This window comes from Melampsora larici-populina (assembly GCF_000204055.1).
Source record: "Melampsora larici-populina 98AG31 unplaced genomic scaffold MELLAscaffold_42, whole genome shotgun sequence".
Classification (NCBI taxonomy): Eukaryota; Fungi; Basidiomycota; class Pucciniomycetes; order Pucciniales; family Melampsoraceae; genus Melampsora; species Melampsora laricis-populina.
In genome coordinates this window covers 51,813-173,708 of record NW_006768806.1, presented here as the reverse complement: position 1 = coordinate 173,708, position 121,896 = coordinate 51,813, and the positions used below count along the sequence as shown (strand labels likewise).

Here is a 121,896-nt window from a genome sequence, read left to right as displayed (position 1 = left end):
TTGAATGTAATCAAGAATGTTACCTGATGGTGTTGGTGTATTGGTTGCTTCTGGCTGGAATCGAGATGGTAACGGTGTGGTTTCCGATACAACTGATTGCCCGTCAATTGATGCGATGGTACCGTTGATAGCCGGGGTACTGCAAGGTGAATAGGTCCCGACTTCGCTTGCAACGTCTTGGATTCGATTCGCTAGATCTTGAAACGAAGATTGATTGTTGCACTCTAATGGATCCACTTGAAGAAAAAAAATGAGAGGACGGTTCGAAAATAGGTAACAGAGAAGAGAAAGAATCAAATGCAAGATCAGACTCTGATCTAACAAGTTTGAGCGAATTAAATTACAATAAAAAACTATAATAACCACCGACTTTGTAAACGCTAATGCTTTTCGCTTGGTGGCTTGTAGGAACTGTGATCTAAAGAATAAAGTGATCGAAAAATGAAGAGATAATAAACTGAATATGACAATCTACAAAATGGTAATAGGGCAAGTGGGGAAATACTAACAAGAGTTTGATAGTTGCAATACGATTAAACAGCTGAAATCGTCTGAGGAAGGAATCGTTTAGAGGAGAACTTCGGTAGGTTTTTATAACTTCTGATTGTATTGTTTGGTGTGGTTGAGTGGAAGCTTCCAGAACGAATGAAGTCACTAATAATAACGTGATTCAAACCAAATGTTAAGGCTTTTCAATAATGAGAAAAGAAAAAAAATAGAACAAGATAGAACAAAATAGTAAGTTGGTTTAACTTACTTCACTTTTTCTTTATCAGAGCTTTCCAGTATTGAGAAAAGAAGATGCGATAATTTGTTTTTAGTATTGAATTCGTGTGTTCGATAATGGCAAAGGTATTTATGAAGGTGGTCGACGTCACAATTTTGATGAGTCGATTGGAATTGAATTATCTTAATGCAGGACAAATGGTCCTGGCGTTCGTAGCGGGAAGCCAACAACGCGTGGACCAAGCAACACTGACAATAGTCTTCGAAAGTTGATGTCGTTCGAGAGATATCAGTCCGAATGTCGTGATCGTTCGGATTATGATGATGTGGGGTGATTTCCGAGGGTAGAGGGTTGTAGAGGTCCCTGTATCAATATGATCGAGGAGCAGGACTAAAGAAAATTACCCGGCTCCGAGGAAAATGTGACAGGTGATCGAATCTGTCAACTCTTGACAGTTCTATAAGGCTAATATGCTTATAGAATTTGACGTTGAAATTTATGAGAATGGAAATGTTGAGTATATGTAAATTACACTACACTTCCTTGACACGCTGTGTAATAAACTACACACGTGCTCTGTCCACTATTTTTGTCAAATAATTCAACAAAATGTGGAATTACTGTTGCACACAGACAATAATATATATGTAGCACAAATACTAAAAGACAAGTAGTATAAATGATGCTATATATGTATGTAATAGCTTGTTAATTCTCTTTTCTCAGTGTGTACATGAAATATCACACTTAATTGAAAAAAAATGGGGTGTCTTTTAATGTAATTGAGTAGACTCTTCTGAAGAAGAATTGTGAATATTTCAATTACAGTTGAACAACACTTTAGTATATTGAATCTACAAACTGAGGAAATACTTGTGATCACAATTAAATGTGATCTTAAAAAAAACAAGAGGAAAGAAAAAATGGAAATTCTAGAATTTGAAGGAAAAGAAATAGATATTTTTTGTATTATTTTTCAATTTTATTATATAAAAGAGAAGTAAAGTAAAACAAAATGAGACTGGACAGAAAGAGGTCTGTAGGAACAAAAACCGGATGAGGCCCCCAAGTTGTGAGGGGTCAGCTACTTTTTGGCTGACTCTTCACTAAAAAAGGTGAAGTAAGGGTGGAATAAAGATTAACAAAGTCTTTACTTGGTATAAACAAGTAAAGACTTCAGTTAGTTGACCTCTAAGAAGAGGGTTTAAAGCCAGTGGGATGGCTGAGTAATCCTTCAAAGGAGCTTACTCAAGAGCTCTGTTGGGGATAGAGCCTGCAGAACTTTACACTCTGATTGCTCAAAGGTTCCGCCGGATACTTTACACTCAACTCAGGAGGTATCCTATGCAATTCTAAAGCTTGGTTCTATAACTATATAGTCCCACTAGTTTAGAACCACCGCTTTAAAGCTTACAAGGGCTTGAGGAAGGTTGTAGAACTATAAGATCAAGTACAATAAAATCACTATACTCAATATTCTTGGTAAGAATCAAGTAAGTTGTGATGTGGAATTGTGGAATGATAATAAGTTGGTCCTTCTTCTAGAGTGGGAAGAAGAGGAGTTTATATATTCCAGATCTAGGCGTCAACTTGTGGTTGGCGCTTAGGTTTGCTTTTCTTTGAGTTAGGTTTGGGTTAGGTTTACTATTACTAGTTAAGTCCTAGTAAGTCTTGTTACTTAAGTGACTCTTGAAACTGAGCCATGAGTTGTAATTCTTAGGGTTTTAGACAAGTTTCATATAATTACATATGTATTACATATATTTACATGTGTGTTTGTTAGTCCGTGGTCCTGTACACAGGGCTCAGGGCTGACAGTAACCACTGTCACATACCTTTTGCAGACCTTTAAATCCTGTGAAATCATCCTTTCACACCCTCTTTTCTTACATGTCATACCCCCGTCACATGTTTTCTGATATCCCCATACCTCACCAGCTCGTTCATAACATCATAACATCAAGCCCAGTTGCTTGGTTGTGACCAACCAGAGAGAGATAGTTATCTTTTCTTGTGGCTTTTTAGAAGTCTGATAGGTTTGTCTGCACTTTTACTTCAGACACTCAAGCCCACAGAGTGATGATACTAGGTATATACATAGATAAGCAAACCCAGATCTGGTGGCAGAGTTGAGAAGTCAAGGTTTGACATTCCTTGAAAGAACATGTGATTCTCCCCGTTGAAAGCTTTAGCTTTGCGCTCATCCTCATCCTCTCGGACTCAACCCTTCAACTTAATAGCAGGAGCAGTGGAGCAACCATTAGATAGCTCTTGCTGTAATGTGACAACAATTGAATTGGGAGCACTCTTGAAAGTGAAATAAGATAACCATTGATCACTTTTATCGTCTTGATTCTTTGAAGATTTTGTTGAAAATAGTTGAGCAAAGTGCTTATAGGTCAAGAAGTGTCCAAAAGTGTTGATCTAACTGGCAAAGTCAATTGAGTGGAGGTTAACCTTGACACATAAAGAAAGATCAATGAGTCAAAATGATTGCTTCTCAGCTTACCTGTAAAGTTCATTTTATATTGTCAACATTAATCTTCTGGATCCATTTCTTGGGAAGTGCCTCAAGCTAAAACCACCGTCATCTCAGTGGCGAGTGTGGTGAACCGTATGACATTGGCGGGGGTATGGTGAATTGGTTGAGTTAATTTCACCACCCTGTCCTAAGTCTGTCTTGTAGATGGCAAAAGGTGGCGACAGGTGAATGAGGGAGTTGTGTAGGTTGTATAAAACCGTTTATTTTATGGGTTTATACTGCGCTGACAGTCAGGGCCCTCCCAAGGGCCGCGATCTCTGAAACAACCTGTAAGGCAGACATTGTCAATCTGTTCATACTCAGGTTGTGGGCGCGCTTGTATTTTTGTCGGCGCGCTGAGGCGCGTTTTTTTCGGGTTTTTTGCGCCTAGGCGCCACTTGGCACGCCGGGTTTGTTTTCTTACAAAAAAATCCCTGAAACCCAAAAAGTCGCTTTTGTATTGTTATTTGTTCTATGTGTGTTTTACTAGAGCTGTCTACTACCACAAAATTGCCCTTTTAAGGTGAGAAAAGCTGTTGTAAAAGCTTGCAGCAAGTGTCTGAATCTCCAATATTGGTGACAGGACATAGAAATCCTACGATTTGGCGTAATTCTTGAAAAGGCGTGCCAACCCTCATTTTGTTGATTTTTCAAATGCCTGGGCGCGCCCACAAATTGGCACACCAAAGGTGCGTTATTTGCGCCGCGCCCACAACCTGAGTTCATACACAAGTAGACTCTTGCAAAGTGTACACCTGCAAGGCTGACAGCAATCAAACAGGCCTTCAGCTACCTTGTGCCTGGCTCAACCATTGGCACACTACATACTGCCAGCTTTGGATAGGTTCCCAGGTGGGAAAGTGACTTAGGCTGGGAACATGATTGAGGGTAGAATGTGTCATGAAATCATCTTGGACTCTACTGATCCATAAAGCATATGCTACATATGTGCAAACATCTGAGTAAATTGTTAGCTATCAGCTACATACAGATTTGCTTAGATATCTGTTCATCTGGATAAGAAAATCACATGTAATACATGCTGTATTTTTGTTCAGAATGGGACAAGCATTTTCAAAAATTGACTACATACATCACAATGGCTACTTGAGAAATATTCCTGAAGCTGTGTAATAGTGAAAGAAGCTGTTTAAAAGTAACAGAAGGGGAATCTGGTCCCTAGGACCCAAATCCCCATTTGGGAACCTCCTTGATGCTGGCAGTGAAAAGTTTATATAAAAGGTCACTCTTGAAACTTGGAATCCTCAGATAACTTGTGCTTTCCTCAACTATTGGCACACTAATGTATCAATAGTTAGCAAATACATACATTTAGGGGATACAAAGTTAAAACTGGGAGTTTTTTCCCAGACTCCCAGTTTCCCAAATACAGACAAAAACACAAACTGGGAAACTGGGAGAATGTGGGAAAGTTCCAAACACAGCCAAAAACAAAAACTGGGAAACTGGGAAAAAAATCCCAGTTTCAACTTTGTATCCCAAAATTATATCACAGTCCAGATTTTGTCCACATTCCCATGATTTGATAACAAGTTACCAACTGCTAGAAGTCTTTGATTGTGGCTACACCTTTAATGGCATCAACACATCTTTGATAGAAAGCACAAAAATGCTGCCCAAAGGTAATTCTTTGGATCTTGCTGGATCCAGGTTTTTGGACGCACATTGAGCCTCATATGCAAAAAGGCATCTCCATATTACCGGCCATCAATGAACTGTCCCACAAGGAATTCAAGTGATGTAGCATGTGAGTGCAAGTATGTACATAACATCGAGCCCTTCTAAAGCTGTACTTGTATAAAGCCTTAATGCGGCTGTAGCCATGGTTGTTTGGTTCTCCCAAGTTGAGCCGGGCCAAAAAGTGGTAAAATCCCATAGTTTAACCTATTGCAGTAACCAATCCCCAGAGTTCAAAAAAACCTCTTTTCAAATAAAGCCATAGAAAACTAGTCAGCAGTGAGTTAGGAATGCTGAGAATCTTTTGCTCCTGGGTATCCTCCCACAAATTTGATACAGACCTTGAACACTCAAGAAGATGCTTCACCACCACCAGAGCACTATGGCATAGCGCCCATAGTGTTTGATCCAGCAAATCCACCTTACATCACACAAATTGGGAATTGTATCTATGTTGCAGTGTCTTCCTGCTTGGCCTTGAAGTTTCCAAACAGCATCACCACAGACAAGTACCTTCTGGACCGGCTTGAAGCTGCTTAACAATCCTCAAGGACAAAATTCTAAAACAATATGCCTAATAAACCAGAATCTTGAAGCTGGAAAGGAAGTATCACTGTCTGACATTGAATGGACAGATGATATCGGTTTAACCAGTGAACAAGTCCTGATAGATATGATCTTGGAGATGAGGAGGGCAAGCTCTCAAAGCTCAACAATTTGAGTTTCAAGCATTCAACACCATAACCAAGAAAGCAAAAAGAATACAAGGCACTAAAGATTTGAAGAAGACAAAGAAAAGGTGCCTTGTTCAGCCTACTTTGTCAAGCAAAAAGTGCTTCAAAGATTCAAGGATCATGTGGAAAACCAAGCTTCACACCATCAATATCTTGACTGCCATGCACATTGCTAAGCTTGCATTGTCATTGGTCAGTTCTGCAAGCATCAACAATTGTTGGTATCATACATTGATCATGGAGTTTGGCAATGGAATCACACAGATGTATGTGATATTTTTCTTCTTTCATTGTGAATTAAATCTAACTTGTATTTTGAATATACATAGCTTTGATGAAGGTGTGACTCTTTGAGCGCTTTTTCCAAATGTTGATGTTGAGGCCGGCCCACAAGCACTCCGGAATGCAGGAATTGTTGGTTCAGCTAACAAAATGTTGATTTCTGAGCTTTTGAATCCGCCAGACAAGAATCAAGAGCCTATTTCAGCAACAGCCACGGAATGGTTTCAGGCACAGAATAAGATAGAATTCAAGGCTGCTCAGATGGAGGTGGATGACCCAGTGATACCTCCAACAACTCCTGAAGCTTTAAAGGCAATCTCTTTACTTATTGACTTCCTCAAAAGTATGGATATTCCCAAAGCAACAGCTGTTGACCCCTTTCTTCCTGCTCTTGAAAGCGCATTGACCAGCCAGACCCTTTTTGCTAACATAATTCAGCCCTCAATCACTTCTTTCTTTAGTAGAAACTAAACAACTTTTGTGATGTAGTTACAAATTCAAATATATTCTTTTTCATAAAATACTTAACAGAGCAAATATTGGAAACTTTGATAGCAAGTGAGACTTTTTCAACAAGGTCAGCTGAGAGCCCAACCCAATACATGAAGACATTTCCTCTGGCTATAGAGGGGTTCCCCAACCAAGACATAACCCCTCTATAGCCATATAATTTCCTGTCTACGGAGGGGTATGGCTTTAGAGGGGTTTGACTGTACATCATCATTCTTATCCGCTGTCTTGATCTGCATTCTGCGTGTGACTTGCCTCATGTACGTCATAACCTCTTCTTAGCTCTGCTTTTGTCTTCATTCAAGAATTTTGGCTCTTAAGCCTACATTTATCTCTACTACCTTATCATATTCCTGGTACAACTAGAGTTGAAGAATAGGCTGGCATAAATTCTCTAAGTTGAGCTGCGCTATCAAATGCACACCTCCTATTTGTGTACTGAAACAATCAGAGAAGAAAAAGTATTTATGTAATGCTCAGCTGCTGATGGCAAGCAAATTGAATTTTTGCAAAGTTGAGTGACGTTGGGCAATTAAATTTTATGACTTTTCCTCTAAACATCATGTACTCCCAAATAAGTCAAGAACCTCACCCCAATCTCTTGTGCATCTTTATTAATTGTGATCATTTACGCCTGGTATGAGATGGCGAAAAATCGAATGTGATGATTTCGACACAGCACAATATTTACGCTTGGCAACTCAACTTCTGAAGTACATAACGCCTTGCCAAATACAGACCACCTGCGACCAAGCAGACATGTGTTTGGCCATCGAGAACCTTGCTTGTTTTTTGACTAGGATGACACGATATGAGAGACAGGTAAAGGATGGTGTGGCGCGAGTGATTGGAACTGCTCTCGGACGCAATCAGGTGCCTGCTCTCTCTCTCTTGAATCTGAACCCTTCTGGTTCTTGCCTTAAATGGCATTAAAATAGATGAAGTTAAATTTCATGCTAGGCTGAGATATACATAATCTGATACGCAGCTACAGGGTAGTTGAATTTGGATTGCATGTTGATGGAGATCCAATGAATGAAAATGCTGTGTATGAGTGATCAACGATCGGGAGAGGTAAATCAGCGTAAATCCGAGGCTGAGTGGGGTTGAATGGATCAGAATGACGATTAGGTTGAGTGAAGCATATAAAGTTGTACAACTACATACATTTGACGATTTTAAAAGACTTTATGGTTTGAGACTGATAGAAACACATCATAGTTCACCCCACTCTTCTATCCTGAGTTCTTCTCATATTTTTACTACTAATCTTTGACATTTGAGATCTCAATAATCTGATTTAAAAGCAGAGAAGAACAGATAGTAAGCATGCCTAAGGAACCTAGTCAAAAACCAAAACAAACCAGAAAGCGAATTCCGAGGACATGTGCTCAGGTGATCGAATTCGAAACAAACCAACTTGATCTTTGTCTTGATACATACTCATCGTGCTTTCTCTTTACCATCATGATCTGATCAAACCTTGATTACCGAAACAGTGCAGGTCAGAAGTCGATCTGTTTAATCCTTATCCTGGGATTCATCTCTGAACTAATCTACGGTTTGTTCTGGTTTTTTAGAAAGCGTAAACAAAAGTGTGATTCACTCAAACCGTGTGCGGTCTGCAAGCTGAGAGGTGAAGCCGACTTGTGCGATTATGAGGGTGCTCAGCCGACGTAGGTCAAGGAAGACACGACTGCAGTGTGGTATCCAATTTTGATGAGTGACTTGTTTGTTCAATTCCTACATACATAGTCGAGTACTCGACGATGATGACGTCACCAGCATGCCCATCTCTCCGGCAGAGATCAAAAGGCTCCGCGAACAGCTAGACGGTCTTGAAGCCCTCGTCAGTTCGGTCGTTCAAAAGAGGCCTGGGCTTGATCCTCTAGGTCCTGAAGCCGATAGTCCACGTGTCGATCTTGAAGGTTTGTCGTTTTTAGTAATCAAAAGAAACGATTTCCAGGCTTATGTTTGCCTCTCTTTTCCTTGATACAGAATACAATGTTGCAGCTACGCTCACCAGTATTATGGTCTCGCGTACCGTCCCTTCTGAAATTGGTCAAGACCCTCCTATAGTTGAAAAGGTATGTGTTCATGACAAGTCCACCGAATCTTTTGTCTACCTGAACAACCCATCAACTAATATCTGATCATAACTTGTCTTGTCATAGGTTCGACGGCACTGCCGAACAAGTACTAGCTCTCCGTCCACCTGGGCTCAGATTTCATACAATCCTGGCACACTATTGAGCTACTTCACTTCTCCTGCTTCTTCGGAACAGATCGCCGATCTTCAACGACAACTTCCCACATACGAACAAGCTCAGCATTTTCTAAAGATCTACGTCCATGAGTTTGCTTGGTATCATTCTTGTTTCAATCATCGTGCTTACGAAGCTGAGGCGCATAAATTGTATCATCATCGAGATCCGGAGGGTCATGACATTGATGACGGTCAAACTGCTTATCGACTCATAACTATGGCCACAACCTATGCTATTGCTAGAATGTCGATCATGAAACTCCCTTTCGAAAACTCCACTCAGTTGCAACTCCCAATAAGTTTGGTAGATCGGACAAATCTCTCCAAACGATGGCTTGATGCTAGCGTGGCATGTTTAAAATGCGCCGGTAAGTTTGGGAGAGTCATACTACTGATGTGATCTCAGATAGATAGTGACAATCGAGTTGTTCTTTTCCTTGGCTTTGCTTCTCAGACTTTGAAAGCAATCCCAAAATCGAGGCAGTAGTTTGTCTCATTATTATTCTTGAGGCCCTTTGGTTTGATGAGCGATTTGGCGGACTAGAAGACCTTGGTGCACTCTTCGAATTGAAGTGCAAGGCCATGACTCTCGCCTTCGATCTCGCTCTTCACCGAGACCCAGCACATCGCGACCCAGGTAGAGGGTCGCAGTTGGAATCCGATAAAGCCCACGAACGCCGAGTGCTTTGGTGGGCGCTCATGTCAATTGACGGTCTTTACAGTGGTCCGGGTAGGATGTCGTCCATCAATGGCTTAGAAGCCGTTGACGTTTTCTTACCAGCATTGAGTAGCAATTCAAGTACCGAGGATAACCACGAAGGATGTCCATCTGGCTGCACGGCGTCAAACCCTTTGACTGGTGTTAAGCCAAGGCTGTTGATGGGATATGTTGGTCATGAAGTGAGTTTGACTAGTATCCAGTCTCTTTCTCATCGCTATTGAACATAGCACGTTCCTTTTACAGATTGATCGTTTGCCACTCCGACGAAACCCAATGCCTACCATCAACGACGTCTTACAAGCACATCGTGACCTGACATCTTTGGAAGCGCATCTGCATGAATCTCATAAGATCTTTTTCAATGGTCACACCGCTGATAGAAGTCGGCTTCCCAGGTGCAGTCGTGCGAGACGTGATGCCATATATTTCTGTAAGTCCCGTAGCTTGACTTATTTGTTCAAACAAGAAATACAGGGAAAAAGATTCAATGACTGATATATGCGTTGTAGATGCCAGATATCATTTCTTGGTTGTCAAATTGCATCGCCCGATGCATACCGTCAAGAGAGATGAAACGCAACCGTCAAGCCCGCCATTTGACATTGCTTATCATCGTAAATTTGTGGTGGATCATGCACGTATGTGAGAAGTTGATTAACTCAAGCACAGTAACATATTTAACCTGCTGCGATGGCCTCGTAGTCTTATTGCTGGACCTTCGAAGGATCAGCAAACCGAGTCCTGACTATCTTCACGGCAATATGATGGCGCTCTCGTGAGTATGTCTTGCAAATTACATTCTTGAAGAAGCACATGAAGGTCACGATGTAATAAGTGTGTTTTTGACCCTGATATCTCCAACAACCAACTCAGCGCTTCATTTTCTTTAGCATTAGATTATCTTTTTGATCCCCAAACCGAGGAGGCACCTTACATTAAAGACGAACTCGAACAATTTGTCGCCTTCCTTAGGCATTCGAGGAGTCCGCTCATTTTGAAGGGTTTGGATATTCTTCAATGTGTGATGGAAACTTGGGGAACTCCACCGCCACCGGGGACTACCTGGTTTGTGGCTTTTGAAGGACCAGTATCACCCACAAGCTGGATTCAGGGCCCTTTTCATCAAGTGAGTACACTGACAAATATGCGTCACATCTACCGGCTCTCGCAACAAAGACGAAGATGAATCGGATCGGGATCTGACATCCTCGCCTTCCCGTTCAATTCAGCCTCTCGATTTGAATTACTCCGGTCCGGCTGCGACAAATAATCTTGCTGGGTTTGGTAACGGTAATAACCCAGCCTTTGCTTCGTTGCGAGTGTTCCAAAACATAGAATTTCCAGAATCGCCACTACTTCCTCCACACAGTGCTCATCAGCTCTCTCAGTCATGGGCACAAGCTCAAGACTCAGCGGTCCAATCGCTCAATCTATCTAATCGAAAAGCCCCATCTTTAATTGATCAGGTCTCAAATGCACCTTCGACTTCTTCGATTGTCTCACATCATACATTGCCTGCCTCCTTATCACAATATCACTCACATTCTGTTGATCAATGTAGTCCATCAGGATCTACTATCAGTCTTCCTCACTCACACCAACGTCAACAGCTTCACCGTTATTCACTACCCTCCCATTCTCTTGATCATGAACCTCAAAGTCCACATAGTCGATTTTTTCCTACTCAAGGATCTAATAATGATCATCCTGCCTTCAATCAACAATTCAATCAAGCTCAAGTCATGTCTCATAACAAAATCCATCCACAACAACGTACTCAACATCAAAGCTTTTCTCATCCTACTCAAACTTTTTCTTCATTACAAAACCCAGATCCAGCTTACAATCAACTTTCCTCTTGGCCTGGTACGTGTTTTGAACATTTGAAGTCTGTTACATTGCCGTGAATTAATTCTGATTGTAATTTCTGGTCAGAACGATGAACAAATCGTGTAAGCATTTTCAGTTGTAAACATCAACAAAAATGTTATACGGCTATATATATAATGATTCTTGTTCATGATAAAGACTTTCAACTTGAATGAATTTCTAAAATAATCTTATATTGTAGAGAAAGGACAAAGACTATTAACGATCGTTCAAAATAAAACCATCCAAATCACTCAAAAAGATTTTCTGTTGTTGTACTGCTACGAATCCTGAGCTAATTCTCTTTCATTTTAGCTTTCTGTTATACAATCTTATATTTCTGTGGACAATGAATGTTAAAGAAACATCGTCATCATTGTTGCTTAGGGTCTGAGGGATTTACTTGGCTATTATGTAATTCTTTTTGATTGAATTTGAACATTCTATTTGTTTTGTGTCGATAGTAGCTCTGATTAATTTTGAGCACGTAATGAGAGTTGCTTATTTGGGAAATGAAAAAAGAACGATTTTGATTTGAGATTGAAAGATTTGATTTGAATTGTTTACCTTTGTTTTCTCCCAAATGAAAGATGACGTGAAAAAAACATAAACAAGATAGGATTGTTTTTTCTTTGTCAACTTGAGATCAAATCCCAAATCTCATGTTTGGGAATCTGGCAGTGCCACTACATATAAAGTCATGGGTTCTTTAGATTTGAAAAAAAATATCTTGGAATAAGTATTATGAGATTGAGCTCTTTGGTCTCTAGTTTCCAGAAAGACATACACAAGGATTCAAGTAAGTTGTGAAAAGTTTGTCAATCTGAGGATGCAGAAGGTCATCATGATAGCTTGATGATGAAGTTTGATCTCATTGACTGCTCTCCAAGATGACTTGCATGAATTTGTATCAACTCACAAGTCACAAGTTGTTAATTTTGACTTGAAGAAATCATGAAGTTGATGAATTGCTTTTACATAATAGATTGAGTATGAGGATATCCATGCTTATTCATGTCATCAAATGAATTACAAAGATCATAATCTAGATCAAGGAGTGGTTGATCATGAAGGGGTTTCATTGATGAGTGAGATATGATAAATATGACTATACCGTTGCTAATGTTATGAGTGACACTTTGGGATCTGCACGATATGAGACTGTCACAAGTTGGAATGTGATTCAAGTTTAGCTTAAGATCTACTGGTAGATATCCTAGACTACGTACGTAGGCAGCTCGCCTTTTTGTTTAATTTGAAATGTTGCAAGTACAAAGACTTTTCTCGTCCAAGCTTCAGCCCCTTTTTGTAAGCCCTTTTGGATTAAATTGAATTTGAAATTCGAATTTAAACTTAGAAATAAAAATAAAAATATACTATAAAGTTCAACTTGTAACTGGTTCAAGTTCATCATCCTTGTCCTCAAACTTCATTGATACTCTATATCCATCTTACTCTCAACCATTTCAATCTCAACTCTTAACAAATTCAAACCATTCCAACAAACCAATCAAACAATCAACCAGAAACATCCAAACAGAATGACTAATCACACTTCATACTCAAGATTAAATTCGACGACTCAAACCTTTCCACCTTCACATCAATCAGAACAAGAAGAAGAATTAGATGCAACCTTTGATGATTCAGATCATATCTCAAACTATGATTCATCAGAACGAGATCATTTATTCATTTCAATTGAAGATTCCTTAACGCCTTCTTCCAGAGGTGAAGGCACTTCTCATCATCCTATCAATCCTGGCTCTTTACCTGGTTCATATGATTTCGAACGTGATCCGTTTCAACCTAATCATCCTCCAACCTCTAGTACTGATGATACATTACCTAAACCTAGATTGATGGGTCAAGGTAATGATGGAGTGTTTGCAAACTTGAGTGCTAAACCTACTACGACTCATACTGATCCTACGTCGCTTAATGGATCCGGTGGTAGTGATAAAGATGAAGCTTTACCAACTTATGATGCTGCTGCTCTGGATTCTTCTCCTCCTTATTGGGAAACCACTGTGACTTTACCGGGTGGGATGGGATCTTATGGTATCTTGGGACCTGATGATGTTTTGGTAGATGGTCTTGCTGTGGGAAACCTTTTTGGATTCGCTTGGAATTTATTGGTGTCTATGAGTTTTCAATTTATCGGTTCGTTCTCGATTCATCTCATCTTCATTTCCACTACTATCCTTTGCTAACTAACCGATCTTTGAACCTTAATAGGCTTCTTACTCACTTATCTACTTCATACAACACATGCGGCCAAGAACGGATCAAGAGCAGGTTTAGGAATCACTTTAATCCAATATGGACTCTATAGTCGTACAAGATCAAATGAAAACCCATCGAATTCATTCACAGCCGAAGAATTGTCTAAAACGAATGGAACTCTGAATGGATTAGATGCTAATTGGGGATTTGGTGGACCTGATTGGGATGGATCGACTTCTTCTTTACATCAACAAGCTACTGTTGAAGGTCAAGTTCATATTTCTTCAATGGCTAATGAATGGTTAAGTTATGTTTTGATTGCGATTGGTTGGTTCTTATTGTTAGGAGGTTTGGTGAATTATTGGAGAGCTGTAAGTGTTTGTTTTTGAATGTTGAACTGTATCTTTAACATGTTCTTTGTTCTCTTTTGCTTATTACGTTGCTGATGTTTATTTGTTTGATACCATAGGTTCGATGGGCTAGAGCTGTTAGAACTGATGATGTGATTGCTGGTGCAATGGCTTAATGAGGGATCCTAGATACATGTATATTTGTAAAATGATGATTGGGTTGAAAGAAAGTAAGAGAACAGAGAACTTCAATTCAAAACCTAAAGGATGAGTGAGTCTTCTGAAAGATGATTCAAATTAATCATATCCATGTTTTGTTTGTGGTTTTTTCTTTGATTTAATCTTTGTCGATGTTGGATATATTGATCTTGTTTGAAAGATTTCGAATTCAAATTTTGAATGAGATGAAATCGATTGAAAAAGATATGGAAAAAAAGAGAAAATCAGAAAATGAGGAAGAAAATGAAATTTTAATAAGAGATTTTTTTTTTGTTGGTTTTTTGTTGTATGGTTTATTAATTTTCTTAATACTACACTTGTTTTTAAATCTTTACTCTTTTTTTTTTATTATGACCAAAGAAGAAAAAAAAAATTCAAATCGGTTTTATATGTTGTTATATTTTATATTTTATAAGAAGAAGAAATCTTTTTATCCTTGTTTAATTTTTTTTTTCCAGAAATCAATCGTCATGTCTCTTCTGTTTGAATACCTTTTTTTTCATTTGTGTTTTTTTCCCTATTTACTATTTTTTTCTTTCTCTTTACTTTCTTTTACTTTTTACTTTTACTTTTTCATGTTCCTTGTTTTAGTTTTTGATTTTTTTTTTCTATTCATTTTTGGTTTTGAAAGATTTTAAGGGGAAATATGAAAGTGATTTTATAAAAGAAGGAGATTATTTAGTGAGATGTTTCGAGTTGAGTGGTTTTCTTTTTTCGATTCTAGACTTCTCATACTTCATTCCTAGGAAAGACATCACCACAAAATGAGATCATCTTTAGGAATTTTGGTTGAATGTTGAAATCAAAATCAGGATAGACTCTCTTTCATTTGGTAAACTCATTTGGATGGAATACTTTGAGATGTCAGACTTCAGGCTTTCTTTGCATACACTTCTGGATCATTTTGAGTAAGATCAAGAAGACTCAAGTTGGAGAGATTTCAACTATTCGAGCAGGCTTCTGGATTGTTTGACCAAGATGTAAGGGTACGGGGATTTGCCAAGACCGGGGCTGACAAGTCTCCAACCCACGCACGAAACTATGTATATGCGCGTCAGTGACTTTTGATCGTTCGATTAAGATCTCAATTCATTGACATCTCTTCTTAAGGACCATCTTCGCCTCTTTGAAATCAAATCAAATCTATCTGTACCAAAAACCTCTTGACAAAACCCATGTCAGAGGTAAATCCCGTTGTCTTTCATAGGAGGTTGGGAAAACTATTGGATTTATGGAAAGTAAGTCGAATGAATGTCTATCCTCATAACACAAGATAACAACGATTGATGATGCATGTTAAATCCCAGAATGCAACTGAAGCTGACGCCGAAACCCTACCGCTTCTAACGACGGGAGGGATCTTACTGGTTTCTGGAAATACAGATGAGATTCCATATCCAAAGAGTTATGAATTACAAAAGTATCTATTCGGATCGATCTTCTCTTCGACTTTAATTTTCATCACGCTTGAAAATATTACTTTTCTCTGCTCGGAACAAAAGGCAGAAAGACTTCGAACTTTAGTATCAGACTCAAACATCGTCGGAGCAGCTGTTACGGTAAGCGTACTCGTCAGATCAAAGGAGCCTGGACAGTCTACAAAGCTATTGAAAGAAGTGGGTTTAGCTATGTCAAAGGTAGCTGAAGATGGTATGAAGCTGGGTTGTTTCACAAATGACAAACATGGAGGACATTTCGTGGTCAGTAATTCAACGTTATGGTGTCATCAGCTCACAAGTAGTGTGCAATCAGCTGATATTCATCTTGGCCTACCATACACAGGACGAGTGGAACACACACTTGAAGCAGAAGAAAAAACGACTTAAACAAATCAAAAAAGCCAATGACATTTCATTAGTCATTAGTGCGCTGATGGCAAGAAAGGATTCGGACGAGATGGTTTGTCTTTACTCTTCTAAATTTTGTTTGTAATCCAATTCTCATTAAACTTTTCTGTTTGTTACACAAAGCAAATTATGGAAATCGCAAGTAAGATGGCTGAAAAACTTATGAGATTACTTTTTCAACAACTTACAAATTCATTGGAAGATCAGAAGGAAATGTAAGTCTCACCTAGATCTTATGTATCTCATCCTTTTTTTTGGCTACGTTATCTAATATTCCATACTTGCATGTCCTAGAACTCCTGAACGGCTAACCGACATCATTGAGGCTAAACTCGAAGATTCCGATATATGGAAGGGTATGGATTTTGGCTTTAACGTGAGCCATGTTAGGTGCTCTGTGATGTCTTCATCAAAAACGTATGGCTGATATATGGATTATGTCTTCTCAGTTCGATACTGCGTACGCTAGCTGGATTTATACACCGATCATTCAATCCCAAGGCGTGTATGACCTTCGCACTTTGGTGCAGTCGACTGATGAACGACTCAATGATGCTCGGGTCATCTTGGCCAGCTTGGGTATTCGATACAAGAGATATTGCTCGAATATTTCTCGAGTGATATTGATTGATCCTCATCCGGTAACCGCAAACATTCACTTCTTTTATATCTATGAACCTATTATTCTGTTGTTGACTCTTGAATCATTGAGTATTAATAGACACAAGAATCGAATTATAATTATCTCATGGACCTTCAAAGATTTGCTCTACAAGAGTTGAAGGAGGGTGTCATCGTTAAAGAGTTCTACCAGACCATCTTCTCTAAGGTCTCTAGAGAGCGCCCAGATTTGGAATCGACTTTGCCAGAGTCATTTGGGTTTGGAGTAAGTGGAATCAGTTTTACCTTCAATGTAATGGACAAATGGGTTTTATTCATTGAAAATGTATCGAAATTGGTATATCGTGTAGATTGGAATCATATTCAAAGATCCATTTTTGAACCTGGACACAAGATGTGACAGGCGTTTAAAATCCGACATGATATTTTCTTTGGAAATGTCTTTTTCAAACATTCAAGATCCATTTGACTCCTCCAAGACTTACTCACTACAGCTAATTGACATGGTGGCTGTCAAAAACGAGACAGCCATCATTCTAAGCAATGGAATCATAGATTCAAAAGATTTCACTTTCCTTTTCAAAAACAAACAACAAGATGACATTGAAGGATTAAAAAACATCTCTCAATCTTCTGCTCAACCTGATAAACCTTCTGGCATTCCGCCCACAACATCAGCTGACACACATCCAGTCGAACATCCGATTAAAAAATCTGATCTCTCCCCACCCAAAGTGCTACCAGATGAAAATCTTGATCCAGACACTTCAATCAAGGACCAACCCCAACCATCGGATTCAAAGATCTCAAAGCATGAAAGAGACTCTGATGATGCCTTGGAACATCTTATTGAAGCAAAAAAACTCAAGGCGATTGCAATGTTAGAAGCAAATGATCAGATCATCATGTCCAGAAAACTTGAAGGTTTGGATGAAGATAGTCAAAAATGGTACATCTTAAAGAAAAGACAGATCTTGAAGAAATTAGAAGAAGAGATTGTGGAATGAGCAAGTCACCAGATAGGTTTGAAATGTCTTGGTGTTTTTATCTTTTGATTAATTTGTCTGTTATGTGTTTGAAAACCTTGTCTCTAACAATTGTGTTGTACCCTAGGAGATCCCAGGTTAGGCAAGTCCTTGCAATTCAAAATGTAGTTTTGTTGTATATTGTCTAATGATGACATAGATACAAGTACTTTTTGTTGATCAACAAAGTTCTCTTTGCTTCATCATATTCCTAACACCCTTGTCATCTCTCTCCTCAGGTTGGCTATTTGTGTCATTGATCAGATTTTTTATTTGTTTTTTGTCTTACAATTCAATACAAAAAGTGTCAGTTTTTGATTTGTATCCAGTGTGTATACAGGTGTATCAATGGATTGATGCAAATATGTGAGAACTTGACTGTCAGACTCAGTTTTGAGATTCTTGACAGTACAGTCAGAATCAGTTTTGAAATTGTTGAAAATACAGTCAGGTTTAGATGACATTTGCATGTCAAAATGAAACTAAGTGAAAAATGTGGCATGTTTGTTTGGATAAGCACACTACATGCAAGGTCTTCAGGTGTGGTGTCAAGGCAATGTGGGTCACTTTACACCGGTCCAAGGCATCATATCATATGGAATCCAATGCACCATTGTTTCAAAATACACACATATTTTGTTCAAAGTGCTCACTTTATGACATTGAGTATGGGCTACTATAATGTGGCTATCAAGAGCAAACAACTATGGATCTCTGCAGAAACAACCTTTTTCATGCAACAGAACTCAAGCAGAGACCAGTCCTCAATCAAGTATCAAAGCAGAAAAGTTGTGAAGGATCAAAACCTTGCTTCAAGAGACCCCACTCAGTGTTTGTTGCACAGCCAATGAAGGATTGACTCAAGTGGTTCTTTTCATTGATTGGAATCCAAGAAGCTATTGATTACTAGGCCAAGACGGTTGGCTCTTTTCCTATCAACAAAGTCTCAGACTATCAACCATCACCAGCTTAAAAATACTTCTTTTCAAAAGAGTCAAAGTCAAAAGATCTTGATGGCTCCCCACCCCCTCTTCACCTAGCTTTATCCTTATTCATCAATTTTATCAATCTTCTAGAAAATAAGATCTCAGGACAACAGGTTTCAATTGGAATAATTGAATGAACTGTATCAATCTTCCCTCTGAAATCTGCCAAACAACTCAGAATGATCCGTAGTGATCATCTCTGATGGGTACTTGTGTAGTTATTTCTTTCTTCAGTTATTATTCATCTCACATCAAGCATTAGTGTATCAAGGACTTCTGCTTGCTCTCAAAGTGGTCTTCATCTCACATCAAGCATTAGTGTATCAAGGACTTCTGCTTGCTCTCAAAGTGGTCTTACTTCATTTGGGACACTCAACAAATTAGTTCCTCAAGACTGAACCACACTTCAGTTGAACATTTTTATTAACCACCAGATTCTAAAAGCGGGTGGTCTCAGGTTTTATTTGCGGACACTTTTTAGTAGTTCCCATATCCCATTATTTATCACCCTGCTTTTGACTCCAAAATCCACATCAAAACACAATTTGTTTCTGTGACAAATACGTTACACCAAATATCTTCACCCTTTCTTTGACATCATACTGTTTGGTGTTCAAGTTAGGGTCTCCCTATTGTGCGGGGTCTTGCACCTTTAGGGGGTCAAAACAAATTTTTGGCTTTGCTGGGGAACAAAAGACACATAAATAGTGCTTGTGTTTCAACCAAGTTCTCACCCTAGACACATCCCTTGACCATTTTCCAGCGCTTCTAATTCCAAAACAACAGAAAAATGTGAGCACGTTTTGTCTTACCTCTTGACCTTTCTACCTTCCAAATCCTACCAAATAGCAAATTTTATGAAGTGTCTTGATTTCTTTTCCTTTTGCCCAATACTCAATTTGATCTCTTCTGCCTTTGCTTATCTCTTGGTTACCTTGTGTCATGAAAATGTTCACTACAATCATTCTGGCTGCCATGTTGGTGTATGCTGTTCAAGCTGCGCCCATTGCTTCTCCACAGATTGGCAAACCACACAATTTCCAAGCTCCCTATACACATGACTGCCAGTGAGCCCCACCATCACAGCATCAAGCATTGCATTTGCAATCAGATTGTAAGTTGTAACTCATTGCCAAAACTTGATTATCAGTTGTTACCAAGCCCTAATGCAAACCCAATGTGTTCAATTTCCCATCCGACTGCTCTCCCTTATGCACCCCTGACTCTTGCCCTACTACCCATTACAACTGCTAATCACTTTTGTTCCCCTGTTTTCTCCATGTCTCACTATCTACAATTTATTGATCTTCCCATATGGGTATTGTTCAATTCAATCTTGAGAATTGTGTTCCAATCACATCAAATCTTTTATTAATCTCCAGTCTGTTTTTTCACATTGTCTTGCAATCCTCTCCTCTTGTGATGTCTTGTATGTGAGATCTTGTTCTATGAAGTCAGATTTTGTCACTCCCAAAGATCCTGTTGGGGATATTTGAACAGATTTCCTTTACGTACTTTCCCAAATCCAATCATCTTGAATGTGCCATAGATTAGACAAGGTGCAAGTTTTTGTTTTGCTACAAAGATCGAACAAGCCCAAAAGAATTTGGTCACTAAACCTTGGCAGATTAATTCCCACTGATAATGTGAGGACGTGAAATAAACAAGCAATTTCAGTGACAAACTGTGAGAGGGATTTGAGTTAAGAGGAAGAAACATTTCTTGGCAAAACATTACAGTATATTATGCGCAAGAAAAGCGTAAACAAGTTTTGTCTTTGTTCCAGACAAGAATCTTTGGTAGGGAAAGGTGTACAGTGGGTACCATCAAAGCCCAACTACCCCGTTCCTGCAAAATTTAACTTGAACTTTGAGATGCTTGATACACACCTCACAATTACAGATACCTCATTTTTGAGTGCAATGGGGTCAGGTGACCTATCTCAATTTATTTCTATGAGGGCAGAGCCTCACAAGGCAATTTTGTTTCACTTCTGGGCCCATATTTCAAACTAAGCATATTACATACAACTGTATAGGAATTTATGATTATACATGGGCATGTTATGGGTTTCTACCCTACCTTGGTTGGCCTGGTCTGCTCAGTGCACAGCCATACAACATATCAAGGCTCAAGCCAGCTTGCCAAGGGATTGTACAATGTGATCCGTATCTTTTTACAAGCTTTTCAGCTTGTATACCAGTATAACCTTGCCTAAAGAGAAAGGAAATTAAATGACATGAGCCTTTAGAAACAATTCTGAAATATGATTGTAGCCCTTACCAATAAGTGGAATGTTGGCAATTGATCTTGTGGAAATGTCTTTGGATTGTCAATAGCGGACAAGAGTTTTGGGCAGACTCAAAGAGAGACTTTGACTCTTTAAAGTTCTTGCAGTTTATGCTTTCCTCACAAAAACCTGTCAAATAGAACATTGGATTGAGCATTGATGAATGGATGAAGTCAATATACATAGACTCAGAATATTTGATGAAAGACCAAAACAGCTTGATCGGATTCACTGTAAACATTATACACTATGGGTCAATAGATTTTTACACTCAACGAATTACACTCAATATTGAGTGTAAATTGGCTTGTATGTAAGAATCTATCTGCAGGGGTGTCAATTGCAATTTTACACTTTTTCAGTCCTTTTTTTTGCAGTGCAAACAAACATGTGTAAATAATTGAGTGTGAAAGTGTAAAGTACCAAGGGCAACTTACATTTTTGCACCCCAGATATTACACACAATATTGAGGGCAAAAAAACTCAAGTGCCAAAACCTGCAAGGGGGCCTAATCTCCAATTTTGCCCCCAATCTTCTGTTCACTCAAAGTTGGATGTAAATCCTTGCAGTGTAATTTTACAAAAGACCTCCTTCAAAGTTCAAATTTACATGCATGAACTTTTTCAGGGATAGACAGCCATCGACATATCCGACCGGCATCTGCACCCATATGTGTTAGTTTTAGTAAGGATTAGCACTGAGAAATGAAATATCTTATTTGTCATGTTGCTTCTGGTAGATCTGTTGATCTTAGTATTTGTATTTCCTCTTTGGATATTTGATTTTTCTCTTGCAGTTACATGTATGTCTCTTTTAACTCTTAGCAGTTCTTGTTTTGTCATTAAAAGAACCTATGAGTCTTCACAAGGGTTTGATCATCATGATTTCAAACCCTTTACTCCATCACTAAAGCAATCTTCTACTTACAATGTATTGCTTTAACCATGATTGACTCATAGGTAAGCTTTTCTCTTTTTGTGCAGTTTTTCTCTCATCATTATTTCTATTCCATTGTACATGCTATGTCTGTTGCTTTTGTGTTTGTGTTCTCAAAATAAAGATGCTTTCAAACCCTTTCCTCCATCACTAAAGCAATCCTTTACTTACGATGTATTGCTTTAACCGTGATTGACTCATAATATGCAGAAGGTTTCCAACCAGCATACCCCTGCCCTAACCTTCTTGCCGCCAAACGTTCAACATCAACACCATCTACCACAACATCCATCCCCTCAATGCCAACAAAAGAAGCTCCATCAACTGTCTTGTTTTCCTCCCAGATCCAACCTCATTGGCCACCCTCTCCCACATCTTTGATGCCATCTTGCGCTTATGTTACCTCATTCCTCTCAAAACACGTTTAGACTTGACACCTCTCTCAACCTAAGCAACACTGATGGAACTTACCATCCTGTGTTGAGTCCCAAGGACTTGCCTTGCTTTCCCCCAACCAACTTTTTGCTTATGCAACTACCACTCATCCTTTCACAAAATAGTCATTATATTTTGGTAGTATCAATATCATCAAACATATCACATTTATCAAATTTATTGGATTTGTCGACTCATTCAATCCCTCCAAATCAATAGTTTCCATCAACTCTATTGAATGTATAAATTCTACCAGTTCTATCTATCTGCTCAGTCTTGTTCTTTGTATCCAAGCTTCAATACCCCAAACCTCCCTATGTCTGAGATTTTCATTCTGATGTTCAAATCCGAATACACCAGCTCTTTCAATGGTCGCTTGTCCCCTGACCCTGTGGTTATCTTGGATCCCGCTCCTACCCAAGTGCTGACTTTGACTACACATGTCTCTCCCACGCCAACACCCCCAGCCAACAAGAAATCAAAACAACATAAGCCCAAAAAGAAGGGTAAAAAGTTCAAGACACCTGTTCCGGCTACCGGTGAACTTCAAAGATTCCTCGATTACCGCTGCACCATCAATTCTCAAGGATATCCCACTTATACAAACGGAGAAACAGTATTTGTTTGAGAACCAGGTGCCAATGTCGTTAACTTTGGACATATTCCTTTTACTCATACTCAGAAGTCTCATGGTTCAAAGAAGGGGGATTGGACAACAATATGGTACACATGTCTTGGTGTGTTACAAGGCAATGACAATTTCTGTGTCTGCACTGGGCCACCACCTACTGCCAATGGAAAAGCTGCCGAACATGTTGTACAGAAGTTTTTTTTGTTTTTCTTTCTGGCTTTTACCATGTCAATAGACTATTTATTTCCATAGGCACCCTGTCTGCCCTGCGGTTGAGTGTAGTGTTAACCACACATGGACACAATGTAAGGACACCTCCTGTCGAGTTGATATCAAGAAAATTGCGAGTTGGCTGAAAAGATGAGAGAATGCTGATATCAGCTAAGAAGAGATTACTATCTCTTATGACCGATGAGAGCAGTAGTTACCTGAGAGAATGCTGATATCAGCTAAGAAGAGATTACTATCTCTTATGACCAATGAGAGCAGTAGTTACCTGCTCGAATTGAAGGTAAAAATCGGTAAGAATATTATTAAAAGCCAACAAGCAACAACTAATGTAGAAAAGACAATAACCTGAGAGAATGCTGATATCAGCTAAGAAGAGATTACTATCTCTTATGACCGATGAGAGCAGTAGTTACCTGCTCGAATTGAAGGTAAAAATTGGTGAAGAGAGCAAGACAAAGTATAGACAACAGCACCAATTTATACCAAAGAAACGGTCAACAAGCATTACATCATATCTTAAACACACAGCAATGATATCATAGAATTAGTAAGATGATGATGTGATAGATATCAAATGAGAAATGAGTAAGAGAAGGATTAAATATAAGATGAGATAACCCCAAATAGTCATTACTTCAATTAAGAAGTCCACCGGTTGGGCAGTACTTTGGCACAACACAACCCACAACCATCCTTGGCCAGCTTCAAAAAAGGCCAATCCAATGGCTATGATGGAGCTCACCAAAGAGCTAGGGGAGAATCCAAAGGTGAGACCTTTGGTCTTCAAGGTTGGTTTATTTCATTTCATTGATGTACTACTACATTGGGACTAACACAATATGCTCGTTTCCCACATCAGGTTGGTCAGGCTGGAGCCAGACAAACTATTACGCCCCTGGTAGTCAACATCCACCCGGCCCTTTCCAATGGAGCTTGCCTAGGTTACCTACGACAAAAGTTCTTAGTTGAGAAGGGTCTGATGCTAGAACAGGAGAGCAAGGGAGGTGGTGATCAGTTGATAATGGACCTAATGCATTGGGGCAGGTATGTTGCTCACCTGAAATTCCCATACTTTTTAGAAACACTCATTGTTGATTTTGACATCCTCCTTGGCAAAGACATCCACATTACGTTTCAGACCAAGTGGATGGCTGACCAGCTTGTGTGGCATGACCAAAATGGTAAGGTCTATTTGGGTGGTATTCTCTCAGATGTCACCTATTGGTTCTTCTACAACAGATATCTCCTCACGACTTCAATGTACAGCAATGTGATGCACTGTTGAATCCCCATCCAACTGATCTGGATGTGGGGACTCAACATCAAACATTATCAATCTCATTTCACAATGCTTTTCAAACAAATCAATGATACTGAACTTACCTTTCACAAAAGAGACCTCTTATCACAACAAGTAGTGGATTTTTCAACGGCTCAGAAGAAAGGCGTCGTTGCACCCTACATGGATGTCTTCAACAAACACGACCCAGCTAAAGCCTTGGACAAGCTGAAGGGATGTCACAAACATTCAATATTCAGTTACTCAGGTGAAAAAGAATCGTAACATTGTTGATGCAAGTCAGGTGGTGAGTGACTGGCCATTGCTACAATGTCTTGTTCAATGCTCAAGACCGATGAGCATTATGTGGTGGGCCGGCCCTTCATAGAGCAACTTCAAAAAATTGGCATACAGTCTCCTCAAATCAAACAAACCGGGCGGTAGGACGTTACTGGATAAATTTGAAGAGATCTTTTTATTGAAGTCGCTGTTTTCTTATTTCTCTCTTTTCAATTATTTTCTCTCCTTCTATAACAATCGTCAACATCCTATTCATTCTCCTTTGGGTCTATAACTATTTGTTCTATGCTGTTCTTTTTCTCTCTTCTTGTTTCAGCTCCGTGACCACTCATCCCAATGCGGTGAATGATACTCACAACCACACTCGGATACTAAACCTATGTCTAGAAAGAATATTCACTATAAAGAGCCGTAGTTTGTGTGTCCTAGTTGTTTTCTTCACTCAAACTTCTCATCTCTTTACTTGTGCCACCTTTACGACAGGTGCCTTTTCTTTCTTTCTCACTTATTAGTGACTTCAGCCGCAGCGCTATACTTCATCACTAATATGTGACTGTTTACCAGGTTTGCCTAGTGTTCTGTGTCATCATTTATTGTAGTTTTCGTGCTCATGGAAATCTTATACTCAAACTTCTCATCTCTTCACTTGTAACACCTTTACAACAGGTGCCTTTTCTTTCTTGCTCACTTATTAGTGACTTCAGCCGCAGTGCTATACTTCATCACTAATACGTGACTCTTTACCAGGTGCCTTTTCTTTCTTGCTCACTTATTAGTGACTTCATCCGCAGTGCTATACTTCATCACTAATATGTGACTCTTTACCAGTCACCTGGCCTTCCTTACTTTATTACTTTTGCCTTTTTCCTAGAAGCAAAGCGTGGCTCAACTGGTGGAACACCACCGACATCCACTTGATCATATTTTGTGCTTGCAAACGCCTACCACTTGGCAACCCCCCCTACCCGACGAATCCCTCATTGATGTGCCGGACATGACAAATGGGCAAGAGTCGATGAATCAACAAGACTACATATTAACGTAAGTGTTGCCAAAATTGATACCAAAAACCTTGAATTGAAATGGTGACTGACTGACACAACACATGTCCCTGTAGGTCCGGCCATTGTATGATCATCCAAGGGTTTGTACAACTGTCATTGTTTGTCAGATCACTCAATTGGGACTATGACCAGCTCCAACAAGGGATCCCGGTGAAATATGGGACCAACTGGGAATCTGTTGTTGAAACCCTGGGTTGGTCCAAAGAACGCACACTTTGTTGAACTGAAGTGAACAATGGACGGCCTCCTGATACAACCAATGGCCTTCTATGTCCCAAGTAGGTTGGACGTCCTGTGGGATCTTTGAATGTCAATTGAGACAGACACTTGTCTTATCAAGCGTACTCATTGAGCAGCCAACTGGGAAAGCAGAACCAATTTAATTTGCCCAGGTAGTACCATCCTTTGTAATAAGGTGGTTGTCTATGAAGTCCATTCTTGACTACTTGTTGAGGTGAGGGAAAAGTTTAATGATTGTCTCTAAAGTAATTGCAGTCCTCTTTGGTCAAATCCCGCATCCTATCTGGCTTTGAGAAATCATATTCAAAGGTAGAACCACTCAATTGAGTTTCAACAAGTTCATGATCCAGAATATAAGCAATAGTAATCTTTATAAATCCAGTTGTCTTTGGTGTCTTTGATTCTGATCCTTTCTTTATCTTGGATCTTTCGATTGCTCTATCTTCAGAGCTGGGGGGATAAGGAACCACGGGCTTTTGATGATTGTTGATCTGCAGTTGATGTTGACAAGATTGAAGTTCATGAGCCTGAGCAATTGCTCTTTGAACACTATTCTCAACTTGCATTACATAATGAGCTGATGAAGGTGTAGCTGCATTAAGAGGTACTGATAAGTGAGAGCTTGAGGGAAGTGAAGAGCGAGAACTTGAGAGTATTGGAAATTGAGTGTTTGAAGTAACAGCTCTTTGCAATGGTGAGGCAAAGAGAGGTCAAGAACCGAAAGGAATCAAATTTAACAACAACATTTTGCCTGGCAATTTGATCAGTGGCCCCGGGGTTTGAGGGGGATTAATAAGTCCAACTGCCTTTGGAAACGTTTTGCATTGACCACACAACTGAGTCTTGAGGGCCTCAAATTGGGCTGAGCAGATAAGACAGGGTACCATCATGTTGACTTTGTTTGGGTTATCCTTGCTCCATTGACATGGGTCCCAGATCACTTGAGTTCTCTCTTGACCTGGGTAATCTTCACCACAAAAACAACATAGAGGTGAATCAAGATTGGGATTGGGTACCATAATGAAGAGTAAAACAACAATGATCAATCAAGCTAGTGAGAAAATCTAGTGGAACAGGAAATAAGATCCCAGTGGATAACACTTTGGAGATTTAGACTTGTAGTTGAACCAGATGGTCTGTGCAAGAATCTCCACATAGATGGCTTGTCCACAAATGGAAAGGAACTCAAGTGTGTATAGCACTTGTGGGGGTCAATAGCAACAAGTATTATCATGTATCATTATTCATACTTCTAGTTTACTTCATTAAATATATAGAGTAAAAGAAAGATGATGAGTAAAAGAATAAGCAAGTACTCAATAATTACAACTGGTCTCTTAGCTTTTAAGTTAATCTGTTAAGCTTTCATTTGTGAAAAGCTGTGAAGACATTATCACCAACATTATGAGGTTGGGGTGATGATGACAATCAGGAGTGTCTGAAGCTGTCTGAAGCTTTGAACAACTTCATTGGAAAGAATGATGAGGGTGGAGGGAGTTGTTCATTGAGCTGTACAGGCTGTACAGTCTGTATCCGGGTTTGAGGTTTGTCCTCCACCCTCCTCTCTTGTTCATTGTACTATGTAGCAATACAGGTGCTAAATTGCAGCGCAAGATGGTGCTATATTGCCTTGCTGTCCCTAGGGCAAAAAACACCAGTATATAGTGGAGCGGAGCGCTTGAAATTATAGTGGTGGTGCACTACACTACCAAATTTAGGGAATAAATTGGTGGACAAGCTTGGTGTACCCCCCATCCCCCACAACTAGTTCTCCTTCAATCATACAAGTCCTACTGGATGCCAATGAATCTAGAATATCTTACAGCGGAGGATGACATGGATCCCTTGGATTCCCCTCTATACACTCAAGTCAACCTTGCTGACTCTTTGGATGGTGAAGCATGTGACACCAAACTTGTCAACAAGGCTTTATTATCTGTGTTCAATTTCTCTTTCTCGAATCAACCAACTCTTTGCAAACACAAAACCAAGACCAGTCAGATTCTCAAAGGCTACAAACAGACTTATGTTCAACCTAAATTGAATAAGCTGGCACCACCCAAAATACCAAAGGGAACCAAAAGACAATACAGATTGTACCAAGGGAACGCCACTGGCAAGTCTAGCATATGTTTGGACAACCAGGTCCAGCTCCCAATCTTAATCCTGATCCCCCTCCCTTTTCACCTAAAATCAAAACTTATGAAAACTATGAAGACTTGGGAGATCATGAATACTCTGATGAATACTCTGACTTATCTGATATATACAATGAACTCTCTGATAACAAGGCCAACAACTCTTCTGCTGTGATTGTATCCAATGCTTGGATTGATGAATGTGTCAATTGATACCAATCCAGCAACATCAAGAGCTCAATCCCTCAAGAGATCAACAAGATGGAAATCAGGCGGAGGGCTTCAGGCTCAAGGATGGCTTGGGTTTAGCACAGCTCAGCTTGTGGGCACATCAATACAAAGAATCAGTCATACAATTCATTTCACAGTCTATTTATTTTATTCAATCATCTAATTACAAATTTAAATATGATCAAGTGAATACTTATTATTTGCTAGTCAATTCTGGTCATTCCTGCTCTAGGCCTTGGAGGTTTTTGTGAGTTGTTGTGGTCACTAGATCACAACTGTATCACAATGTTTAAATGTATTGTTTTGAGCATGGCCTGCAATTATACCTGAAATGTGCCGTCTAAAAATTATCAAAAAAGGAAAAAACTCAGAATCAGTACATCTTTAAACAAAGGTTGATTGTGAATTTAAAGCTTGCAGCCATCATTAAATAATCACATTGATCAGCAGCATTTTTTTTGATCTAGCATAATCCCAATCACGTGGATAAGCCAAAGTACCAGAATCCAAAAGTTTAGGTTTATATACTTTCACAGTTTTTTCTAAATGATGATAATCCATGAATTTACTTGAGGATCAATATCATAAGTAAATGATTGAAAAGAAATTGATGAAGCTCTTTTTTGTTTCGCATTATAAAATCCATGAGTTAAATGACCACCGTCTGGTAAATTTAAACCCATGATTCGATCCTGTGGTTCAATTAAAGTTATCAAAACTGCAAGACTATTCAGACAAATAAGAAAACAAATTTGACCAATGGATTCTTTCGAAGATGAATTATGATCGATCGAATGAGATGGAAAGATTTACTTAAGAGTACTACCAGAATCAGGTTGAACGATTCGACCCCAAACTTTATGATCAAGTCTAAAAGCTTATAAAGCTCCGTTTTGAGATAAGATTTCTAATTGATCTATAAATCCATTTCCACCACAGTATCTTCCATTTGGAAACCTTCTGAATATCGATTTTAAACTCCATCCATTGGCTTCCATAACTGCTAAAGAAGTTAAACTAGCAACAAAAAAAAATCCAAGTCGATTACATTGATTGATTACGGATTGGATTTTTTTGGAAAGACTGGTTGCCAACACGAGAGGCATTTGGACCACTGCCTTGACATAGATCCTGCTGATGTCTTAAAAGATAATGTTGAAAAGAAAGGACTGACACTTCCTATCGTCGCCAGAGCACCCTAGGGCCTAACCCTATCACCCCAAATAAGAAGTAATTGTAAGTAATTGTAAAGTCTTCAAAAGATATGAAGAAGGAATACGAACATATTGTCGTAAAATGTTGATGATTGAGCCTTCATGTTTTTTGCAATTTGTTCTTCTATTTTACTCATCTCAAGTCAAGAAGTAGAGGAGAAAACCTTTGTTGATAGCTTTAAAGATCCCTAAATCTGTACTAATTCCATAATCGATCATTTTTTGAGTATTGTCTGCACAATTTCTTTGACCGATATCTTGCAAGCATGCAAAATCGAATGATGAATGAGACCACTGATTGAGTTAAAGCAATGAGTTAGTATAATTGATAGACTATTTTGAGTCTCACAAAGCTCATCTATATACCTCAACGAACATAGTACCAGTAGTCTAGCACCTCCGATCACAGTTAACCAAGTTATACAAATCTTGAATCCCTCTCTTGTGAAAATCTATTAAATAGCATAAGTCGTCAATCTTTTGACCGTGGAATCAGATCAATCTTTATGGAAAAAAACTCACAGATAACTATAGCGGCCGAAGTGGCTATAAAATAGGTCATAGATTGGCACTTCCCTGTAAAATGAAAGTCCAAAAGAAACTTTCATCGACAAAGATTGTGACCGGAAACAAGAAGACCGGGGCGGGGCGGTCACAAGTCTCAAAGCTACGGACGAAGCTATATGAGGCTATATGTATGCGCGACTTTTGATCGTTCGATCAAGATCTCAAGTCATTGACATCTCTTCTTAGGCACCATCTTCGCCTCTTTGAAATCAGATCAAATCTATCTGTACCAAAAACCTCTTGGTAAAACCCATGTCAGAGGTAAATCCCGTTCTCTTTCATAGGCGGTTGCGAAAGCTATTAGACTTTTGGCAAGTAAGTCGAATGAATGCCTCTCCTCATGACACAAGAAAACAACTGATGGTGCATGTTAAATACCAGAATGCAACTGCAGGTGACGTCGAGACTCGTCGGTTTCTGAATACCGGCGGGCTTCTGTTTGTCACTGGAGATCAGCATCACCTTTATAGCGACACTCTTACTATACATCGGTATCTCCTAGGAATTGATTTATATTTGACGTTGACCTTCATCACCCCGGAGAAGGTCACCTTTCTCTGCTCGCCACACCAGGCAAAAAAATTGAAGCCTCTAGAAAAGATAAACAAATCATTTGGAGCCGATGTAACAGTGAGCATACTGGTCAAATCAAGTCACCCCGGCCCGACTACAAAGGCAGTAAATAAATTAATTCTAGCGATGGAAAACACGGTTCAAGATGGCAAGAGGTTGGGATCTTGTACAAATGCCATATTCGACCGAGATTACGGGGTCGGTGAAGAGATGTCATTTTATAATCAGCTTTTGGCCTCATTTTGATCTAACTTCACCATGTGTAGGACGATTGGAATGAGTTCTTGAAGAGAACAAAGCAAGTCAGGTCAATCAAACAAACCAATGACGTATCATTTGGGATTTCTGTACTGATGGCAACAAAGGATATGGAGGAGATGGTTTGTCCTCGTTTCTGGATCTCTCCTTGTAAACTTTCTTTGTAACTGAATCAAGGATCAACTCCCTGTGCCACATACAACAGCAACACACAGAAGTTGCAAGTAAAATGACCAGGAAACTTATGGCAATACTTTTTGAACAAGTGCAAAATTTAATCAAAACTGGAAACAAAACGTATGTATTGCCTATTTTTTTAGCATCTGCATTTCTTGGCCATGTGTTATCTGACATACTTAATGCTTGCATTCACCAGGACTCACAAGCAGCTGAGTGCAGTCATCCAGGCTGAACTTCGAAATTCTGACATATGGAAGGGTGGAATTTTTTTACCTAGCGTGGGTCACGTCGTCAATGGCTGTGGAGTCTTCATCAGAAATGCGCATCTGATATTTCATGGTATTGTAGTTTGATAGTGTGCACTCGAGGTGGCGTTATAGACCAACCATACAATCCGGAGGTGCATACAACCTTCGCACTTGGGCACAGTCCACAGCTGAAAGGCTGGATGATACTGGGATCATTTTGGCCAGGTTGGGTATCCGATACAAGTTTTACTGCTCCGATATATCTCGATCAATTATGATTGATCCTCACCCTGTAAGCCATAGCGTTCACCGTTCTTCGACCTTTCTTCACTCTTGGTTTCTCATTGGCTGCCAAATTTTTGCGCTGCTTTAGACACAAGAATCGAATTATAATTATCTCATCCAGCTTCAAAAATTTGCCTTACAAGAGCTGAAGGAAGGTGTCATCGCCAAAAATTTCTACCAGACCATTGTCTCTAAGGTCTCTAGAGAGCGTCCAGATTTGGGATCGTCTTTGCCAGAGTCATTTGGGTTTGGAGTAAGTGGAATCACGTTGACCTTCAATACAATGGACAATTGGATCTTATTCATTGAAAATGTATCAAAATTGGCATATCGTGTAGATTGGAATCGAATCCACAGATCCATTTTTGCGCCTGGACACAAGTTGTCATAGGGTTTTAAAATGCGACATGATATTTTCTTTGGAAATGTCGTTTTCAAGCATCCAAGATCCGTTTGACTCCTCCAAGACGTACTCACTACAGCTGATTGACACAGTAGCTGTCAAACAAGATTCGTCCATCACTCTAAGCGGTGGATTGAAAGCTTTGACCGACATCACTATCTTTTCCAAGAACAAACAGCGAGATGGCGGCACATCGGAGGCTTCAGGTTCCGGGGATATAGACCAGAACGAACTACGTGGTCCAGCTGAAAGACATGCATCACGTCAGGAGAGCAGCATTGCCGCGATCCCTACCTCCAAAACGGGTCAGCTGCAAAACGATGAACAAGTAATTTACAAAAATGATACCGTGCCACAGAATCTTTTTCCAAAGGAAGTCCCAGTATCTAAACAACAAGAGGAGATAGGATCAAGCAACTGCGCTCAAGTCGCCGACGGTATCGAAACAGAAATCTCTGCCAAGGTTAAAAGTTTCGCCATTCCACCTAGAACGTTAGTGAGCTCATATACACCCCAATCCAAACTTATCGGGTCCGATGCATCCGCCTCGCTTCAAACACCACCCACCAAAACTCCCGATTTAAAGTCGTCGACCAGCCTGACGGTTGTGTCAAGTATTGTGAAAGACATCTCTGTCAAACAGGTTGAAAAGCTTGCAGTTCCACCTAAAGCACCAGCAATCCAATCCCAAAATATCGGGTCCAATGTATCCACCTCGCTTCAAACATCATCTGCCAAAACTCTCGATTTGGAGTCTTCGACCAGCCTGGCAGTTCAACCACAAACTCTTGGTTTGACGGCCTCGAAGCATGCCTCTGATCACGGCTTCTCTCAAGCTTTTGGAAAAGACATCTGTGTCAAAGAGGTTGAAAATTCTGCAGTTCTACCGACAACATTAGCGATCCAATCCCAAAATATCGGGTCCGATGTATCCACGTTACTTCAAACATCATCTGCCAAAACTCTTGATTTGGAATCTGCGATCAGCCTGGCAGTCCAACCACAGCCTCTTGGTTTGACGGCCTCGAAGCATGCCTCTGATCATGGCTTCTCTCAAGCTATTCAAAAAGATATCTGTGTCAAACGGGTTGAAAATTCTGCAGTTCTACCGACAACATCAACAATCCAATCCCAAAATCTCAGGCTCGATGCATTCGCATCGCTTCAAATACTACCCACCGAAACTCCCGGTTTGGAGTCGTCAACCATCCTGGCGGTTGAACCCCGACCTCTCGGTTTGACGGCCTCGAGCTTGAAGCGTGCACGATACTCTGATCATGCCTTAAGACCTCTGGGTGAAGTGAAAAAACTCAAGGCCATCGCGATTTCAGACGCAAAGGACCAGACCATAATGGCCAAGAAGCTTGACGGTTTGGACGAAGATACTAAAAAGTGGTATGTTCTTAAGAAAAAGCAGATCTTAAAGAAGTTGCAACAAGATATCATGGAAGAAATGAGTAACCAGACAGGTTTGAACACATCTTGATGCTTTGTCTCTTGATTGTTTGTCTACGATGTCTCTGAACGATTTGTCTCCTAGAAACATGTTCTATCCCGTGATCTCATGTTAGACAAGTCCTTACAGACAAAAAGCTGTCTTGTTTCGATGGTTGTGAAAAAATACTATTTGTTTTTGTATGCTGTATCATTATATAGTCCGGTGTGATTGATTAACTGTGTCGTCATACAGGGTTTGATAGTCTTCTATATCACATCCACTTGTTATATCTATTACACTGGGAGCAAACAAATACCGGAATCCAAATACTCTTCCTTCTACGTTCCCATATCACTGTGAGCTCTCGGTCTAGCCCATGACATACGGATGACCTCTAATGTGTCCAGTCACTTGGGAATATACTGCTATAAACGATCGTCATTTGTGATAATCACAATCGTTAACATGAATTAGTCAACACATTCATTGCAGGCTCTTTATCCCACAATGATGCGATGTGAGCTGATGACCTGCTGAGTTCAAGGCAAGTCAATACTGGTTGTACTACCTTTGCTATCCGTGCATATATAGACTCGCATATCTTGGGAAGCTGATACTATGCAAATGGGACTCAGACAAGCTGTGGATTTCGTAGGCATAGCAAATCAGGGTATCTGATAATTCCTCCGTCCATGCTGACAACTGATGTAGAGAAACATCGGGTGAAAGAATTCCTCAGACATTCATCATGACTATGGCTCGACTGTAACTGACACTCAATTTACTGAACATATCTTCATCCACATCAAAAAATAGTTTACAAGATAAATTTTCTCCGAGAGACACCCATGTTAGGCTAAAAATTCAAAAATTCAAGTCAGTTCAACTTTTCCTTTGACTCAGAACAAGACAAGATAACATACCTTCCATTCGAATTCCACTTCACGATTAGAGTTCCTAACTAGAGTAGTACGATTTTGCACTTGTTTCATATAACTTGAAAGGCCGCCATGTTTACGTGGAAGGTCTGATGTGTCGGGGTCCTCTGAATCTGATCGATCTCCTCTTAAAAACTTTTCCTCCACTCCTGATGAATTCTTGGGTTTACGTTTACGTTTAGCTTTTGTGGTTGTGGTAGAACTAGGTTCGGTTGTGGGGGTCTGAGAGTTCGGGTCTGAAGGGTTTTGAGATGATGAGGTGGCGATTGGCTCTTTCGAGGCTGAGTCGGAGGCTTTTTCGGGAGAAGGGCCAGGTTCAGCAGCCAGTGATTTTGAAGCATTAGATTTTGCTCTACGGCGTCCTGCTCGACTAGCTTCACGTTGTCGCTCAAGTTCTCCTAATTTCTTTTCTTGTCCTTCTTCGCCAGGAAGAACATTCTGGTTCAAAGTACCCGCGAGTGTACCACGTTTAAGCCATCTGATCTTTAATGTGAATCTTGGTCCTATCTCTTGCAATCGAGCACGAATCTTTTCTTCGCCTTCCTTCAAAAACCTGTTTATGCAGAACATCAACTTTAGTACTGGACTACGAACAAGGAGAAGTTCAAGATCGGAACTTACATCTTCTCTCGTTCGGCAAACATATAACGAAATCGACGAAAGAAGATGAAATCACGTTGATTCTGTACACTCACAACTTGTCTACCCTCAAGTTGCGGTAGAGCTGGAAAGACTGATTGAAGTAGAGTCCCAATACTCAAACCAAGTGGAGTTGAGAAATTAGATAAGACGAGTTCGGGTGAGTGGGAAGTTGGTTTGGCGTGTCCTGGGATAGCTTTACTGGGCACTATACTCGTGAGTCTGAAGTAGGCTGTCGGTCCGTATGGGAGTCGGCAGACGGTCATATGGGCTGTTTTTTTGTGACCATGCAATACAGAAGCGACAAAAGATCAGCAACGGCTAGAAATTACAGACGGATTAGGAGCATAAAGACTTGTAGTCAAGAAACTGACTAGGGCCACTGCGATTTCTTCCCCCATGTGCTTCACCAATGACAACCATACTACTATAACCTCGCTCAATAGCCCATTTACAAACTCGACTAAGTTCGAATCTTTTGGTTTTTCTAGGTATCACATCGGCGCGGTGCTTTCCACCGAATAGGTTGGCCAGTTCGTGAATGAAGGCCTGGGTGAATAGAGAAGGTCTAGGGGAGGTAGTGATGAGTACTCGGTTCTCTTTGGGAGTTGACGCCGATTCGTCTTCAAAATTCTCTTCAAGGTCTGGCTCTGCTGTGGGATCTTGAGCTTCGGGTTCGGTGAGAGCCTCACTTGCGTTTTGATTGTTGTAGGGTTCGAATAAGTCGGCTAATCTACCCATATCAAGTTTGATTTCCTCGTATCCTTCCTGATTCTCATCCCCCATTTCTACCTTCACAGGCATCAATCTTTCATCTTCACGTTGATCTCCAAGCCATTCTCTCGTATTTTCAATCGTTCTTGGTATATTCTCTTTGAGTCTTTTAACTTTTAAGGACGGATCTGCTGCTTCTGCTTTCTTACGTGCCACTCGTTCGCTCAATTTAGCTTGAAGCTTGTCATGCCTTAATCGTTGTAATACTTTTGATCGTTGTGCCTTGTTGGCTATCTGAGAAGCATTTCCGATGACCACCATATTTGGAGATTGATGTGATTTGATATCTTATGAGGCCGGATTAGATCGAGGTGTGATGGTTGGGTTGATTTGCATTGATGGATGGCAAATGCTGAGATGTGTCGTGAAAAAAAGTCTTTGAGGGACGAAATTTTACACAAAAACCTCAGCATGTATGGGTTTACATGAGCTACACTAGAGCTACATAGAAACAGCTACAGGTGCAGCTGATATCGCCAGCTTGAAACTCGAAGCGGTTTAGGTCAACTTTGGGACACGTTTAACCATTAGAGCATCCGCACTCGTTTGCGGTTGTTAACTTGGTCATGTGCGGTAACAACCTCTACATTAAGTAAAAAATTACTTAACGTGACCAAATTTCACACTCGTGCCAAAATTACCTGCACGGTAGTTAACTAACTTGAGAGGTAATTTGAGTTTCCACACTGATGCAGAGTTTACAGACTCAAAATATACCAAACAAAAAAATCAATCGACTTTTCAGTCAATCAGTGCATTTCAAGCGATCCCTGCCAGGGAAGAAGAGCTTTGGGACAGGGAAGTTCATTTGAGAGTAACTTGAGATCTCATCACCACTGGATGGTTGGCACAGAGAGGTTTGTAGACAAGCAAACAAAAATTCATTGCACCATCAATTAAAAGTTGTCATGTTGAAGACCATTGAGAATTTGAAAAGAAATGCAGATAATGAAGACCCTTTTGCATAGTTCCCCTCTACAGTTGAATGTGATATCTATTTTTCAAATCCTTTTGAAGTCAATCCAAACGACAAGACATGTTCAAAACCTTCTAAAATCAAAACAAACGATCAGAAATTGATCCACTTTGATCTAAAACCCTTTTAAACCCAATTCGATATTGATAAATCCAAAATCTCAATGAACATATATATAATCACATGTAAAGTAGAACAATCTTAATCAATGTTGGATAAAGAGAATCATACAGTAAGAAACCAGACATACCCATTAGTTTGATGAATTAGAAGACAGTCGGGTCTCCATTGATTCTTAAGTCGGGTGTTTTGAGTCGAGAGGAATCAAGAGGAGTTGAGTTGGAGTTGAGTCAAGTTGGCAAGTTGGCAAGTTGGTGTGCTTGAGAAGTGAAGAGGGGGCTGGTAATTTGGCTACCACATGCGTTAGCCAATCGGTAAATTTACCGATTCGCTAACGCAAATCGATCAAAAGTTAACTACCGCGGGCCTAATTTCTCACCAGTGTGGGAAAGGCCCCGCAGTTGCGGTAAATTTTACCTTACCGCACGCGATTTACCGCACGAGTGCGGATGCTCTTAGAGCATCCACTATGTTGAGGGTGTTTTATCGTAAATTTTGCGGTCCTGATCGCAAAATTTAATCATGCGTGTTGTAGCTAAGTTGTTAACCGCATGAAATCCACTATGGGATGATGTAACGTAGGATTTAACTACGATAATCTGTTCTTAGAACACTATACACGCTATGGCAAAGTCGAGACTCGAATTGAAGTATCTTACCACGCCTCACCCAGCTCACTTCTATGATGATGACTACCTTGGTAGCCAGAAAGAACCAAAATGATGGCTTCAGGTGTTGACAATGAGCATCGAGCTTTCTCACATCTTGCTCGATCTTGGTGAAATCAATCGCACGGAATCACTTTTTTTAAAACAAAATGCGTTTTTTTTAGCAAATTCAGAGTAAACAGCTACCATCAACAAGCTGTGATTTTGAGGGACGAGGGAAGATTTTGATTGAAGGTGGTGAGTGCAGAGTGGGATGGATACAGATAGATCATTTGATGGCTGTTGACCGATTTGATGCGCCAAAAGTCTACGATAAATCAAGTCGTAGGCTTGCGTAGATTTGAACAAGGGGAGTGCAAGATTTGACGCAGTCGTACGGACCGCATGTCTAAAACAGGTCCATAGTAGACCTGTCTGGATTTTAGCGTTATTCTAACGCTAAATCACATCGTTAACGCACCCATAGTGGATGCTCTTATGGCGGTTCAAGTCAGATTTTGCGTACACTCTGCCGCATACTGACGGACACTAATTTTAAGGGTGCGACAGCCTTAAGATTTGCGTTTGCAGAGTTTTTTAAGCCTTAAAATCGACTTTTACGGGCTTATAAATCCAGGGCGAATTGCAAACAAGGCATCTTTCGCCCTGATTTTGTTCGATTTGATGCCCCGTGGTGGTGGCCTTTTTTGAAATAAATGAATATTTTGTGATCGATTATGTTAATTTAATTGTTTCATCTGCTGAGCGTGTGTGCTGGGGGTGGTGTGACTCCGTCTGACATTTCCTCCCCCAACTCACTCACTCACTTGCTTGGCCATTCCCTTCTTCGTCAGCTCCGAATTCCAAATCATCAGCACCGAAATACCTCTTTACCCTAAACACCTGATTCCTCTCCAGCGGATCATGCCTCGCGTATCAGACCGAGTTACCACAATCAGAGACCTTACCAATCTATGCATTTTTGCTCATATGAATGCACCTTCGAACATGCCCGGACATGATTTCAACGAAATTGACCCTAGCGACGGACAAATCCTATTCCCACATAACACCATCATGGCGACCTTGTACAACGAGCTATTTGACAAGGAAGAACAGTGGGGTGACATGCTATCTATTGTCACCTCCAGTCGGTACCTTCAGCCGCGCCTGCGGGTGTCACTAGGAAATCCTTTCGACCTTCGGGATATGTTACACACGAGGCGAACTGACTTTCGCCAAGCTATGAGAACTACACCGGAAGGTTTCCGTGCGCTGTTGGCCATGATTATTTCCGACCCGATCTTCATATCACAAAGCAACAATCCACAACCACCTGTGGAACATCAATTGGCCATAACTCTTGAACGCCTTGGCAGCAATGGGAATGGCGCTTCCGTCGGTCGCTTGGCTAGAAACTACAAAGTGGCGCGTGGGTCCGTGGTAAACTGTACGCGTAGAGTTATCGAAGCTATTCTGAAAGCAGGTGCTCACTATGTCAAATGGCCAAATTCAGACAGACGAAAGGCGATCTCGAAGGTTTTGGAGCGCGACGGATTCCCTGGTTGCGTGGGGTTTGTAGATGGCACAACTATCCCCCTATTCCAACGGCCAGGGCGGGATGGCGAAGTGTTCTTCGACCGCAAACACCGCTACTCAATTAACATCCAGATCGTGTGTGACTGTGATCGTCGAATTACCTACGCCTATGGAGGATGGCCCGGTTCGTGCTGTGACAGCACGGTGTACTCAAAAACTGACATTTTTGACAAACCTCATAAGTATTTTGATAAAGGTCAGCTTGCATGTAAACTCGCTGGTCAGAAAGTACATCACTAACATGTTTTTGATGTAGGCAAATACATAATTGCCGACTCCGCGTACATTCCTTCTGAAACGGTGGTTCCTTCGTATAAAGGGCAGGCAGCGGAGGTCGAGCGAAACAAACAGTTTAATTGGTGTGTAGCCAAGGCGAGGGTCCGCAACGAGCACTCGATTGGCATTCTGAAATCGCGCTGGGCGTCACTGCAAGGCCTGCGACTGGCTTTGAATGAGCGAGAAGACATGTATCACATGCTGCGATGGGTCCGTTGTTGCATCATCCTCCATAATATGCTTGCAGACCTTGGAAACGCATGGGAGGATGAAGCAGGTGAGCTAGCCTTTGTGGAGCCAGGGGAGGCGGAGCAAGCTAGGTTTCGGGAAGTGGTTTCGGACAATCTGATGATGGAACGAGGAAGGGCAAAGCGTGAGTCAGTTCGGGATCACGCGGTAGCCTACAACTGGGAGAGTGGTGGCCTCCCCATCGTTCAATGAGGCTTTCACTGTTTCGAATCGTCCTACGTTGTTTTGTTTCGGTCAACTGTTCCTTTTGGTCTTTGTCATGTATCTTTCTTTCTCTTCTTGGTGTTCTATCTGTTGTAACTTCCTGTCAAACGGTGGTTTCGTTGAAATAATATTTAAGTTATCAGTTACCCGTTCTTGACACACTTGACGCGCAAAAAATTCTTTCACCTCAAAAAGTCGGTGTCCTGATCAGAGTTGAAATGATTTCAAGAATCTTCATCTATCTTCATCTTAAGCACTACAGGGTTCCCGTTTGAAAGTGTCAATGTGTTCCCGTTTGATTACTTTGCTTAAGTAAAATGGGTTCCCGTTTGATTGCTTTGCTTAAGCACTTTCACTTATTAAAGGGACTAAAAAATGATATTCCACACTCGACATGTACCAAATCATCCGTGCAACATCTTGGTAACTCTTGTATGGAAGATATAGAGGCAGAAATACATATACAAATTACAAAATATGGCTAACCGGACAAATTAAGAAAAAAAATGACATCTTTTGTGTATCGAAACTAACAGAGGAGAAGGGAAAGCACAAACGACTGTTCAACAGAATTGGGGCACCTACACAGATCTCAGACATCACATATAAGGAAAGGACCACAATCGAGCGCGGTCAAGGGCTATAACATCGAAACAAAATCATATCCATCAGTATCTGATCGATTTGACCAACAAGATGCGCATGAGAGACCACTAACTTATCACCGGAAGGTTCGCCATGGTTACAAAGGGTCCGGATAGACCAGTTTGAGATAGGCCTCAAGCTCTTGGGGGGTCTTCCCTTCAAGAACCAACTTTTCGCAAAAGGCTTTGCGCTCGTTCCTGGTGACAAGTGCCAGTCGATTTCGCTTGTCTTCACGTTCCAAAAAGAATCTTTCTTTGGCCCAATTAAGATCAGATTGACGAGCCTGGATTTCGGCATGCTGTTTGGCAGCATCGAACTGTTGACGCCACTCGTTGGCTGAACGCAACATCTCGATTTTGGCGGTGTTGCCCAATTGCATCGCAGTCGCCACCGGGTGCTTGTAGTCTTTCCCTCGCACAGTTGAGGGATCAATCGAAGGAAGAGGGTCGACAGCACGGCGAGCCAAAGTGGCGCGGCTTGAACCGTGTGCTTGGGTTGACGTCAACGCGTTGCGAGATGCCTTGGCGGATGGTACCTCATCTTCTGACGACGAATCCAGGAGCCGTTCCTCCGGGGTCAGATCATACTTTTTCATACTTTTGCGTTTGCCAGTTTGATTACTACTGCGCTTGAGGTGAGGAGTCGCAGTAGGTAAGACCTCGAGGTCCATGGCGATAGGATCTGGTAGAGGGGGGAACATTTCGCGGTCGTGGTCATCAATTAAAACTTGTTGGTCCGGGCTCGCAAGGGTTTTGGTCCTTTCTTTTTTTTGATTGCTGGAACTGCGGTTGGTACAGGGCATTTCGGAATCAATGAGATCTTGATAGGCTTCCCATTCTTCGGCGTCAGGACTAGAGAACCTTTCCGGAAGTGGCCCTGGGCGAGCTTGATTGGAGTATGAAGACGAGTGTTTGTTGAAGACTTGGTTGGGTGCTGTCTTAAGATTTTGGTTGGTAGAGGAGTTCACAGCTGGAGCGAAGTGGCACACCAGTTAGTGATCACATAAACTTGAGTGCTGATATGACAAACACTCACCCTTGTCTCGTGTCTTTAAGCCAGGGTTGACCCCGGCTGGATGATCGTGACCATCGGTGGTGCTGCCACCGTCACTACCAAACCCGGGGTCAATTGGAACGTCTTCGTCTTCGTTATCATCGTCAGAAGTCAAAGGAGCCAAACCGGTGTCGAGAATCCCAAAGGGGTTCACATTACCCTTCTCACGAAATAAAGCATCCATTTCACTGAAACATGGGCACATGCTTTCTAATAAAGCTTCCATGGTGTCGATTCTGTCCGCAACGTTTTTGGCTGACAAGCCACTACCAGTTTTCCCACTGAAAGCCTTCGTACGGGTGTATTTGGACTTGTATCGTTTCAACCTTTGTTGCAAGACTCTCCCGTTTAGACGCATGTTGGTAGAGTTGTTTCTGATGTTGTAATTGTTGTTCAACCTCAGTGCAAGCGATTTCAAGATCAATTGTGGATTCATCGGCAAGCCAGAGACTTTAGTCTGGCTCCTGCCACCAAAAAGAGAGTTACAAACATTGGGTCTACTGAGGTATTCCACAATTGTTTGATAATCCACGAGTTCAAAAGGCGGGCTATCTCTAGTTTGTCGATTGGTTGGCGCCACTGAAACACTACGGGCCCGTTTTTGCGCAGCCAGTCAAGAACGTTTGATGGCGGCAGGGGTTGGTCGAGCGTTCGCAGGTACGCCGGAAGCTATCAAATCTAGCTCAATCTGAGCTCTAGTTCGCCTAGTTCGGGGGGGAGGCTAGCAAAGAACAACAAATAGTTTACTGTTAATATTTATTCATGCATGAGACTCATGATGATTGCTTATACATTTGACTGACCTTCACAATGGGTGGCGTGTCATTCAACATGTTGACCAAAATGAATACGGGGAAAAACGCTCAAGACGAGTTTTAGAGGACCACTTGAAGAAAACGACCAAAGCCAGTAGTAACAAAATCAAATCACGTGAGGCAGGCGATCGGAGTTGAAAGGGAAGCGGGATGGCCAACAAGTTGTAGAACTAGGGGTAAAGGGTGCAAGGTAAAGGGTGCAAAAGGTTCGTTAAAATCTGATATATATATGTGAAACCCCAAACCACCAGTGATTTTGTCAGGCATGAACACAGGGCCACACGTCTGTGTTGACGTACTGAGAAATGCCGGCACGGCCAAGCCCTGGGCGCAAGGGCAGACAAAGACGATGCTGTCCGAGATTGCCGATGTTGACGTCGCTTTGGAGAAAATCTGGGTTTTTGATTTTTGAGTGCCTGAGAGGTTGATTACGTGATACGATATCCTACGTGATATCAGGTGTGGTCCGAGTGAGGGAAATCCTACGTGATATCAGGTGTGGTCCGAGTGAGGGAAAAGAAGAGGTGTGGAGGTGGGATTTCCTGAAAGGCTGGGGTTTGCCCCGGGGAAACAAACCCGTTCTAGGTTTGTTAATGAAAGAGATGAACCAGCAGACGAAAAAAAAAGCGTTTATGCAGGGACAAACCAGCAGACGAAAAAAAAAGCGTTTATGCAGGGACAAAATCAAAAAAAAGGTACGAAAAAAAAGTCTTTTTTTTAAAAGGATTTGTGGACCTTTTTTTGGGTTTGTGGTGAAGAGCTGTTAAAAGTTTAAGACCAAATATTTGATCGCGAGGTGGTGAACCACCTCTAGAGCTGGTTCGCGAAAGGTGAAATCAATCTTATAAATTTAAGGCACCAAACAACACTTAAATTTTAAACTAAGGCTGTAAACACCCTACTTGAACTGCCCTATTGTGATTGCGCTGACTGAGCAGTTCATCCATAGATAGTTTGATTGCTAGAAGCCGTTTTCCTTGGCCCTTATATTCGTGTTAATGAAATGAGAACGTTAAACTCACTCCTTGTTTGGTACGCAAAACCAAACAACACGTGTTTGGTGCGAAGCCCAAGGCCTAAGCCAAGGGAATAAAATTACTTGAATATAAAAAACACACACCCTCTCCGACCCGCCTAACAGCGTACGAAAAGAGTGGTGAAGTAGGAGAGTGTGGTGAATTGGTAAAAACAAAACAATTATGTCAGTTATGAAATTCAAAACAAATTTTTATTTTCCAAAAATAGAACTAGAAAGACATTCAATTGGATGTGATAATCTCTAAGCATGATCAAAAAATCATCAGTTTAAAAAACCATTAACCAATCAAAGCACTATGTTCATTGACCAAATAATAAGAAAGGCAATGCGCCATGAACCTGACATCCCACAAACTCACTTATTTAAAAAATACTTTATAACCGACATGCGACAAACGCCCAATCACGTGGTTCTGATTCTCTGGAAGGCGTAAAGCTGCATGTCCACGAACATAGATGAGGAAAGCGTCCAAAGACCAACGTCCAGCACTTTTGATGTAGTCCATTGTAGCTCCAGCTTGAGCTAAAGCAGTAGCTCCTCCTGATCGTAACAAATGACCTGAAAATGTTTTGTCAAAATATAAATGGAAACGCTGCAGGAACCAAGACCGAGTTGGAATGAGACCTTGCTGAGTAATAAAAAGTTCTGGAGAAGAAATAAAATTTGTGTCTCTTGATCTTAAATAGGATTTAATTAACCAAATAGGACATGCTGAAGTGGTTTTGAAGTACTGAATAATAACTGGAGTGCCAATGAATTTCTTGTTGCCTTTTGAATACGGCAAATGATATTGAACAAATTTTTTGCAAGCTGAAAATTGCAGAGTACATTGTAATAGAACTTTCCTTTCATCAAAAAACTTCTCAGAATCGGGAATTGTGAGTTCACCTAATCTGTGCAATCCACCAAAACCTAAACCTAGCATTGCTAAAAATAATTTATCATCATGTGAATCTGTCGATTTCTTGACTACTTCTTCAATTTGATGAACTGATAGAGCTTTCTTCCTAACGACCGGTTTTGATAAATTGTTCATACAGTACTTCATAGTATCAATTACATCTTGATGCCTTGATTCACAACGGATTGACGGAAAATTTAACTTAAAAATGTGAGCAATACCAACTAAATATGCTTGGACTGATCGAGGTGAGATAATACGACTGGAGTAAGAAACATAATTGCACAAATTTTTGACATTCAGAATAAAAGGAAGAAGGAATTTTTTACAGAAGTTAGCAAAATTTTTAAAACCACATTTATATTCAACTAAAGATGTCTTAGCTACAGTCGAACGACAGTCTTTGTTCAAAAGCTTCCTTAAATCTTCTAACAAAATATTCATGAAAGCCGAGCTCGCTTTGGATTTACCTATTTTGTGGAACCAGATGAAAAGGCATTAATTGAAAGATTGGCCTCTAAACCTCCTGAAGCCAAATTCGGATCGATATGAAAATAAGTAACTGAAGCTGCCCCAATCCAAACACGTAGATCTTCTAAGGCCACATCAGAAATATCTAATCTCTGTCTTGACAAATCATCAGCTGAGGTGTTAAAATCCTTCAATATGTGCATGACCTTTACGTCAGCACCCGCTTCCACCAACCGCAATATACAGTATCAAAACAAAGGTCTTACAATCTTGTTAGGACAATGGGAATTGAAAAGATCACAGAAAAGTTGTGAATCCGAGTGAACGTAAATCCGTTTTGACCCTTCTTTAATGCCATAATTGATTGCACAAACAACCCCGAGCAATTCCGCCCAATAGATATTTCGAGTTGGAGGTGGTAAAACCAAATATCTACCCAGACGAGGCCCTGGTTCCCAGACCCCAACTCCTGACATGCATGCATCAGTGAAAAATACTGAGTCAGCGTCTTGAAGAACCCATCTCGTAGATTTGAGAAATTGAACTCCTTCTGTGTTTTTAAAACAATCCAACAACCATCTTAAATTGTCTTGATTTTCTTTATTCAAAGGGATTTGAAGATACTTATTATACTTTCCTCTCGTTTTTTCATATAAACTTTGCAACGCATACACTGCAAAAATAATGTATTTTTCCAAGGTGAAAAATGATTCACATTAATGCACAAAATGATTATTAATGCAGAATTAATGCAGAAAATGCAGAATTAATGCAGAATTAATCATTTTTCACCTCGGAAAAATACATTATATTTGCAGTGATACCTACCCCATGGCGTAGAAGTACAAGCCCATGATGCTGTACCTAAAAGTTCCTGCCATTCCTTTACATTATGCTTTGGTTTTGAAATAAAACTTTCAATCATTTGAAATAATTTAGCTTTCTTGTCAACATGAAGGTACATAGTCATTTTCTCCAAATCCACTATGTGACCTATAATTTCTATAACAGGTCCATGGATCTGTTTTTTCCACACCCATGGAATACCTAACATATCAAATAAATTCAATAGTTTAGCTTGAGGAATTGGAATGTAATGATTTTTAAATGAAATAAAATCTTTCTTGGCACATATACCCCAAACGTCGTCCATCATATTGTTCATTTTCTTGATACCAAAGACGAACTCAGCAATCCATAAAACTAAAGAAAATACTCCACACCAAATGTGTGGAGATGCTGACAACCCAAATGTTAAATTGTAATCAATCCTCTTGTTATCTTTTACCCTCATAACTTGACAAATCTGATATTGAAGATTTAATGGAATAATTCTGAAAGCCGTCTCAACATCCGACTTCCATAACATAAGATCGTTCTCTTCTTTCTTGATGTCTATCACATATGGAACAAAGTTCTTCAAAGAGTCGTAAGTTACTGCTATATTATCTTTGTCAATTAGATTGTTAGGAGAAGGTCTTCCAGCACTCATGTTGGAACAGACTCTCATTTTGAGAGAATCTTTTTTCGAATTCATAAGTAAGGGAATGACTTTCATACCCGGAAGTAATGTAGTAAATTCTTCCAAATACCGACCTTTGTCCACTTCTTCTTGACACTGAACCTCTAAAATATCCTTGAATGTTTCGCAGGACAAATGATTTGGACCGTCAATCACTTCCGATGATGGTAATGATGAACTGGGCCAGAACCCCACTCGTAATCCTTTGATGACTGAAACTACAAAACTCCTATTCGGGTGATGGATTAAAAAATCTTCTAACTTATCGACTTGAATTGGAGTGTTGATTTTGAATAAAAAATGGTATTGCTTTAAAGCATAGGCTGCATCGACGTCTTCTTTCAAGGATGGTGCATCTGGAAAAGGCCGTGCTTTGAGACTCGATTTGATGGCTGGAGAAGAACCTCGGTCGTTGATCCCATCCCAGATGTATCCGCGTAGAAATCTATGAGAAGATACTTCCTCTATTATCAATTCTTTGTGTTTTGTTGAATGTCTATAGTGAACTCAAAAGTCAGAACCTCTTGAAATAACAATCTTATTCATTAAAGAAATAAAAGTGAAAACCAACCCGAAGATAGATTTTTTATCTCCTTCAGGTATGCTTACAACCTGGATGGTCTTTCCGACATCCTTTGACATTCTGAAATGGTAATCACGTCTCATCAGTATTTTCCTCGGACTCTTTCTTAGTCTTTTTTAGAGAAATTTCCAGTAACAATTACAGACAAGAAAAATACCAACACATTTATGCTGTCTTGTGCATTTATCACCAAGTGCACAATGACCAAGATTAAAAGCAAAGTAATATGTTTCTGCTTCACAAAGATTTCTCGTGTCTTCCACACCAAACCCACTTTTATACTTATAATTATGATCATAATATAAAGGGGAATTTTGGTTATTTTGATGATTTTGTTGACGTTGATTTGAAATTTGTCTGCTTGGACCTTGATATGGTCTAGAACTCGTAGATGCTTCAGGCTGACAAGTTTCATAAGCTCTTGCCATGTATTTTGTCAAAGGAGTTGAAAGTGATTTATGATCAAAATCGCCAAACGACAAATTTTCCCGTGAAGCAAAATTTCTGCGTAATGCTGCGTCAAAATTTGCCACACACATCCAATCGGCCTTTGATCCGTCTGACATGATTTGTTCTTTGATGAATTCTGCATATCTCTCAAAATCTTTGTAGCAACTTGGAAAAGCTTCCTGATATGTTCTTTGCAAGATTCCAAAGTAATGGAACCATTCTTGAGCATCCAGAAGCTTCTTTGATAACGCCTTATTTTGCAAAGATAAATTCTTATCGCAACCATCCACAATAAGAGGATCTGTATATCCTTTTTGCTTTGCCAAGTATTCTCCTTTAATACGCCGTAAATCAATATATTCTCCTTCAAGCAATTCTTTTGACAAGGTTTTAGGAAAATCAGACAGTCAAACACTTCTGTTAAAACCTTTGACAGCCAGAGAAATCCCAGATGCATAGCCTTTCTTTGCTCGAGCAAATCTAATAGCTCCTGGAGTATAGGACGCTTCTGAATTAGGACCTGATTCAGCTCGTGAAAACCAATCAAACTTCTTTGTTTTCTTAGCATACTTTTCATCAGAATCATCGGATTCACTAGTATCAACATCCGTTTTATGATTCTTAGAATGTTTCCCTCCTCTTTTTTCAATATGAGGAGGCATCGATTTTGAACAATGAGATTTTTCTTTACTTCCACTATTCTGACCATCCAACAAATTTCTTGCTGTTTGAGCCAAGTCAATTTCTTTTTGAGTAAGAATATGGACTTGAGGACCACTTCGATTACTTCCTTGTTGACTTTGATGTTTACTTCCTTCTTGATTATTTCTTTTATCCAAAACGATGTCATCCGGATAAGTTGGGTTTGTGGATACATCAAACACATATACTGGATCATCATCTCATATGACAGGTCTAGTAGGTGATGGAACTTCATTACGATGGACAGGATGGTCATTTTTTTGTCCTTTTTAATAAGTTCACACGCAAACTTGGACCATTGATGGTACCAGTTTGAAGAGCTATAAGGAACGATCTGAGAATATGACGATCGAACCTCAGCCATAGTTGTGCCGTTGGAACCATCACCTGAAACATATTCAGCGGCCAGGGCTTCCAATTTTTCTGCCACAACCTTTGCAGCTTCGTAATCAAATGCATCGACATTGCTCATTGAGATTCAGATGAAGTGATAGATTTAAATGAAATGTTTTTTGATAACGACTTTTAATTTTTTACCTTTGTGACCTTTTTTGCGATAATATTACTCAAACAAGGATGAGTTTAACGGACTAAAATGAACAAGAGAATTTGAAGGTTTGTAAACTTCAACAATGGTGAACACAATGGGAAGTAGAAGATAACGGTCAACAGCTTATGATGTCATGATAGAAAATCTAGATAAGACGTGGAGAAGACCGACCCGTTAGTTTACAAGACCACATGTAATGTAATCCAATCTTTTCCCATTCCACTGCGTATTAATAATAAGTTACCAACCTCGAGTCCATTTGGATAAGAAAGTTGCTGCCTCTTTTGTAGATACTTGCTGCATACCGTGTCGAAACACACATCCAAAAATCTGCACCTGATCATGACAAAGTTTTGAGCAACAGCGTGAGAAAGTCTGTGCCGCAGTCGTGTAAGTCACGTGAGTCTACAACACCGGGTACATAAAGGCAAACGTCCTTATGTGGACCCGTCTACTCCCATGCTCCTCATCTCACTCCACCCCGTAGACACCGGTCCAACTGCGTGCCTTGTTGAACCGGGCTAACACCGCTGATAGGCATTAGAGTTGATGGACCTGTTGTCAGTAAAAAAGGAAGCCATGGATTCGAAGAGTTAATCCGAGGACAGAAACCATATGGAGTACACTTACACACTCCTTGTTGGGCAATATGGGATGTGGTATTCGAATTTACCTCAGGCCCCGCTTGTAGTGATTCATCGGTGGTGGATGAGGGAATATGTTGCAAGAGGATGTCGATGTAACTCCGGAGAACAACATGTAATGCGATTATCGATACGCCATTAACGGACAGAGTGCGATTGTGAAAGATGTCTAATCCGAATCTGTTGTGGTGGTCTATCCAGCATCCACATTGGTCGGATGAGATGCCAGTCTTGAGGGAGGTTGAGGGAGCCCGAGCCGCGAGGAGTTGCGTTGAGGAGATGTCATCTTTCGTAGTTCAGTTTTACGTTTCAAGTTGTATGGCTGAGTTTCTAACTTTCTTGGCATTGCACCCTTCACCCCTCTTCACTTTAGCCATCACGGGAACATCCGAATCGATCCTCTCAATTGGAAAGCTTCATGCAGGAATACTTCAAAAGGTTACCTCAAACCTCAACTTGAACTCAATGGACGTCGAACGAACACCATTATTAACTTCAAGGAATGTGAGTAGTAAACTTGTTCAAGAGGGTGATCTTGAATATAGGCAACTGATTCATAACCATGTTTCCTCTTTCTTCTTCTTCCATCAGTCTTACGATTCTAGGACTAGTCAACGTTCAGTCAGAGTTAAACTTCAATCCATCTACACTCGAACCCGTTATTATGTTCCTTCACTCGATTGGATCCCACAGTACTCAAGTTCCGATTTCTTTCATGACGCAATGGCTGGTCTCACTTTAGCATGTTTATTGATCCCTCAATCAATAGGTTATGCTACTCAGTTGGCTGGAATACCTTCAATCAATGGTTAGTTCAGTTTTAACAATTGACTATTATCCTTCAATCAATCTAATAGCATCTGTGTACTTTTTTGTTATTTTAGGTCTCTTCTCTGCTGCCATCCCTGCTCTCGTCTATCCGTTCTTTTGTACTGGTCGACACGTATCAGTAGGACCTGAACCGCCCTTGAGTTTATTGGTCGGTCAACTCATCAACCAACTCATACACCATCATTCTAGTTCTAGTCATGCGGAGCTATCGGAGCTTGAACGTCGCGAACTTGCAAGATCGGTTTCTACCTTGATCACCTTTCAAACTGGAATCATCACCTTTGCTTTCGGTCTTTTCCGACTCGGTTTCCTCGATGCCGTACTTTCGAAACCTCTCTTGCGAGGTTTTGTGACAGCGAATGCGGTGGTGATTGCGATCGAGCAACTCACATCTATGCTCGGTCTCACTACTCTGCTTGGACGTCAAAAACCTAGCCCACCTCAAGGTTCAACTGACAAATTGTTTTGGTTAATGCATCATCTACGCTTTACACATCCACTCACAGCTGTTATCAGTATTATCTCGCTCATCGCTCTGCTGAGTATCAAATTGTTCAAATCATCAAAACTTTGCCATCGCCGTGTCTCCTTTTTCAAATTTATACCTGAGATTTTACTCGTCGTCATTCTCGCTACCATCCTTTCTAAGATTTTTAATTGGGCAGAAGAAGGCGTGGAAGTAGTTGGTCCGATTCGTGCCAATGAAATCGGGTTCGGCTTACCCTGGAAAAACTTGAATAGAGCAATGGTGAAAGAGACCTTTGGCACATCTCTCACCATATGTATTTGCGGGTTTGTAGATTCGATTGTGGCTGCCAAGAGTGAAGGGGCCAGGTTTCATTATGCTGTTAGTCCCAATAGAGAATTGGTCGCTCTTGGAGTCTCCAATCTCTTCAACTCAGTGGTGGCCGGTAACATTCCAGGTAAGTTTACACTTCTTAAATGCTGAGATATCTCACTTATTCACTAGATCCATACTTTTACCCTACATGATCATTTTTATGCATATAGCTTTTGGATCCATTACTCGCAGTCGACTAAATGCTTCGACTGGCGCTAGAACTCCATTGGCATCAATCATCACCGGCTTAACGATTCTCTCCGCCACCTATGTCTTGCTCGACTATCTATCATATTTGCCCAAAGCGGTACTCGCCACCGTTATCACCACAATGGTGTTTCATTTCTTTGCTCAGCTTCCACCTGACTTGACATTCTTTTGGAAGTTGAAGGCCTGGTCTGAGCTAGGATTGATGACCGTCAGTCCACCTTCTTTTGAGAAAACTCATCTCGATCACTGATTTAGCTGCGTTTTACAAACAGTTCACCTTTTTGATGACATTGATATTCGATGTGAAGACGGGTATCATCCTCTCAGTGGGAGCTAGCTTGGTCCTGACGGTAAAGGATGCAACAGCGATCAGGGTAAGAATCTTAGGGCGGAATAGGCACAGTAGGAATTGGGAGCCCATCGATTGGAGGAGTGATACTTTGAATCAGCCAGTCGAGAGAGACGAGGAAGAAATCCCAGGTGTACTGATCGTCAAAATCAGAGAGTCACTTAGTTTTGCCAATGTGGGAGGATTGAAAGAGCGATTGAGAAGACTGGAAATGTGTTAGTAGGCTGTCTTCTATATAACTGATCTCGAAAACTAACCCTTATCTCCTGATTCAGTCGGTTACCAAAGACGACATCCATCTCAAGCAAGGGAGCGTGAACAAGTTCAAATGATAGTCTTCGATTTGGGTGATGTTGAGCACATCGATCCATCTGCACTTCAAATCTTTAGAGACTTGCTACTCGAATATCGAACTCGTGATGTTGAGGTTTGGCTCTGCCATATCAAGCCTAATCAGCTCGATTTATTAAGACTGGCTGGCATTGTTGATGTCATTGGAGATGGTAAGACTTCTGTTCATCATCTTTAATCATGGAGACTGATCAATATCTATGTTTATTCTTTGCTTCACAGAGAGAGTGCTCCCCAATGTGAATGAGGTACTGAAACAAGTTCAGAAATCAAGAGTAGGAAGTGAAGTGAACTTGTTAATGAGAACGGAAAGTGACGATTTTCTACCTCGGATCTAACTGTAGGAACAAGAACAATGGATAATCTTTCATCTCTTTGTAAACTTGGATTTTTTTCTTCCAGCAAGGTATTGCACGCAAATAATCTTCAAATTAAACATCATTTTTCCTTTACTGGTAATTGTACAATTTAGGCTATATAGAACTCGAAGAAGCAATGTTTTTTTGTATATGACTCCTTTTTGATTTTCTTCTATGGATTGCGTCATTTGTTTATGTGATAGAGGCAGACAGTAATGTTTTTTGTACCGATCATCAGCTAGATCAGTGATAAATGTGATGTATGAGGTTTTCTGCAGTTCCCTCTTGTTCTATCCGTTTCCCGATGTACATTTGAAAACCCATTTTTGGAGCACTATATTTGAGAACAGGGCACCTGTGTAGCCGTGTCAGATTTGATATTAGATACCAGCTGAGTGGAAGGTACAGCCAAGGTCTCGATTATGAGTCTCAGCTGTTGATCTCACTTGTGTAGATACATTATAAACACCTTTTATATTCCTATTGCAAATGAAACATTTGACACGTTTACAACTCTAAATAGCACTCTATTATAAAACAACATTGCTGGTAATCTTAAAAACATGCCAGCGCTTGATATCAACAGATGAAGTAGTTGAAAGCCATCTGGTTGGTTCCCGCTCTATGATCTCGTGTTACACTCCCATGTCTAGACGGCGCTCCACGTCCGATTATATCAAAGAGACTATGTACTCAAAAGATTTGTGAGTCACGCGAGATGGATGTGTAGGATTAACAATATTAAACGTACGTCGTTTAGATCTAGACTTCTAACTTCTCGAGTTGCTCTTTCAGCTCGTCGATCTTACTGATCTTCTCCATCTGTTCCGGCAATAACTCGTGGCCTTCCGCCACACGAGCCTGTAGCTGCTCAGCCTGGAGGTAGTTTTGAGAATGATTCAACTTTTCTTAAAGGCAAACCGGCACCAATTCACAATCAAAGGGATTGATAATGCGTAAAAACAAACCTGTATCAATTTTTTTCGTAAGGCTCGAGACTTTTTCTCTGGACTATTCGCTTCTGGTGAAGGAGAGTCTTGATCGAGAGTTTGGAGTGCAGTATCGAACAGTTTTGCACCACCATCGACGGCACCTGTCTTGCGTGGCTTAGATGGTTCTGGTGATTGGGACAAAGGGGATGGTTTGGGTGGAACGAGTTGTTGGACGAGTGGGACTTGAGGGTTTGAATTCGAGGATTTGAGAGCACTCCTAAACAAGGCGGAGCCTGCCGAAGAGGAATCCGAATTTTTCGTCATTTGAGGCGATGGGGTTTGATCTTCAGCCGGCTTTTCATTTTCATTGTCTTCGGTAGAAACCCGATCCCAACTATCAGGCGTATCATCTTGCTCTGCTTGGTTGATCGGGGTGTGCCTTTTTTGTTTTCGTTTTGCATTTTTCTTTTGAGCCTCACTCATACCCTTGAGTTGTTGGTTCACCGGATTTGGCTTGGAAAGACCTATGACGCTACCCTTCGGACGGTCACTGGCGTGATACTCTTGTTGTCGAGCAGAACGAAACTTGGTAACATCTTCTTGCGGAGTGTAGCCAGGTCTGATCCGAATTTCTTTCCGCACACTTTACCACACATCAAAAGGCAAAAACCATCTACATCAACTTCAGCCCAGTGAAGATTTGGGTGGATCTTGGATTGAGGCGAGCTGTCGAGGTTTGTCGAGGAAAGAGACATACGTGCCATCGGGTCTCTTGGAGGCAGCAACCAAGCGTTTTCCAGTATTAGGATCTTGTATGATACCAGAGGTGGATGGAGTGAGTTCGGAATGAAGCGGTGGGCGAGCGCTTCAGGTGGTTGAGGTTGTTCGAGCGAAAAGGAAGGATGAGTGCCAGGATATAGAAACTTGAAAGGGTAGAAAATAAATACTTACTTTCTCGACATGACCACTTTACAGTGAGAATTGATATCGAAAGAAGCTTAATCGGCCACCTCAAAGTAAAACAGAACGCCGATGAGGAATGTCAGCGAGATGACTGGGTGAGTGATCAGTGAAGTGGTGGTAGTAGCAATAGCAATAAATGTTAATGAGTCTCTTGATGATCATAAGACACCGACCCAAAGATTATGTAATCTTCAGGTACACGTCTCGGTACTTTGATTCTCGGGTACTTGTCTCATCCACTCATCTCTTCTTCATGGATTGGTGATCAAGTAAAAAGAAATCCAGTTGACCAAACCACTTCACATCCTATTCATCTCAACAACCATCCTGTAGATTCGTTCTACATCATTCGATTTGATAAAAAAACTGCCACTAGCTCAATCAAGCGAACATCAGCTGTTTGCTTCCCACTGGGCATCGCGCTTGATTCACTTAGGCTTTGATATACAAAATGGACGATTCCTTAAAATGTAATATCATCTCGTGTCGAAAATCGGTCACTAGAGATGGAAAGGCTGTCATCACGAATTGCTCTCATGTTTTTTGCCGTTTGTCTCACCTTTACTTGAGTTGATTTGGTCTGGCAAAGAAGAACCCTGATAGAATTTCATTTGCCTACCTGTTTGCTTGAATATCAACTTGATGGACCGTGGATGGCGAAGTGAGCTGTGCGAACACCCATCAATCTTTGACTCATCCCGACCCTTACCCGGTATGTCCAGCATGCGGGACTTCACTCTCAGAGCCGTCAGTTTTTTCGCTTTGAGCAAATTACTGGCACAAGCTGTTGTTGTGATGCCGCTGACGCCAATGATTGAAGTGAGGACGTTGTTTGTACATCACTAAACCCATCTGGTAAGTTTGATTCATTTCCTTCAATGAGTGGAAGCGCAACTAATCCAGATACCTTTCACCCGCTTAGCTGATTACAAGGCTAGCGTTCTTGCGGGACTTGCTCCATCGATCATTTTGGAAATTGCTAGCAGAGCTTTGAATTTCTGGTCAGCTTACAGATGTGTCCACTAGAACGCTAAGTTAAATTTTGAACGGATCCATTGACCAGACTTCGGGTATCTATTAACTTTCAATGCATCCATTAACTGAAATCACATTGCCTGATTGATAAGGACTTACCAGCAGTCTATGGAAGCCGCATTTCAGCATATGGTTCTCAAGCAGGCGCATGAAGTGAGTCAATCATTAACATCACGTGAAAGTCTTGTACACTTGCATTAACATGATCAGGTTTTAGCGGGCCGCGATCGCTGAAAAAGATCAGGAAAACATGCGACATCAGGCTGAGAACGAAATCAAACGTACGAATGAGTTATCAAGCCTAACATCGAATCGAGTTTCCATTGCAGTCCTATTGACCCATTCCTAATACTTTTGACGAATTATTTGTAGTACTATCGGAACGCCTGACGAGTAAGTGTCCTCATATCACCCAACTTTAGCACATTTTCTGACGGCCTCTTTGTGACACATCTCATCTTGACGAATGCCCTTTTCAGTTTCGGAGAATGAATTGAATATCGAACGGAGAAAGGTCAACGAAGCTGCCGAGCGGCATCGAAGTGCACAAAATAATTACGAAAAACTTAAAGTGAAGCCCACTTCAATAGAATTTTTATTCGAATGATATACACGTAAAGAAGCTTGCCTTCACTCACTTTGCTTGCTCGAACACGTAGGCCAATTTCGAAAAAGTCAGGATCAACAGTTTAGTGAACAGTATATCTGATCCTAGGTCCGATACTCCTTTGGGTCAAGCTCCACAGCATACTCTTAGAACACCTCAGGTCAGTTTTTGGCTCTTTGGTTGAAAGAACTTTGTGTAACAAGATGTCCATCTTATGTCTGACAATCATACTTGTGATCACTTGACAAAATTTTAGATCACTCCGGTGCGCGGTGATCCAATAATTAGGTCAGATCTCGCTACCAGATCGTTTGGCACACCACGACATGCATACAGCGGTGCGCGGATACCCGACCAGCTCAGATCAATCAGCGAACGGCAGAATCTAAACAACGCTCGGAGTAACGTCCTTCAGGTATCCGAGGCTGGAGGACACGCCCTTCGCAGCGTGCGACACAGATTCCCCCCCGGTACAGGACTTGCGCCGACATTTCAAGCCAGGAGCAAGAAAAGAAGCAATGGTGATGTTGAGAACGATTATCAGACTGGTGGAATGGCTCAAAATATCGGACCCTCTGGTGGTCAAGCCAGATCAGTTTTAAGGCGGCCAAAGTTTCACTCTCGGCTTGATCACACTCTCTCAGGCCGCTCGCGTCCGCCAGGCGACATACTTCGTGAACAGGAAGGAAGGCCAGCTGTATCAGACTGGTAAATAATAGCAGGTGTGTATGTCTGAAATGTACTTTTGATTTTGTAATAAGGAAATCACGCTGAGTTGTGAAATACAAAGTGAAGTGGGATCACCGATCTGTCACGCTTTCATGAACTTCATAGTTGTATGGAAACAATATATTTCGCTTCTGATACCTGATTATATTTGATCTTGTTATGCAGAAGAAAAAGAGGGATAAAGTAAACGGTCGAAATATGTAGTGATTGTTTATGAAATAAGAATCCTTTATTCAAGCCTGATTGAAGAGAATATATAGAAAATGCGTCAATGGATCAAGTAAGTTGATTTACTATGGAACTTGAAGTCATCAGCTTATAGTCGTGATGAAGGAAGCTACGTAGAGAAAAGCTCTGCCTGACACAGAAATCATGAATTCTGACTTAACAAGTGATGATGGGAAGGTGAACAGTGAGCATGATTCTGAACCACCAAGGATGCATGAAGGTGATCAGTGTCAGAAACACTGCTGTGATTCTCATCCTGTCACTCTGTGAAGGAGAAGAGTTGTATGTCATGTAATTTACATATACACAGACAGAATAAAGTGTGATCGAGTGAAACATCACAAAGGATTGAGAAACGCGAAAAAGCAAAAGACCACCAAGACTTTTAACGAAAGAACCATCGTCAACTTCTCAGATTTCTCTGGAAAATGGCAGCTCAACAACAACAGCAGCAACACCAAGAACTCATTACTCAAGCACTAGCTCATACTCTCGATCCTAATCCAACTACTCGATCTCAAGCTGAATTGACTTTGAAACAAGCTAAAACTACTTCAGATCACTTTGGTTTGATTCTGATTGCTATCACTCAAAATCATACTATTCATACTTCAATCAGACAAGCTTCAGCTCTTGCATTCAAGAATTATGTTAAATCATCTTGGTCACAATCTGTAAGTAGTCTGCTTCTTTCTTCTTATTTTCAACACGATCATTTGTTTGCTTAAACTGATACTATTTCATTGCACAGGACGAAGATCAACAGGATGAAGTTGTGATTTCTGAATCTGATCGGAAAACTCTCAAAGAACAATTAGTGGCGACCCTTATCTCACTCTCGGATACGCCACAATTACAAATTCAGTATCAAGAATCAATCTCTATAGTAGCTGATGCTGACTTTCCAGATCAATGGCCCGATTTGATTGATCAAATCGTTCAACGATTTAGTCTTACAGATTGGAAACTTAATAATTCATTGCTTTCTACTGCTCATGCGATTTTCAAACGTTGGCGATCTCAATTCAGGACTGATTCACTTTTTCTTCAGATTAAGTTTGTCCTCGAAAGATTCGCTGAGCCATATCTGTCTCTCTTCAAGGTCATTATCTCACAACAACGCTTTTCTTACGGTTTCATTCTGCAATATCTGACCATATTTGATCTCTCATTAATAGCATCTCGATGGCGCGCTCAGCAATAATATCCAGACACTGCCGGCAGCTCAGCAACAAGACTTGATCAGATGTCTCCTCAGTATGATTCAGATTTATTACGATCTTAACTCACAAGACATTCCAGAATTCTTTGAAGACAATTTACCCGAATTCATGACCATTTTACACAAATACTTAACGTGGGATTATCCTGGCTCTTCCTCAAACGATGACGATGAAGAAGCTGAAGCAGGAGACCTAGAGAAAATTAAAGCTAGTATTTGTGAAGTCGTTGAACTCTATAGTCAACGATACCTGGATGTTTTCCCAATGATGGGTCAGTTTGCAGAGACATGTTGGGCTATGCTCACTCGTCTTGGCCAACAGCAGCGCTATGATATCGTCAGTATTTACTCTTTGCTATCTTTTACCTGATCTCTTTCAGCTTCCCACTGACAATTTGTCTATCTTTTCAACGCATCCTGTTCCAGCTTATCAGCAAGGCGACGCGGTTTCTTTCTGTTGTAGTCCGAATGCCGTCCCAAAAAGCTCTTTTCGAAAGTGACGCAACTCTTGAAGCTTTTTGTGAGAAGATTGTCTTGCCTAACATGATGCTACGAGGTGAGAGATGCTGCTCGCCTTTGAATTTTTCGTTAGACTCCATCTCATCTTTGCTGCTCACTTCCTGACGAATCCACAAAACAGAGTTTGAGGTAGAGATGTTCGAGGACGACCCGGCGGAATTTGTACGAAGGGATCTAGAAGGGTCCGATAATGACACTCGTCGCCAGGCTGCTACCAACTTCACACGAGCTTTGATGGAACAGTTTGAGGCAAAGGTCACTAAGATCATCACCACCTATGTTCAAGATAATCTCCAGGTATGTGAATCTTGTTCTTCATCTTTTTCTTGACCAGATCCTTATTATCTTTTCATTATGAATCAGAAATATGCATCGAATCCAACTGCGAACTGGAAATCAAAGGATGCTGCTGTCTCTCTTCTCGCATCGGTCGCGTCTCGCAGTTCCACCTCAACAGGAGGGGTCACTTCGACCAACTCGTTGGTGGATGTAGTGCGCTTCTTTTCCGAACACGTGGTTCAAGATCTTCAAGTCTCGACTGGAGCGCCTGCAACACATAGCGTGATCGTCGCCGATGCAATCAAGTTTCTCCACACATTTCGAAACCAGCTCACACGCGAGCAATTGATCTCAGTCATCCCGCTCCTCGTTCCACATTTAAGATCAGATGTAATGGTGATCTACACATATGCGGCACATACGATTGAACGTATACTTTTCATCAAGCGTGACAATCAGCTGTTGTCAGTCCCCCTTGTTTCTTCGTTTCTCGACAATTTGCTAGGATTGTTTTTTAATTATTTTCCTTGATAGAATTTCCTCGGGCGACATTCAAGCCTTAACACACGAATTGCTTCAGGCTCTCTTTGGACAGATTCGGAAAGGTTCGACCCCACAGCTCATTGCACAAAATGATGGTTTGATGAAGTGTGAGTTTTTCTCAAGCAGCATTCGAGCGTACGAGATGTTGATGTGTTGGAGTTTTCGCTAGGTGCGATGAGAGTGATTTTCACCGCGAGGCATTCATTGGTACCGCAATATCAGGATATATTGTCAAACCTAATTTTCATCGTTTCAGAGATCAGCAAGAATCCCAGTAACCCAAAGTTCAATCACTACACCTTTGAAAGCATCGCCGCGCTCATCAGGTCGGTCTTTGTTACTCATCACGAAACATCATCTGTTCACTATTGATTGACTCTGATCAAGGTATGAAAACTTCTTGCAGGTTCACAACTGTGGAAAATGCTGTACCACTTTCTACCTTTGAAACTGCACTTTTCCCTTCATTTTCAAACATTTTGAGTCAGGATATACAGGGTAAGGACTCTGGTTCAATTCGTCGAAACGCTAATCGTAGCAAGAGCTGAGCTCACTGATCTTGTTCTTCTCAGACTTCGCCCCATTTGTGTTCCAAATCCTGTCGCAGATGCTCGAGATGCACGTCAATGATCTACCTGAATATTACGTCAGTTTACTTCAACCTCTATTGACACCCAACTTGTGGGAAGTGCGTGGAAATATCCCGGCATTGGTAAGGCTCTTGAGGGCCTACCTTTCCGTTGGCGCAAAGTGGATTGTAGAAGGAAATTGGGTTTCAGGAATGCTCGGCGTGTTCCAAAAGTTGATCGGGTCGAAGGTCAATGATCAATACGGGTTCGAATTGCTTCAGGATTTGTTCAAATATATTCCAATGTAAGTTCAGCCACCAATCAACCCTATTATCGCTTTCTGTGGGCTTTTGATCACGATGAATATGAATAGGGAGCATCTGTCAAGTTATCTACGAAACGTGTTTGTTATCTTACTGACTCGGCTCCAAGCGAGTAAGACCGAAAAGTATACTCGAGGATTACTCTACTTTCTCATGTTTGCAATGACCTTGGAAAAACCCCACCTTTCCCCCGACGTGATAATCTCGACTCTGAACTCTATTCAACCTGGGTTCGTTGATAGTTCTGATATTCGCTGGCTTGAATGAGATCTGTTTCCAGTCCCAACTAATCGTTCTTCCTCAGATTGTTCTGCCAGGTGATGGAAGGTGTTTTGATTCCGGCGGTTCCTAGCACGCCACTCAAAGACCGTCGGGTGGTGGCACTTGGTCATGTCTCGCTCTTAACTCGGTCTCGAAGTCTGCAAAATGACAGTGAAGCACGATTGTATCTTCCGATCTTGAGTTCAGTACTCCGAATATTCACTTTACCACAATTGTCAAAAGGAACGGAAACGGCTGAGGAAGAGGTTGAAGAACATGAATATCAAGTGGGCTTTAGTATGCTAGGAGCTAGTAAACCACGTGGTAAAGAAGAAGTTCTGTTTGAAGCCATGGGGGATCCAAAGGATGCTCTTGCAAGAGGATTACAGCAGGCTGGCGAGGCTCAACCTGGGAAGGTACGTCTTCATAGTCACAAAGTCACTGTATTAACTGTGCTGACAATATCGGGTTGCAAATGTTAGGTACCTGCGTTGTTTTCTCAAATGGATTCCACGTTAAGTGCTCCTTACCTACAGTGGCTTGGGGCGACGGGCTACCAGTTTAAGTGATGATGTATCTATGCGAGTTTGAGCGTAATGCGATATAAAGAGTTGTTCTTGGTTTTTCGCCAATTGCAAATTGTGTTTGCAATTGGTCCACAATTAGATTATTGTACATCCTTGAGACTACACATGTTTGCAGACTACATACCCAAAAGCAAGCAGCTACATATATAGTCCTCAATAGCACTACATGTGAAGTTCTTTGATAGCACTTCTTGAGCCTTGTCCCCACTTGTCATGAACTGCTAGGAACTAGTAGATTACTAACATAGCAGTTAAGAAAATGTAAAGAGATCCATTTTTCATTTCATGAACACATTGAAGAGATAATCATTGGTACCTGATTTGCATCATTACTATATACTAGAGAATATGTGAGCATGCCCACAACAGGGAAAATCTCTTGCGACCTACCTACTTGAACCAATATTTTATACACTATCATTTAAGAAAAGCTTGCAACAAATTCCCCACCAATTTGCTTGAGTCCTGTGGGCAAAATTGAGCAAGCTTTTGTAAATTGACTGTATAAACAGTCCCAAAGTCAACACTGCCACAATTACGCTACGAGTATTGGTATTGAAGTGGTATTGTATCCTCAGTATCAGTACCTGAGGCGCAATACGCTACCGGCCAAGCCTCCGGTTAGTATCAGGTACGGCAATACTTGACTCGGTATTGTATTGGGTCCCCGGTATGGTACGGGCCTGGCACCTGGGGCGGTATTGGAGTATTGTACCAGTATTGCAGTATTGTTTGAACTAACTCCAACATCAGAGCTAAATGCCCTTTGTCTTGCACCGCGGAACCCTGTATTGCTCCACTAGTAGTCGAATTGAAGGGGACAAGGAGAACGACTACTAGTGGAGTTCCCCTGTTAACAGCCGCGCTCAGCGGTAGACTACAGGATCCGGGGGACGCCTGAGAATTCTCTGAGAATCCGAGAATTCCGAGAATTTGAGAATCCCCCCTCATAAGCCATGAGATTATGGGTTGATACAGTTCTCGTTCCCGAATACCTTATGCGTTTTGGACATACCAACTAGACGTGTGACTTCCTCCACATGACATGACACATGCCCTGACACATGCTTGCACACGCCGGTGACACACATCAACCCTCCTCTGTCGTGGTCACCTCAAGTTCACCGATCAAAGGCACTTCACACATCAACCCTCCCTCTGTCGTGGTCACCTCACTTCACACATCAACCCTCCCTCTGTCGTGGTCACCTCAAGTTCACCGATCAAAGGCACTTCACCGATCGATTGCTTACCTTACCATACCGAACACCATGTTGCTTGTCGACTTCGTAGCGCAGATGTTGACCACAAGTCCTCACCTCAGCTCCACCCTCACAGTCACCAATTTTGTAAAGTTCAACACGTTGGCGTCTGAGGTTCTTCATACTGCTGAAAATGCAATCCGTCTTACGCCCCACCAACCCACGATGCTACCGTTCCTCACGGCCGCTCTTTCGTCCCAGACTCCTGACCACCTTATGCAAGATCTATGGACATTGGTTTTTCCACTATTACCCTCAGCACAGTTTAACCCCAAAGCCGCCATTCGCAGGTTGGGCCTGCAATTTAAGCTCCCAGAACAATATTTACGCCCGCCGGTATCTCAATGTCTTGTTTGCCCAGCTGCTCGTAATCTGCACGTCCATACCCGCCTCAATGGGTACCTTTTCGACTATGATGGTGTGCACTCGGTTCAGACAATCATACTCGATTGCCCAGGTGAGTTTGGAAAGTCTTGATGACCAAACGGAAAGAAACACACTGACTCGATACTTCCTTCATAGGCTGTGGAGCATCTTATCGCCCTAGCTATTACACGACCACTAAAACCCAACACTATTACACTTTGGCCCAGGGACGCGACATTGAAATTCTACATGTCCATTGTCACTATTACATCACGAACCGTTTGGGACACCTTTTCCGGATGATACAAATGCTAGCTCAGTAAGTATGATCGTTTGAATATCTATCTTCTTCGCTTCCTGATGTTTGCTAATTGAAATCACCCTGATTCTAGTGTTTCCCACTTCAACCTGACTAACTGGTACAACAAGTTGTATGTTGAAGATTCCGACGTACCTCTGTTTGACTCAGCACAGGTGTATACACCTGCTATGTCAGAGGCTGTGTGTCTAGACGCACTCAAGCTGCGTGATCTTCTGGAGAACGAAGATCGGAGGGGGAACCAAGTACTCCTACCTGCCACTGGAACCGACGACCTTCGATTCGACGAGGCGATCGCCACCCATCTGGAGCGGCTTGAAGTGGAAGGTACCAGCTTCCGCGATCATTATTGCAGTAGCTGTTTGCGTTTCAAATCTGGTGGTGTGGATCCTCATACCCGCAAAGAACGATTTTATGGTAATCACCATTCATTTTTCATTTTAATGTTGAAGAGGTTTGCTCAAGAAAATTCCATGCTTACAGGCATTCGAGCAGTGGTCACCGATGGGCTGACCATCGGGCACTGGCGTTGCAGTGCATCGACAGACCAACTCGAGGAAATTGCTAGAGAGTTTGGACAACCGCGGCCAGAAGGTCCTTGCACCAATCGCCTTGACAAAATCAATGATCGATTTTGTCCATTGCACCAATCACTGCTGGGGACTCGATGCCAAGTCCAACCTTGTCGAAGGAATGCTCTCCCGGCTTCGAAAACGTGTGACCAGACTGCCCACATAGAAGCGTGGGCAAATTTCACCGAACGTGTGAAATCAAATTTCTCCCTCACTGCAATCCTAAATCGACCAGGTTCCAATCTGCCATCCAATCCGACAGTCCACCTCGACGCTGAAACAGGAGAATTTAATGATCTTGACGGGTTACGGGAAGCTGACGAGTCCAACCGCGCCCACGAGGGCGCTCGTGATGGTGGCAATTCGCAACCTCAGCCCAAACTGGTAGTATCACGGTGTCGTACACACAACGATCAACTCGTAGTTGGGTGTTGTGGAATCATTTTGGCTAGAAAAACTTTCTATCACGTGGAATCAGTGAGTGCGGTTAAGGTGAGTTTTAAGCATACTTGTTAAGTTTGGTGCACATTGTTAATAATAACGTGATAAACAATCAAGTGTTTCTTGGAAGATAGTTTTCCTCAAGGGATGCCGGAGGTGGTTTTTTACGACAATGCATGTCGTCTGACGGAACATATATACCACGGAAGCGGCGACACAACTCAATTCCAAGGAACAGTAATACCGGTCGACCCATTTCACCACCGATCCCACGCAGAAAGCGACGAGTTTTGCAAACTTTTCACTGATCCAAAGCTATTCCCTGATATACAAGAAGATGGTAAATGGGTTTTCAATGCGTCTGCTGCAGAACTGAGCAATATATGGTACGGTGGTTTTGCGTCCATGTGTCGTAGCATGCACGCTCTTAGGTATAATTTTTTCTTGGAACAGATGGTTTATTTGCGAAATAAATGGCTCGCAAAGAAATTGAACAAGTGCAAGGGCATGCAATTCATGGGGAGCTGGGTTTTTAAGTGACTGACTGGGATTTTGTAATACACTGGATATGCTTTTGTTTTCTGTTTTTATTTTCCAAATGAAAATAAATTGAATGTTATGATGAACATGTCTGGCTTTACCCCTTCAATCCTCAATCTGACCACTGACCCTCTCGAACTTATGAAACAACGTATAACATAACCACCGGTAGTGAGCCTCATTGGTTTATGTTGGGCAAAATCGCATATGTGGGTCAAGACCGTGAAGGTTGATATACAATTGCAACCCTTTAAATGGATGTAATGTGAAATGTATTCACGGGGAAGTATATACAATTGATCTGATAACATTTGACAAATGTTATTTACAACGTTCTTGCAGCTTTGGATTCCTGGCATCTAGGGAACCACGACGAAACCATGGCTAAGAACCTGAGAATGTTCGGAAAGAAACATTGTGAGAAAAATTAAATCGAATTAGCAGAGCAAAGGGGAAGTCGAAACGCACTTGAACAACGAGTTCATCAGTCTGCTGGTCTTGAGAAGTCACCAGCCCTTCAAAAGTCATCAACGTGTTGACTTCAATGTCCTCCATCTCAGAAAGCTCAGGAGAAAAATGACCAAAGCGATATGTGATCGCAAAATGTAATTCTCGTCTCTCCTAAGTAACAGCAGAGTTATTAAGCAGGCGGCTAATGAAAGACAAAAAAAAAGAGTTTATATAACTTACATCCGGTTCAAAGGTATGATGTTCCGCTTTAACAGTCAGGTGCCATTCACCATCTTCATTAACATTGTCCCAAGCGACTCTGATAACCTTGCCGGTTGAACAGATCCAGGCTTTCGCAGCTAGGTCGGCATGTTGAGGTGGCACGGTTGCCACCAAACTTTGGGTGATGTAACTGTGCTTGATGAAAGCGCCGCCTTCAGGGTCTACCCCCACCGGGCCATGTATGTGATACGTATGACCACGTATGAGCACGTCGTCGGCCATAAGCAATCCGTAGGCTTTGAGGGGGCAGACCAAGGGCTCGCCTCAATCATCTTTCAATATTAACTCGGTTTCGGTTTTGTGCCAAGCAGAACCGCCGTCAGGCAAGCGCAGACGCAATAGCGTGGCCTAGTAAAAGAATGGTGGGAAAAAAAAAGTCAGATCAAAGGTAAACCGTTCTGAACATTGGAGTATTATAATGAGATTCGCATACATCGCTCGTCGCAGTAAGAATGGCAGATATCTTGGCAGTCAGTGGAGGCATGGCTATCAATTGAAATGTATCGAGGTATGCTGGGATGCTGCTGGTTGCTGTTAGTCGAGAGGGTATAGATATAGATCTTCATATCATACTTTCATGAGACCAGGTTGCCTGCACGGATTCAGGCTCATGCGAAGTTAGGCAGGAAAGTGTGTATTCAGGGTCCTGGCCACGGAAGGGTCCCATTCCTTCCACTTTTGTATCTGTGGCAATTGTTTCAAAATGTAGATTCAAGTCTGGACGTCGCAAACTGGAAAAGTGGTTCAATTTTTTCCAGTCAACTGTGGTTGCTTGCAATTTCAACCGACCATGCACCGTTTAGACTACTAATGACAAGGTTTTACTTCAACATAATAATTCGAGTAACTAATCCAAAAATTAAAAATTACTCGATTAAGACCCTTTGTCTTTTGTTTTATTCTTCTGGCCCGCTTCTCCCGTTTCTTCTGGGCTGCTTCCGTTGGAAAGTGATGCAAACTCAACCTTGTACTGAATTTGGGCTTCACCTACAGTTGCACGGGGACACTTGCTGTCACTACGCCAAATTGAAAATTTACCGCTGAGTTTAGAAAATTGAGCAGACATAGACAATTGTGGAAAAGCTGGGAGGGGTCAGAAAAATATGAACAAATATTGGTTGGGCCCTTTGGTGCATTCCAATCATCTGGCATATTTTTTCATATTTTTACAACCACAATGCAAATAATGTCAGAAACCCAGATTTGGTCCAAAACTGGCAGGTAGAGAGACAGTGACCTTGCAACACCAACAAAATCATCAATTTTGCTCCAACACTTGTAGTGTCTTGACATTCTGAATGCCACATTCTGGCTCTACAGTTTTTGTGCACAAAAAAGCTGTGTGTCTCCAAGAATGGGTGAGATATATCAAGAGACGTACACAGCAGGAACCATATATAAGCATAGAAGTCATTACCACAATGGCTTCAGCACGTTAATAAACCTTGTAGAGCCATCATGCGACTTCCATAAATTGCAAGTGTTCAGATGATTGAACAAAAATACTCATATTTTTGTGCTTGAAGGTTTTTGCCCAAATATTGCTAGTTTTGGACCAAATTTGAGTTTCTGACATAATATCCCCTGTGAGCATTTTGGTTTGGGGAGACTTCAAACATCATGGCAAAAATATGCAAATATATGCAAAATGAGGGGACAGCACCGTTTTATTCTTCTGGCCCGCTTCTCCCGTTTCTTCTGGGCTGCTTCCGTTGGAATTTTCTACAGTTTCAATTTTATAAACTCAGCGGTAAATTAGTGATCTGGCGTAGTGTGTACTGCCGTCGAAAACGGTCGTAACCGACTTTTTCAATCCACGCCCTGTGCCTATACACAGTGGACTGCACGAATACCCACTCGTTGCCCCAAACCTCCTTCCATGCCTGTACAGGAGGGTGAGTCTCACATTCCTTGTACCACGCAAGGAGCGTGGAAACAAGCACCTTCGAAGGCCTCCCGGGCCACTTTCTCTTCAATACTTGCCCAGGGTTTGTCAAAACTGGAGAAGCGGTAGAAGTAGAAGCCGGAGTTGTTCCAGTGACGTCACCCGATATCTAAGATGTTACGTTCAGGCATGATCAGTGGTTATCTTGCATGAACGTGCATGTCATGTCAGTAGTGTGTGTGTGTGTACTCACGTGATCTTCCCGGGGTGTCTCGTTGAATGGGTCAAAATCTGGGAGCTCCTCTGACGGTTCACTTTTGACTTTCACTGAACTGGTGACAATCGTATTCTTGACTACCTCAATCTCGTCAGGTGAGCTGGACCGTTTGGCATCTGCGCTGTGAGTCAGATACAATTTAACCACAACCACTTCATCATCATCCGATGATGGGGGAGAGCTGGCTCGTGGAGGTTGAGAAGTCGCTCGCAAAAAAGGCGGAGAACTGGCTCGCAGTGAGGAATTCGAGGTGGAGGGCGCTTTTGAGGTCGAGGTGGAGGGCGCTTTCGAGGTGGAGGTCTCTTCAAGTGGATTCTTGACCACGGCGGTAGATCTTGGCCTGCCCTTGGATTGTGGCAAGCCTGGAGTGCGAGGATCCACAAGTGCCGACCTTACAACGACGACTTTGACGTATTTGGGGTACCTGTGAGGGAAAGAGACGATGGTTTCATGCTGATACCATGACCGCAATATCAGCCATTAAGATCAAATTGAATAGATAACAATGAATAAAGCTGATCTACTTACCCATGAGTTGATCTGGTCATCCCAGAACAAAAGGGCTCAATTCCACGTAGGTCCTATTGTCTGCGTGCAAGCGTCCATAAGCAGGCTGGATTCGTCAAGCCTGGCCTTGGGCCATTGGTCGAAGTGCGCCGAAATAACCTTGGGTTGGTCTGCCTGCTCGTATGGTGGTGGTCAGTATTGAAACCAATTGCTGAGACTTTGAAACCTGGTTACCCACATCGAGCCATAGGAGGATCGTTACCACTTTTGCCTCATCGTATTTGTTGGCTATCTGACGTTCAACTGCCTCATATCGCTCGCGGCGGTCGTTCTGCATGTTTGCAACCATTGTCGTGCTCAGCTCGCGTCCCATGGTGTTAGGTGATTGGGCCCATTGGTGAATGCGACCACCAGACCGTGCTCGTCCTATTGCAGGGGTTGGTTGAGCCGATGTGCTAGCAGCGGATGACGTGCTACCCGCGGGGAACGATGGTGGATGACGAGTAGGGAGCGTTTCTTTAGGCGCCGTGGCGGAGTGGGAACCAGAGGCACGAGTATGCTTCGAACATGCCCCTAAACCGTATTCAAGGCAACACTGAAAAAAGGGTATAAAACTTGTCAGCTTCGAAAATATATAATTGTAAATCAGAGGAAACTTACCGATTGGCAGTACTGGTAAGGGCAACCTTTGTTGCCGGTCGTGCGGTGGTTACGGGCCACAGGCCCGCGTGATGGTCGCTGGCAAGGGTACTGGACTTTGGCTCGTACTGGGCCTGCTTGGGATTCAACCTGAGGATGTTCGATAGGAGGAATGGGTGGGTTTTGACCTAAAAACGGGTGACCCTTGCTGCCAATAGGGTTGAGGAGTGCAGCTAGGCAATTGGTAGAGCCGTTTCTCTTTCCTCGAGAAACAGAGCCGTTGCTCTTTGAAGTGGTGGGTGCCGGTTTGGGGCCTAGATGGACCCCGGATGGTGATATTCGTGGGCCCCAGTCAGACTCAGAAGATACAATTGGACGGGGAGCTCCCGCGTTGATCAATGCCCGTTTGTGATTGAATTGGTCGCATCGAAAAGTGCGCCAGTTGTGCTCATTTCTGGGACGTTGTGGGCACTAGATGAAGTGTGAAAGAGATAGAAGTGAGTGAAAGATCATTCAAAACATATAAATCAATTCAATCAATCGGTTGAAGGGTGGGTCACTGGGTCAAAGGGACTTACATAGATCGTCCACGCATCCTCTCTTGCCGCAAAGTAACGTAGAGGGGTCGAGCATTCGGGACAAAGGATGCCAACTGGGTGTCCAACCTTTGGCTCTGGCAAGAATCCTTCCTTAATGAATTGGTAATGCTCGTGGACGAGAGTCAGAACCATGATTGAGGATGTGGTGGTTGGTGGAAAGCGCGGAATGTCGGCTAGATTGGGTGATCATTGTATTGATGGATGTCGTTCGGTGAAAAAATTCGTGATGTCCCTTTTGGGCGTGTTGAAACGGTATGGGATGGCAATGTCGATTGAGGTGATGTCAAGTCTATTGAGGTGGTGGTTTTCGTGTGCTATATGACACACAGAGGTACGAGGTAATGGTGACGGTAAAGTGTAGTTGTGACAGGCTTGCGATAGTGCAGGTCTAACTTAACGTAGGGTTTTGGACGGTTAACAATATGCTTATGAGTATGCTAGTACAGGGAGCGCCTGGTGGCGCTGTATTTTCTCAATTTCTCACAATTCTCTAATTCTCTAATTCTCAAATTCTCAGGAGCAAAACCCGGATCCTCTGGTGCTCCCGCGCTCAGAGACGACTTGTTAAACCCGACCTCAAACAAGTCCTCCGGAGAAATTTTTTTGAAATTCACCACCGCAACTTAGCCAAATCCTGCTTAAGACCCCCTACAGGTCAGCGCCGCATGTAACATCGGGTTTGTACCCGATAACTGCTCATACGGGCCTGTCACCAATCGGCCTAGCTGAGTTGCGAAGCCCTTTATCCTTCTCGATTGCCATCCATCTCACCACACATCCCTTCATCGCATTAACCACACTACAACCAACCATCCATGGTACGATCACGCAAGGCGAAGCGTGACTCTAATGTTCTCGCCGGAATTGGGACAAGACCCTCACGCAAAAGACAAGGAGATACCCCACCCCGAAAACCTCCTGTAATTCCTAAATCAATTTCCGACGCACTTGGCATTGGCCAAAGTGGTACGAATGACCAGCCAATTCCACAGCACAATTACGATGATTTCAATTTGTTCAATGATCCAGCAGCAGCCGAATTTATACCTCATCGTGACGAACCTGAAGCCAATCCTCCTTCGATTCCTATTCTTGGTACAAAATTCGCTCAAGAAAGCCTTGAGTACTGGAATGCGGAGGAACGGCGACTTGAAAAACTCAAATGGGCCGCCATAGAATCAGATATGACCGCAACCTACCTTGAATGTCAGCATTGTACAAAGAACTGGACTTCTCAAGCCTCTTACCTCGATATCAATATCATTTGTCAATGTACCAATACCAAACTTGTCAAACAAACGGTCGACCTCTATGCTCAATCAAAAGTTCATTTTCAAGCCGAAATCATATTCTGTTCATGTATGCCTAGACCAGTACGGCTCCTACACTACGGGTATATCGCGAGCTCACCTCAATTTCCAAAGACAGCATTCTCAATCCCACTCTTACAATTTCATCATCACCTGCGGAACGAGACTGTTGTAGCCAGCACAGGATTTGTCAATGCATTATTTAGATTTCTCAAATCACGAAGCGATAGAAGCAATACCAATATGAAACCCAAAAACACCAAATACGAGTCTCTTATTCACGATCGAGATCTGAGAAAGCAATTTACACAATCAGTTGATATGTATCAAGCTATAATTCTCTGCACTAAACGGATTTATAAGGAAGGCCTGAAGCTTTCCAACGCTCAGCTTTTGGCGGACCAATGTGCACGTTGTTTTGGTCCAGCCATCAATGAAACAAAGATCTCACCTCAAGAGCCAGATGTTATAATTGCCTTAGACGGTAATTTTCAACATCGTCACTATACCCGATCTAGCAAGGATAATCCAACAGAAGAAGAGTATCCTGATATTTTTATTAAGCCCTTGTGTATGAAGAAGAATGAAATTATACAGAATTCGACTGAAACTCAAGTCAAGGATATAAAGGTGAGTCTTCAATCAATTTCATCAAATTATACCAATTTATTAATTACTAATTTGACGCACATTCAGAGTGCGTGTGCTGACTCGCAAACTGCAGCAAACAATGTTCGAAACTCTACCTTGTGGAAGAGAAGCGATGATACGGGCCTCTTTGGATGTACATGTCGACATGATGTACCCCTCAAATTAGCCAACATCTACCGAACTGGCGAAAAGTGAGTTACTTCGCTCAATTGTTTGTCAGTTGGGTTGATATTCATCTAATCTTTTGCTTCAAATAGGCTGTACTACCCGTTAAGCATCCTGGAGAATTTATTGACGGATTTGCCCGAAATCCAGGTTGGAGTTTTGTATGATATTGGGTGTCAATTGAAAGCACACATCAAAAAGGTAAGTTTGGCTATTCTATCGATTTTTACATAGATCGCTGATAGGTTTGTACATTCAGAGAGGTTTTCTTGAGAATCTCTGCCAAAGACTTAGTTTCGGCACATCTGTATTTCATGCCTATGTGCACAACTGGGCCTGTCAAGTGATGTACAATCCCCGATTCAACAACTTTTGGGGATTATCTGATGGTGAAGGACTTGAAAGGTTCTGGTCTTTCTTGTCCGCACTCGTGGCTATCAACCGTATCTCAACCTGTCTTCATCGACTACTCAACATCAACTGGAGGACCTGTTTTTATGTGGAGATCACATGTATGTCAACAGGTATGTAAGAATATATTAAAACCCAAATGCTGATCAATAACTTACTTTCAATTTGATCCACCATAGCCAAATGGCTCTTACGCAGGCTACGGAATGCTCAAACAGTATCTTGTCAAGCTAGAACAGCTCTTACCAACTTATTGAGCAGACGAAGTTCCCTTTTTCCTACAATCCGATACACCCACGATTTTCTGCGTCAACAGTGGCTTGTTGAGCGCAATTCTCAACAGAAGAGGTGCCATATAAAAGAAGAACAAAAATTGGAACTAGGCCGATTATTATATTACGAGGAGATGGCTCAGAATGTGTGGTAAGTTCAATTAAAGCTCATCTGGTACTATAAACAACATAAAACTAATGAGAACAATTTCTCAAGGGATCAAGATGCGGAAGATGCTGAAGAAGCGATTCTTAGGTTACGAGAACATAATACTTACAAAAAGAAAATTGAAAAACAGCGTGCAAAGATTGGTTCCGAAGTGATTCTCAACAATCTGGAAGGTATGTTTTTTTGAATCTCACTCACTCGACCAAATTATCATTGACCTTGGATAGTATATCTTTAGCTCACAAACAAGACCAGATCTTGAAGATCTGGTTCACTAAACAAGAGGTCCGTGATCAGTTTCTGGCAATTTGCGAACAGAAACGTCCATTGGATATAAGCCGACGCGATGGGAGAAATTCAAGTATCAGTGAGTGATTTCTTGGCCTCAAATACCTCGGAAATCTCTTTTTAAAGATCAATATGCCTTCATCTATCTACAGGCTACAACAACAAGACACCTCTACTCAAGACACTTCGCAATCAGGCAGCTAAATTGAAAACAAAACTAGAAAATTATCAGAAGATGTTAAGTACATATTCAATCACATCTCCACATCGATCTCAACCAGAAAACATCACCTACCCTGAATTGTTAAAAATCTACTTTGATCACACATTCTGGAACGATGGCTTGTTCACCAACGGACGGGAAACTTGGGCAATCGATGGTGACACACAGTATGGGATGCGACAAATTGCCTACTTTGATCGGGCTAGTGAAGAAATTCGCCGAATCGGATGGGAAGTCAGAAGAGTAATGAGGTGGGCAATAGACTTGCACAACTCTCTCTATAGTTATTTGTTTCAACTTCAATCACAGAATAATGAGGTGGAACTTCAAATGGACCTTTGCTTGGTCCAACATCCAGCTCTAAGTTCACTCAGTGGACCAGGTAAGATTTCAGCGGCACAAGTGATCATCTATGAGAAGCTTGTACACGTTTTAAATTTGCAAGTGCTGTGGAATTCAAATCTGCTCGAGGTGTTTCAAAGCACACCACCTCAAGATGGCGATGGTGATCTTAAAATCATTTGGTGTGATCAGGTTCGGAAAATAAAACATATGTATTCAAATCGTGCAATCGAATTGAACCCAGGTATTATCAGTAATTTGAACAATGATGCTAATCAGATGGAGATTCAAGATGCTGATGATGTACTACCGGATGAGCTAGGACCAGAGGTAGTTATAAATATTCATGATGACTTAGATGAAAGCAATGGAGAAATTCATTTGGAAGAGGAGGATGTTTGTAGGGTGGTGACGATGGCACAAGGAATCACCCATGTCCATGTCACGCCTGAGAAAGCCTAGTCCCCGAAGCAGTCGAGACTCTGTGAGAGTCCGGCCTTGGTGGTAAGATGGATAGTTGGGTGGTTCAGGTTTCGCCCTGATTGGATCATCAACCAGGCACAGTTCTTGGTTGACCTGTGAGACGAGTCCTTTCCCCCTTTGAGAGCTTCGTAGATTCACTTCCTCCGCTCTCTCCCTCTCCATCTTCCTCTCACAGCCGTTCTCCTTGCTTCTGAAGGCTTTCTCTTGTCACGGTCAGAGACCTCTCTTTTTCGAACAGTGTTACATCGTTACATCAAAATGGTCCGTACAAGTAGAAGAAACAGAGATCTCAGTCCAGAATTCACTCCAGTGCCTACGTCACCGTTAGAAGAAGAACAAACAACTTTCGAGATAGAAACAGAAGAAGAAGAACGATTGAGAATTGAAAGAGAAGATGCGCTAGAAGAGATAAGAAATAAGAAAGAATCAAGGAAGAAGAATAAATCATTACGAGTTCAAAATGAAAACGAAGATAATGATATGCTATTTGAAGATGATATAGTGTTTGAAGAAGAAAAACTAAGTAATTCTGAAGACTCGTCTTCCTCAATAGAGTTTGGGGAAAATGATAAGAGTTAGTTTTTCAACTTCAACCTTTAATCATTGATCATTATCACTCTGCTTTGTGAATTCTATCCTTTCGTGAATTCAACCTTTTGTGATTTATTCCGAAACGTTTGTATTGGTATGATATTATTGTTCAACCTTTCGTGATTTATTCCGAAACGTTTTATTCGTGATTTATTCCGATCATGCCTTTTGTGATTTATTCCGAAACGTTTTATTTGTGATCTATTCCGATCATGCTCAAGCCGATTCAAAAATCTTTGAGTTTTACCACTATGTGATATATTCCGAGTGTAACGTTTATGCATACTGTGATGTATTCCGGTTTTTCTTAATCATTTGATTATTGTCAATGAGGTTATACGAAAATATTATATGCATAGACTAATATAGATTTTTATTAAAATTTTAGAAACAGGTGTTTCAGTCGATGTAGCGAAAATGGCTTTGGCCATGGGTAACACAAAGATAGTCGAAAATTTCTTAAACTCATTAAGCAACAACTACGAAAACACCTCGAAACAATCAGACCCATTGAAGAACTACAAGAGTGGGCAAGTTTCGTCTTCTGAATTGAGAGCGTTCACACCGTACTGGGATAAACATTTAAAGAAATTAGACATGTACTTCAAATTGTCAATATTTAATGACAAGTGGATCGAATTAGACCAAATGGTAGATGGCAACAACACATCGTCAAAGAAGAAGGATAAACCCACTGGCCAACCAGCAAGGAGCGAGTGGTGGCTGACTTTCGCGGATTGGACAAGAGCGAAGACTCTGATGTTGAAGTATTTGATAGAAACGTACAAACATGTACCATTCGCGAAAGAGTGAGTGTAAAATTATTGCTCATAAAGATGATGATAATTGATTGACCTTTTCCAATTAGTTTGGAAAAACACTTCTTATATGTAGAACGTTTAAGTTTAAGGCACGGATGGGTGACGGCTTTTAGATATGATATAATGGTTCGTACTGATGTATTGTGCAATCGAATTGAGGGAGCCCCAGGGGATCCAAGTGTACAAAGAGAGAACTTTCTAGATGAGGCGAAAGCTAGAACAGAATTGTTGCAAGACGGTAGGATTACCCTTTTGGATAATCGTAAGTCTTGAATGGGTGTTTCAAAGAGAGTCATATCTAACTAGAGGGTCATATCTAACTTATGTTTCCTCAGCGTACGCAAAAGGAAATCCTAGAGAGAATTTTAGTCCGATAACGGGAAGAAGATATGCAAAGGACATTAACCATGATTCGACCAAGATAGAAAATTCAATAGATCATACCAACAATCATCTAGCGCCGCCGACCTTTGGCAGAAACAATTCCTTTCATGAAAATAACCACCAACATTCTTTCGATAGAAACAACTTCAGGAAAAACGATAACTATCAAAGTAACAACAGAAGAAATAATCGGGGTAGAAATTTGAGAAAGGAGCTGTCACCTGGACCTTATCAAAGGATTGATAGAAAAGAAATCATGAATAAAGGAAAACAAGTGGATAGGTCCAGTTTTAATAGAGTAGACGAAAACCCAAAACAGTCTACATCGAAAGATAAGATGTAAGTATTCTTCTTGTTGAATGCTGGATTTCTGTGTAGTTCAGGGTGTGATCTTTATCCATAATAGAGTGATGTGATTTATCTATGTAATAACATATTTGTTTTTTGTTGTAAAATGTATCCGTATGTAGTGAAATTATGAATGAAATTTCAATCAAACAGAATGGTTGGCCGTCGAATGTGAAATGCGTGATGAATGTTGAAGTCTGGAGGTCACAATTAACGAAGTATGGTTTGTTAGACAAATACGCATACTTGTTAGACGGATTTGTGAATGGATTTCACCAAGGAATACCTTATCATACGGTGAAAGACCTGAAATATTATTTTCCGCCTAATCACGATTCAGCAGTACATGCGAAGCAGAAAAGATAGAAAAGAATTTCGAGAAAGAAATTAATGCTGGAAGAATGTATGGCCCTTTTGAAAAGGAGGAAGTGTACAAAAGATTAGGATTTTTTCGTACAAGTCCTCTTGGTGCAGTTGAAAATGGTGATGGGTCCTTTAGACTGATAAACGATATGTCGTACCCGAAGTTCGACAAGCAGATACGATCAGTAAACTCTTACGTGAATAAGGAAGACTTCGAAACCACATGGGATGATTTCAAAGTAGTGGCTCTGTTTATAAAACGTCTAAAGGAAGATGTACTGATCGGGATTTTCGATTGGGAAGGTGCGTACAGGCAAATCCCAACGCACCCATCCCAATGGCCGTTTTTAGCAATCATGGATTTTAATGGACAAGTCTTGATAGATATCATGATAGCCTTCGGTGGAGTAGGCGGTTGTGGCTCGTTTGGAGGACCAGCAGATGGATGGAAAGACTTAATGAAAGCGATTTTTAAATTAGTAGAAGCTTTCAGATGGGTCGACGATAATTTGATGATAAAGTTAAAATCAGATAAAACAACAATTCTGGAAATCGTAGAGGCCAGTGAGCGTCTGGGAGTAAAAACAAACGTAACAAAATATTCTGAATTTGCAGAAGAGCAAAAATTCATCGGCTTCCATTGGAATTGTGTCAAGAAGACAGTACGGTTTCCAGACAAAAAGTTACAGAAGAGACGTCGTGAAGTAGATGAATTTTTAATTAGGACGACATGCACGAAGAAAGAGATGCAAAAATTTAATGGTAAGTTAAGCCACGTTACGCTAATTTTACCACAGCTTAAATGCTACCTAGTGGAAGGATTCGCCTTTGTCGCAGCCTGGAAATCGCCGGGTAGAAGAGTGATCCCTGATGATGTAAAAGAGGATGTTCGTTACTGGAAATCGTACTTGGAAAACTTGAACCCAACGAAGTTGATCCCAGACCACGTTGTAAAGAACGTGGGGTGGGTGGGTGACGCCTCGACAGATTTTGGCATCGGAATAATCATCGGAAGGTCTTGGGGACAATTCCAATGGTTGCCTGGTTGGGAGTATCCCTCAGGGCGGCCCAGGCGTACAATTGCCTGGGCCGAGACGGTGGCCGTGCGGTTAGGTTTGTTGATGCTGAAACGAAAAATGAACGAGTCAGTTGGCGTGGCAGGTTTTAAGTTTTCCTGCCTGACCAATAACACGACAACTGAAGGCGCTGCTTGGAATCGAAAATCTCGCGACTTCTGGGTGAATCAAGAGTGGCGAGTGTTGCAGGACCTACTAGTTGATTTGGACTGTGACATAAATCTGGTCAGGGTAACTTCAGCTGATAACAAAGCTGACAAGTTATCACGGGGCTTGGGACCATCAAAAGGGATGGACAATCTAATCTTGATAGAAATCCCACCTGACCTTTCGCAACTAATCAAACAAGTTGTTCCATCACCGTCAACCAATAATGTCCTCGGCAAAATCGACTTTATCCCAATCAGCTCCGGGAGTGTTTAGAAGATTGGATAGTGTTAGTACGGCCATCTTGGCACACGGTTGGGCTGCTTCGACTACGCGGCAGTACGCGGCCGCTGTAAACAAATATTTCAAGTTTATGAATACTTCGCTTTTTCCCTTCCCCATTTCCGCCAACGACGTATACCAATTTGTGTTGTGGTGTGGAGAAAACGAAAACAACGCTCGGGTTATCAGCAATACTACCAAAAGATACCTTACAGGCCTGCGTATGTGGCATACCCTACATAATGTTACCTTTCCGACGCTTGATATGAATAGACTGAGAATACTATTGACGGCGACTAAGCGCTGCGAAATCCCCACCACTAGACGCGTTAGGACTGGACTCACTCTGATGGATGTTGATTTGCTTATCACCCGGCTCCAAGGTTCTTCGCTCCCAAACGTAACGTTGCGAGCTATCATTCTAGTAGGATTTTGGGGTCTAGCTAGATTGGGGGAGTTGACAAAGCATGATGACCACCCCTTGATTTTTATTCGTCGATGTGATGTTGTGTTTTCGGCCGATTTCTCCTCAGCATCTCTATGCCTTCGATTGGCGAAGACTGCTGCTCTCGGAGAGCTACAATACATTCACCTGCGTCGCCAACCCAATCGTCTTGATCCTATTCAGGCTCTTCGGAATCTATTGCAAGCTTCAAACGGCAGCGACGACGATCCGTTATTCAGGGGTGTTTCTGTTTGCGAACCGATGACAAAAGGTTGCGTGTTGGCAGTTCTGAAACGTAATCAGACGAGCAGCGAAACGGTATGGACAGGTCATAGTCTGAGAATTGGCGGCGCATCCTTGATGGCGAATTTCGGTCGGTCAAAGTCTTCCCTGAAGAGGGTAGGTAGATGGCGCTCTACGGCTTATAAGTTGTACCTTCATCGTTACTCTCCTCATGTCCTTCGCCAGACTAAGTCGTTGGCTCGTTTGTTAAATCACTCTGCACGCAGAGATATTGTCTAGGTCATCACAGCTTTGTAATTTCATATTTGCTATTTTGTAGAAAATAGTTGTATGATCTTTTGGGTGTGTCTACGCGAGCTTGTCTCCATGAGAACGGGCGACGAGACCCTTCACAAGGCTCTCGGCTCATCAGATCCTTCACTCCCTGTAGATGGGTTCGAAGGGTCCCTTGCCCGCTCTCATGCACACAGCTCATCTGACGGCGACCTCTCTTGATATTCACAAGAGTGGCGCGTGCCATAGATGAGCGCTAGGTTTTCACCCGAAACCCGCCGCTCTCATTCTTAGAGATCTAAGAACAAGCGCGGCACAATAAACCTAGAGTGCGTGAGGATCTGGAGCTTAGCTCCAGTTTCACTCACGTGTCAGTCCTCCTTGGCTTGGAGGCCAAAGACATGGATTATGAGGCGCTCAATGTTTTTTCTGATTTGTCTGTTACCTGAATGTTAAACTATACATGTGAAATTCGAGTTGTTGAGAAAGTGTTGTTACCTGAATGATAAACTATACATGTGAAATTCGAGTTGTTGAGAAAGTGTAATTGGATTGTAGGAGATATCATGTACAGCCGGTAAAGGAATTCGTGGCAGTTTCTAGCCAAATTGTGTCGCAAGTGGATTTTACCCCCAAGTCCAAAACCTGAAATTATAAGGCATCGGACTCAAAACCTTATAGTTGATCATGCCAAACCGTCTCTGTCTTGGCTCATGACTGACGGTTTCTAAAAAGAACTGGGTCCGGCCGGGCCTTCCCTGGTCACTCAAGGTCCGACCTTGTAGCGGTCGTGTCAATTTTCTTCCCACCAGATTCTCTGGTTCTGGTTAGTCTTTACGTAAATCCATTCATTCTCACCTCTCACTTTCAATTCGACCTCCACCTCCAGTCAGCACATAGCAGCTGCTCCAGCCGGTAACACGACACTGCCCTCGACATCAACAACGGTCTCTGAATGACTTGACGGCTCTGACGTATGGAATTGTGTGACTCGATTCATCTCATAACACGCAAGGTTTGCATATCATCACAATATGATATCAGCCATTCATCTTCACCACAATGAAACCACACAATAATACGAAATAGACTTCGAGGTCCAGCTAGCACTATTCGATTTCTACTCAACTTTTTCAATTTCTCTTGGGCTTCAATTCAGAATTGAAAGTCTACGACAGTGCACGCAAGAACTTCATACCATCGTTTCCATCCAACCCATTCCAACAACATTGAGCTCAAACTCGATTCCAAATTCACAATAATCTCTTGGCACTTTCTAGATCGAAATTGACTCAATGGTTAGGACAAAACCATCTTGGTCGTCTTCATCATTGGCTTTGATTCAACTTTGATAGATCAATTCGATTCAAGTTTTTCATCCGCTTTGATTCTAAAACCAAGAAGATTACAAAGAATTCTGCAACCAGGTTTTTCACCCGCTTCGATTCAGGCATCATCATTGTGTCACAAGTTTGATTGCAAGGACCTCGGAACCAAACCAGTAGTTCAGCCCAAGAATTCTTTCAAGCCTATATTGCGAATACTACCCCCGTCTGTAAATCTATAAAGCCGACCCTTCATCTCAGTGTCCGGTTTTGATTCAAGCCACTTTCCACATCGGTCAATCCAAGATATACTTTCAACTTCTTAAATCGTCACCAAACACTTATTACTAGTCTAGTCAGCTTTTCCTCGGTTTTGCTTCTCATTAGTAGTCTAAACACCAGTCCATTGTCTGATTTCGTCTAACTTCTTTTTGCCTCTTCAGTCAGTCTAAAACACGTTCTAGCCAAACATAGTCAGTCTACTTTATATTTTATGCTTCATTTCCCCTTGATCTGATACCTGTCAAGCTTAATGTTGACTGTCTTATGATTTTGTTATATTTCCTGCAGAAATGTCTCAGACTCTTTCACCACCATCTAACGGCAACTCAAGCCAACCCCTATCAGGTCATGTTGACTCGTGTAAGTGGTCCCTTGTTCTGGTATCATGCAGCAATAGATCAAGACTGACCAGTTTCCTTCCAGTGTTTGAGCGTCCTTTATCCATATACGAGGGACCAGACGCGCTGGTTACTTTCTCCAAAGGTCCCTTATTCCGTGAGGGATCTGATTCCAGGATAGCTTTCGACAAAAAACACCAGGTCACGATTGCGGTGGTGTTTAAACTTCAGGCACACAATGCGTTGAAGGTTCCGGCCGCACTTCCGGGCAACGTGTCCAATGGACGTAGGTCCTCTGGCGTTCACAAGGCGCCTCTTGTCGATTCAAAGACCTTTAATAACGGTGAATCGATTGAGTTCGTGGCTTGCCTTTTTGGGAAGTCACTGAATGATTTGAAAAAGCTCTGTGCCCAGCTTTGTGACATCCATGCTCCCATGATGCAGCAGCTCCTCTTAAATAGCGATCTTTCTTCTTCTTTAATTTGGAAAGGTGTGGTTGGTCGCACCAAGTTGCTGCTTGATGGCCACAGAGCGTGGTTTGATTTTGTCGAGTTGCTTTCAAAGTCCAAGACCAAAAAAGGAACAGTCATGATCCTTCACGAGGACGAGACCACAAAGGCTCGAAAGAATGCTAGGGTTTGTAGTTTTTCTCTTTCTCATTCAATTCTTTATTTTCTTCTTTCCCATAGTTCTTTTGATATGCATCTCTGAACTATTGACTGATTGCTATCTGTTTGAATCTGTAACAGGTGAGTGCTGCACAGAAGCTGATTGCTACCGCTGCTGGTTCTGGCAGTCAAGATCCCGAGTTAAATGCCCAATTAGAAGTAAGTTCTTCCACATGTTCCTTGATTTCTCGCTTTTATCATTTCAATCTTTAATATGTATTCCCTATTTCAATCTCTAATGTGTATTCCCACAGGCATCCGAAAAGCGGGTCAAATTACATGAAACCACCGCTGCAATTTTAGATCAGCACAATCAGCAGGCAAACGGAGGCGATGGTGTCGTACTTGTAGCACCCTGGGACCCCAATTATCAATACCGTCTTACACTCCGTTGTGCCTTCGAATGGGCAAAAGCAATCGTAAGTTTCAATCCTTATGCTTTTCAACTTTGACAACGGCCAATACTCTTTTTTTTATGGGAAATGTTTAGGAGGCCAAGTTGGCTACGGTGTATATGGCACCTGACACTAGAGAATATCGCGCTGAGATGGCCAAATCTCGTGTGTTTCATCGGTCATTGAGCGTTCGTGACCGTGTCCAATTGCGTCTAGGTGCTTGTAGAGCTGCCAGGTCGAGTCGCTCATTCTTTGCAAAGGATACCAAGGAAACCACGAGTCCTTCTCCCTCTCGTGGCAAGGCCAAGTGCCTAGTCATATCCTCCTCTGAACCTGACAAACAAATCATTTCTGATTCTGAACCCAAATGTCAAGCCAATATGAGATACTCTGTCTCAAACAAGGAGAATAGTGAGTTTTGATTTTCGATTTCATTTTCCTTGACGTAATTTAGAATCTAAGTGATCTTTTCTTCCAAATTTGAACTGCAAATCTAGTTCGGTCCAAGTCTCAAGCCACGCCAAATGTGGCCGGAACTTCCAACATCCTGCCTATGTTGGACGATAAGCCCAATTTGCCCAGAACTCAATATGGTGAGTTTTCTTTCCCCCCCTTGCGATCTATCTTCATTGTTATTTATCTCTCATAATGTATTCCCATATGTTCAGTGAAAGGCCGATGCTTTGGCAATACGATCATATTAGATGATCAAGATTCCGATACGTCTGATGGTATTGGTGAAGAGGTGATGGCCTCTCATGAAGCTGCACTTGAGAACTTCCTCTTCACCTCTGGGGTACCGCCGGAAGATCTCGTCACCCGATTCGGGCTGGCTGAAGCCGGCGTTCAGACATGGTCCGATCTTATACCGTCCCTTCAAATGACCGAAGGGACTTTGACTTTTAGAGGTGTCAAGCGCGAAGTAGCTGAGCGTCTACTTGCGGCAGCCCAAGCTCGTCAGTCACGCAAGTCGAATAAAAATTGTATGTCTTTTTTGCAATTCATTACCACCTTTTTGTTCACCATTACTGAAGTTTCTTTCTCCGAACTTTGTTATCAACAGAGATTACCTTTTCCCTTTTTCTTATCTTTTGGCAAGGAGTTCGTTACAGATCAAATAGGTAGTTCTTTTTGACTAGCGTTCTCATCATCTTGTAATTGCTCAAGTTATCTCCAAACTTTGTGATCGACAGAAATTACATTTTCCCATTTTCTTATCTTTTGGCAAGGAGTTTGTTAAAGATCAAATTGGTAGTTCTTTTTGACTAGGATTCTCATCATCTTGTAATTGCTCAAGTTATCTTGTTACCCCCTATAAATTGTTTCTCACCAAATTTTTTTCTTCTGAATTTGGTATCTCCCCATAATGAAAAATTTATCTGTTTGCGCGCTACTCTGCATACCCAAGAGCCATCAGTCCAATGTGAAAAATTTGAATACCTGAAGTGAGAATATTTCATTGTCAAGATGAATAATAATAAGATTAATCTCACCTCACCAAAAGCGGGTTAGTCATGAGTGTATACTACTACACCATAACCGTGTTAAAGGTATACTGGTAAGTATTATTAACACCCTCCACAAGAAAGTTGGCTGTAAACTTGTATTAAAGAATCTTCTCAAAGGAAGGGCATTGATCACTATGATCACTAAACGGCTCATGCAAGCATTTCTTACATGATTACACTCTTTAGGTAGTCTGATTGAGATCATATCCAGGCTATTACGAGCCAATCCAAGGACAAATGGATTTCCAAACAAAACACAAAAACCAACAAAAAAGAAAAGGAAACAAGAACCAGATCCATCCTTGAAAATGAATTTGTAGATCAGAGAGTAGAAGTAGAAATCGATGACAATTGCAATCAAAGACAAAGTAGGAATCAATAACAATTGAAATGCGAGCTCTTACAAAAAATACATTTTGCAAGAGCTTAACCATCTCAAACGTGGTACTCAGCATGAGAACCGATAAACAGATCACTCAGAGTCTTACAAATAACCAAAACCTTGAAAAAGACCTTCCGAAAGATCTTCAGTCAACAGATTCATACAGGTCTCCCAAATAGCGGCCATTTCCTCGTTTTGATTCAAAGCATTTTGAAGTACTTGGGATCTTCTTAAGCGGGCCTTCAAAACCAAGAATGCTTTCTCTATCGGGTTGAGATCAGGGCTGTAAGCAGGAAGATAAAGCAGCCGAACCCCCCGAGCCTCACAAAGCTCAGCCACCCGTCCATTGTGATGGATAGGTGCGTTGTCCATTACCAACACACTATTCCGGGCTGGATAGGGATTCATAACTGGTAACTGCATTGATATGAATACCATGTTAGTATCATGAAAGCGAGGGATGAAAAAAGGACAAGATGATACAACTCACAAGATGATTTTCAAGAAAATCCTCAAAGTCGATCCTTGAGTAGCCACCAGCCTGAATCTTGCATGCGATCACTCCATCCAAGGAGATTGCAGGCAAGACCGACCAACGAGTGGCTCTTGTAGGCCTCTGGAGCCGATTGGTCCGCTGTCCGATAGGTGCATGGGCATATTCTCGATACAATCAACGCTTGGTGATTTCACTTTCATCTGAGTGACCAAAAGTGAAGGTCAGAAACAATGAAATCAAGATGAACAAGAAAGAAAAAAACATACCAGTGAAAACTAGACATCTACGGTTGATATCATGAACAGACTCTATGTAGGCACCTCGGGCTGCCATTGATTGATTTGGATGTATGGTACGGGCCTTCTTCCTGGTCCAGGCTAATCTATTACGTAAGTCTTTTGAGAGAGTCATATTTGAGACTCGGATTCCAAAAGTGTCCAGGATTTTTGCTTTAAGCTCGTTGAGGTAGAGGGTTGGATCAACATCCAGTGATTCGGTCAGAAATTGACGTTCAGCAGGCCCAAGCGAGGTTGGACCTCCTCGCTGCATATGATCCGACGGATTCGTCACTACTGCTCGTGTTGTCAGGTACAAATTATACCAACGCCGGACCGACGTGAGGGAAAGTTGAATTCCGAGCGAGTCCATGATCTCACGAAAGCGCATTCCTCGAATAATCATGTGAACCACCATCATCTTCACCTCGGGGCTGTGGATGGTAGGCATCTGCATAGAAAGACGGGAGAAATGGGAGTGAAGTGAGTAGGTGTAGACCAAGGTTGAAATCGTAATTGGAAAACTTACCAGGACGTAAAATAGAGAAATCGATATACCAAGAGAGGAATCGAGATATTTGCGCTGATGAAAAGTAGGGGATGATGGAAAAAGGGGGAGAGGGGGAAAGCGGAGGTAATGAATCTTCTACCCGGCCAATGTTGCAGCAGCATGTGCTTTCTTTGAACCCGAACGTCAAATCGGTGCTTCCATGGAAGCGCCAAGTCAGGAGACGTCAAAAGAGGTAGAGAGGTTCCTGTGACAGCTCACTCACGGTTAAAACGGAAGCTAATATTAAAAAAGATGATTTTTTCGAGATTTAACCCTTTTGGACAATATCCCTCGGTGACTCTTTGGGCTGGAAACTGCCACAAATTCCTTTACCGGCTGTAACATCTTTGCCTTCATCGTATGTGAAAATCAAAGTGAGCCAAATATACCTACTTGAACATTATCAGGCACTGCCAAGTTGTTAAGCTATCAGGTCTTGAAACAAAGCTCAATATGACTGTAGCTTAGCTGATAGCTCTGCAGCCGAGGTCTCACATCCATTTTCAAGATGGATACAGCTGATCTGGGTGCATGCTGAAGCCCATATGTAGGTACTACAACCCTAAGTCCTGGATTTAGAAGTACCAATATTGAAAACATATTTAATGAGACTCTAAGGTTTATCAAATTATGGTATAAACTTGATTCAAGTATTTCATTGATTGATATGTTCAAATTCCATTCAGAGCACCCCATTGCGCTTGGCAGGAAGGGTGTGTAGGGTTATATCTTCTACCACACATATCATATAATTATTATAATTATATATTATAAAAGTCCTTATAGAAGTGAAGAGAATGAGCGACTTTTTAAGCTATTTCAACCACAAAAGACAAACTTATTGAGAAGTGAATTATATGTGTAGTATGAAGGAATTGTGGTGGACAAGGAAACAGATCCATGGTTAAGGAGGAGGCCACACACACCATAAGGTAAACATGGTAGTATTTTCAAAAAGCCCACATATTAGCGGACAAAATGGTGTAGCTTTTAAGCACTTTGGACAAAAAGTGACAAAGATATTGAAGATCTGATCCATAGGGGTCAGAATAGGGAAAATGTGCAAATTGGTAGAGACATATGTAGTTATAACTTTTGTTGAGCATGGCGTAGAGCTGATTTGATAATATATTCAGACAGCCCTAGGATGAGCGGAAAAAATGAGCCACTTTTTAAGCAATTTGGACAGAAACTGAAAAAGTTATAAAAATTTCACTCCATCTTGCTCAAGTGCGTAACACAAGCAGTGACGTTGCTAGTCACACAACATGTGCACATTTTGAGTAAAATGGAGTGAATTTTTAATAACTTCTTCAGTTTTTGTCCAAATACCTTCTTGTATGGCTCATTTTTTCCACTTACTCTAGGCCTTTCAGAATATGTTATCATAACAGCTCTATGAAAATTGTGAAAAAAGATACATGTGCATTTTTATCTCATTTTCAGCACATTTTCCTCATTCTGACCCCCACGGACAAGATCTTTAATAACTTGGTCAATTTTTGTCCAAAACAGTTAAAAGTTGGACCATTTTGTCAGCTAATATGTGTGTTCTCTAAAAATACTACCATATAGAGCTTATCACATGTGTGGCACTGTCCATAACCATATTGGTCTGCTCTGTCCAGGATTTTTTGCTCATACTATGCATATAATTCAAAGTCCAATAACTTTTTCATTGTTGGGTCAAATAACTTAAAAATTGGCTCATTCTCTCTGCTACTATCGAAACTGTAATACTGCATCTTAACATTTACCTTATGACATGTGTGCACAAAGGTATAACCCCCTACACACCTCTCGTACCCGGCGTGCGGGGTGCGGGGTGCTCATGCTGTCTCACAAGGATACAATTCTTAATAACCACTCCAATTGTTTTGTACAATTGAAGTAAATGAGAGAAATATATCCGCCTATATCAAGTCCTTCTGAATCTACCACCACATCACATCCACAGCACATATGGAAATATACATGGCCTCTTTATATCTCATGTTGATTTGCCATCAAGACTCAAACTCGTAGCCAATGTTGAATAGATGCATGAGTTACATCATTCAAAGCTACAGCCACTGAATAACTCTTTAATACCATTATCAATTTAAATTATCAAATAACTGTTAATCAACATTGGCATATCTTTAATAGCACAACACAGATGCTGGCCACACTCAATGCTATGATCATCCCATCAAATTTCAAATCAGATCAACATACCAATAATTGAATGAGTGATTGTTTCTTTTTAGATCTGGTAATCCTTTATTGTGTCTTTAAACCCCACATAGTTGGGGCGCTCAAAGACTTGCGGGACTTCTACAGTTCACGTGGTAAAAGCAGAGGACATTCTCACTTTGTCTTATAGTCAATATTCATTCAAATTGATGAATGATTTCTTACCTGAAATATGTCAACTGAATCAATATTTATCACATAGTATGATAACATAGTATCATATTCACTTACATATTTCAGAACAGAAGGCCAAGCACAAGGTTTTTCCCGTATTAGTGGCCAAAGGTGTGCGTATAGCACACGTTATAACTTCTTCAATATTGTGTATTTTAATCAAAATTTGAGATAAAAGTCTGAATTGCGGCAATTGAATTGTAATTTGAGATAAAACTCAGAATGGCGCCAATTGAATTACAAGACGCGCCCCAAGCTCTAAAAAACTGGAGTAATGCACCCCACCACCACCACATACAACAGCATACAACAAGCCTCACCAACTTTATTATCAATCCTACGTGCCGGTAATCAAGAAACACATCAGGATTTCACCGGATTTGATTTACAGATGGAAGACTCAAGGCAAGGTCAGATTATAGACCAGCAATCACTTATGGCAGCCTTACAACAACAAGCCCCTCTTGAACATCAGCGGTATTCAGAACAAAGCTATGAAGATTTATTTCATAGACCTTTTCAAAGACCTACTACTCAAGCTGATATCAATCAAATCAATCGTGTTCAAGAGGCTCAGCGTGGAATTAATGATTTCTTTCAAGATCATCAAGTTCCACAACCTCCAATGATCGATAATCGGCCAAGTCTAAATCAACACAATCAAAACAATCAGCTTCAACAAACTCACAGCTTACCAAACGCAAGTATAAATCAACATACTCACCTTCAACTAGGTCAAAGCCTACCAAATCAATTTGATTCAACTTTAAACATCTACAAAAATCATCAAATCTCGGTTCCGGAACCTCAACGGGCATCAGCACCAATTCATATAGACTCTTCCCTACTTCCGCACTTGGAATCTCAACCTTTGGGTTTGAGAAATTCAACAACATCCAATTCGAGAGGAATCTCTACCGTGTCCCAGCCAGCAGGAAAGAAATCTTCACAAACAAAGAAATCTGCATCTCGATCAAAGAGTTCATCACAAAACAAAGCTAACAAAGATGCTAACCGTGAAGACGAAGTTGCTAAAAGCAACAAAGCGCTCTTGGATGAGTTTCTAACACCAGCCCAACGTCTACCCGATAATATCTCTCTTCCAGCTGAACTTACTGTAACTGAATTGTATGCGTTGGATGCCTCGCAGCTTAGGACGCTTGCTGACCAGCATACTCGCGGTCGAGGTCATGGGGCTCCATCATTACAGAAGAGACAAATTCTAAGGGATTTTCACAACTCGACCGAGAAGCTCCTTGCCATCTTGTGCATCCACCTTGGAATATCACAAGACGTGGCCTCAAACGAGATGTGAGGTGCTCTTCATCCTACTATTAAGTCTGTTAGATTAAACTTCTGACGTCTATCTTTCTTTCTTGAAGTGGAAAATGTGCATCCTTTAGGGCTTCAAGAAACTATGACTATTTCATAAAATCTAAGGCAGTCTCAGATATCTATCGACAAAGTGAGTACAGCTCAATTCACAATCTTAATACTGACTTCGGACTGAAAGCCAAGTTCTTGTTATGGATAGATGGAGGTCCTCTTAATCCTGTCTCGAGGGAACTAGTACGTCAACTATGGGCGAGTTACACAAAAGACACAAGGACCGCCAGATCCCCCCTCAACGTCGAGGGGGGTCAGAGTCTCGCAGTTGCATCCAGCCTGCATTGCAATCATGTTCCATCTGAGCAGCTCAGATATGCATTGCTCCACGGGCTTAGCACCATAAGTATCAATGAACACCCCTGCATGTTCAGCCATTCCTCTAGAATTTAGGGAACATAGGGCTATTGAGAGGTTAAAGACTGAGTCTCGGTTGCTGAGACGCGGAAATTTCACAGCAAATCCAAAACAGTATGGATGTGACATGGCACTTAAAGAAAATTATCAAGGCCTATCAAGGCCCTTCTTTAAGAGCTCCACTTTGAAAACTCCTTTAGCACCAGAGTCACCTAATCAACACGGTGAAAGATGTCAGGCTAGGGACACTGAACATAATTGACCCAAAAACCAGTCTTTGAAAATGGTCGATCTGCATGGAGGTCGCGCCTTTTTGGCGCTTTCCGCGCGACTCCCTCATGAACCTGACATCATGTCAATCTTAATCCATTTCCCCCCACTATTTCATAGCAATTGCTAATCTAATTTATATCACGTTGAAATAAGTTCAAAAGAGATGTATTACAAAACATTCAAATTTCATTAATCTAAAACAAAATCCTTGTACTTCTTAATTTCTTTACTGCAACTTAATGTTCATACTATTTTCTTAAACTCCAGCTTTAGCTCCAAATGCTCTAATACCACCCAATCCACCAGTCTCACAAAGCTTCTTAGCTGCTCCATCTACACCTGATAAAGCACACATGGTTTCTAATCTAGTTGGTTCTTGTAAGGCAGACTATAAAAAAAGTCACAAAACAGAATCTCAATTAATACATATCAGAATAGATTGATTTCGAAGCGAGAGAAATTCAATCCTACCTCTTCAGATGAAGGAGGTAAAGGAGGTAAACCTTGTTGAACCCGAACCTCATTCTCAGCTTTCCTTTTGAAAATTACACTTCCAAGTTTAGCTCGATCTCTAGCCAATTGACGAGACTGAAAACTAAGAGTACTAAGAGCCATATTATGAACCTCAATTGAATTCATGACCGTTAAAAGTGTATCTAACATTGAAGTAGGTGAATCCGAATGTTGAGAAAAGGGTAAACTTAATGGAGAGAATGAAGGTAAATGATTTGATAATAATTCAGATCGATTAGATTCAGTAGTTGTTCCCCATTGGTTCGTACTAACGATCAAACTTTGAATCGATTCTGATGTAGGTGAGATGAAAGTGGCTGAGAATGCAGTTAATAATGCTGAAGATTGAATTGTTAGAGGGATTTCTTGTAAGATCTTAGAGACTGTAAGTTTATGATCTGCAAGAGTAATCAGATCAAGTCGAACTTCCAAGATTAATCAATCCAACTCTTAAATTCAAATTGAATCTTATGTACTTACTTTTGTGAATTGATTTTCCATTCTGATAAGCTTCAACAACGTTTTGAGAAAGACGATAAGCTTTTAAATTAACCGTGCCGTGGCCGAACTAGCTAAATCATAAACGATAGCTAATTCTTTACCAGCCAAAACTTTTGATTTAACAGATGATTTTGATGTAGGTGTAGTAGAAGTCGAGCCGATTTGAATTGAAATGAAAGTTTCAATAAAACCAGGTGTAGCTAAATGCTGAGAATTGATTGTAGAACAACAAAACCATACTATATTTGCATCTGCACCTAAAGCCGATAAATTTGGTAAGATTGAAGAAGCATATCTAGAAGCTAATTTCCAACCAACCAAAACCAAAACCAAAACATTGATCAGGTTTCAATTAGATTCTTATGACGAGTTTTTCTTGTGTCACTTACCCATCTTAGTACCTTTAGTTTCATCTCCTTCAGTTGTATCTCTCATAAGACACCCAGAAGGTAATGGAAATGCATCACTTATATTTAAAATACCAGAAGTATCTGAACCTAAAAGTTGACCCGAAGCAATTTGATTTGAACCTGTAAACATAGATTCTCTTGCATGTTTAATTAGGTATCTTCATCACAGCCTTTTTGTTTGTATACCCAAAAAGCAAAGATAAAAAAATCCAGTCAATTATCATTTCATTTTGTTTAAAATTTGAATTAGAAAGTAAAGATAACTTACAAGACCAACTAATTTAACATTCTCAACTGGAACACTGACTATGGCTTGCTATCATGATAGCTGCTGCTGTTAAGGGTTATGATGTCATTTTTGGACAAAGTCAAATGGGGTTGTTGGTGTTGTTGTTCTGATTGGGTAAGTTGGTATTTTTCAAGTCCCTCGATTGGGAGCGCTTACATACATACAAAAAGGTCTTGACTCCTTGAAAGTTGAGAGACAAAATGTCTTGCATGTGACAAAGACTAAATACTACGTATGGGTTCATGGAGGTAAGTTGACAGTTTCCCGCGTGAAATATCAAAGTGCAGTTGCCCACATAGACTCATCCAGTTTGCTGAGCGGAATCTATGTTGAATGAGAAGTTCAGCCCAAGCTGAGAGCTCAAAGATACCCAAGCTCGCTGATCATGAGATTGTTGACTAAGGACTGGCTAAGGCTAGGACACACAAAGGCAGATGAGATTAGACACTTTTTGGACACAATTGCAAGGCTATCAACCCCCCTGGACGTCCAGGCGGAATCTGACGGTCCTTGTGAGAAGAGCAAGATCAGTTTCGCAAAGCTGGCGAGGCATGTGATATTGGTGATATTGAAGCAGAGGTCAATATTGACAATATCGACAACATCGACAACATCGATGGGGTTAATCCAGATGAAATACCCGACAATCGTCCAACTCACAAAGGCTTACTTAAGATTATCCGAGGATCAAACGATGAGGAGACCCGCAAGAATGGCTTCCGCACCAAAAGCCGTGACCTGGCGCATTCCAAAATCAAATGCGATGAGTTTGTGGCTAGCTTTATCCAGAAGGTAAGTACATATTCCTATTCATTCTTTTCATCTTTTTGTGTGACACTGATCAACTAACGGTCAACTGCGTGGCTCTTAGGCAAACAATATGTCTCGAATTCATCCGGCTCAATTCACTATCACAGCTGTCTCAACCCACCTTTCTAAGCACTGCTTTCAATATATGTCGACCACACCTGGCTTATGGGATTGGGTGGATTATGACATTCATTCGTCTCCAACTCGTGAAAGCACTACTTCAAGGATGCAAGCTTTTTTGACCGGTAAGACAGTTGCAGGCCTTGCGCGTCCTAAGCAAGCAAGTAAGTGCTTGTTACTCAATCTTCTGCTCAATCACAATTAATGTCAAATTTTCAAATTATTTCAGATGGCTCAAGGGTCGAATTAGAGAAGTTGAAGGCCAACTTGAACCAGATCATTCGTAAGTACATGGTTTTATTACTGCCTGTGCAGTTGCTGACACGACTTTTGTTTTCAGGAGAAGCTACAAAAGCTTCAAACAAGCCTCAAGATATCTGGACTTGGTCAAATTGCGAAGCTCGCCTTGCCGAACAAGGTCTCAAGTTGCAATACGAACCATCCGATCCTGTGTACAAGATTTGGATTACTAATCCAAATTCCGCCGTCACTGAAGAGAAAGCTCGACTGGTCAATAAAGATCTTGTCACTCACCCGGTATTGCTCACCCCAATTCCAGGCTTTGTATTCAAGTACAAGTTCGGCAAGAATAACAAGCGAAAACGGGATGCCGTTCTCAAAGAGGAGGATGAAGAGCGGCTTGGGGATGTTAATGATAACACAAATGAATCGAACATCATCTAATTGAGCTTCCCCTGTCCATTCTTGTGTCACATCAGTTTAGCAATCTATGGTACAATTCTTTTTGTTCAAACTAGTACCTCAAATCGTTGTTTCCAAAGATGTGTTTCTTTTGAACTTGAAATTAGTCGTATGTAATCCACCGGTGATGCAATCCGTAACCGATCTAAAAACAAATCGAAGGAGCAATTCATCAGAACCATTCACATTTCAGACAAAGTGAGATGCCGTGTGGTTGTCACTTTCACGTAACGAAGTTTTTGTTTATCTTTGATTTGGATTCAAAACTCATTCAGATCATTTTTGCTTTTGCAGCACAAAAACAATCAGATCGACAGCTTATTTCATTGTAACTTGTACATAACGCTGAGAAGTTTCCATCCACACTTTTGATCGACACATAAAGTCGTGCAACTCTGCTATCTGTTTTTGCCTGTCTGACTCCAAAGTAGACCATCAGAATCTGTAGAGGTTGGCTTGATAAAGAAACCCCTTATGTAAATTGGCTGTTCTTTGTTGAACCTCAAGATACTCTTTAAGAACTATAAGATGTCCTTTCCTTGGCGGCGTGTTCCCCCAAATACATTTTCTTTTGTTTCGACAGACTTCATTTTAGATAGATACATTTCAACAACACGATTTATACATACATTCTTTGAACTTGATGATTTGATGGTGAGATGTGAGAAATTTATTGAGATTTTGTGAAAGTGTGAGCGAAGTTTGCTGAGAAGTTTGCTGAGCAAGAACAAGGCCGAAGCTAGGCCGATTGGTGACAGGCCCATATGAGCAGTTATCGGGTACAAACCCGATGTTACATGCGGTGCTGACCTGTAGGGGGTCTTAAGCAGGATTTGGCTAAGTTGCGGTGGTGAATTTCAAAAAAATTTCTCCGGAGGACTTGTTTGAGGTCGGGTTTAACAAGTCGTCTCTGAGCGCGGCTGTTAACAGGGGAACTCCACTAGTATTCGTTCTCCTTGTCCCCTTCAATTCGACTACTAGTGGAGCAATACAGGGTTCCGTGGTGTTGTCTTGGCACAATGGCAATCTCTGAACTAATTACACCATCTTGATTGTCTTCTAGTGTCAATAGTAACGTCTCACCCCTCTGACCAATACCCGAACTGCTCCAAAACGCAATGAAAATAAACCCAATTTCATTGCGCTGCGGAGTCGGCGCTATGGCTCACTCCCCTATGGCATTGCTACTTTTGAGGTAAAAAAACTTACAAAGTATCGAAGCAAAGAATTTGCTTTTTGTCCAATATATAGCGCATTGGTCAGGTTGGAGTCAGAAGGCAAGAAACTTAATTGTGTATGTATTCCATATCATGTATGATAATGTGTCTTTAAAACATAAAAGAGAATCGGGAAAAGTTATGAGACGTTGGGGAAAAAAAAGTATAAAACCAAAACCAAACGTTTTTGTAGAGTGAGAAAAAGATAACAGTAAAAGAGAACAGTATCTATTGGGGTTTCTTAGACTTTGCCATAGCTTCAACATGGGCTTGAAGCGCTCGGGCAGCTTCTTCAAATACTCCAACAGGAACCATTCCCTCCTTCAACCACGCTTGGGAGCCAACAAGGCGCTCCATAGTTTTGGGTAACATACTACCTCTTGATGGGGTACACACATCGTCCGCGGCTGAAAATGTCCGCTTGCATGCACATGAAGTAGCCAAAATCAATAAGTAATCATGGGCAAGCTCTGCTAGGATAGGGAAATGACTTTTGTGTTCCTGTAGATGAGATCCAATGTTAGTCAGGACTGAAAGAAAGAAAATGAGGAAGAAGAATTAACATACCTTCCACCATTGTAGAGGAGTTTGGTCTCTTCCGATTGGATATTTACCTTGTAAATATTTGTCGATCTCTGAAGTTGAAGTCAGAGTTGGCCCTTTGTCTGATGTTCCAAAAACATCAAATTCGTCGGCATTGGCAGTCTCATTGTCATCCTCAGGTGGTGGAGTTGGTTCGTGGATCTTCTTTTTGTCCACAACGGAGTTGAATGCGTTCTCAATAATCAGCTGTGATGAGACTTCATGATCGGAATAGTCAAGGTTGAAGAATTTGCCTCGGAAGCGCGGGTTGAGTATCGTGGCGAAGACTATGGCATCAGAGTTGGCAGCCTCTTCTCGGTAATCGGTCAGCCACTTGATCATTACCTCGATGGCGTGATCAAGACTTGCAAAGATGGATGCTTTGGCTTGGTGTTGCTTGAGTTTGTTAATGACCCGCTTATATTCAGCCAAGAGGATGCAGCCAGTAGGCCCATCACCCTCTACTCAAGCGGTTGCATCAACAAAAGTCTACATGATAGAGGTGAAATTAGTATTGACAATAATAAAAAATGAGAGATAAAGGAAATGAACAAACCTTGAGAACTTTGTTCACCAACTCAACGGCATGCCACTCTGAAGCCAATATCGTGACACCTTTGAAAAAATAGGCCTTTTGGTCTGCCGCAATCATCGAGTTGATAACCTAGAAAGAGAATGGAGAGTAAGAAAAAATAAAGCAAGATATATAAAAGAATGAGAAAATATAATATATAAGATTGAACTCACCTCCTGTGCCTCACATGCCAGCTTGCGACTTTCATAGTGACTATTCCAACATGTCTTGCAAGGCCTTTTCAACATGTGCCCCTTGTATCCCAAACAAATGGCACATGTCTTGAAGTCATTTCGACGGGCGGCGCTGCTCGCAATCTGACCTGAGACAGTGTCCACCTGCAAACACGATGGAATATTAGTTTTCATGAAAACAATAACCAAACAAGTTTGCAAAGACTGACCTTGTGAAGCGCCACTGCAACTACGTCATGTTCATCTAAAAGGTACTCTTCCTCTTCTCCATCTTGATGACTATCTTCATCATCGACACGGTCCGGTTGCTCAGGTAATCCATGGTCATCCTCGGATTTGGTATCAGAATCATGAAAGTCGACACAATCTTCGCCATCGTTGATCTCCAGACCTGGGATAGGAAGAGATATCCCATGAGGTATAGATGGCTTGGAACCACCTACCTTCTGACCGAGGGCTTTGAGTCCGTGCCCCACAACAAGATTTAGTTTATGAGCGTAACATCACACGTGATGAGTTCGGCTCTGCCAGTGTACCGGATCATCAGCGGCTGCAAACATTGCCTTGAGTTCGGAGGCCATCGTGGTGTTATTTCCTCCACTGTCGGTTGTCTGCGCTAAGAGGTAATCAAGATTTAAAAATAGGTAAGCAATTGATTGAGTGAAAAGAATATAAAGATCAAGAAGAAAACAAAAGATTACTTATCTTTTTATGAAGTCCATCTCGGACTAAGAACCGACCAATTGGTCTGGCAAGCAAAACCCCAAAATGACGCCATCCCACCATCTTGAGGGTGAGATGGGTCGATTTATATTCCCAATCATCACTGATATAATTTGCTGTTGCCCCGACGAAGGCATAGCAATTCCCTTTTGTTGTCCAAACATCGTGAATCAAACAAAACTTCCCTTTGTTTTGCTATCATAAGTTTGATGAAACAGGATCAGCTCGTGTTAGTCATATTATATAAGATGGAATGATCTACTTACCTTAAGAGTATTGATGGCCTTTTGATGTAAGGACACATGGAGTTGGACAGACTGCTTGGTGGCCCAAGCAGTTGATTGAATAACCGCACTACAATTGACGGAATAGAAAGCGGCACGCAAAGCCGGGTCGTGCAATCATATCCATGGGAGCGCATGCCGTACAATCCAGATCACAAGGATCATATTCAATAAATCAACAGAAAATACGGGTCCACTAAGGAAGGCGTCCAAGATCGATTTCTTCTTCTTTTTGAGTTCCATCTGTTCATGGTAGGATGGTGGGAGCTTGAAACCAGCTCGAATCGCTTTATGGCACATGGTACACACAGGTCGTTTCTCGTTGCCATCGCGGTGACCCCATAAATTCCAGTAGGAAGAGTTGTGACGCAAGAACGACTGCTTGCACCAATGACACTTGTAACTTCGACCCTAGATAATCGCATCAGATCAAGGAACAAGTCAGGGTACAGTTTTGAAAGATTGAACACAAGAAAGAAGGCTTACCACTGGAGGTTCATAGAACTTGAGAAGTTCCTGCACACAAGCACTTTGAACCTCCATATATCCTGGTCCATTGTTGGTCCCGACTATCTTGATATCAGAGCCTTGAGACAAGTCAACATTGCGAGGTACCTTGTAGACCTATATGAAAAGGATCAGAGGTGAGTACGTTCGTAAGAAGGACATATGAAGTGATCAAAAGACTTACACTGTCTTTTGACTTCTTCTTTGGTCAGGGTGAGGCTGAGTTACCTCTAGAGCTTCCGGATGGTGATCGGGCTCGCTTGCTGGTTGATGAGCGAGCCTAAAAAGCAAACCATGCGGTCAGTCAAATGATTTCGTATCATCATACTGAGAAGGAAGCTACTTACTTTTCCTTGGCCATTAGGTTTGTATGTGAATGTGCCTTTGCTACCTTTCTTTTGTTTTATAACAGGTGGTCGAGGTGATGCGGACCGATCAAGAAGAGTACCAGGCGAACCGAGGTTGCCCTCTGAGCTGGAAGGCAGGATGATTGTGGTACGCAAGTCGTTAGGAGTCGCCACAAAGCCCGGCTGCAATCGAGCAGGGCTGGGTGGTCTGAGCGTTCTAGAACTGGTGACACTTGGAACTTGAAGTCCAGCGCTTTTGGACGACGTTTGAGATTGGGAAGTTGATTTGGTGATGGCCATCGAGACGGGATTTAGAATGATATTGAATCGAAAAAGGTATCAGTCAGTGAGAGTTCTTTATGATTTGAGTGGGAAGGTCGAAAGGAACTTACCAGAATATCATCAATATATAGAGTATTTGGAACTCGGGTGGACCACAGGCAGGCCCTCGAACCCTCATCCAGGGGTTGTGTTCCATCTGTGGTGGGGAGGTGATGAATCCAGGATCAATTGAACACATGATCCTGGGAACGGTGGCGTGAGGCATCGAATCAGATTGAAATGGAACTAGTGAGTGAAGGGGTGGAGTGAGTCTGAGCCCTCCATCCATGGTCTGTATATACCTGCGCTATATATCAGATAACCCGGGCTCCCTGCGGATTTCGTTGTGGTCGCTCCGCTACCAATAAACCCGGGTGTTGGCTTCGGTGCGCGGGCCCCGCTAGCAAGTGCGGACCTCCTAGCGGGTCCAAAAATCGCGCCAAAACCGCTCCAATTCCGCTATTTGGAGCGGAGCGGTTCGGGTATTGCTCTGACACACCAAACAATCCGGCAGGTGTCACCTTTCCTTCAAAATGCAACCAGCAAGCATGTGGACCAACCAATCCCTCCCCTATTTTCCTGATTGGGCCAACCTGTGGTTGGATAGCTTTGATGACTTTGGTATGGTGAGGTGATTTCAACTTTGATCTTGTGAAGTCTTTTCCATTGACACACTCTTTCTGTGTAATCCATTATTTGTTCTCCTACTTCTTCCTTACTTTGCAGGAATACCCTATGTCTTCCTGTTCTGATCACAATGGAGAAAGTCCAACCCCTGCCTCACCTCTCCAATCCCCTTCTTCTCAACTACCAATGCAACCAACTCCCTGTCAAAGTGCCCAATCTACCCGTCCCCACTCTGCCATCTGTCTTCAATTGTAATCCCTCCAACTGATTCTTGGAAGGCTGTTCAAAGCAAATCCCAAGCCAAGTGCAAAGTCCAGGCTCCCAAGAAGGCTTCCAAGCATTCTCAAGTAGACTTTGAGGGTGAGTCAGACATAACAACTCTCAACCAGGGTAATTGCTCAAAGAAATCAGAGGCCAAGGCAGCTAGCTCACCAGCCACTACCTTAAGAGCCACCACCTCAAAATCAAAAGCCACCACCTCAAAATCAAGATCCACTACCACAAGTCAAGTCAACAATACTAAGGTAAGTATTGAAATTGCTCATCAATAGGACAACAAGGTACCATTAATGACTATTGAATATCATGGTATTATTGTGCACAACAGTCTCAGAGCTTGCCTTGCTCTTCAAAGCAAAAAAATTGAGGTCAACTTGACCCAATACTCCAATGACAAACATTCCAAAGTCCAACAAGTGGCTAAGAAGCGTAAGAAGGAAGTCAAAAAAATAGGTTTGAAGAAAAAGACATTGAAAATGAAGAAGATGCTCCTTATGATAACATCAAAGACTGTTTTGAACCAGTCCCTAAACGTGGTGGAAGAGATGTAAGTGATTTTATTCACTGATCAAGCTTCCTTCTTTGAATGTGATCTTTGAGAAAACTGAAAAACATTGATATCTGGTTCAGAGAGGGACCTTGCAACTCCTGGCCATGTAACTATTGTGGCTTCCATGCTGGGTATCCCATTGGTTCACATTCAAATCTTTATGCCCATGTTCCAACCAAGACGGTAATGCTGGGAAAACTGACTGCAAAGAACGGGACTGGGCTATTGCAGAAGATTGTGTGCTTCTTCCCAAAATGTTTTAGAGATGCAAAGAGCAAGAGAAAGCAGTCCAGCCCTTGGTGGAATCCTTTGTTCAGAAGTTCAAAAAGTTTTCCAACCCAGTCTTGAATCAAATGGTTGGATTGTGGGCCATCCACACCTTCCAGCCTTGGTTAGAGCATCCACTATTGCTCAGCAAAGGTTCAGTAAATTAGCAGTACATACTGTGTAACTTAAAGTATCTTTAGATACAGATTAGTGGAAATCCTCTATCATATCAGTAAATACCATTCTGTACAGTATTTACCATACAGAAAAGACTATTTCCCGCTATCGTGCATTCAGGTTCCTTCTGCAAAAACTGCAAATTGCAAGTGATTGAGTAGAATTTTTGTTGTTTCTCTTTGATCATTCTAAAAACCATCAATCTAAAAAATATCAACTTGATAGCAATCGACTTGAAAACGGTTGACTTGAGAACAAACGTTGCAAAAATATGATTTAAAAACAGATGATTTCAAAACGGAAACAAACAATTTGAAAGAAAATGAAACACTATCAAGACATGGTAGGTACAAAGGGAAAGAGGATGTTGATAGTTATGTTGAGACTTGGGATGGAAATTATAGTATATGATGATCAAGGGCAGGAGAGGAGAGGTGTAGTGAAAACTTTGATTTTTGAGTTGTGGTGTGATGTTTGGCTCAGCAGTCCAGTAAATTTTCAGATACCAATTTGGTAGAGGTCCAGTAAATTGACTCAACCTCTACCAATTTTCTACTGATTCCATAGGTACTGATGTGTGTTTTTGACACGATTGGGGATTTTGAGCCTTGGTACAGTAAAATTTACCACACTGAGGCAATTTACCAAGACAATAGTGGATGCTCTTACAAATTGAAGACAAGACCCTGCAGGCCTGCTTCCAATATGCAAGTCCTCACGCTAACCTTTTGGCCTTCCTCCTTTCATTTTTTATTTTAATCTCATTTGTTATTTTGATCCAACCCTTCATTTAATCTTTCAAACCTCTATCTTCATATTTTGATTCATTTGTTTCTTTTTTTCACTCACTTTTCCCATCAATGTAGGCTCTTGACAATAAATTCAGCATAATCCTGGACACCTGGACTTCTCCTCATAATCAATATCGATTCATATCAGCATCCGTGATGTATATCAACACAGAGTGGCAGTTTGTCACCTGTCATCTTTGCATGAAAATGATTGCTTGGCACCACAAAGGCAAGTGGTTAGCCAAGCCTTTGATCAATTTCTTTGTAAAACAGAAGTTATATTCCAAGATAGGCATTTTCATCTGTTTATTCCAAAATATATTTTTTAATTAAATGAACTAACACATCAATAATACATGGTTTCTCAGACACATGATTCAGGAAGTAATAATGATACATGTGCTCAAGCCATGCAAGCTTGATTTCAAAAAATAGCTGAGGCTGAATGTGAAGACTTTGAATTTGATGAGAGTACTGATTGAGAGCAATGCGCCAGTCAATGGTGGACTGCAAGCTCTGGGTATTGAAGCTCCACCACCACCACTTGTTAAGTCAACCATTCTTGGTGAATTGCCACTCAATGATCATAGAATAACCATGATCACCAAAGAAGATGAAGATCCTCAACCCACTGAGGCTTAAGAATCTTGAGCTGATGAAGACAATGGTACAGTCTCAGAACCTGAAGAGAACAAAACTACTCTTAGCAACATACCAGGAAAGGAAGTTGGCCATAAATGGTACCAAGCATAGACCATTTGACCCCTTACCCAATATTGAACATCCAACAACTAATCATAATGAAGCTAATGCAGTTTATGAATTGACTCTCAAAGTAAGTTTGATCTCTGATGTCTGATATGTATATATAACTCTTGCTAATCAATGTTTCTCATGACTTGATGATATTGCCCACAGCGTAGGAGGATTGTCCTGCATGTTACAAGTATTTGAAGCTAATTGAAAAAGCATGGATGTGAGTTTTCCTCAACCAATCCTGGGCTATGGCATTTGATGGCACATCAAACTTCAATGCTGGGAAAGGTTGTACAATGCTTGTGAGGCGTGTCTTTTGTCCTTCTATCTCCTTTGGAAATCAAAGTCACTAATACACACATACAAACCAATCATCCTAGGTGATTGACACTATGCTCAAAGACCATCAGAAGGAGCTTGCAAAAGGAAAAAATCACAAGCAATCAAACCCCGCACTGGCACCTAGCAATCCTGATGAAAATTGACCTTGTGGAATTGTTAAAGCCTATATCACACCTGACCAATGGAAGCAGGTCAGTAAGCCAATCAAGGTACTACAAGTGAGTACTCATTTATCATCTTCTCACACAAGGTTATCTGACATCTAACATCCTTCCTCATACAGGATTTCTAATCACTAACCAAGCTGTCTGAGGCAAATGCACCTACATACCGGCTTGCTTGTCATTTGCAAGTATGTTAAGCTTAAGAGGTCTCTTCACCACAAAATTCATTCATGTACTTCACACAGCAACCAACTTTTCCCTAAGTATCATGCCATGCTTGCTGGAGTCAAGTCTTATCTTGAGGAGGCACTCAAATCCAACATTCTAGTTTTAGCAAACATTCCTCCACCCCTGCTGGCAAGCAGATTATTTCCAATTTTCTTTTGGTGAATACTCTTCCAAAATTGAAACCACTAAAGCATTGATCAAAACACTGGTACATGTAAGTATGTACCCTATACCATAGGGTCATACAGACGTATGTATGTCCCAATGTCATTCAACATCATCTTGAGAAGCTTCTCGTGTACATGTAAGGATGTACCCTATACCACAGGGTCACACAGCCATATGTATGACCCAATATCCTTTGACAGCATCTGCCAAGAAGTAACATCATCCTGAGAAGCTGCAAGGATCTTACAGGAGAACCTTCACTAAGTTCAAACTCAATTTGCACAAGGGCACACAACCACCAAAAGCTATTCTAGAACTCGGTCATATTACCATATACTAGCTAGCTCCGGTAAGGATTTGTCAGGAATAACCACAATGATCAGAACAACATCAAAGAAGTGAAAGGTAAGAGAGTAAAAGGAACTAAAAGGATCACATACCTAGCTCCGGTCAGGGTTTGTGAGGAAAAAGGGAACCTGATGTGGAGCCAGATGATTCATCTATACAATTTAGTGTGACCTGTGTAAAGCCATGATGTACTAACCCTTACAGAAGCTCCTTGGGTGGTCTCAAATTGGGCTAAGTCAAACTTTCTCCTTAAAGGGACCAAGACCACCAAGACCAGCCACACATCCCCACCAAATACACCACACCAGTCTTGTAACATCACAACATGTCACAAAATCCTGCCCCTGATCAGTGAAAAAACCACATCACACTTCAATTCAATCTTGTACACTTCACACAACCCTACCACCCTACAAAGACTAACACACATATATCTCAAGATTCAACACTCTTACCCCTCCACTACATGTTTCCGCCACCTTGGTACAGTCCCCACCAGCATTGTCAAAACCTACCTTATCCTGTCAGATTTCGACTGAATGACAAAATGATCCAGGGCCAAACCCTTTTTAAAGGTGAACAATTGATTCAGCTTTTAGTGCTGACAAGGCACAGAGCTGAGGACAAGACAAGAGCACAAAGTTCACAAAACTTTGTAAAGGTGACAATTGATTCAGCTTTTAGTGCTGACAAGGCACAGAGCTGAGGACAAGACAAGAGCACAAAGCTCAAAAACCTGAAAAAGATGACAAATAAAGACATCAGATAAATTCAATCAACCAGAAGCACATACACTACACACCTTTTGAAAGGTGCACAATTGATTCAGCTTTTAGTGCTGACAAGGCACAGAGCTGAGGATGAGACAAGATTACAAAGCTCACAAACCTGACAAAGATGACAAATAAACACTAACACAGTAACAGAAGAAATGAATTGTGATCAAGATAAAATGAAGCTTAGTAAACAATTGTAGACTACTGCAGAGAGAAAGATATACATTACCTTCAGATAAATTCCTTTGACAAGAAGGAGAAAGGAATCCAAAGGTAGACAGTAGCTGGTATAGAAGAAAATCACACAAACTTGAGAACAAGAACCAACAACACACTATCCCACATAAACACTTGAGATCACTTTCCAACTTAATCAAAACACTCTTGACTTTCACATGTCACCGCACAACTAGTCCTTGAAGATACTTCTCATACTATAGCCTTGAGAAGATACTTTGTTGAATAAAATCCACCATGATGATGAGTTTTTGAAAATTGATTTGATTGAAAAGATAACTTGAATCATCAGTCAACTACAAAATGTGACAGATAAATTCTTGACCATCCGTAATTCAATTCAATAATTTCTTTCAACACACCCCCTCAAGATCTTGTCAGTCATATTTTAACACCTAATGTACTTCTAAGTCTGATAAATTGTTGTTGTGCTAAAGCTTTAGTCAATAAATCAGCTACCATTTCAGAATAAGGACAGTGTTCCAAAATCAAATCCCCATTTTTCACAATTTCTTGTTGGAGAATTTCATTCTTGGGGTAAGTTGTCAAAACCATCAAGGATGAAAGAACTGAATGTCTTTAAATTAATCAATTAAAATGAAGTGAACTGTCAGGTTGTGGAGTAGTTACAAGGAGGATGTTAGAAGAAGATGGCCGGATTGGGATTTATTCAATTAAACTGTTAAGAAGATTGTTAGAAGTCTTTGTCCACATTGGGATTCATTAAACATTGGATATGTTTCATGTTGCGCTGAAGAAAATTTTCATGCTGTGTGTTTTTCTTATTAACTCTTCTCTGTCTCCTTTCAAGTCTTTTTCCCCATTGAGGAAATTGATTTGAAAGGTAAGATTAAAATCAATTATCAATTCATTATTCTTCATATCTTGTTAAGCATACTGAAGTCTTCTATAACCAACCTATCCTTTTCTGTTCATTTTGTCTTTCTCTTCCTCTACTCTAGTATTATTCTCTGTATCATCCTTGTTCTCTAGGTCTGTCTACCTTGAGTTTAGAACTTGGCATTTCTTTGTTCAGCTGTTGCCTGTCAGCACAAGGCTGAAGAGTTTTTCTTTAACCTTTATAAAGGTTAGCTTTGTTAGAATGTGCTTGTTGTTCCCATCAAGGAAATCGATTTGAAAGTATTATTCTCTCTGTCATCCTTGTTCTCTAGGTCTGTCTACCTCGAGTTTAGAACTTGGTATTTCTTTGTTCAGCCGTTGCCTGTCAGCACAAGGCTGAAGAGTTTTTCTTTAACCTTTATAAAGGTTAGCTTTGTTAGAATGTGCTTGTTGTTCCCATCAAGGAAATCGATTTGAAAGTATTATTCTCTCTGTCATCCTTGTTCTCTAGGTCTGTGTTCTGTCACAGATTTACAGTGTTGCGCTTGTAAACGTCATTTTCTTTCATTTCTTGTATCCAATGATATTGAATTTCAATATGTTTTGTTCAACCATGAAAAATTGATTTATTGGTTAGATGAATTCCTCCTTGATTATCACTTTGAAGAACTGTTGGATCTGAATTGGGACATCCAAAGTACTCCATCATTTTAGCCATAAAAGCTCTAGACCAGCTTCAGTTATCACCTGCGTCCTTTCAATTCTTTGAATAGAATCCAAAGAAATTCAATGCACAATCTTTGGAGTGTATCCAGAATCCTCTTAGTAAGCCGTGCAGCAGGCGAGCTGAGCTCTGCTCAACTACAAATTCCTCTAAGTTACCTTCCACCATACCCCCCACCCCATGCTGACCCTACCACCTCACCAACTGAGCTTACCACCTTACCACAGCCAGATCACTAGCTCACCAGCTGACAACCTGAGGATTGACCTCACCATCATGCTTCAACCCTCCATCTACCTCACCACCTCACCACATACCAATTACAACTCTACATAACCTACCGTATCTCACCTTGACCGGCCACCTCACCATCACCATCTAGCTCACCAGCAAATTGCACCACCTCACCACATTTTCATACCAATTACAACTCTACATATGTGTACATGCACCTACCGTATCCCACCTTGACCAACCATCTCACTATAAACCTTGCCATCTCACTCACCAGCACATCACTTTCTTTGCCAGTCACAATCCAATAACCATCATTTTCAAACCTGACCATTGGTCAATCTTTTGGGCAGATTATCTCAAGTTGTATTACACAAATCTGGATTTGAGGTATGAGCTTTGCCTCCTATGTTTCACTCAATTCTAACACATCTTTTTGATGATTGATAACTTTGATCAAACTAAATATTTGCTTTTACAGAATAATCAAATGCTTTCTAGCTTCAATCAGTTTGGACACGGAGCCCTTTCTCACCCTTGATGATCTCAAAAACTTCATCCGGATCAAACTCCTTATATGAGTTTTCTCTCACTTCAACGTTATCTCATCTTTAAACCTTGGCCCTTGTCATAAATCAACCATTATATTTACTCATACTGTTCACAAGTCTGAAGTAATCAAATTGAACCAATCTCAAACATAAAACAACCAAACAATGATGAGACGACATAACTTGTATTGCTTCTAGTGAGATCCACAAATTGGACAAAATGCCAGAAGATGAGAAAACAGTAGGACCAAAGTATATATACATCCTCTAATTCTTCTCCTTCCAACTCAAAATATTCAGAAATGTACAGGTTGTTTTCCTCTGGTGAACCAAAGAATCAGGGGATCCCCTGATAACGCTCTGATAACCATGATAAACCTCCTTAAACCAACACCGGAACCGCTGCGAAACGCTACGGATTCTGAGTCCTTTGGGCAGCAATGCGCAGGCTCCGAAATGAACCAATGCACAATCAAATCACTATTTTTTTTAAAAAAAAACTCTGGCAATATTGTAGTGCAGTGAGCGCTACGATATCCACCTGTGTCTACTAGACGCTTTGGATATTATCCGTTAGAAAACATGTATTTCCTATCCGACATTGTCCGGAATGCCCCCTACCGACGCGCCGACGCCCCCGACGCGTCGGATCAAAAACTATAACTAAGTGACTACACAATACATTGGAATTAACTGTTAGTAAATATTACATATCCAACCGTGCATAAACACACTGCATAACTCAAAAAGTTAGTTACACTCTTAGCAAACTGTCAGTCAAATATGTCTTTATTCACCCTAATGTGACTGTAAATCACATATGGGTGACAACACTTTATACATATGTAACATGCAGATCATCACTCATATTATCATATGTCACTTAAATTGACGTATATGTATGTATGATACATTTATATATTTTTGGATTTCAATTCACCCATACGTGAATCATCATCACATACATGTGAATCATCATCCACAGCTGATCTTGATTTATACATCCAATGACATTCACCCATATATGATCACGTACATTCACCCACATGTGAATTAAATTTACCTATATGGGAATCTACCTTTCAAATTTCCATTTTCCATCAACTTGGTCTACACACACATCACATGCATAAGATTTTGGTTTGCATATTTGACCCAACCTATCCAAGGGATATCAAACACATGTGAATCATGTGAATGTCATATATCATAAAAACTGAGATAAATGTCAGTCAAATACCGATTGAGTTAATGCCATTCACACATGGGTGAATGAAATTCACATCAGGGTGAAAGAAATTCACATACGTGTGAATGAAATTCACATACGTGTCTGAATGAAATTCAAATACGTGTGAATCCCAGTCAAGTACTTGTCACCCACATGTGAATTCAATATGCATATATGTGAATGTACTTTCAACTTCCAAATATCCATGATCAAGCTGGTCTATAATAATCAAGCTGGTCATACATACATGAGATTTTCGTCAACATATTTGAGCCCGCATGCAAGGGACATCAAGCACGTATGTGAATGCCATTCACACATATGAAATTCACATACGTGTGAGTGAAATTCACATACGTGTGAATGAAATGCACATACGTGTGAATGAGATTCACATACGTGTGAATTAAATTTACATACGTGTGTGAGAATGGAATTCACACGTATGTGAATCTCAGTCAAGGACATGTCACCCACATGTGAATTGAATCTGCATATATGTGAATGTACTTCAACTTCCAAATATCCATGATCAAGCTGGTCTATAATAATCAAGCTGGTCATAAATACATGAGATTTTGGTCAACATATTTGAGCCCGCATCCAAGGGACATCAAACATGTATGTGGATGCCATTCACCCATATGTGAATTCCATTCACCCTTATGTGAATTTTATTCACATTAGGGTGAATGGAATTCACCCATGTGTGAATGAAATTCACACACGTTTGTGAATGTCATTCACGCGTGGGTAAATGAAATTCACCCAAGTGTGAATGAAATTCATCCTTATGTAAATTTCATTTACCCACGCGTGAATGGCATTCACATAAGGGTGAATGAAATTTACATACAGTTGAACAAAATTCACATAAGGGTGAATGAAATTCACATATGGGTAGATGCAATTCACATATTCACATACAGGTGAATGGAATTCACATATGGGTGAATGACATCATGTCCATCTACCTTTTCGTGAATGATTTCACATACATAAGGGGCACTTTGTGGTGTTTGTTGTCATAAGAACCAATTCTTTCATCGATGAAATCTTATAAAAGATTTCAAGAGCTTCTTTAAATCCATATAGGTGCGTATTTCTACGCACAGGAATCATGTACCATTTTCAAATCTTCAATAATTCATGATCTCATCTAGCTCAATTACAAGAGTATATTAGTATATTCAATATGAAAGAGAATAGAACATATTTAATCATTCATCATCGGAGATTTCTGCTCTGGGACATTGAGGACCTGTGACTGAATTACATTCCTTGCGCCATTTTTTGTAAACCTGAATATTATCCACAAAGATTCCTTCCCATCCCTTTGCTTTAGATGATCTCAATTTCGTCCAGTCAGGATGTATATACGGAATTGGGAGGTTGGGAGACAAGTAGTTGAGTTCTAGTGAAATACAATGAGTTTTTTTGATAACTGCAAGTATGATGGGGTCAAGGTGGGTATCCGGATCTGGAGCTTCCAAAAATGGTGGATTAGTAAGGCATGCGGTGACTGCTCCCGTGTATGATATGACCGGTCGGTTATAAGTATTGGCTATAACACAACATCCGCCTGGCATTGGATACCACAACTCGTACGGCGCTTGCGTCTTGTCAGGGTGTTCAAGAATTGAGAGCATTTTTGTGATCGAGGTTTGAGATTGGCTGAGTTTCGGTAAGTTTTTCTTGTACCAATTGTAGTTTGCGTGGACATGGGCTGCCATCTCCGCTCGCACTTTCCACGCATCCCCCTCATCACGACCTAGTGATACTGCCACGGATCCAAAAGCACATAGACCGTCCCCCTTTACATTGGTGGCCTCCTTGACAAACGGATAGATAACCTTCGGAAGAGTCGCGAGAAAATCCCATTTCTGTTTGGCATTGTCAGTATCCAAAATGACTCCAATTAAACGACACAAGGATTGACTTACTATCAACACTTGATCTACTGGCGAGGCATTTAACAGTTTCTTTTCCTTGGCCTTTTGCATTTTTTTTTGGTGGCTTTTGGCTGTAGCAGTAATGTTTTCCAGTGAATACAGAAGCATTTGTAAGCTGGGTTATGAGTATTCAGTTAAATAAAAGACTTACGTCCTCTGATGGTTTTGGCCGCTTTGCGTTAGGCTGTTTCCATATCAAAAACACGTTAGTATATCATAATAACTGCTGGAGAAAGACAAAGACCTTACTTTGTCATGAGTCTGAGATGTCACATGTGTCGATTTCCGTGTGCCACGAGTTGATTGATTGATCTTGTCAGTACGATTGACTTCAGAGACTTTATGAGCGCGTGTGGTTCTTGGTGACTGAGTCTCACTCTGTGAAGTGAGTGGAGAGTCACCTCGAGCAAAAGGCTGTTGATCGGTTTGATGGGCGATGACTTCACTCGTATCTCTGGTGGTGATGCTTGGTTCAGGTGCTGGATTTGCCTCCACTGGTTGTCCTTTATTGATATTCGAGGATGATCCTTGCACAGGTGATTCATCCGCCTCCGGAGAAGCTTTCGAGGACGATCCTTGCTCAGATTCATCCGCCTCTGGAGCTGCTTTTGAGGATAATCCTTGCATAGATTCATCCGCCTCTGGAGAAGCAGCCTTGGCATTTTGTACTTCTTCTTCCTACAAAAGAAACATGACAATAGTTAGATAAGTTATTAATTACCGATCAAAATAAAATTTATGACCAAAACTAAGCACTGAATGCGTCATCCTAACCTTATCATTTCTTTTACGCTTTATTTGTGAAGTGGCATCGTCAGCTTGGGGTGCTGTGACTGCCCCTTTTGCTCGTCTTCCTTGTTCCTGTGATGAGATGACCAAAAATTATGGTAACTATCAGCTTTTCATTCACAAACGTTACAAAGTTATTGATTGATTAACCCACCTTTATATTTGCTTTAGATCCCGATCCCTTGGCAACTAATTCAACTACTTCACAATCCCGCACAAATCGTTCCAGAAGGGTTTTTCTAGTATCAGGGTCAGGCCTTCCCATGGCGGTAATCAGATCCTCGTATTCATCTGGAGGGTTAGACTCAGTAAGATCGATATGTATAGTATCACTTCTTTGCTTTCTTTTCTTGGTGGGTTTGATCAAAGATGGATCGGGAAGTTTAGGTGGGTTGAGATTTGGAATTGGTCCGTGATTATGTTTGGCATGCTCGATAACAATAGTCCACATAGTTGTGGTTGATTGATATTCCACATGAACAGAGAATCAACAAGTCGGAATGATGAGTAATGGGTTTTCAGCGTGGGCAAGTTCTTGCTTTTGATTCGGGCCTAAAGTACACTTCCACTTAATGCGCCGTGGTTTGGTATCAAGGGTTGATATCGCGTAGTGATGGGTAAACACAAAGTTCTTCAGGAAAATCTCGGCGTTGGCGCGAGTTGCATAAGTCCCTCCCCCAGGTGGGCAAGGAAGTTCGTCGGTATCAATCCCGCCGGGCGATGTGGTAGCAGCGTTGGTGGTGGATTCAGTTTGCTTGTTTGATTTGGTAGGTTGATCATCTTGAGGTGGTTCAGTTTCAGCCATCTTGCATGGATTGATCGAATGTTTGAAGTGAGTGACTATTTGGTTGATGAGCAAAAGCTCAAAGCAGGTCTTCTCGAAATTCGATTCACCCCACCTTTCACCGGGACCTTTCACGCAAAACCACATCAATCACGCTAGGTGACTGTAACTTACAAGTTGTGTAGCTCTAACTTGTAAGTTCCTAATTCACACACCTGTGATACCTTTGTGCGATTGATTCACATATACAAGAAACACAGGGTGAATGAAGGGACTAATCACCCATAGGTGACCTGTGTTCACCCCTATGTGAATTCCTGTCACATGAGGGTGACTTGGTTTCACTCATGGGTGACTAACAGTCACCCTTATGTGACAGGAGTTCACATAGGGGTGAACACAGATCAGTCAGTCTAGTCACATGAATAGATGTCACCCATATGTGAATGGAAATCACCGTGACTCACCCATAGGGTGAATGTAAATCAAATGTAGGTGATTTACATTCACCCTTATCTCACGGTGATTTCCACTCACATACAGGTGATTGTAAATCACATGTGGGTGACTGACAGTCACCAAACCACATGTGGGTGTCCCTCACATGTGACTGAGAGGAATATAAATGAACCACAGGTAAATGGAAATAACTGTGACTGTCAGATTTACACGTATAACATTCACATATGGGTGAATGTAAAGCACATGTAGCTGACTCACGGTGATTTCCATTTACATATGGTGGATTGGTATTCACATGTGGGTGATTTTCATTGACATATGAGTTAATATAGATTCACATATGGGTGAATGTAAATCACATGTAGGTGATTCATGGTGATTTCCAATCACATACGGGAGATTGGAATTCACATATGGGTGAATATAAATTCACATATGGGTGAATATAAATTCACATATGGGTGAATGTAAATCACCCATAGGTGATTCATGGTGATTTCCATTCACCCATTTGTGAATTTATATTCACCCATTTGTGAATTTATATTCACATATGGGTGAATATAAATTCACATATGCGTGAATATGAATTCACATACGCATGAATATCAATTCACATATGCGTGAATGGAAATCACATGTAGGTGATTCATGGTGATTACTATTCACATACGGGAGATTGGAATTCACATGTGGGTGATTTTCATTCACATATGGGTGAATTTAAATCACATGTAGGTGATTCATGGTGATTTTCATTCGTGAATTTAAATCACATGTGACTGAGAGTGAAATAACCGTGACTGTCAGACTTACATGTATTACATTCACCTATGGGTGAATGTAAATCACATGTAGGTGATTCATGGTGATTTCCATTCACATAAGGGGGATTGGAATTCACATGTGGGTGAATGTGAATCACCCACATGTGAATGGAAATCACATACGGGTGACTCCCACCCAAATACACAACTCATTAATCTGATGAATTCTGAGTTTCAACATTTCAAAATAGACTTTCATTGGCTGTAGGATGATACTCTGTTTTTAAACATCTGAGTTTCAATATAAAAAAAAGTAAAATTTTGGAAGTTCTTTCAAAAACATGATATCAAACCCAAACCATTATGATATCTTATTCTTTTGGTTTTTCCTAGCCAGTCTCAATAACTTCTTCTTTTCACGTTCTTCCCTTTTCTTAGCTAGCTCCTCCTGTCTTAATTCTTCTTTTTCAAAAGCCTTATTGTACTTAGTATCAAATTCTTCCTCGTAAGTTTTCACTCTTTCTTTACAATAATTGTTCCATTCTAAATCACTCATACCTTTCTTTTTTTCACCTAGGAGTTTGATTTGCTGGACCAAAGTTTCGGATATTTGACATGTTGAGCCATATAAAGTGACTGCACTCGACTTGTGTGGCACAACTTTGCCTTCAGCATCATACGCTATTGAGGAGGTAGTATAATGTGGTATCTGAAAGAAAAAAAATTAGATCTTTCAATTCTTCCAACGATCATAAGAAATACTCTCACCGTTGTATCCCATAACAGATCATACATACCATTACAAGCACCCACGACCACTTCTATACCAAAATCATCTACACAAAATCTTGACCCCACGACTTCTCCCAACTTTTTTCTCTTTCCCCTGACTTCCACCCCCTCCTCCATATCATATGGCTGGCCACTTGCTCGAAAAATCAGTCCCCACATCCCAAAGGCGTATCTGGTATGATCTTTATCAGTATGAGAATGATTACAAAAGCCATCACAAGTGACAACAAGGTTGGAGCCAAATACTAATCCATTTTGGGTGTCTTCCCATGCCAAGGAATTGAAACCTGGTATGTTTGCTTGAAGACCAAGTGCAACATTGGTTTTGAAGACCAAAAGTGATAAAGATGAAAATTGTTCTGCCCAAAAATCCCTAATCTGATGGAATTCAGCCATCTGTTCCTTGTCACTAAGAATCCGTCCAATATTTGCAAATGTAAATGCACTTATACAATATGGGCCTAAATAATGTATAAAAAATTTAATAAGTCAGCTTCCTGACATGATCAAGAAGTTAAGATGAAAACTGGTACCTGCGCTTTTACCTTTCTCACAACCCCCTCTCCAAGCACAACATCCCATCCATCCACATATAATGTTTTCATCCTCATGTTTTGAAGAGAACAGTGTATCTTACATTGATTTCTAGCTTGTGCATGTTGAAATGTAGTAGATACGGAATGATTATACTTCTCTCTAAGAGACACAGTGCCCGTGGAGAAGGCCCGCAACGTCGGGGGCCCTTTGATCCCTTGCAAAAGAGCCGCAAAAACGCTTGCATTTGTCTCGCAATTGCCAGACAAAGGGACAGAAATTGATGAATTCCAGTAAGACTGAACCTTGTTAGTCTGAGTCCAGGCTCAGGCAGTTGAGAGCCAAGCGGAGCTGAACACTCAGATCAAACTTTATCATCAACCACAACTTCACTCAACTCTTAACATCGGTATATAGTCTCTCTAATCCTTCTCTTGCTTTCAAATTTAGAAAACAACTTTATTCATTCTCTGAGCATCCGTTTGGTGGCGATCAAGCCAAGAGCAAATTTTTGTCGGGCACCAGTTGAGTTACTTACGATTGTCATTCTATCCATCAAACCTTAAAACTTCGACTACCAGTGCTCAGACTCCTACCAAGGCGTCAGTTGGCCTTTTGGCCCCTTCTCTTTTGCATGGGAAGATGATATCTTGTCAGTTGCTGGACAGCCACATTGAATGAGCAGACAGTGGATTTTAAGCACTTGGGCGATGATATTGCCGTCTAGGATCAGGTACTAATCCAAACCGGGAACAGTTCATACTATTTGACATATTAATCTTCAAGACCTATTTTTCACTGACTCTTCAACTTTTCAAACACGCGACTTTTTCAGTAGATGTCAAACTTGTATTCTGAATTACAAAGGATTGAGCCCGTTCAAACTTCAATCAATTATGTCAAAACTCAACAAGCTGAACTGACTCTGCCTTGGACAAATACGAACTTCAACTTTTGACTCATTTGCCCCCAACTCAAGATCTTGCTGCTCTTCCTGGTGCACAAGCCCATGAATTCCTGGACGCAGCAAATCCGCTAATCTTGGTTGCAAATACCCAATCAGGCAGGTCCACTAAATACCTTTTGGATGGCGAGTAAGCTCAGCTTACCCGAGTTTGTTTGAAGCCTCGACGTTGGCGCACAACCCTGTCTTCGGCAATGGACGCCTATCCATATATCCTACGGAAAGCCCAAAGGACTTACCATAAGGTGCATTGGTATCTCACCGCATTGGATCAACTTGCTATGAATTGCCCAAGATGTTTTGGGCCTCTTCAAGCAAAACCAGAGGCAGGTGAGAGTGATTATCATGTCTGCACAGATGGAAGCTTTCAACATCGTCGTCACCTTGCTGCGAGCCGGGAGTATGAGGAAATGGAAATGGAGAATCCTCCTATCTTCCTTGACGATAAGAAGGTTGCAGAGTGGAGGACACGAACTGGTGGCAAAGATCCTCGTGGAGTTGGGGTATGTACACTATCATCATCATCTGCAATCAAGAAATGCACAGCTGATACATATGTGAATGGAATTCACATATGTGTGATTGAAATTCACGTATGAGTGAAATTCACGTATGAGTGAATTTCATTCACCTACAGGTGAATTTCATTCACGTATGGGTGAATAGAATCCACCTATATGTGAATGAAATTCACTCATACGTGGATTTTAATCACTTTCATGTGAATTTCATTCACACATATGTGCTATATATTCACACATATGTGAAAGACATTTGCATGTGGATCACACTGGGGTGAATGAGTTTTTGGCTTTATCTGATCTGATATATATGTTTTCTTTTTTCCCTCAGGATCCGTGTTCAGCATCTCACACAGCAGCTTCAGACATACGAGGAAAATCTACATGGAAAGGGTGTGATGAAACAGGCCTTATTGGATTGGCTTGTAGGCATGATCACATCCTGAAATTTGTGAATGTGGTTCAGAGTGGCGAGCGGTGAGGGATGTTTTACAATTCTAATAATTCTTGCAATACTTAGTCAGTACTTTGTATTGGCATTGCTTGATCAGCTGTTGATAGATACAGCGGAGCCAGACAAACCTGGTAAAAGTTTTACGGTTTTCTATGATATTGGTTGTACATTTGAGAAGAGTGTTCAGAACGTAATTTTATTTCTGCGCTCTCAGAGGCTCATATAATATAATGGTTCTTACATTGCTTCTTGATTTGATTTGACAGCGTAAATATTTCGAGGCAGAATACAATTGTGGAGATCTCCGTTTTGCAACTAGTGCTTTCCATGCATATGCCCACGAGTGGTCTTGTCAGCTCAAATATAATCCAAGACTGAACAAGGGAAACAGATTGTCAGATGGCAAAGGTTGTGAGCCGATATGGGGGGAGAATTCTCCTCTGATAGCACCGAATAGATGTGCCACAAAGCAACATTGAGTTGATGCCATAGATTTGAAGTCTAGTCATGGAAATGACACACAATGCAAAAACGCAGGTGTGTTTTTTGTACATGATATGAAAATACCCTGCTGACAACTGGCTTAAGCTTTCGCAACTCAGGCAAAACTAAAGACGGCAGAAGATAGGTTTCATAAGGCATCTCAGACCCTCCTCAGCCTAGAATCTCAAGATGCCAGTTTTACGTATGGCTATTTTTCTGATCAGTGGAAGCGGCAGAGAGAGGTACAGCTGGCTGCCATAGAAGAACGTGGAATACAAGAGAAGCTAGAGGAATGTTTGGTGAAGCTTCTTGACCTGGAAGGGCAGGTGAAAGATGCTCAGTAAATTACGTCAATTTTTAGTTGGATAGATGTTTTGTTGATTTGTTTTTGTTTGTTTTTGGGCAGAAATGAGCTTTCACGTCTGCGAAGGAAGCGCAGAAGAAATCGGACAGAAGCTGAGATGGACCATTTTTTAACATTGCCATCATCAATTGTTGCACTTGAGAAGGCGGTTGCTGATATTACTTTGGAGTTGGGAACCCCTGAATTCAATCAACTTCGGGCGGCTACTGGTGAGTCCGGTGCTAGAGTTATTAACCCATTTGTCTGCAATTTGATTTTAAATGTGAATTTAATTTATAAAGGGGCGAAAGCGGAGGCACTGATACGTGTGCGGCTGGCCAAGATGAAGCTATATGAGGCTAAGGTGGGCATAGTAGAAGCGCAAAAAAAAGTGGGATAAGGGTGGTCAAGGCAAGTGTTTTTAGTTTACCAGTGGGAAAAACGTGGAGCACAACACAACCTGATGATGAATGAATTTTGCTTTTGTTGTTTTTGATTTGGATGATTGTAGGAACTAAAGCGCAGCAAGGACTTAAGACTTTAATGACAAAGAAGCAATTGATGTTTCGACGGAAATGGACATCTTATGAATCTCAAGTGGCAGATTACAATTCCATCTGTCCAGTAACAAGGATGGCTTGTCCATCTCTTGATGAAGCCAAAAAGCGACCATTTGAGGATGTCTTCTGGAATGTGGGCGCACTTTCTCATCCTACAGAGAAGTGGGCTGTAGATCCGCCAACAATTGAAGGTATTCAGGCTTTTTTACAGCATAGAAGTTGCAGTGAAGAACTACGAAGAATTGGCCGGGAAACACAGCAGATGGTGTATGAAGCTTTGAAGACTGAGGAGAAGCTTGATGGCTTACTTGCGTTGTGTAGTAGTGGTCAGTAGGAGTTTGTTTGATTGATTTGTCTTTTGATTGTCCTGAAGTTTTTATTCTTTCTCCCAGATTATGATCCAGAAGAAGGTGGCAGGCACCTCATTGAATTGGTTCAGCCTGGCCAGCGTATATCAAAAGATGTTTGGGAAGTGAATGTGGGAGTGTTGAGATCTTTGCATGATGATCTGCGTCAGAAGCATTGCGGAACCTGAATGATATGGGATGCAAATCTTGTGGGATTGCTTCGTAGAACCCATCAACACACAACATCAACAGCACAAGAAATTAACTCATTGATTAAGCGCTGGGAAGGATTGGTAAATAGGGGTAAAACAACCTGGGAGTGTATTGTGAAAGCTCAGAATATAGAATCAACAGCTCTGGATGAGCTGGAAATGTTTGAGCAAGTTATGTTTAATGGGGAGGATTACATAGGGCAGGTGGGTGACTTAGCAGATGAAGTGAATGAACTGTTCATTCATGATGAAGAGGATGATGCTGACATGGAGGAAGACTTTGATGAAAGTGGTTTAAATTAAAAATGAATTTGTTGGTTGTTTGTGGGTTTGGTAAAAGTAGAAATATTACAGATTAATTTTTATTACACCTAGTATTTGGTATGAGTGTTGAGTATTGAGTACCACGAGTGACAATTTGACTTCCACATATTTGATTCTATGTCACATCAGGGTGAATTCATTCACCCCAATGTGAAAGTGTATCACACAAGGGTATATAGAATTACCTCAGGGTGAATGGATTCAACATCATAGTTCACCCTATGGTTAATGAATTCACCTCATTTCACCCTGAGGTGAATCAATTCACCTCTTGTATAGAATCACCTCGGGGTGAATGAATTTGACATTATGATTCACCCTGAGGTGAATGATTTCACCTCATGTAACTTGATCACTCCACGAATTGGTAAAACACATGTAGTCATTGAGTTGAATGGATTCACCCGAGTGTGATTGTTAATCACCCTTCTGATATTGGTAACCACCATCATGGGATTCAAGGTCAGACTAGCTGTTGATCATACTGATAAGTGCCCCGGTGAAAGTATTTCCACATATGAAATTTGATATCACATCGGGGTGAATGGGTTCACCTTATGAAATTTGATATCACATCGGGGTGAATGGGTTCACCATATGAAATTTGATATCACATCGGGGTGAATGGGTTCACCATACAAAATTTGATATCACATCGGGGTGAATGGGTTCACCCAAGTGTGAATAGTGATTACACTTTTCATATTGGTAAATCACATATATAATCACACTTGTGTGATCTATAATTGTGACTGTGGGATTTGTTAAAAATATTTCCTGCGCATGTGAATGGAAATCACACTCGGGTGAATTGAAATCACACTTGAGTGATTTGCATCACGTTTGGGCGAATTGAATTTCCACTGCCGTGATTATACCAAATGTTTTTCATACAAAATGGTATACACATGGTAGTAGATCAACACGTGTGTCCAGCTTGTTCTTCATCTACATTGGAGCTGACTCTTTGATCCGACGCGTCGGGGGTGTCGGCGCGTTGGTAGGGGGCATTCCGGACAATGTCGGATAGGAAATACACATTTTTCAACGGATAATATCCAAAGCGTCTAGTGGTAACAATTAATTGTTAGTGACCATACTTTTATCGAGATGTAGCATGTGAATACTGAGTGTTAGGTACCTTGTACTCTACACTGTGAGGTGTAGAGTCCAACCCCCCTATGCTACAGGCTTGTAACAGATCTGGTGTGATTTACTTGGCTTTACCCTTTCAGCTTCACTCCCATATAGGTAGTCAGGAACCTGATCTGCCTTTATTTTTGAGCCAAAGTGGGACATCAGGGGTAATTATTGAAATTTCATCCAGACTGGGCATTTTGGCCCTGTTTGTGTCAACCAGGGCCAAAACAGGGCCAGGAAATGCGCGTGTGAGAGTTATATTTGAAGTTCAACCCTTATAAATTAAATGAATCACACTACACTTTATTAACAAAATCAATACACTACACAACACCACACTACACTTCATTAACAAAATGAAAACACAACACTACACTATTATCAAAATAGTAACACTACACTAATAAAACAAATCAAACACACTACACTACACTACACCATTAAAATGAAAACACTACACGACACTCAAAAATGAAATTCATTACACTACACTAATAAAACAAATCAAACACCCTACAAACTTGAAATTCACTACACTACACTATTAAAATGAAAACACTACACAGCACTCAAAAATGAAATTCATTACACTACACTAATAAAACAAATCAAACACACTACACACTTGAAATTCACTACACAACATCATTAAAATAAAAACACTACACAACACTCAAAAATGAAATTCATTACACTACACTAATAAAACACATCAAATACACTACAAACTTGAAATTCACCACACAACATCATTAAAATAAAAACACTACACAACACTCAAAAGTGAAATTCATTACACTACACTACTCAAATAAGTCAATTTGACATTTACCACACCACACTATGAAAATAACTACACCTCACTACACTTTTGACCAAAAAAAAAAGTGATCAATTTTCCGAAAATTGCAGGATAGTTGCTCCTCATATGCCTGACTCCATATATGTTCACGGTTTATCTGTAGCATCACTGGTACTTGAGTTATTGAGTGCGCAAAAAGCAAATCCCAAGTAAATTTTTTTGTTTTGCTCATGGCTTCAAATCTTGTTTATGAACTTTGAATTTTCAATGTTTTTCTAAACTCTCCACATCATTGTGCATGTTTTCATACCCTACAAGTCTCACCTGTGGCACCTGCTCCGAGAGACTTACAAGTCGAACATACAGTGCACTGTACGTTCGACTGAGAAGCCAGTCCTTTGCATGCAGAGCACCCAGAAGCTCTGGAGCACACCTTTTTTACACCTTAACTCACTCATTCCATCACTTGATCAACTTTTTGAGCTGAAAACAGTCAGTGCACACCTTTTCCCCACTCATGATGAGCTTTTGGAAATCTCACCTCACCCAAAAAAAATTGGAGTCTTCAGAGCGCTCTGATGGCCACCAGAGCGCTCTGGGTAGACCCGTCGGAGCGCTCTGATGGACACCAGAGCGCTCTCAAACTTTTTCCATAGGTCAAATAAGTATGTAAGTATGTATTTCTTCACTTTGAACACAACTCCCCAGCTATCTCAGACTCATCAGCTTCAAGCAACTCACCTGCACCGACTCACTCACCAACCTGACAATCACAGCCTATTGCTTGAAGACAATCAAGTACCCAACAGTTCAGAACGGTTCATGATCCACAGGCAAGTCTCCTATCACCCAGTATGGTTTGACCGACAAATCAAGTCATTGACAACATGATGATATTTCATTTCACAAAGAACGTATAGGTAGTGGTTAATCGGCTTCATTCATACAATCATCATCACCATGACCTTCCATGTCATCTGCTTGGTCTACTTCCTCAAGTTCCATACCATCAACATCAAGATCATTCAATTGGTCAATAGCATCATTTCCACCCTCTTTGTGTACATTCAGTTCAAGAAGGGCAAAGTGAAATTCATCCATCTCAGCCTCGTCCAGAGGATTTGAATTCACAATATCCAAATCAGTAGCGGCCTTCCACCTCAGCCTGCTTTCTCCCATCAAACACACCCACCGAGATTTGATCAATTCTTCTTCTTCTTGTGATAGCTCACTGTACACCCTTGTTGTATTGATCACTTCATGCATCTTGACATTCCATACCATACATAATCAAGCTTGATCTTGGCTGTATCGTGTGTAGATAGCCCTGAGGACCTTCTTGCTGATTTCCAATCGTTCCATTGCTGTTGCAGCCCTGGGGCGAACAACACCGGCTAGCCATTGATTCGCCACACTTTCTGTATCGTTGTCTTTGGAGAAATCAACGTCAGAAGGTTCAAAATTGAACTACTTTTATAAATGACCCTAAAACTAACCATCATGTTCTAGGGCTGTCAATAGAACCGACATTTTGTCCTGTACCTCCAAAGCCCATTTAGCTGCCTGTCTGCATTCACGACCCACCCTACGTAGCTCATCCTGCGAATGACTCAGCTCCAGGTAGGCTTGGATCCCATCTTGAGTGTCTGGATCCGCCGCCCAGGCCTCCCCTGGATGAGTGAGTTGCCCGATGTCCCAAAAGGGGTTGGTCAGGGGTAACCTCTGGATATCCTCAATCGATGGGCACTCTATCGGCTGCGGTGAAGGGAAATCCGTGTTAAATTTATTCACATTACGAACAAAAACAGTGTATTTGTCTTCCACTCTTTTACTCGACGATGTCTAGGTGGGTTCAGTGTTGAGTTTCCATCTTATTCATTCCTCATACACACTTCTAACTCTATTTGTTATGTAGTTCAAATATAAGTTTTAAGTGCCTGTGGTTTGTCCTATGCAAACCAAAGGTATTCGTCCTGAATCCTCTTTGGTCTCTTGGGGGGGGCCCCCAACCCTAGAAAGGGCTGAGGGAGATAGGACCACCCGTGACAGCCGGTGGGGGAGCGCTGAACGGTGGGCTAGGCAACTCCCTCACCAACTTATGTAAATACAACATATTCTACAAACTCTTCTCAGTTAGACCCAAGCTTTATCCAAACTAGTCAGACTCAATCTACCTTACCAACTTCTCCTGACCTATTTTTCACGAGTACCACAAGACGTCCCAGGGTGGTGGGTGGGTTTGAAAAGGGAGAAGACAAGCAAGAGCTTGTGCTTAGAGAGAGAAAAGAGGCGATAGGATGATTTCCCGAGACGGGCGTGAGAGAGTGGGAATGGGGAATAGACGCGGAGAAATTTTCTATGAAGATGGAGAGAAAATTTTTCACAACCTTGACTGTCTCAAGTTGCCCATCAGAGGATATCCTTTCCCTGTCCAGGGATATCCTGTATTACCCATAGTCCGACATCCGCCCGTATCGTGGAAACAGACGGTACCGTCGTGCCTTTGGGTACCATCATCCATCCACTCTTTTACTCGACGATGTCTAGGTGGGTTCAGTGTTGAGTTTCCATCTTATTCATTCCTCATACACACTTCTAATTCTATTTGTTATGTAGTTTAAATATAAGTTTTAAGTGTCTGTGGTTTGTCCTATGCAAACCAAAGGTATTCGTCCTGAATCCTCTTTGGTCTCTTGGGGGGGGCCCCCAACCCTAGAAAGGGCTGAGGGAGATAGGACCACCCGTGACAGCAGGTGGGGGAGCGCTTCCCCTTGACTCGGGACACAGTCCTGAGCCTGTGATCGCCCACCTGCTGTGACCCGGGTCAACCGATAACCCCTTCCCCAGTACCCCATGATAGCAAACTGGATCGGGACCTGTACAGGACAGATGTACGCTTGTACAACTATAAACTGTTAAACTTAATTCCAATAATTGATTTCAATTTCCGATTGTCCGATCAGTCCTGGAACCTCACGTTTTCCAACATCCTCAATGTATCTAGAAGGTCTTCCTCGCTATACTCCCTTATGTAAAGCTTGTAAGCTTTCGACTTCCACCTCCCAACTGTAACTATCTCTTCCAGAGGACTATTCAAATTCCACCTTAACGAAGCACCGCCAACCCGAAACGA

At 41.3% G+C, this 121,896-nt stretch overlaps 20 protein-coding genes across 20 annotated transcripts; 12 read left to right on the top strand and 8 right to left on the bottom strand.

Moving 5' to 3' along the window:
* Nucleotides 1-7,801: 7,801 nt before the first annotated feature.
* MELLADRAFT_91388 (uncharacterized protein) lies at nt 7,802-10,105 on the top strand (the record flags this gene model as incomplete). The annotated part of the gene is made up of 9 exons (XM_007414358.1): nt 7,802-7,867; nt 7,972-7,976; nt 8,053-8,148; nt 8,228-8,400; nt 8,471-8,559; nt 8,647-9,106; nt 9,193-9,638; nt 9,703-9,889; nt 9,969-10,105. 9 exons carry the CDS (start codon nt 7,802-7,804, stop codon nt 10,103-10,105), a joined length of 1,659 nt encoding a protein of 552 aa, XP_007414420.1.
* Nucleotides 10,106-10,178: 73 nt separating this feature from the next.
* On the top strand, nt 10,179-11,865 carry MELLADRAFT_72782 (uncharacterized protein; the record flags this gene model as incomplete). Its single annotated transcript, XM_007414359.1, has 5 exons — nt 10,179-10,234; nt 10,333-10,585; nt 10,689-11,325; nt 11,395-11,411; nt 11,488-11,865. The coding sequence occupies 4 exons, from the start codon at nt 10,221-10,223 to the stop codon at nt 11,400-11,402; spliced, it is 912 nt and encodes a 303-aa protein (XP_007414421.1).
* An 857-nt stretch (nt 11,866-12,722) lies between these two features.
* Nucleotides 12,723-14,785, top strand: MELLADRAFT_75467 (uncharacterized protein; the record flags this gene model as incomplete). The annotated part of the gene is made up of 3 exons (XM_007414360.1): nt 12,723-13,491; nt 13,567-13,925; nt 14,024-14,785. The coding sequence occupies 3 exons, from the start codon at nt 12,870-12,872 to the stop codon at nt 14,078-14,080; spliced, it is 1,038 nt and encodes a 345-aa protein (XP_007414422.1).
* A 440-nt stretch (nt 14,786-15,225) lies between these two features.
* Nucleotides 15,226-17,754, top strand: MELLADRAFT_78789 (uncharacterized protein; the record flags this gene model as incomplete). The annotated part of the gene is made up of 8 exons (XM_007414361.1): nt 15,226-15,361; nt 15,431-15,823; nt 15,906-16,022; nt 16,094-16,185; nt 16,265-16,346; nt 16,420-16,611; nt 16,692-16,856; nt 16,942-17,754. 8 exons carry the CDS (start codon nt 15,299-15,301, stop codon nt 17,596-17,598), a joined length of 1,761 nt encoding a protein of 586 aa, XP_007414423.1.
* An 8,482-nt stretch (nt 17,755-26,236) lies between these two features.
* Nucleotides 26,237-27,028, bottom strand: MELLADRAFT_110156 (uncharacterized protein; the record flags this gene model as incomplete). The annotated part of the gene is made up of 2 exons (XM_007414237.1): nt 26,237-26,693; nt 26,754-27,028. 2 exons carry the CDS (start codon nt 27,026-27,028, stop codon nt 26,237-26,239), a joined length of 732 nt encoding a protein of 243 aa, XP_007414299.1.
* Nucleotides 27,029-28,920: 1,892 nt separating this feature from the next.
* On the bottom strand, nt 28,921-29,376 carry MELLADRAFT_91384 (uncharacterized protein; the record flags this gene model as incomplete). The annotated part of the gene is made up of 3 exons (XM_007414236.1): nt 28,921-29,104; nt 29,192-29,255; nt 29,313-29,376. The coding sequence occupies 3 exons, from the start codon at nt 29,374-29,376 to the stop codon at nt 28,921-28,923; spliced, it is 312 nt and encodes a 103-aa protein (XP_007414298.1).
* Nucleotides 29,377-30,411: 1,035 nt separating this feature from the next.
* MELLADRAFT_110155 (uncharacterized protein) lies at nt 30,412-30,978 on the top strand (the record flags this gene model as incomplete). The annotated part of the gene is made up of 2 exons (XM_007414362.1): nt 30,412-30,474; nt 30,541-30,978. 2 exons carry the CDS (start codon nt 30,412-30,414, stop codon nt 30,976-30,978), a joined length of 501 nt encoding a protein of 166 aa, XP_007414424.1.
* A 241-nt stretch (nt 30,979-31,219) lies between these two features.
* MELLADRAFT_66352 (uncharacterized protein) lies at nt 31,220-33,592 on the top strand (the record flags this gene model as incomplete). The annotated part of the gene is made up of 5 exons (XM_007414363.1): nt 31,220-31,287; nt 31,367-31,448; nt 31,519-31,710; nt 31,825-31,956; nt 32,042-33,592. The coding sequence occupies 5 exons, from the start codon at nt 31,220-31,222 to the stop codon at nt 33,590-33,592; spliced, it is 2,025 nt and encodes a 674-aa protein (XP_007414425.1).
* Nucleotides 33,593-34,159: 567 nt separating this feature from the next.
* MELLADRAFT_117561 (uncharacterized protein) lies at nt 34,160-36,237 on the bottom strand (the record flags this gene model as incomplete). Its single annotated transcript, XM_007414235.1, has 4 exons — nt 34,160-34,400; nt 34,468-35,035; nt 35,104-35,392; nt 35,496-36,237. The coding sequence occupies 4 exons, from the start codon at nt 36,154-36,156 to the stop codon at nt 34,362-34,364; spliced, it is 1,557 nt and encodes a 518-aa protein (XP_007414297.1).
* Nucleotides 36,238-49,566: 13,329 nt separating this feature from the next.
* MELLADRAFT_117560 (uncharacterized protein) lies at nt 49,567-52,574 on the top strand (the record flags this gene model as incomplete). The annotated part of the gene is made up of 8 exons (XM_007414364.1): nt 49,567-49,635; nt 49,715-49,845; nt 49,933-50,149; nt 50,226-51,095; nt 51,184-51,431; nt 51,496-51,787; nt 51,848-52,075; nt 52,146-52,574. 7 exons carry the CDS (start codon nt 49,807-49,809, stop codon nt 52,259-52,261), a joined length of 2,010 nt encoding a protein of 669 aa, XP_007414426.1.
* A 172-nt stretch (nt 52,575-52,746) lies between these two features.
* Nucleotides 52,747-54,330, bottom strand: MELLADRAFT_72777 (uncharacterized protein; the record flags this gene model as incomplete). The annotated part of the gene is made up of 5 exons (XM_007414234.1): nt 52,747-52,967; nt 53,034-53,158; nt 53,251-53,857; nt 53,972-54,079; nt 54,166-54,330. 4 exons carry the CDS (start codon nt 54,174-54,176, stop codon nt 53,045-53,047), a joined length of 840 nt encoding a protein of 279 aa, XP_007414296.1.
* A 298-nt stretch (nt 54,331-54,628) lies between these two features.
* On the top strand, nt 54,629-56,531 carry MELLADRAFT_110150 (uncharacterized protein; the record flags this gene model as incomplete). Its single annotated transcript, XM_007414365.1, has 10 exons — nt 54,629-54,725; nt 54,840-54,924; nt 54,998-55,032; nt 55,100-55,178; nt 55,305-55,365; nt 55,430-55,493; nt 55,585-55,605; nt 55,692-55,783; nt 55,872-55,979; nt 56,076-56,531. The coding sequence occupies 10 exons, from the start codon at nt 54,629-54,631 to the stop codon at nt 56,529-56,531; spliced, it is 1,098 nt and encodes a 365-aa protein (XP_007414427.1).
* A 633-nt stretch (nt 56,532-57,164) lies between these two features.
* Nucleotides 57,165-61,477, top strand: MELLADRAFT_75463 (uncharacterized protein; the record flags this gene model as incomplete). Its single annotated transcript, XM_007414366.1, has 13 exons — nt 57,165-57,450; nt 57,528-57,878; nt 57,955-58,335; nt 58,425-58,554; nt 58,639-58,814; nt 58,881-59,260; nt 59,331-59,446; nt 59,509-59,665; nt 59,746-59,837; nt 59,912-60,212; nt 60,282-60,461; nt 60,536-60,832; nt 61,423-61,477. 13 exons carry the CDS (start codon nt 57,205-57,207, stop codon nt 61,475-61,477), a joined length of 2,862 nt encoding a protein of 953 aa, XP_007414428.1.
* Nucleotides 61,478-64,900: 3,423 nt separating this feature from the next.
* MELLADRAFT_91377 (uncharacterized protein) lies at nt 64,901-65,533 on the bottom strand (the record flags this gene model as incomplete). Its single annotated transcript, XM_007414233.1, has 3 exons — nt 64,901-64,963; nt 65,048-65,200; nt 65,270-65,533. 3 exons carry the CDS (start codon nt 65,531-65,533, stop codon nt 64,901-64,903), a joined length of 480 nt encoding a protein of 159 aa, XP_007414295.1.
* A 1,605-nt stretch (nt 65,534-67,138) lies between these two features.
* Nucleotides 67,139-69,350, bottom strand: MELLADRAFT_110147 (uncharacterized protein; the record flags this gene model as incomplete). The annotated part of the gene is made up of 7 exons (XM_007414232.1): nt 67,139-67,194; nt 67,218-67,365; nt 67,450-67,897; nt 68,002-68,054; nt 68,219-68,575; nt 68,641-69,090; nt 69,198-69,350. 7 exons carry the CDS (start codon nt 69,348-69,350, stop codon nt 67,139-67,141), a joined length of 1,665 nt encoding a protein of 554 aa, XP_007414294.1.
* A 683-nt stretch (nt 69,351-70,033) lies between these two features.
* MELLADRAFT_110146 (uncharacterized protein) lies at nt 70,034-73,311 on the top strand (the record flags this gene model as incomplete). Its single annotated transcript, XM_007414367.1, has 7 exons — nt 70,034-71,158; nt 71,850-71,868; nt 71,935-72,178; nt 72,245-72,369; nt 72,435-72,563; nt 72,637-73,241; nt 73,294-73,311. 7 exons carry the CDS (start codon nt 70,034-70,036, stop codon nt 73,309-73,311), a joined length of 2,265 nt encoding a protein of 754 aa, XP_007414429.1.
* Nucleotides 73,312-87,407: 14,096 nt separating this feature from the next.
* On the top strand, nt 87,408-88,448 carry MELLADRAFT_66343 (uncharacterized protein; the record flags this gene model as incomplete). Its single annotated transcript, XM_007414368.1, has 1 exon — nt 87,408-88,448. One exon carries the CDS (start codon nt 87,408-87,410, stop codon nt 88,446-88,448), a length of 1,041 nt encoding a protein of 346 aa, XP_007414430.1.
* Nucleotides 88,449-89,405: 957 nt separating this feature from the next.
* On the bottom strand, nt 89,406-90,703 carry MELLADRAFT_91375 (uncharacterized protein; the record flags this gene model as incomplete). The annotated part of the gene is made up of 5 exons (XM_007414231.1): nt 89,406-89,537; nt 89,621-90,037; nt 90,143-90,164; nt 90,216-90,465; nt 90,553-90,703. The coding sequence occupies 5 exons, from the start codon at nt 90,701-90,703 to the stop codon at nt 89,406-89,408; spliced, it is 972 nt and encodes a 323-aa protein (XP_007414293.1).
* A 1,039-nt stretch (nt 90,704-91,742) lies between these two features.
* On the top strand, nt 91,743-92,476 carry MELLADRAFT_91374 (uncharacterized protein; the record flags this gene model as incomplete). Its single annotated transcript, XM_007414369.1, has 3 exons — nt 91,743-91,956; nt 92,022-92,075; nt 92,133-92,476. 3 exons carry the CDS (start codon nt 91,743-91,745, stop codon nt 92,474-92,476), a joined length of 612 nt encoding a protein of 203 aa, XP_007414431.1.
* A 16,204-nt stretch (nt 92,477-108,680) lies between these two features.
* MELLADRAFT_110144 (uncharacterized protein) lies at nt 108,681-109,539 on the bottom strand (the record flags this gene model as incomplete). Its single annotated transcript, XM_007414230.1, has 3 exons — nt 108,681-109,163; nt 109,260-109,346; nt 109,429-109,539. 3 exons carry the CDS (start codon nt 109,537-109,539, stop codon nt 108,681-108,683), a joined length of 681 nt encoding a protein of 226 aa, XP_007414292.1.
* Between the last annotated feature and the right edge of the window lie 12,357 nt (nt 109,540-121,896).